Raw genomic sequence first — 144,179 nt, forward strand, 5'->3', positions numbered from 1 at the left:
GTACCTTAGATAATACAACCAAACATATTATCAGAAACAAGGTTGGCAGCATTTTTACTATTCCATAAAATACAAAGTGAGAAAGCATCTTATATTGCTAACGGGAAACAGGTTTAAAATATACCTACATTTCACCCTCCCTACCTACCAGGTTAGTTTATAACTACAGAAGGTCTCAAAGGATTTCATGGACGGTCCCATACCTCTGGTACTCAGCAGTAGTGGATCACATTGAGTTCTGCACAAACTGTCAGGAACCAATGTTCTCCAACCGTGTCTAATTATACCTCCACAATGCATTATTAAACGCACCAGTATCAGACGTGGCCACACCTGCATATGTGTTATAGTTCGAATGCCCGAGGATCATTCCGAATAACAGACACAGTATCCAAGATAACCTTGATGTTCCATGCTCTCACTATACACAATAAACTAGCGAGGTAGTCTAGAAATGTAGCATGACAAATTATTCTCATGTGAAACAAAATACTCCGCCTTCTCTAAACAATATCAAAATTGCTTGTCGTGTGCAAAGCAGAGCAGGAAAGCAAAAATGGCGTTTAAGCTTCTAATGAACCCATGCTAACTTAACACGGTGTGAGTGCAAGGCTCAGCCCACAACACCCTCCCTCGATAGAACCACGTGATATAAATGTTGGCGAACTAGGAACGCAGAGTCCAAGCCTGAAAAGCAGAGTCAAGTTCAAATTTGCATAAAAAAGTATTCGCTGTTTGATAGAAAACAGTAACTAAATAATAAAGAATAGGTAGAAAAATCAAAGAGTCTTAATCCATCAGCGTATAAGCACAGTATGTAGCAACAGCCCCCAAGAGGAAGTTATTGTTCTCATCTGAAAACATTTCAGCCATCCAATTCAGTGTAAGACTGAACATATATGTTCCTCAACGACCGGAGCCTCTATCACCATTGGAGGAAAACTCGGGTCATCTTCAATGTAACTGCGTGCCAAGAAGTCATGCGCCGCTGCAAAAACATTCCAACGTCCCATTAATCCATGTATCGCTGCTAAGGCCATAATCCTGCCGCCAGAACAGAGCAAGTCATGAACCACTAAGGGGCTAATCAGCTGGTCATAATCCGCATTGGGAGACACCGTACTGCAGAGACACAAATCCAGGGTCCAGTCAAAATCGCAGCTCAGGCAATGGAAGAAAAGTTGAACGCATGTGAAAAAGGAGAATCAAAACGATAATCCATAAGCTGCACTCAATGTAGCCAGAGGCAGCGCTCCGTAATAACTAAGCATTTGGTTGCGGAGCAGCAACAGCTGAGAATTATTGTCGTGTGCTGGAGGATGTGCATCCATATTTAAGTAAACAAATTAATAGAAGCACACCAGCAACTAATGCGACTATTAAGGGGAATCCACCAAAGATGCTGGAAAACATCGAATGAAAAAATGCCGAAAAGACACCAAATATAGTTTGAAAAGAACTCACAAGACCACTGCTTTTAACTTTAAAAAAGTAAGAACCCCGTAGTCAAGGACGCATTAAAGATACTCTGAATTAACTCCCCAAAATACAAAGGCACATCTGTATTTAATAAATCATACACTTCTGTGCGGGTGTTTACTACATGAAGGACAAATGTTTCTCTAGCAGATGTAAGAGCGACCTCTTTTTGAGACAATAGCGCTCTTATACGGCTCACTTGGTTGACTCTGCATTCAAGATTGGAATCGAGGGCCAGATGGAAACATCCAGCTTCCCATGCAGAGGAGTAAATGCAACTTTTTTTAGCAAACCACACCGCTCAGTTACCGTAATCATGTAACCGATGCCTGGTAACATTGCACAACAATCTGCATTATTTCAAAATAAATAACTCATGTTTCCAGTAAACTAAATGATGGTATGATAGCAGGTGTCGCAGTGCCTTTCAAAACTCACACCCAATTAGGCACATCTTGATTACAAGAGCCATGCAATTGTATGTTTCTACAAATTAAGGAGTGATGTGGTGCTATTGTGCAATCCTCGCCATTCAGATATACGTCTTTTCCCTCCCTCAGACACCTATATGTAAATGATAATAATCAAGCTTAATGGAGATAAGCGCTGCCTAAACATCCATATCTGCCTATACCATAGTATTTCATGCAAACCTCAAACTTAAACAGGCTAAAAAGTAACGTTATGATACCGTGGATAAGCCACACAGCTGAATCGGATTTCCAATGAGTGAACACTTCTAACCATTCTCATAGCGCGCCCTGTGCTCTGATTTGACAGTGAGAGAGTGATTGCACCATAGTTTGTACTGCTAATCATTCTCAGCATACGCTACGAATACGCTTTCACGTTACGCGTCACATCAAAGCTTCCGTGTGACGTCATGTACAGCGCCCCGTACGCAAAGACGCGAATGGTTTTACTTGTTTAAAAACATATATTTATGTATTTATTGAACATACTAACAGAACACATTATCTAGGATAATTATGAAAACATTTATTTTTAAGTTCCAATAATCCTACATTACTTTTAAAAGCAATTACACCATTCGCGGTGAAAAGTCATGCGCACTCGCATCCTAAGAACACCATAGTAACCGTACGCAAAGCGATGTGACTTTAAAAGAAGAAATTTAATTGGTTCATAACGCTTCCTATTACAACTGTTGAAACTTCCGTCCCATTTTAAAAATTCTACTTTGACTTTCTAAAAAGAAACATCTCTTCTGAGAATCTTGTCAAATAGAACGAAGTTTACCATATTAACAGCAATGGACTCATCTTGCAGCCATTCTTCAGAAGAATATTTCATTCCTAAAGAAACTCCAAAGAAGAGGAAAGAAGATCTAATTTGGCAGTTTTTTATTTTTCCAGGAGGGCAAAAAAAGGTTAATGCTCCAAAAGTAGTCTGTAAAATTTTCCAAACTCTTTCAAGGGGTGATCCATCTCAAAAATACTACTTTAGCACAGCAAATATGGAGCCACACGTAAAGAACGTACACCACAACAACTTTGCTCGAGCTGCAACACAGAGGTTGAAGGACAACCCACCTGCTACTGTACCAAGCACATCAACTGCTGCACCAGCATTTTCAGCAAACAGTCCACGCACACAATTTCATCCTGAATTTGCTCAAGTTAAAATTCTATAAATTTATTGCAATAAACTTTTGTGTTATGGGAAACAGTCTATTAACCTGATAAAACGCAGGAAGCAGGAGCATCACTGTCCTCTACATTACTTGTTTTTCATTCTTTCCTTCCTGTTGGACACCACCAAGCCCCCCATTATAGAAAAAATTGCCCCCGGGATTTGCCCACCCCCCCGGGAGCTAATTAAGAAAAAAAAAACCTTCTAGTTTTGTGTTCCTTTTCCACCGCGTATGAGTACAATACGCTTACAACGCGTTTTTTTAATTAAAAAAAAAGTAATTTGCGCCTCAACATCCATGTGAGACCCCCTGAGCAGGCCTCGAGGGTCAACATGTTTCTACCCTACCCCCTTTTCTTATTTTTCAACTTTGTTTTACTGTTTTCTTGTGACTTGGTGCTACCAAGGCACAAGATGGCTGCCAACACTTCCTGGTTTTGAGTGTTGACAGACAGTTGGCATCCAATCAGCATGCAGCTCGTGCTCGTAATTGTACGGATTTCCGTACGCGTGCTGTACTTCGTCTCTAGATATCGCTATGATTTTACTTTTCATTTTCTAAGGAACTACTGAACTGATTTACACCATTTAACAAAAAGCTAAATCTGCGAACCAAACTCTACCTCTCTGCTAAATTTGGTGTAATTCTGTTCAGCCGTTCGGGCTGTAGCCCTGGCTAAATGTCCCTATAGAAAATTGCATGGGACCTTTTGGGACCCCCTTTTTTCTCAGCCTCCACTTGACGAAGCTCCAAGAGTAAAGACCAGCACTCGCGGGGGGTTAAATCCAAGTAGGATTTATTGGGCACAGAAAATCAGGTACAAACGCGTTATATATATATATACAATTTTCTTTTTTTCCTCAATGTGGTTCAAGTTGGAGCGCGCAGCAGTGGGTGCAGGCGTTGGGCCGAACCAATGGCCAATTCGAATTTGCAACACAAAGGACGCCGCACTCTGGAATCTTGCAAATGTGATCTTTGAATGAATGAATGAATGAATGAATACAATCTTGTATAGCGCATGGCTACCCGGAGGCATCCCAGGGCTTTTAGACCTGACGTCAGGGACAGTACCATTCAGTGAAACAGGAATGTCTTCAGCTGTTTCCTGAAGGCAAGATGGTTGGCTTCAAGCCTGATGTTCTCGGGGAGTTGGTTCCAGAATTTAGATGCATGGAAGGTGAGCTGGCGACCACCCATGCGTGACCGCTTCACCCTCGGCACTACCAGCAAATTAAGATGGTTAGATATCAGAGTTCTGAGAGATTGATGGCGGTGAAACAGAGGACGAAGGATGGCCGGGCCATTATTTGTTAAAGATTTATGGGCCATACACATGGTTTTGAACAAGATCCTTTCTTGTATCGGGAGCCAATGAAGAGACCGCAAAGCAGCCTTCGCAGAGCTGCGTCTAGGTACGTCCAAGAGTAGACGAGCTGCACAATTCTGGACAGATTGCAGTATTTTAATGGAGCCTGCAGGGGCACCAAGATAGACCGCATTTGCGTAGTCCAGTCGGGAGAGAATGAGGGACTGGTATAGTAGGCGTCTGGCCTCGAATGGAAGAAGGACCAAATCCTTCCTGAGGAGCCTGAGCAGATATAGCAGGTCGTGGCAACTTTCCAGGCCTGAACTTGAAATCCCAAGGTGGAGTCAAGCCAGACCCCCAGAATCTTAATTTGGTTCTTGGGGGTAGGGGGGGACCAAGACATTTCGGCCACCATGGATCAAGGTTGATGGGGGCCTTGTAACCCAGTAGCATGATTTCGGTTTTTGAACCGTTAAGCTTAAGAAATGACGCGTCCATCCAGTCCAAAACCTTGGTAAAACAGGGGGCCAGATTATTAATCCCAGAGTCCGAGGCGTCAACCCTGGCCAGGGAGACGACTAACTGCGTATCGTCGGCGTAGGTGACCAGTTGAATTCCCCAGGGAAGAACCACATCAGCAAGTGGCCTCATGCAGATGTTGAACATGGTAGTAGTGAGAATCCCTGGGGAACGCCATGATGCAGTGGAAGTTGTTTCGACGATGATTCATCCTAAAGACCGAGAAGGATCTCCCCAAAAGAAAGGACTGGAGCCATTTGAGGGCCATACCTGTGACTCCCACCTGCCGCAGGTGGTGGATCAAGAGTGGGTAGTTTACTGTGTCGAAGGCTGCGCTAAGGTCCAGCAGGACCACCGCTGCGCAGCCTCCGGCATCCACAATATTCCTAGTCTCCTCGACTACGGCCACTAGGGCCGTTTCTGTCCCCTGCCTGACTCTAAACCCGATTTGGGTGGAGTGAAGGGCTCCCGTGATCTCAATAAATGATGAAAGTGCCTGATTGACGTGTTTTTCTGCGATTTTACTAAGCCCAGGCAGCAGCGAGATGGGCCGATAGTTGGACCAATCTTCGGGATCCAGGCTAGGTTTTTTTAGAAGAGCCTTAACCCTGGCGTGCTTCCATGAAGGGGGAACCACGCCTGCTGCCAGGGAGGAATTTATGACGTCTTTTATAACAGAGCAGAGAGTCGCCGAGACCTGTTTAAGGACCGATGGTGGGGCGACATCCAAAGGGGAGCCCGATTTAAGGTTACCGAGGAGACTTTCTGCCGTGGATAGATCAAGCAGAGGAAAGGAATCCAAGACTATGGTGAAACCAGGACCTATTATGGGAGAAAAGGCAACTCCACGCTCAGTCAAGCCAAGGGGCTGGGGACCTGGAAGGAAGCCAGAATATATATTGGCCACCTTCTAGCAAAAAAGCAGGCCAGGTCATCACAGTGTTTCTGGGGCTCAGGGGCTGCATTAACCGGACGAGGGGGGGTGACCAAAGATTGGAATATTTTAAAAATTTCCCTAGGCATGTTAGCTGCAGCAGCAATTTTATCCTGATAATAAGGGGATTATGCAGTTTTTAGTTGGTTCTTATATGTTCTGAGAGTAGATCTACATTCATTTTTATTGGCAGCTGAGAAATTTTTCCTCCATTGTCTTTCGGCCCGCTTGCAGCATTGTTTAAGACTCTTTAATTCCGTGGAGTACCAAGGCATTTTGTTTGACCCACTACGATGGCACACTTCTTTCTTGGGCAAAGTGGAATCTAAGGTGGTCTCTAACCACTCATTAAAAGCGGCATTGGCTACGATGGGATTACCATGGGTAACAGGGGGGAACTTCTTCAAGGCTGCAACCCAGTCATCCAGGGGTAATTTCGACCAGATCCGGTTAAATTTCTTGGTTAATTTAACTAGATAATTTGGGTCGGACGGGATCGAAGTAAACGAAAGCAATGCATGGTCGGACCATGGAACAAAGAGCGACTCATCACAACTAATATCTCCGAGATTAGTAAAAAAGTGGTCAATCAAATGCCCCGCTAGGTGAGTGGGTCCAGACACAATTTGTTTCAAGTGTAATATCCCTAGAGCATCCAGCGGATCTTGCGATGAAAGAGCCTCTAATTTGTCCAGGTGTATATTGAGATCACCTAAAATGGAAAAGTTAGATACTCTCACACTCAGAGAGAGGACTCTCAGAGATTCGGCACACAAATAAGTTCTTATAAATAATTGCGACCCCTCCTCCTCCACCAGTTTGGCGGTCGAGCCTACAGATCAAATAACTGGGTGGAAGAGCCCGAACTATATCTGTGTCAGATGTCTCCGTTAGCCACGTTTCCGTCAGGAAAAGGACGTCAGGGTCTCGCACCTCCAGAAGCAAGCGGGTTTCAACTGCGTGCTTCGGGAGGGACCGACAGTTCCGCAGTGCTAGTGAATATGAATTGGCTTTTTCATTAGGGTTACATTGGGGGCAGAGGGTCCTTACCTCCTCCAGTGGAATAAGGCTGGGGCAGAAGTCGGTCGACTCACCTCTCAGTAACCGAAGCTGTTCCCCGCTATAATGTAATTTCTTAAGTACAGAGGGACCCATTCTCCCAGCCCCTGGCCCCGTCCTGGCCCGGACAGGCACAGGCGGGCTTTCCTTAGGCCCTCCTTTGGCGCGATTGGGCGCATCCGCTACCGCGTACGCTGCGCGTAGGAGTGACCGTCTTAATTTATGCACTTCAGCGCTGGTCCAGCGCTTCCTCCCCAAAGACTAGAGCAGCAACCTGCCTCCTCCCCAAGATGGCCGCTGTGAGTAGCCGGCCACCTCCAAGCCCCAAACAATTCAGCTCCTAATCGGCTGAAGTGAGGGAAATCAGGTCCCTAATGCGGCGCAAAAGAATGTGAGCCTAATGGCTAAAATATATGGGGAATACAATGGATTTTATTAAAAACAATGCGGTCAAGTAAAGTGCATTAAAAATTAGTGCAGAGGAATCTAACTCCCGGCTTCCGCCTCAGGAGTGGAGAAAGTGTCCCTAGGTCTCTTTATTGCTGATACAGAGCCAGTCTGTCACACCGACTCATTTCGGCCAGATCGGCTTTTCTCACGGTAGGGGGCACTACTCTCATCTCTGCATTTATGTCATTTCCTGTGAATACCCATCCCATAGACTTCTGAGATTTGTAGTTTAATTAAAAACAATGCTAGATCCCTCTTTGACAGATTCAATTTACGCAATCATTGATTTATAGTGCATACCTTGCTTACATTTGTTTGGTAACAATCTCAGTTCGTGTATATAATAGAAAATTGTGACTATAGTAGAAAATGATTTTACTTTTACTTGAAATTGTCCCTTGATACTCCTTTATGTAAAGGGTTATCAGTTTCACTCTGTGTTTGGTTTAGTACCCCATATTTTGATAATTTTATCGCTCAATTCTTGTGGTTTGTTGTAGTTTTTTGAAAAGTCCAATTCTTTTATTGTTCATTTGTCTTATTATAAATGCACATAGTATTCCTCATTGAAGTTCATTCCTTTCGGGATCTTGGTACGAAGCCGGATGATGTATTTGGATTCAAGTTGTCTTAATTTCTTTTTTCTGTTACCTAGTCTTTCACTTATTTCCACAGCATCAATGCCAAAGAAACTCATACTTCTCCAGTCCCCATTTTGGCATGATTGTAGATGCTTGGCTGTTGCGTATGTTAGGTCTTTATTTATTTTTTTTTTTTTGTGGTTAAAAACTTTTATTGAGCAATCACATAAAATTACATAGATGGGCCCACAACCACACGGGCTGGCCGCTAAGTCGCATTGTACGACACATGAAATAAACAATCATTTCCTAGGTCAGGCCAAATCGTAGAACGAAATTGCTCAAGACATAGAACATGATACAACAATTTTCTATATAAAACATGAAAATAACAAACACAAACATAAGGCGAGTGCAATAATCAAGTCAGCCCAAATAGCAGAGGGGGAGGTCACGAAACAGGAGAACAAAAATACATCAATGAGAGTCGGGAAGGCTGTGAGGGGGGGGGGAGCAGGGAGGACAGGAAAATCCTAGAACAGAGCGAAAAATTTCGGGAACGTCAGCCTAAGGAGACAGGGTAACATCGGAGGTGGCAACCAAGGGAGGGGTACAAATTTCTCCACGGTATGCATTCCATTGACCCCAAATTTTCGTCCACGCCCCCGGCCTGCCCCTAGCCACGTAGACTGTCTTCTCACGGAACATGGACCAGTCCATGTTGTCCTCCCACACTGAAACATCAGGAGGTCGGGATGCGCCCCAGAGTTGCGCAATGTCACGCTTCGCGACCATGTAACCCAGGGTCGCCCATCTAGTCTGGGCCACAGAGTAATCGGAGGGTTCCCACACATTCAGCAGACATCGACGGGCCTCAGGCCGCAGGTCAACACCAGTCACCACAGTCATCAACGCAAGCACATCCACCCAATAAGCTGCCACCACAGGACACTCCCAAAGTATGTGCATGAAGGTAGCGCTCATCCCACAGCCACGCTTACACAAGCCATCCGGGGAAAAACCCATCACGACCAGACGCGGACCAGTCACATACACCCGGTGGAGGATCTTAAGTTGCACCAAACAAAGACGGGCGGGAATGGCGACCTCCTTCGGGGAGGAGAGTGCCGACTGCCAGTCCTCGTCATCTAGTTCCAATCCATCACCTACCCACATCTCTCGGAGTCGGACCAACAAATCAGCGCGATTATGAATCAGCTTCTTGTAGATGAGAGAGATGGTGCTGTCGGGCAAGTGTCCATCTAGTATACGATCTTCAAGGGGGGAAGACTCGGGCAGGGCCACATCAGGAGTCAGAACCGAGGCCAAGGCATGTCGGACTTGCAGATACCGGAAAAACTCTCTCTCACTCAAGTCGTATTCTGCCTTAAGGGCCTGGAATGATTTCACGCGACCATTCAAACAAACGTCACCCACTTTACAAATCCCAATCACATCCCAGCGGTCAAAGCCCTTAGAAGACCAGAGACATCCCAAACGTTCAGAAGCATAAAGCGGAGTCGCCAGCGTCAGCCGATTCTCCCATCCCAAACTCACATTTGCTGCGCGCCAGACGTTGACCGCTGCCCTGGTCGGGCCCACAAGATGGCGCCCGGCCGATCTGGAGTATAGCGCTCTATTAAAGTCCCCTCCCGGCAACTGGAGCTTATCCATCTCAAACGCCGGATCGCGACCTGGCGAGTACATCGCATGATTAATGGCCGATAGCTGGGCTGCCCAGTAGTACCTCTTGATGTCGGGGAGTGCCATGCCCCCGTCGTACCAAGGGATAGTAAGTTTCACAAGGGCTATACGTGGACGCCCATCCCAAATCAATTGTCTTTGCAGACTCTCGATTTCTCTGAAATAAGTAGCAGGAACATCGTCAAAAGAGTTCTGAAGGGCGTAGAGGAACCGCGGCAAAGACATCATTTTAAAGAGAGCAGCCCTACCCAGAGGAGACAGGGGCAGCTTACGCCAACAGGCCACATCCAGTCGCAATCTAAGAAGCGGGGGGAGGAGATTACGCTCAAACCGGAGGGAGGAATCCCGGGTAATAAAAATCCCTAAATACTTGAAGCCAGACTGGACCACCTGGATAGGGAATTTGGCCGGCAAAGAGGGCAAAACACCCGAGAGAACATACACACAGGACTTAGCCCAATTAATAACAAGGCCCGAGTTAGCACCGAACGAAGTAAGAACATCAAATAAGACGTTCAAAGATTTACGCGGGGATGTCAGATAAAGAAGAATGTCGTCCGCGTAGAGAGAGACGCGGTCTTCAAAGTCCGGTGACCAACGGATCCCTTTGAGGGAGGGTTCCCATCGAAGCCACGCAGCTAATGGTTCCAAGGCCAGCGCGAAAAGCAATGGAGACAGGGGGCAACCCTGACGGGTCCCTCTACCAAGGCTAAAGGGGACAGAAACTCTACCGTTCACCACCACTTGCGCTAAGGGTTCCACATACAACAACTTCACCCATCCAATAAATTCAGGTCCAAAACCAAATTTTTCGAGAGCTGCCCAAAGATAGGGCCACTCAACCGTGCCAAAAGCCATCGAGGCGTCTAACGAGGCCAAAATGGCCGGCTCCGTCAGAAGCCCCGCCCTCGCAACAGCGCCGTGAAGACGACGTAGGTTAAGAGCCGTGTTGCGATGTGGGATAAATCCGGACTGATCCGGATGAACCAAGTCGCTAATGACCGTCAGCAAGCGGGTTGCCAGGAGCTTAGCCAGGACCTTAGGCTCAACATTTAACAGGGAAATGGGCCTATAAGACGAACAAAGGTCCCGCGGTTTCCCGTCCTTGGGAATTACGACTATCGTAGCAAGACGCTGGTCATACGGGAGAATACCCCGTTCCCGGGACTCCAAACACATGGCACGAAGATAGGGCGCCATCTTGTCAGGGCGTAGCTTGTACAGCTCAATTGGCAACCCATTCGGGCCCAAGGCCTTGCCCGAACGGAGCGAACGAATGGCAGTCGCTATTTCATCCGTAGTAAAAGGAGACTCCAACGAGACACGGTCCAGATCGGAAACACTGGGCAAAGCTATATCTCGCAACAAAAGGCGAGAGTCAGCCACATCTCGTTCAGACACAGGGGTATACACCACACGAAAATACTCAGCAAAACATTCAACTATTCCAACCGGGTCTGTCACTCCGACACCATTCGACGACTGAATCACAGGCACCACCCGATTCGCTCTCTCTTTCTTATCCAACCATGCCAACAATTTACCCGCTTTGTCCCCCACATCATACAAACGACCCTGCTGTTCCCGGAACATCAGTCTAGCCGCATCTGTGACCAAGGATTTATAAGCAAATTGTTTCAGACCCAGGGCGTGGAGTTTATCAGAGGTGATCTCAGACTCTAGGTCGGCCTCCCTCTCAGCAATCTCTATCTCAAGGTCCACCACCTCCCGATTCCTAGCCCTCTTGGATTCAGCAATTAGAGAAAGGGCCTGCCCACGAATCACTGTTTTAAAGGCCTCCCACAGGGATACCGCCGAGGAAACCGACCCCTCGTTGTCCAAAAAGTAAGCATCTAAAGACTTAGTCAAAAGGTTTCGGGTTTCAGGGGAGGTAATATACCAGGGGTTAATTGGAGCCACTCGGCCCACCGCCTCCACCCCTAACTCAAAACAAAGCCAGAGCGGAGAATGATCGGAGATGCCCCGGGGGAGGTGTCTGATCTCACGTACCGCCGGCGTCTGCGCCGCGGGCATCAGGAAATAATCCAGTCTAGACAGACTCCCGTGGGCCCCCGAATGGAAAGTGTATTGAAGCTGGGTAGGATGCAGGAGCCTCCAGCAATCCACCAAACCAAACGTATCCAAAAACCCACCTAACCACTGTTGGGCTAAAGGAGTATCCCTAGGGGGGTAGCGATCTTGTAGACCGGAGATCACAGAATTAAAATCTCCTGCAAGAAAAAGAGTACTATCAGGAAGGTCCAACAACACACGGCCCAAATCGGCAAAGGTAGAAGTCTGTAGGCCTGGGGGCACATAAACAGTAAACAAGGAGAGGGTACGACCTTCATAGCGACCCCGATCATCAAGGATCACATCATCAATAGCTAGGGGGAGGGAAGCCCGAACAAGGATACCCACCCCCCTGGAACCCGTGGTAAACCCCGAATGTGCAGCAAGGCGATACCCCCACCTATTCATCGCACGACAGGTATTGCCCACCAAATGAGTTTCCTGCAAGAAAACAATATCGGGAGATAAACGGCGTAGACATTTTAACACCACACTCCGCTTAATGCGATCTCCCAGACCATTAACATTCCACGAAACAAGCCTCAACCCGCTACCCCCCATCCCACACAGCAACCCCGAAACCCCCCCGCAATGAGCATGACATAAAAAGGAGCAGAAGCCAGATTGATTCGCCTTGAAAACATAACACAAAAACAGCGAACATCCCAACCACCCACCCCCCAACAATCAAGAAAACACCCCCCACCCTGCACCCCTGCAAAATGCTAAATAGCCACCCCAACATGCAGTGTGCCTGTCGCCCAAGAACCCCCATTCTACAAAAAGAACCCCGGAGGAGGAAAGGCTCCGGCCCACCCGCCACCCCGAGTAAGACAGATAATGAGGAGAATACACAAACAGCAGAGGCACTGAGGCATTAAATCCCTGAAGAGTTTACTCTAGTCGAGGGCCCAGGCGTAGGCGAATTGTTCAGCTCTCCACACCACCCTCAGCACCACCCGGGTGGGCGGCGGACTCAGTCTCAGGAGAACGATCAGGCAGAGAGTCCATCCAGTCATTTACAGAATCAGGCCGATCAAAGAAGAAGGTTCGGTCGTTGTACTCAACGCGCAGCCTGGTCGGAAAAAGCATGGCGTAGCGAAGCCCCATGTCTCGGAGACGTTTCTTGACATCACGGAAGCCCATACGCTGTCTCTGGACCTGTTGAGAAAAGTCCGGATAGAAGTTCACCGTGGCGTTCTCACAGGCCACCGGGCCCTTCACACGCGATGCTTGCAGGATAGCGTCCCGATCTCTATAATGGAAGAGTTTCGCAACAATAGGCCTCGGCGGGGCGCCTGGTTTACCCTTGCCCCCCGGAACACGATGGGCACGTTCCACAGCGAAAAACTTCGTCAGACCAGACGGAGAGAGGTGGTTCTGGATCAAGTCCTCAACAAGGAGATCAACAGAGTGAGGTTCTGGATTCTCCGGAACTCCGACCACGCGTACATTACAGCGACGTGCCCTGTTCTCAAAGTCCTCCAAGCGCCGGGTCATTAAGTCGTTCACCCTGCGAAGGTTGCCGACCTCCGTCTGTATCTCTGAAACGTCCTCCGTGAGACTGGATGACTTAAGATCCAGTGACTTCACCTTCTCATTGGTTTTCGACAGGTCAGCACAAATCAAGTTAACATCAATGGCCACGGTGTCGATTTTGTGGGCCAAAGCTTCATATTGTTGGCCTATCGTCTCCTTCATAGCAGAAATGGCGCCCATGATGTCCTGCAAAGAAGGCTCCGTTGACGCGTCCACAGTGAGATCAGCATTGCTGGCTCCGGGCAGGGCGGTTCCGGGGGACCCCTTGGAATGGGTGTAGCGGTCCATCACGTTAGACTGGACGGGCCCCCACGCAGGGGCGTCTTGGTCTTCCGAGTCTCTCGGTCCCCTCTGCCCGCCATATCAGAACTGCGTCACGAGGCGATTAACCAGGCTGGATGGAATGGCCACAGGAAAGTAGGGCCTCAGGACCAAAGAACCGCAGCTAGGGCACCACTAGTAGAAGGGCCAACAGATAGGAGAATAAGCTAGCCAAAGGCCCGACAGCCGTTCCGTGCCCCGACTGCAGCCCAGGCCAGGCTCCTCTGCCAGATGTCTCAGTCTGAGGCAGAAACGAAACCGAAACCTAAGAGGGGGACCCACAGGTCGAATCCCCCTGCCGTTGTTGTTCAACTTCAAGACGGCCACTGAGCCTCACCCAGTCCCGGGCGTACCTCGAGAGTGGAGCCCGAAAGTTCGAACAGACGTAACTCCGGAACCCCGGGTCCAAATCGAATTCCAAAAAGTCCAGGGCAATCAGCCCAGTGTCCTCTACACAAATCCTCGTAAAAAGTCAGGATAAGTTCAGGATATCATGCCGGGAGTGGCGGGGGTCCGGAGAGCGCCGTGCTCACGCGGCCATCTCGGATGCCCGCCAAGCTCCTCCCCCCAGGTCTTTATTTTTGACCGCGTGGATGTGCTCCAATATCCGTTTCTTCAGAATACACACAATGCTGCCTATGTACATTAGGCCACAATTGCATTGAATGGCGTACACGACGAATTGAGTAGTGCAAGTAATTCTTTGTTGTATTTTAATGACTCGACCTTCTGGATCTCTTATTTCATTCTTGATTGTTGCTATTGTGGAAGCTTTACAGCTATTGCATCTTTTGAAGCCAATCTGTTGTTTTTCAAGCAAATTTATATTTGTGGGTTTTGTTTGAAAATGGCTATTGAATATTGTATCCTAGAGTGATGGAGCGTTCCCGAAGGTGATTGAAGGTTGTTTGCCAATTGCTTTTGCAATGTCTTTATCTTGTAAGAGTAGAGGCCAGTATTTTTGAATGATCTGTCGGATTTTGTGTGCCTCTTTGCTGAATGTTAATATAAGTCTTGGGGCCGTTTGTTCCGATTGATTTAGCTCGTCCTTCATTTTCTCATTGTTTTTTGTCATTATGTCTAGAATTTCTGTGTGTGTTATGTTCTCAATTTTCTTCAAATTTGCATTGAGATCTCTTTCTCTGTATCCTTGTCTTTTTAGTCTTCCTGCTCAGTTTGCTATTTCTTTTTTGGCTTCATTGTCTTTGGAACAATTGCGGCGCATTCAGATAAATTGTCCGAATGGAATAGTTCTCAAGAGAGGCTTTGGATGAAAACTCTCCACATGTAAAATGCTGTTGGTTGCTGTTTTTTCCCTGTGGAGAGTAGTGTGCCTCTGTGCATCCTCAATGTAGACTGTGATGTCCAGAAAGTCTATTTTATGCTTGTTAGCCGAGCATGTGAATGATAAACCAATGTCATTATTATTAAGACGATTGAAGTATTCCATGAATTCCTCCTTTTTCCCGTTCCAAATGAGAAAAAGATCATCTATGTAGCGTGTCCATAGTATAAATTTGTCCAGGGCCCTATGATTCTCAGGGCCCCAGGCTATTTCCTTCTCTGCCAACCCATAGTGATGTTAGCATAGTTTGGGGAGAAGGAAAAGCCCATGGCACAGCCACATAATTGGTGATAGAGTTCATGATCAAAAAAGATGTTATTTGATAAACAGGTTTCAATCATGGATAGCAGCATTGCTGAGTGTTCCAACTCACTGATATTGCGTTGTTTAAGAAAATATGCACAACCTATGGTATGGTCTATTGAAGCATAGTATATATGCTACATGTTGACTGTCACCACTGTGTGGTTATAGTAAAGTCAGGTTTTCCTTTGAAAGGGCATCTTTTTTCACTAATAGCTTTTGCTGTTTGACGAATCTGCACAAAAGTTTCCAAAAAGAAGTTCATCCACTTTGCTGGCATTTGAAAAATCTGTATGAAGCTGGTATATATCCAACAGACTTTCTCTGAAAGAGAGGGCCCCCAACCCTGGAAGGGCGGCCTCGGCTACACAGGCACGGTGCAACCTGCAACAACGTAGTCTGAAAAAAGATCAAATGAGGCTCAACTCATGGAACTGGCATTTTATTGTTAGAGGGCGGCAGCTCATAATCATTCCCAGATGCGTTTCGGCCCTTGATTGGCCTTAATCATTGGTAAGCAAGGTAAAAAAATGAGGACTGCATTCAAGCTTTTGTGGTGATCCTTCATTTACCGAAATGCACCATTCTTGTCAGGTAAGTTTGAATTGCGGTTTAGCATAAGCAATTGTTGTTAAATATTGCAGTCCATGTACATTACATTATCCACAGTGGCTTTGCTTGATGTGCTGCCACAAAAAATACAGTCTTTAAAATACAAGCCTCCAGAGTTCGCCTGAGGAATATAATGCTCCTCTAGCATCCCTTGCTTGCCTCTGGGTGATATCTGTATCAGGTTAATCCTTTGTCTTCACCCTCGAAGGCGGGGGGGTCATGCCCCACATCAACTCCAACAGACTTTCTCCGAAAGAGAGAGACGCCAACCCTGACAGGGCAGCTTCGGCTACACAGGCACGGATCAACCTGCAGCAACGTATTCTGAAAAAAGATCAGCCGAGGCTCGACTCATGGAACTGGCATTTTATTGTTAGAGGGCAGCAGCTCATAATCATTTCCAGATGTGTTTCGGCACTTGATTGGCCTTAATTATATATATATATATATATATATATATATATATATTCGCTGAAAAAACCATAGGTTTCACACCATTTATAGTTAGGAATTAGCATTTAAAAAACCTATTAAATTCACTGAAAAAACCATCGGTTTGACACCAGTTATAGTTAGCTGGAAATTTTACTGACATAAAACCATTGAAATTCCCACGTTATAGTTAGTTGGACTCACTATAACTTGCGCGCCTGCAATGCACTGCTGATGACGTCACATATTACATCACTCATGACATGGTCAGTGACATCACTCATGACATCACTGATGACACCATCCACTGAATGTGTGTATTTCTGAAAAATAAATATGTTTTATATATGTATATGTAAAGGTCGATGGAAGAATAAATGTTTAAAAAATTGCCTTAATGGATTTAAAAAAAAAAAAATTGATTGGTTAACTGGCTTATTAAGTGTATCTTAGTGAATACATATATTAGCGAGTATTGTTTAAATATTTAGATGTTTGTATCAGTGTTTCACTTTGTGTATAAGTGGCTGCATGGGTTGGTGAGTAGCTACATGTGTGTGTATATGGGTTATTAGACGTTTTTTTAGTATCAGTATGAGTGTCTGTATGGTTTGGTGGGGGTGTTACTTAGCACATAGATGCATCAATGACTGACTCACTGTTTGTATGTGTTTTGAAGACAGCATATGTGCAGGACTGTATGGGTGGATGAGTGTGTGTTAGTGAGTGAATGACTGTCACACTAGTGTCTTTATCAGTAACTACATATGTTTTAATCTAGTATATGTGAGTATTGATGTATATAAGTCAGTATATGTGAGAGTGAGAGATTGAAAGAGTTCTTGTTTAAATAAGTATGTGTTTCTATAAGTGATTGTTTAAGAGAGTAAGTATGTGTAAGTTTCCTTAGAAGTAAGGTGGTAGTATGTGTATAGCTGTATATGCAAATAAATGGATGTTCAATAGTTTATTTGCATGTGTGATTATGTGGGTGAGTAACTTTTGTATGACTGTCAGTGTGTAACAGGATGTATAGGTGTTTCACTACATATGATGAGTGAATATATGTATGAGTGACTATATAGAACTGTTGGTGAATGAGTGGATGTGTATATAGATGGTGGTATTACTGAATTGGTTGTTGTAACTGGTATGGGTATCTCTATTTTTTTGAAAATTTTAGTTTCTATTTTTGAATATGTGTTTCAAGTGTTACATTACACTGAAAGAAGGTCTGCACTCTGTCACAAGGATGGTGTCATCAGTGACATCATGAGTGATGTCACTGACCATGTCATGAGTGATGTAATATGTGACGTCATCAGCAGTGCATTGCAGGTGCGCAAGTTATAGTGAGTCCAACTAACTCTAACGTGGGAATTTCAATGGTTTTATGTCAGTAAAATTTCCAGCTAACTATAACTGGTGTCAAACCTATGGTTTTTTCAGTGAATTTAATAGGTTTTTTAAATGCTAATTCCTAACTATAACTGGTGTGAAACCTATGGTTTTTTCAGTGAATTTCATAGGTTTTTTAAATGCTAATTCCTAACTATATAAGGCCTGAAACCTATGTTTTTTTCAGTGAATTTCAAAGGTTTTTTTAATGCTAATTCCTAACTATATAAGACCTGGAAGCCCACCAGGAATCTCCAGTATGCGCCAGGGGACTGCATTGCAGAGAGGTGTAATGAAGCCACGCCCCTTTTTACACCTCTCTGCAACACAGCCCCCGTGCATGTTTGAAGAGGGGGAACTAATTCCCCTTGCATACTGGGGGCCCCTGGGGGCCAACTAGCCCACCTGGAACCTCCAGTATGCGCCAGGGGGCTGCATTGCAGAGGTGTAATGAGGCTATGCCCATTGTTACACCTCTCTGCAACGCAGCCCCCTGCCGCGTTTGCAGAGGGGGAACTAATTCCCCTTGCATACTGGGGGTCCCTGGGGGCCAACTAGCCCACAAGGATCCTCCAGTATGCGCCAGGGGGGTGCATTGCAGAGAGGTGTAATGAGGCCACACCCTTTTTTACACCTCTCTGCAACGCAGCCCCCGTGCATGTTTGAAGAGGGGGAACTAATTCCCCTTGCATACTAGGGGTCCCTGGGGGCCAACTAGCCCACCTGGAACCTCCAGTATGCACCAGGGGGCTGCATTGCACAGAGGTGTAATGAGGCTATGCCCCTTTTTACACCTCTCTGCAACGCAGGCCACTGGCGCGTTTGCAGAGGGAGGACTAATTCCCCTTGCATACTGGGGGTCCCTGGGTCATATCTGCCCAAACACCGATATTCCGAACGATTGAAAATGACTTTTCTTGAGAAACATTTGGATTTGGATTATCATGTCCTATACTTTGGAATTTTTGAAAGACTGACTTTGAGGATGCTATAAAAGACTCAAGTCTGCCCGAATTGTGTGGGTAAAATTGATACCTAGTCACTTTGAATAAGAATGTACTCACGACTCGTCTAACATTTGGAAGAAATATCTAGTTATATGACAACAGGATACCGACATAACTTGAAGGAAATAAGAACGCCTTGAAGAAGTTCTGTTGTACAGAACGAAACGTTTTGGCTGGCTGTGGTACATAAACTTAAGGAAAATAAAAGCATTTGAATATACACCAAGATTCAGCGCTTCAATAAGGACTCTAAGTGATATGATTTGATTGGACTTATTGTGCAAGTGGTGCTGTGCCAACCTTTGGAATATTCTCCACTACTCTCTACTACTTACTCTCTCCTACTCCACTACTCTCAAATACTCACTCTCTACTACTCATTCTCTACTACTCTACTACTCTCTACTACTCTCTCTCTGCTACTCACTCCCTACTACTCACTATCTACTACTCTCTACTACTCACTCTCTACTACTCTCTCTCTACCACTCACTCTTTACTACTCACTCTCTACTACTCTCTACTACTCACTCTCTACTTCTCACTCTCTACTACTCTCCACTACTCACTCTCTACTACTCTCTCTCTACTAATCACTCTCTACTACTCACTCTACTACTCACTCTCTACTACTCTCTACTACTCACTCTCTACTACTCTCTCTCCACTAGTCTCTACTACTCACTCTACTACTCACTCTCTACTACTCTCTACTATTCTCTCTCTCACTCTCTACTACTCTCTACTACTCACTCTCTACTACTCACTCTCTACTACTCTCTACTACTCACTCTCTACTGCTCTCTACTACTCCCTCTACTACGTACTCTCTACTACTCTCTGCTACTCACTCTCTACTACTCACTCTCTACTACTCTCTACTACTCACTCTACTATTCACTCTACTACTCTCTACTACTCACTCTCTGCTACTCTCTCTACTGCTCTCTACTACTCTCTACTACTCACTCTCTACTCTCTATTACTCACTCTCTACTCTCTACCTCTCTACCTCTCTCTACTTCTCTCTCTACTAATCTCTACCTCTCTACCGCTACCTCTCTACCTCTACCTCTCTACCTCTACACCTCTACCTCTCTACCTCTCTCTACGCGCACACATATACACATATATATATGCATATATATGCATATGCATTTATATATATGTATGTGTATGTATATACATACATATATAAACATATATAATCTGTATATCTATATAAATACAAATATAAATGCATGCATACATATACATATATGCATACAGATGCATGTTATTTACATGAAAGTTTAAAAAACACTAATAAAAGCAAAGCTAAAAAGCCACCTCATTACAAACAGAATGGCTTTAACTTAAACGAGGGCGAGATCTATTGCATTTTCAATGCTTGTTTACTTTGGTTCCATCAAGAAGGCATTCAGATGTGTCACACATTTGCCATGAATTCTGAATGTTAGCACTCTAGTTGCTCATTAGATCACTGTAGTAAAGCTACTGCTCACCAGGGAAGTCTGCTGCTGGTATTCAAAGTGCATGTTTCAGTCTGCATGTCAGAATTTCTTCAATGAAATTGAAGAGGATTTGAAAAGTCACTCAAAATGTGCCCTAATTTTTCTTTCTGCAACACTAATCATACTTTCTATGGCAAAATATACCCCCTCATTTTGTTCCTTTTTAAATTAAATGTTTTAAGAGTTACCACTTTATTCCCATCACGATGGCTTCAGGTGTGCTATACCTTTGTAATAAGTAGGACTGTTAGCGCTCTAGTTGTTCTTTAGAACACTCCAGGAGGCTGCAGTAGAACACAAAGGAATCAACTGACAGTCTCTGTCCTTGTTGGATGTACATGTTTTACTGAGAATGTCAGACTTCATTCTCACATGACTGAGAAAGATAATGTGAATTTACAGAAAATATGCTTTCAGTTTAGCTTATAGATTACCTTCCAAACCACTGTGGGAAAGTCATGAGATATTAGTTTTCTTTCAAAGATGATTCATGATATCACAGCAGAAGGCTTTTTCACATGGTAAAATCACCTTAGAACACACCACAATTCCTAAAACGAGTATGGTACCATCAACAAATGATTTATAATGTAACTAAAGTCCTAAAACCCTCTATTAACTACAATGTTTTTTAATGAGGTGCTATCATGTATATTGGTCCCAGGATGGCTGCCAACACTTCTTGGATAAAGTGCTGACAGCCAATCAGATCAGATGTGTGGTTAGGCTCCGCCCAGATATATATATATTTTTTTAACCTAAATTACTCAAAATCCACTGGAGCACATATCTTGAGACATAGCAAAGGCACATCGGGCTACCAGTCCCTACAATTTTGCCAAGTTTTGTGGAAATCCATTCAGCCGTTCGGGCTAAAAGTGAGTCCAACCGCCCTATGGAAATTAACATGGGGAAAACACGTTTTGGGACCCCCCTTTTATCTCGGCCCCCGCTTGACGAATCCCCCCCAAACTTTCAGGGAAGGAGCAGAGCGGAGCGGGCCATCTTCTTTGAGAAATTTGCAAAGATTCGTCCACCGGCGCCAAAGTTATTCCCAATAGAAGGTTGCGGATTTCCTATGGAAATCAATCCTAACTATAACTACCTACTGGCGACCGCCAGTAGGTAATATATATATATACATATACATATATATATATATATATATATATACATATTCACTGAAAAAACATAGGTTTCAGGCCTGATATAGTTAGGAATTAGCATTTAAAAAACCTTTGAAATTCACTGAGAAATACATAGGTTTCATGTCTGATATAGTTAGGAACTAGCATTTTAAAGACCTTAGAAATTCACTGAAAAAACTGTAGATTTTAGGGGTGTTATAGTTAACTGGATATTTCACTCATACAAAACCATTAAAATTCCTCCGATATAGTTAGTTGTAGTAATTATATCTCATGCGCTTGCAATCCACTGCTGATGATGTCACATATTATATCATTCATGACATGGTCAGTGACATCACTGATGACATCTCAAATGACATCACTCTTATGAAAATCGGGAAAATCATCATTTATATGCGACGGTCGCGCACCGTGCGCGCATGTGTGCGCGCACGTTGTATTCATACTATGATACGTCACGTGAAGAACGTGCACCCAAATAATTATGCACGTGTGTCTACTAGAGCCCTCGCAAGCAATCTTCTACCTGCTGCGCCCAGCACCTCTTCAGCAACACCATCGCCATCATGAAGAGTGCTGGACATCCGGCCAAATTTTTCAAAAGTGCATATTTCATGCAATGTATGCAAAGATATTTTATGGTACCGCGAACAGAGTGTGAACTTAATTGATCTTAAGATCACGCAGCACATATACAGCCGCAGTTAATTTTTTTCATTTATTATTTTTGTTCCAGTTGAACTATTTTTTGTCACCTGTTTACTTTTTTTTAAACAAAAAAATATAAAATTGTTAAAAAAAAGAAAAAAATATAATACAAAAAAGACAAAAAAAACAGTTCTTTTCAGAACTAACCTCACTTCTCAAAGAAGAGCTATATCTTTTATATACTGTGTCATACTTTTTTTGAATGAATGTGACGTGTATAAATGAATGACTGAAATGACTGAGTGAAAAGGAGGAAAGGATTGATGGAATGAGTGAGGAAAGGGTAGTATGGTGAGTGAGGAAAGGGGAGTCAAAGAGTGACTGAAACAAGAGGACTAAGGGTAGGGGAGTGAGGTAAGTGGAGAGAAAAAGTAAGGGAAGGGCAGTTAGGAAAGAAACGTGAGAGACGAGGAGTGAGAAAAGGGGAGCATGGAACAGAGACAGAGAAGGGGAGTAAGAGATGGAAAGGGAGAAGTAGAGCAGAGTGAAGGGAGTGAAGGTACGAGAAGTGGAGTGACGGTGAGGGAAGGGGTATGAGGGTGAGGGAAGGGGGTAATGGAAAGTGAGAGAAGTGGAGTGAGGGGATGGAGGAAATTATAAAAGGGGAGTGAAAGAAGGGGAGTAAAGAATGGAGTGACAGAAGGAGAGCGAGGAGGAGTAAGGAAAAGGGAACGGGAAAGTGAAAGGGTGAAAAATACAGACAGGAGGAAGTGGAGTGGGGAAGGGTAGTGACGGTGAGTGAAAGGCAGTGACACTTAGGGAAGGTGTATAATGGTGAGGAAAGGGGAATGAGAGAGAAGGAAGGAGATTAAGAGAGAGGAAAGGGGACTGAGGGATAAAGTAGGAGTGAATGAAAAAGAAAGAGAGACAGGAAGGGTGAGGGAGAGAGAGAGAGAGAATGAGAGAGAAAGAGAGGGAGAGCGAGTCACTGAGAGGGAGTAAGGCGATTATACTGAGTGAGACAGAGGGAGAGAGGGAGAGAGAAATGGAGTGATTGAGAGTAGGGGAGTAAAGGAACTTCATCATCTGACTCAGATGTGAAGTTTGTTGAAGAGCAGCCACGTGGTAAGAAGACCAAGGAGATAGAATGAAATGCAGAGGGAGAAAGGGAGTGATGGTGAGTGAACAGCAGTGACAGTTAGGGAAGTAGTATGAGGAAGAGGAAAGATGAGTGAGAGAGAAAGAAGAAAATTAAGACACAGGGCAATTGAGTGAGGAATAGAAGAGGAGTGATAGAAAGAGAGAGGATAGGAGTTTAAGGGTAAGGGAAAGAGAAGGACAGAGTGAGAGAGAGGGAGAGGGAGAGCAAGGAACTGAGAAGGAGTGAGCCAGTGAGACTGAGTGACACAGAGGGAAACAGGGGGAGAAAAATGGATGAAAAAAGTAAGGGAATGAATAAGTGAAGGGGAGTAAGTGAGATGGAGTGAGGCAGTGAGGAAAGGGGAGTGAGGGAAGGTGACTGAGGGAAAAGTACTGAGGGTGAGTGAAAGGCAGTCACAGTGAGAAAAGGGGTATGAGGGTGATGAAAGGGAATGAGAGTGAAGGAAGGAGATTAAGAGAGAGGAAAGGGGACTGAGGGATAAAGTAGGAGTGAAGGAAACATAAAGAGAAAGACAGGAAGGGTGAGGGAGGGAGAGAGAGATAGAGTGAGAGAGAAAGAGAGGGAGAGTGAGTGACTGAGAGGGAGTAAAGTGGTTATACTGCGTGAGACAGAGGGAGAGAAGGAGAGAGAAATGGAGTGAATGAGAGTGGGGGAGTAAAGGTACTTCATCATCTGACTCAGATGTGGAGTTTTTTGAAGAGCAGCCACGTGGTAAGAAGGCCTAGGAGTGCTTTATCTGGAAGTTTTTTACCTTTCCGGAGGGGCACAAGAAAATAAATGCACCGAATTTCACCTGTAAAATCTGTGGTAGGGTGCTATCTAAAGGAGACCGAAAGAAACACTAATCTTTTAGTATACACACAATGATTAGGCACATAAAAAATGTGCATCCTAACAACTATGCAAGGGCATCTACCCAAACCCTTGCAGCGAACCCTCCAGCTACTGTCCCCAGCACTTCATCTGCAGGAGCATCTCCTTCATCGACAGCTCTGAATATCTGGCCACTTTTCGCCAATGTCCATCTCCGATGCAACTTCTGCAATGAGATTCTTTGTTATCTGTTAACCAAGAAGAAGTAAGGCAGTTAGAGTGAGTGAGACAGACGTAGACAGGGAGAGAAACATTGATGACAAATTTGTGAGTGAGGGGGTGAACTAAGGGGAGTAAGTGATATGGAGTGGGGAGTGATAAAAGAGGAGTAAAAGAAGGAGGGAAGGGGAGTGAGAGAAGCAGAGTGAGGGGGAGTGAGGAAAAGGGAGCGGGAAAGTCAAGGGGTGAAAATAGAGATAGGATGAAGTGCAGAGGGAGAAAGGGAGTGACGGTGAGTGAACATCAGTGACAGTTGGGGAAGTAGTATGAGGAAGAGGGAAGATGAGTGAGGGAGAAGGAAGAAAATTATGAGACAGGGAAAGTGAGTGAGGAAGAGAAGAGGAGTGATAGAAAGAGAGAGGAAAGGAGTTTAAGGGTAAGGGAGCGAGAGGGACAGAGTGAGAGAGAGGGAGAGGGAGAATAAGGAACTGAGAAGGAGTGAGACTGAGTGACACAGAGGGAGACAGGGAGAGAAAAATGGATGTAAAAAAGTGAGAAAAGGAATAAGCGAAGGGGAGTGAGATGGAGTGAGGCAGTGACAAAAGAGGAGTGAAGGAAAGGAAGTGAGGTAAGGGGAGTGAGGGAAAAATACTGAGGAAGAGTGAAAGAGTGAAAGGCAGTAACAATGAGAGAAAAGGTTTGAGGGTGACGAAAGGGGAATGACAGAAAAGGAAGGAGATTGAAAGAGTACAAAAGGGACTGAGGGATAAAGTAGGAGTGAAGGAAACAGAAAGGGAAAGAGAGCAAGGGTGAGTAAGACAGAGAGAGGAAGAGAGAAAGAGAGGGAGAACGAGTGACTGACAGGGAGTGAAGTGGTTAGACTGAGTGAGACAGAGGGAGAGAGGGACCGAGAAATGGAGTGAAGGCGAGTGAGGGACTAAAAAAACGAGAGTTAGCAAAAGTGAATGAGGAAAGGGGAGTAAGGGAAGGAGCCTGACGGATGGAGTGAGAGAAAGAGAGTGAGATGGAATGAGAGAAGTGGAGTGAGTGAAAGAGAGTGAGGGATGATGTCAAGGAAAGAGAGTAAGGGGAGAGTGAGAAGAGACTGAGCGATACAGCAAGACAAGGGTAGTGATGGAGGAAGATAGGAAAGAGAAGTGATGGACAGAGAGGGGAACGAGGGAGTTGGACAAGGTGAGTGAGGGTGAAGGAAGAGTACTGATGGCGAGAGAAGGAGTGTAAAGGTAAATGAAAGAGAGTAAGGAGAATGAGGGAAGAGGAGTAAGATGAAGAAAAAGTAGGTGAGTAAGAGAGAGAGTAAAGAAAGGAAATGAGAGAAAGAGAAGTACTAGAGTGATGAAAAGTTATTTTTTGTTTGTCATATGTCGTATTTAAGGAGGATACAATGTCCACAATGGATATGAATAAAATAGGCTTGTTTATTGTAAGCTACTAACTAGAGCTGGTGTCCCTCTCCTGACTAGCAAGCAACTGTCAGTCTCTGTAGGGAGAGAGAACACCAGAGGGAATAAAGATCTAAAAGGGAATGCAAGCATTAAAGGGGCAGAGATCAATATTCATTAGCAAGATACAACATCATACTTACCTTATAAATAATGACAATTTATTAATACTTTTTTTATAAAAATATAGTATCTGTGGAAGACAACAAATTGAGTTATAATATATATTTCATAATACAAAAGGAAGTAGGAGTGAAGGAAACAGAAAGGGAAAGAAAGGAAGGATGAGGGAGAGAGAGAGAAGGAGATAGTGACAGAGAAAGAGAGGGTGAACAAGTAACTGACAGGGAGTGAAGTGGTTAGATTGAGTGAGACAGAGGGAGAGAGGGAGAGAGAAATGGAATGAAGGGGAGTGAGAGACTAAAGGAATGAGAGTTACCAAAAGGGAATGAGGAAAGGACAATAAGGGAAAGGTATTGACGGATGGACTGAGTGAAAGAGACTCGGGGGAGTGAGGGAGTGAGAGAAGTGGAGTGAGTGAAAGTGAGTGAGGGATGATGTGAAGGAAAGAGTGTAAGGGGGGAGTGAGAAGAGACTGAGGTATATAGCAAGACAAAAGTATTGATGGAGTAAGATAAGAAAGAAAAGTGAGGGATAGAGAGGGGAAAGAGATAGTTGGATAACGTGAGTGAGGGTGAAGAAATAGTACTGATAGTGAGAGAAGGACTGTAAAGATGAATGAAGTGGAGTAATGAAAATGAGGAAAGGTGAGTAAGATGAGCAAAAGAAGGGTAGTAAGACAGAGATTAAAGAATGGGAAAGAAAGAAAGAGAAGTAAGAGAGTGATGAAATAGTATTTTTTGTTTATAAAATGTACCTTATAAATAATGACAAGTTAATAGTACATTGTTTTTTTAAATATAGTATCTGTGGAAGACAATAACACATTGAGTTATAATATATATTTCATAATACAAAAGGAAACAGAAAGGGAAAGAAAGGAAGGGAAAGGAAGAGAGAGAGAAAGGAAGAGAGTGAGAGAGAAAGAGAGAGAGAACGAGTAATTCACATGGAGTGACATGGTTAGACTGAGTGAGACAGAGAGAGACAGGGAGAGAGAAATGGAGTGAAGGAGAGACTAAAGGAATGAGAGTTAGCAAAAGGGAATGAGAAAAGGAGAATAAGGGAAAGGTATTGACAGATGGAGTGAGTGAAAGACAGTGAGGGAATGGGAGCAAGAGAAAGGGAATGGGACTGATGCACAGAGAGGAGAACATGAAGTGGGGGAAGAGGACTTAGATTGAGTGAAGGGCAGTGACAATGAAAGAAGGGATATAAGAGTGAGGGAAGGGGAGTGATGGAAAAAGAAGCATAGTAAGAGAAAGGAAAAAGAAGTAAGTGAGAGAGAAGGATATATGGAAAGAGAGAGGAAAAAAAGGAAGAGTGGTGAGAGAGGGAGACAGTGAGAGACACAAACAGAGGAAGAGTGAAGAAGTGTGAAGGAGTAAGTCAGTTATAGTGACTGAGACAGAGGAAGAGAGTTAGAGACGGATGGAGGAAAGGAGAGTGAGGAAAGAAGAAAGGAAAGGGAGTGAGCGAAAGGGACTTAGGTAGTTATAATATATATTTCACAATACAAAATGATATGTACAATATGTTTTCTATTTTATTTTGCTGTTCTCAGAATTAATTGAATTTCACTGAAAACAGTGAGTTCAATAGTACTCATCATATAACAGCGGGCAAAAAAAAAGACAATCAATAAAATTGTCTTTAAAAAACCTATTCAACATTTTCATTAAGAATGTAACAATTAGAAAAAACAAATCTTAAATGTCTTTTTCAAACAGCACTTTTTTACGTAAGTAAGTAATGTCATCAAAAATCACAAAGTAACAAAACATTATTACTTCTTTCTTATACACTATAAATAAAGTAATGTACAAACATATGCTAACAACATTTACCCGAAATAGTAGTTTTTTCTTTCACACATCATTCCTCATGGTGAAATCCTTAGTTTGGAAGTTACTTAATAGTACTCTTAAGTGCCCGTTTCCCAACCTTCTGAACCAAAAGCACCAACATCTTTTGTACCATGTAACAATGGTTATATCTCCACCAGATACTATGTATCATGTACATAGAACCTTAAAGAACTAGTATGCTATCAGAACCTCAACATCATCTGGTATGTCGATCACACTCTGCTCATCCTTTATCTTACCAAGGAGCTGTATACCATTAAAAGAAACCTCTACAAAGGAATGAAAAACGTCACCAACATCTCCAACAACTCCAACAAATCTAAAACACCTCTGCCTCACTGATGATCAACATCTCCTGTGATAGCCACATCACACACTATCTGATACACTTACACTACCTCTACGTCCACTACAATAATTTTTTGAATCTCATCACCCTCACTCTTAATGTACTTTTCAACACCAGACTACCCTTTCTTAACAGCAGTAATTTTACCAGGCCAATTATTTTCTTAAAATTTTGGTTTTCAAAACACTAGGTAAGAATTTGGTAAGTCATAAGGCAAATGTTGTTTAAAAATCAATTGAGTATCATTACAAAGAATCGAGCCTTTCGTACATTTTAAATAAGCTGTGTAATGTCCTGATGTTGTAGAAGGACCATCATGGAAAATAATTGCTACAGTTACAAAAGTTTTTCCTGATATTGATAGTTGAGAAGCCACAAAAATCTTTATTAAAGTTGTCAGTTTTCTTCCATCAGGTCTGCATCGTTGCAGCATTAAAATTACATACTGTCCATATCTTTGTATAAATAATGTTGATAACATTTGAGAGTTACATTGGGTACAGACCATGTTTTGATTTGCTTCTCTATCTAGATTATTAAAGGACACTGATTGCAGTCTGGTAGAGTCAAATATATAAATCTTGCAGTGTCTATTTCAGTACTACTTGAAAATGAACAATTGTCACACTCATGTTGCCATTTATAAGAAAGGACAAAAAGATTTTCAATTTCTATACCTTCATCTTGCAATACAACAAGCATATACGTTAGAAATTCCTGACAATCTTGCTGAATATTCTGTGAAAATTGATTTAAACCAGAACATATGTCTCAAACATTTCGAATATCAGAAACTCTTCCTATTTTATTTTTATGACTACTACATTTTTCAAACACAGAATTCAACAAAATCTTTTGTCCCGATTTTCAACAAGTTGCTGTAGTAAAGTCTCTACAAAAAAAAACATTAACCACTAAATTAGCATAGCAGTTGACACCAGAACTGTTTTCAAACTGAAAACTCACAACCTCTTCAATAGAATCCTTTTTCTTTTTGCTTACTATCACTGGTTCATCTTGTTTTTTTCTTTTCTCTGCAACCTCGTTACAATTTTTCTCATATCTTCTTTTTCGACTTACTACACGCTTTTCAAATACTGGATATTGAGGTAAATTGGGAGCATGTTCTCTTCTTAACCTACTATACTCTCTTACACAATTTACATCTGCACTAATCTTTGTGTCATCAAAATCAATCAGGTATAATCCAGATAAAGTTCTGACTCGAGATAAAGCAACATATGCCATACCCTCTTTAAACACAGTAATTCCAATATTCACCAAAGCACTATCTACACTTAAACCTTGAGATTTATGAATAGTCACTGCATATGCCAAACAAACAGGAAACTGTTTTCGGCGGACATATAAATCTTTTAGAAGCAAAAATTGAGCTGAACAACGACTCAATTGTTGTTCTTCTTCAATTTCATCAAATTTGATTTTCAAAAATTCAATATCATCTCTATTTGGATAATTCACAAAGTCAACAACATTACCCATTGCACCATTTACTAAACTTCTTTCCACATGCAAATTACGTCGTAAAATTATCCGAAAAATTATACTTGCATATAGATTCTTTTCTATACCAGCAATTTAGATATTGATTTTTCTAAAGAATCCAAATTTGACTTCAACTTTTCTGACAAAATAACAGTAGCTCCTTCATGCTCTATTCTATCAATAGCTTCCAGTTTTATAATTTCTTGATTTTCTAACTTTTGCATTTTTTCATTGAATATTGAACATCCTTGCAAAGTTGGAATCAAGCATATCACTGATTTCTTTTCTGCAATTTTTCTATGTATATTCTCTGGGAGAATATTTTCTTTTGGAAACTGTAAAGCTTCTTTGCTGTGTTCGCTCACTTTTCCAATTCTTATATCTTCAAGAATACTTTTATAATCAGCGTCCGTTGCCTGTCGCATATTTGTAATGAGTTCTGAATATTCAAACTATGACCAAATATTAACATTTCCAATGCTTCCCAGGCACTTTCTGGTGTCTTCATGTGTAACTGTTTTAAATACTGGCTGTCCTTTCACAGGAGTTAGTTGTAGTAGATCTCCAAAAACTATGGCGTGTTTGCCTCCAAATAACACATCATACTCTGTTTTAAGGAATTGTTGCATTCTTAAATGCACAAAGGCACGCATTAAAATTGATACCATGCTTACCTCATCAATAATGAGAAGTTTCATTTTTTTCAAGACTCTAGAAACTTCACAACAAGCTTCTCCAGATAGCTTGTGGTATTCTAATTTATTTTCATGCTCTACTGGCAGCGTCAATAAACCATTTAAAGTAATCCCTTTAATGTTATGTGCTGCCAACCCAGTTGGAGCAGTAACAACACAAGAGAGTGACGACTCTGTTCTTTTCTGTAGATAGGTTGCAATTGCTTTAATTAGAAAACTTTTTCCAGTTCCTGCTTCTCCACTCACGTACAGTCAGACAGGTTTAAATGACGTACATGAGCACTCTTTTTTCTCGTGATATAAACCATGCTCAATCTGTTCAGTCACTTGATCGTATATTTGTTTTTGCTCAGCATTTAGATTTTTTCCAATTCTTCTAAGTTTATTACATCCTCTTGAGCTTGTTGCATTGCTGTTTCCACCTCATCCATGGCAGTCGCTGCTTCATTTTGAATAATTGGTTCTTCTACTGGATCCTGACTCAACGAAGGATAACTTTGGCTGTCTTGAGAACTGTCTCTAGCAATCTCTGCAGCAATTGTAGCTTCTTGCTGTATTTCGTCATTCAACATTTTCAGATAAGTTGTATAAACAGGACATTGTTTAGTATTTTTAGTTGCGTTGAATGAATCTTCACAACTGTCAAAATCGCCAAGTAGTTCCATTTCTGTTCGCCATGGCTTAAAGAGTTGCAAAAGAGCTAAATAGTAAAATTCCCTTTTGTCAGCAGTTTCACAACTCAGTTTTCGATGAGTAATCAAATTTCCTTTTCTTTGTTTCACTAAACATCCTTCAGATCCAATCACAGCATATACTCCTTTATTGATATCTTCTGTAATATTCTTCTTAAAAGTATAGCTTTGCAGTACTTCATAGAGACAAACGTTCTATTTGGATAGTATGTATCCAACATATTTGTCTTCAAAATATCTGTACTGTCTGGTTCTCTCTCTGCTAAATATTCAATTTCTGTACAGATTTCAATACTCGGTTTAGTGTTCTTGCAAGACCTAAACTCACCCAAATGATTGTTCTATATTTGGAGTATAGACTTGCAGATGATAAACGGTCTGAACATTCATATGCTCCGATTTCTCGATGAGACAACATCTTCAAACTGTAGCTGTACAATTTCTTACTTAGGCTCTTTCCATGAGAAATTTCTTACCACATTTCCTTTATTTCCGTCTTTTCAGATTTAGTAATGTAAGACATTACATATTGAGCCACAGCAATGGAGTTGTCTGCAACATATTGAATATCCATGTTAGCATTGCACATGGACAAAATGACTGGGTTATAGTCATTTATGTATTTTGACTCTTCATTTCTTTTTAAGTTGTAGGTATTTATCGGTGATTTTCTTGTGACAGTATGTCACAAAGAGGACATAAAATTGTTCACTCTTCCTTTTAATAATACTGGACGTGGAAATGCAAATCGACATTTTGTGTAGAACTTATTCTTAGATTTGTACTTTCGACGACAGTATTTTCCACAACAATGGGTTTGAAACCGTAAGACTTGATGTCTTAAATTCTTTTCTACTGTACTTTTGGGTACAGCACATGTAGAATATTGTTCAATAAAACTCATCACTGTGTCATCTGAATCTGTTCCAAATTTGGGGGCATCTTTGATCCATAGCAGCATATGTATGTGAGGAGCACCTCTTGCTTGATACTCCTTTCTCCAAAAGAAATCCAGAACCTCTCCAAGAGGAGGATTTTTTTTGTTAGTGATAAAAGACATCATAGCTTCAAATCTATGATTGAAATACCTGCATACATTAACTGGATCCAAAGAGCACAGTTCTCCAGGTGTCTTGTATTCTAGATTTTCTATGTTAGCATTTGCCTCTCGAATAAATTGAAGTAAACCTTCCCAAGAATACTGTGCACAGCTTAGAGTAAGGAACCATGTAGGAGTTCCTAAGTTTCTTAGTATACATTTCAATTCCCCATGACGACGGTTCCAATACTCATTAGTACAATGCTGACATGCCATGAGATTAATTAGGTGAGATTCCAAGACAGTATCTTTCTGTTGGACTTTATCCATAAAGTCCTTTGCCAAAAACTTTTGCAAATGTGCTCACTTTTTAGTATATGGTTCACTGCATAAGTACGTCCAGACAAGTCACTCTCAAACAGAAGATGAAACAAATATGGAATACATTGGCGAAACCTTGGATCTTCTGCATATAATCTTGAAGTCCGGTATTCAGATGCAGGAATCTGCACAGGTCGTTCATCATATCGTCTACCTATGCCTGTTGGAAATAACTGAGGGAAACCACGAGCTTCCAAGCTTTCTTCCCATACACTAATGGGACTTCCTTTCGCTTCTTTCATTTGAAATAACTCAATAGTATTTCACATCAATTCGTTAAAGTGAAGTGGATGCACACTATAATGTTCATAAATTTCTTCAGTTCTGCGCAGTTGGCAAATTACTCTCCTCTTCTACAGTTGTTTCCTCTTCTCCTACATACACATTTTTATAGTAATGATTATTTTTTACCAAATACAACGTTGCCTTTTTCACTTTCCTAACATCCACTAATTATTGCGAGATTTTCTTACTCTTTGTCGGAACGCCATTGACTAGAATAACTAGAGGTTCCTCTTCCACATTTTCTACACCAATTGTTTCAGTATTTTTCTTTAAATTTAGAGGCAAATATACAACTCTACCCTTTAATCCTCTCTGTAAATCTGAAGGAGGCAATTTCCCTGTCTTAGGCTCCATGCGAACAATAGCCTGAAATGGATGCACACATTGAATGAGAATAGACTCATAAGTATTTAAATCCATCAGTTCAGAAGGAATATTTACCAACTCAAGATTATTATGAACAGCTCTGGCAGGCATCTTATTCTCATCTAATTTAGTATAACAATATTTACAAATACGTTGATCACAACCCAAATCAAAACAATTCTCTACCAACAAATAAGTTGCAAATTCCTTCCACTCAATATTATTCTCCTTTTCACTTTTTAAATATAGATCAACTAACCTGGTCTGATTTTTATAATGAATTTGTCTACAACAAATACAAGAAAAGTTTGGCCTTTCACCTGAAATGACCTTAAACCGTGTAATTTCTTGCTCAAAATTTTCTGTACTAAAATTCTGTTCATTTTCTTCCACATTTCCTTCTATTAATGTATCTGTTTCTGCACTTTCTTCTTCAGGACCAAAGTAACTAACCTCAATTTCTTCACAAATGTTGATCACATCTAACACAGATCCATGAAAAAGAGCACTGTGCTGGACTTTTTGCATAATACAACCTTCTCACTAATTTCCTCACTTCAGTATGATGCACTGTTAACATCCTAAAATGGTGAAAAACACTCTGACATACTTTTTTAGAAAGACAAGCCAAAGAATGACCTTGCAAACCCGTTTTTTCTCTCACTCTGCAGGGGTCTAATTCTTGCAACACCTTAATCTTATGTTTAGTACTTTTCTTAGATTACTTACGTAAAAAATTGCAAAAAAAATCAATTGAATCCTGTTGTACACTACAAATACTACTATAATTCCAAGTGTACACTGGAGCCTCAGCATGTCTCCCTAAAACTTCATCAGCTAACATCTCTTCTGCATTTCTAGGGACAATTTTCTCTTTTTCAATCGGGCTACCATTCTTTACCTCGTAAGCTCGACCACTGGTGCCAACTGCATGCAACAAATCATTAGTCTGAAAGTAACTCTCTTCATTTAAAAACGGCTCACAACTTGAACTAGGTTTCCATTCTCCAGAAAAAACATTACAGAAATTAGTTCTATTAATTAGTCTTTTCTACTTACTTTTGACCTTCATAACATTGATAGGCTTATCAAGTGTTCGAATCCTACTGATTACTAAAACAAAAAGTTTCTTTTTTAATTGAAAAGCTCTCTCCACAATTGACTGGATATGTTTTTTTCTTCTTATAAAAAGCTGTTTTTCTTTTACAATTCTTTACATTTTTTAATACATTTCCAACAACTCTGTTATAAAACATTCGCTTCCGAATGTCAACAAACTGATTTTTTCGTCTATCTTTCCCACTTATTTTTCCATAATTTTTTGTTTTTTTATGGCTTTTCTTGGTAGTTACAGATATTTATTTCTTTTTTCCTGACTGTCCACAGTTTTTTTAAATTGTGTTATTTTCCTTATTAAATCCTTTGTTGACTTACCAGGAGCTTTCTTTGTTTTTTCCAGGCATTGCTCTTTAGATAAATCTTGTACTTCTTTTTTTCTTGGAAATGTAAGACTGTTTCTATTTCTTTCTTCTCTCAGTTTTAGACAGCATTTTCTTTTTTCTTTCTGTAGATAATTAAAATCTGTTGTGAAGAAAAAAAAACATATTTAATTATTTTATTTACAATTGTCGACCACTACTAGCATACTACATAGCAATTAGAAGCACTATTTGTTGTTAAGTCTAGTTCACTCCATAAGTAATTTTAAGGCAGAGCAGCAGAGTTCAGGCAGTGTAGGAGATCATGCAGGGAGTGTTGTTTCAGGGTTTAGGACAGTGCAGTAGTGTTTGAACATTGTAGGGGCATTTGCTGTATATTATGTTTCAGGGTTTACAGCAGTGCAGTAGTGTTGAAAGAGTTTAGCAGATTTTGGTAGGGATGGTATTTCAGGGTTTAGGACAGTGCAGTGGTATTCAGACACTGTAGAGGTTCAAGGTGGGACTGATAATTCTAAGTTTAGAACAATGCCTGAAAACCACTGCACTGCCCTAAACACTGAAACAGCACTACCTACAAGACTCTCTTTCACTGTAGTAATCATTTTACTAAATTGCAAGGCATACTGTCATATGTCTAAGATCACAGTGTGAGTCAGAATTTATTTCAGAAACATATAGCAGAACAATTTGCTTAGTTCATGAGTTTTAAAACATGGCAAACGATGTAGTCATGGAGTAAGGCATTCCTTAGGACAGTTAGTGCTATAAAGTCCAAAGCAGCATACGTGTCAGGCCTCTGAATTCCCAAATAGTCTCCATGCTGTGTAATAAATATCATGGATGTGCTGCAGAAATTGCGTAGCAACTGTTTCTGTAGCATGCAGTAATAATTTTAGTGAATTCTCATTTCAACATTCTCAGTCTCACTTTGACCCCTTGTAGTACCTGAACACCACTGCACTCTCCTAAACCCTGAAACAGCACTCCCAGCAAGACTCTCTTTCACTGTAGTAATCATTTTACTAAATTGCAAGGCATACTGTCATGTGTCTAAGATCACAAATAGTTTCATTTTTTACCACAGTACAAACAAACAGACATTCTCTTGAATACCTTTGTACAATAGGAAATCAACAATCACGGAGACTTTGCTAAAAGTCAAACAATATACACCTGGAAATAAAAACTATGCTGTAAGACTCAGTTTATACCACAATAACTTGGGTACTAGTTTAAAGATTACAATTGTACAAGAAGACTCTTTCAAATCATTTTTAATTTTTAATTATAAATGTATTCTTGTGACATTTCATATTGTAATAGAACATCAAGCATGATGTCATCAGGAATTTCAGAAACATCTTCATCTACTTCTAAACTTGATACATTAAACTCAACATCATCTAATGCATCCAAGAATTCATTGTCCAAACTTTCATCCAAAAAATCACAGGTTATATCTCCTGCACCAATAGCGTGTTCTTCATTGCTGCTGTCCACAAAAGGTACATTTAAGTCCTCTATCAGAGTGTGAGAAATGTCAAAAGTGACTTCAAAGTTCTTCTGATTTTGATCTATAATATATTTTATACTGTTGCTGTACCTAGCAGAAAAATATAAACACTTCAGATTTATAAATTTTACTAATAGATAATACAAAATTAGTTTTATCAATTTCATGAGTACATGTATTCCCATATTTTTAAAGATATTAACTAAGCAAATTATTCTGCCACATTTTTTAGAAATGAATACTGACTCACACTGTGATTTTAGACACATGACAGTATGCCTTGCAATTCAGCAAAATGATTACTACAGTGAGAAAACACTCTAGCTAGGAGTGCTGTTTCACATTTTTGGTCAGTGAAGTGGAGTACAAGCAATGCAGGGGCTCGAGGTGGGACTAAGAATGTAGAAATGAGAATTCACTGACATAATTTGTACATGCTACTGAAAAAGTTGGTATGCAATTCCTACAGCACACCCATGATCTTTATCACACAGCATGGAGACTATTTGGGAATTCAGAGGCCTGACACTCATGCTGCTTTCCAATTTATATCACTAACTGTCTTAAGGAATGACTTACTCCATGACTTCATCTTTTGCCATATTATAAAACTCATCAACTAAGCAAATTGTTCTGCCACATGTTTCTGCAATGAAGGCTGACTCACACTGTGATCTTAGACACATGACAGTATGCCTTGCAATTCAGCAAAATGATTACTGCGGTGCAACAACACTCTAGCTAGGAGTGCTGTTTCACATTTTTGGTCAGTGAAGTGGAATACAAGCAATGCAGGGGCTCAAGGTGGGACTAAGAATGTAGAAATGAGAATTCACTGACATAATTTGTACATGCTACTGAAAACGTTGGTATGCAATTCCTACAGCACACCCAGGATCTTTATCACACAGCACAGAGACTATTTGGGAATTCAAAGGCCTGACACTCATGCTGCTTTCCAATTTATAGCACTAACTGCCTTAAGGAAATACTTACTCCATGACTACATCTTTTGCCATATTATAAAACTCATAAACTAAGCAAATTGTTCTGCCACATGTTTCTGCAATGAAGGCTGACTCACTCTGTCATCTTAGACACATGACAGTATGCCTTGCAATTCAGCAAAATGATTACTACAGTGAAAAAACACTCTAGCTAGGAGTGCTGTCTCAAGTTTTTGGTCAGTGAAGTGGAGTACAAGCAATGCAGGGGCTCAAGGTGGGACTAAGAATGTAGAAATGAGAATTCAGTGACATAATTTGTACATGCTACTGAAAAAGTTAGTATGCAATTCCTACTGCACACCCAGGATCTTTATCACACAGCATGGAGACTATTTGGGAATTCAGAGGCCTGACACTCATGCTGCTTTCCAATTTATAGCACTAACTGTCTTAAGGAATGACTTACTCCATGACTACATCTTTTGCCATATTGTAAAACTCATCAACTAAGCAAATTGTTCTGCCATATGTTTCTGCAATGAAGGCTGACTCAGACTGTGATCTTAGACACAGGAAAGTATGCCTTGAAATTCAGCAAAATGATTACTACAGTGAAAAAACACTCTAGCTAGGAGTGCTGTTTCACATTTTTGGTCAGTGAAGTGGAGTTCAAGCAATGCAGGGGCTCAAGGTGTGACTAAGAATGTAGAAATGAGAATTCACTGACATAATTTGTACATGCTACTGAAAAAGTTGATATGCAATTCCTACAGCACACCCAGGATCTTTATCACACAGCATGGAGACTATTTGGGAATTCAGAGGCCTGACACTCATGTTGCTTTCCAATTTATAGCACTAACTGTTTCAAAGAATGACTTTCTCCATGACTACATCTTTTGCCATATTATAAAACTCATCAACTAAGCAAATTGTTCTGCCACATGTTTCTGCAATGAAGGCTGACTCACACTGTGATCTTAGACACATGACAGTATGCCTTGCAATTCAGCAAAATGATTACTGCGGTGCAACAACACTCTAGCTAGGAGTGCTGTTTCACATTTTTGGTCAGTGAAGTGGAATACAAGCAATGCAGGGGCTCAAGGTGGGACTACGAATGTAGAAATGAGAATTCACTGACATAATTTGTACATGCTACTGAAAACGTTGGTATGCAATTCCTACAGCACACCCAGGATCTTTATCACACAACACAGAGACTATTTGGGAATTCAAAGGCCTGACACTCATGCTGCTTTCCAATTTATAGCACTAACTGCCTTAAGGAATGACTTACTCCATGACTACATCTTTTGCCATATTATAAAACTCATCAACTATGCAAATTGTTCTGCCACATGTTTCTGCAATGAAGGCTGACTCACACTGTCATCTTAGACACATGACAGTATGCCTTGCAATTCAGCAAAATGATTACTACAGTGAAAAAACACTCTAGCTAGGGGTGCTGTTTCAAGTTTTTGGTCAGTGAAGTGGAGTACAAGCAATGCAGGGGCTCAAGGTGGGACTAAGAATGTAGAAATGAGAATTCAGTGACATAATTTGTACATGCTACTGAAAAAGTTAGTATGCAATTCCTACTGCACACCCAGGATCTTTATCACACAGCATGGAGACTATTTGGGAATTCAGAGGCCTGACACTCATGCTGCTTTCCAATTTATAGCACTAACTGTCTTAAGGAATGACTTACTCCATGACTACATCTTTTGCCATATTGTAAAACTCATCAACTAAGCAAATTGTTCTGCCACATGTTTCTGCAATGAAGGCTGACTCAGACTGTGATCTTAGACACAGGACAGTATGCCTTGAAATTCAGCAAAATGATTACTACAGTGAAAAAACACTCTAGCTAGGAGTGCTGTTTCACATTTTTGGTCAGTGAAGTGGAGTTCAAGCATTGCAGGGGCTCAAGGTGTGACTAAGAATGTAGAAAGGAGAATTCACTGACATAATTTGTACATGCTACTGAAAAAGTTGATATGCAATTCCTACAGCACACCCAGGATCTTTATCACACAGCATGGAGACTATTTGGGAATTTAGAGGCCTGACACTCATGCTGCTTTGCAATTTATAGCACGAACTACCTTAAGGAATGACTTACTCCATGACTACATCTTTTGCCATATTATAAAACTCATCAACTAAGCAAATTGTTCTGCCACATGTTTCTGCAATAAAGGCTGACTTACACTGTGATCTTAGACACTTGACAATTTACCATGCAATTCAGCAAAATGATTACTACAGTGAAAGAGGCTCTTACACCATTTTTAACAACAGCACTGTACTGCAAAAAAATATCTCCTCAAACACATCAAAATATCAGATACTCATTTCACAATATTTTTTCCTAAAGCAGCCAAATTCAAAATTAAACTCTGTTCAAATAAACTCATGCTTCCACATTAGAATACTTTTTTCAATTTAACTTAAACTGCACAACATAGACCCCCTTACAAATTAACAACTCACCTTTAAAAATGCTTTTGTAGTTTTAGAACAGTGTCAATCACACAGTAGATTTTCTTAAGCACAATCGCTGAACAGTGCACAGTGACAGCAACCACAAAATGGCATAGCTTCCCTCTCATTTTACACTCTAATCTTGAAGATAACCAATCAAATATCTTCCCACAAAAATTCAAAACAAAACTAACATTTTAATTGGTTGTACATTGAAACACTTTCAATCTCTCACAAAATTCAACCTTCCCCCACTGCTCTCTCTGCCTGTTACCATGGTAACACTCCATAGACACCTAACTGAACACACAGGTCAAAAGTTCATCTGCAAAACTTACCATCAAGGGTGTTTGACTTTTCAAAACAGCAGTGAATCCTGTGCAATGTTCCTTTCAATCACTTTCTCTCAAGCATTAGCATTTCTCCTTAAAACAAAACAGTAGCATGCACCCTAGTTTTCAATGTTGAATTTACAGAAACCACCAATCATTTTTTTTTTCAAGTGCAATGAATCTCATCCACATTTTATTCTAAACTCCTACTTTTCAAACTGCCATTTCATTTCCAGAGCCCATCTGAGTACAACCAGATCTCCCTTCAAGATGCTTAGAGTGTGGATTGTAGGACACAGATATATTTACTGGAGTGAAAGGTATGCAGCAAATAGATGCTTTCTCAAACTTGTTTTACCAAATGTGGATAATATGTGGATTGCAAAACCAACAGTTGATGGACAGAATGCAGAACAATGTCATACATTCACTTCAGTACAGAGATCTGGGCCTAAATACATCGTTTTTTTGCACTCCACACCACCCCAGTTCAGACATGGCCATATGCAAATCAGCCTTGACCCTGTGCCTTATGGGAACAGTCCAGCCCGAACTGCCAAGCCATGTCTTCCCTGGACTGGAATCAAGCATTCTAGGAACGGTTTCTGGCTCTCAGCCGTCTTCAGCCAGGATAGCTTGACTCCAGTGGTGTGGAGAGCACGGGACTCACATCTGAGCATATATATATATATATATATATATATATATTCACGCTCCAAGGTTGTCCACCTTATGAGTAGCACGCGAGCAGCAGCTTTATTTATGTGTAGGTGAGGACGGGGATCCGCTCGTAGACGCCGCTCCATAATGGATCTGCCCGACGCATTTCAAACTGCCATTTCATTTCCAGAGCCCATCTGAGTACAACCAGATCTCCCTTCAAGATGCTTAGAGTGTGGATTGTAGGACACAGATATATTTACTGGAGTGAAAGGTATGCAGCAAATAGATGCTTTCTCAACCTTGTTTTACCAAATGTGGATAATATGTGGATTGCAAAACCAACAGTTGATGGACAGAATGCAGAACAATGTCATACATTCACTTCAGTACAGAGATCTGGGCCTAAATACATCGTTTTTTTGCACTCCACACCACCCCAGTTCAGACATGGCCATATGCAAATCAGCCTTGACCCTGTGCCTTATGGGAACAGTCCAGCCCGAACTGCCAAGCCATGTCTTCCCTGGACTGGAATCAAGCATCCTAGGAACGGTTTCTGGCTCTCAGCCGTCTTCAGCCAGGATAGCTTGACTCCAGTGGTGTGGAGAGCACGGGACTCACATCTGAGCATATATATATATATATATATATATATATATATATATATATATATATATATATTCACTAAAAAAAGCATAGGTTTCAGGAACGTTATAGTTAGTTGGACATTCTTGTCGTACAAATCTAAGCATGGGCTGAAAATTTGTTCCGCTCGCGGGATTTGCAGATTTTTGGCAATTTCGCAATCCGCAATTTGCGAGTTGGCAATTTTTTTTTGCTAGTTCGCGCTTCAAAAATACAATCTCGCGTGCTCTGCGTTGAGTTACCGTGATTCTGAGTACGCCGAGTTGTTTTCCTCTCGGTTTGCGTGCGCTGTGCCATTTTGGATTTGGCTGCGTGATCGAGCAAGACTTTTCGACGGCGAGTATGTCATGGAGTCCCGCCATCTTACACTGTGAGACTTTGAGAACGTGAATACGTCATAAGGGCCCACAATCACATATCGCGAGAGTAAACAATAGCGAATACGTAGATGCGATGCGCAGCTGACATCCGGCGGGAGATTTGAACAGCTCGCTTTCCTGAAGTCGCAAAAATTGCAATTCTGCACAAAAAATCTATTGCTGGCAGCATAAAGCTTCTGAAAATGATGATTTGGATCAGAATAAATCCTCAGATTGACATTTGGCTGCACTTTTTGGTGCAAAGGAGTCCATTTTTGAGGGGGTAGGAGGATGGAAGTGCCCCAGAGTCTCCAACTTCCTGTTCCTGTCCAGCAGGCTCCTCCCAATGCTTTGTCCATGTCCTGGTCACTTTTCATTTGGATCTGGAGCTGGAAGGATTACTAGGAAGGATTACTATAGGCCTGCATCCATTCTGCCTTGCTTTCATCCATTATGCCCAGGAGTAGTCAGTGGTGCAAGGACCAGGTCTTTCTGTGGGGTCTCTTGAATTTAAACATAATTTAGGGCATGGATGGCATTGGATTGAGGTGATTTTTGTGTGTATTCGATTTTTTGGGTGTTGTTGGGGCCTGGTCCGGGGCCTGGCCATGTGAGTGGGGGCCATTTTGAGGCCTGGTCCAGGGTCTGGCCATGTGGGTGGGGGTCTAGGGGCCATTTTGAAGCCAGGCAGTGTGCTTTGTGTGTGCCATAGGCCTGCACCCAGTCTGCCTTGCTTTAATACATTATGCCATGGGGTACTCAATGGTGCAAGGACCAAGGCTTTCTGTGGGGTCTCTTGAATTTAAACATCATTTAGGGCATGGATGGAATTGGATTGAGGTGATATTTGTGTGTATTTCGATTTTGTGGGTGTTGTTGGGGCCTGGTCCAGGGCCTGGCCATGTGGGTGGGGGTCTAGGGGCCATTTTGAAGCCAAGCAGTGTGCTTTGTGCCATAGGCCTGCACCCAGTCTGCCTTGCTTTCATCCATTATGCCCAGGGGTAGTCAGTGGTGCATGGACCAAGTCTTTCTGTGGGGTCTCTTGAATTTAAACATCATTTAGGGCATGGATGGCATTGGATTGAGGTGATTTCTGTGTGTATTTCGATGTTTTGGGTGCTGTTGGGGCCTGGTCCAGGGCCTGGACATGTGAGTGGGGGGGGGCATATTGAGGCCAGGCAGTTTTTGCCATAGGTCGGCATGCTTGTGGGCCAGTAGGCTTAGGGCTATGAATGGGTGCATGAAACACCTCTCTCTGTGTGGTCTCTCTTCTATTAATTTAAACATCCATTTTTGATTAGAATTGCAATTTTAATTTTGTGTCTTTCCGCTTTTGGGTGTGCTGTGTTAATAATAATAAATGCCTAGTTGCAATAGTATTAATTGAAGCACAACATATGCAACATTTATTTAACTGATGTTCCTCTGGCTTCTTTGCTTTTAGGTGCAAAAAGACTGAGAACCAGGAATCATCCTCATCATCATCACTTGTTGTACCAAGGGAGCGTTAACATGTGCGGGGCCAATATCGAGAGGGAGGGGTTCTGAGACAGGGCTGGTGACGGGTGTTCCTGCAAAACCCACGGAGACATTCATGTTGCCAGAAAGGGGTGCCTCCGGGACTGACAGACGTGCAATAAAAGACCTGGTGGCCCCAGTATCCAGAAGAAAATTCTGATTGTTCCCCACAACTGACATTTGATCATGGGGGCCCCTTTGATCCACTGGAATTTGCACTCTAGTAATACCCCTTTCCTGGCTGTCCTATGCTTGATAGAACCCTGTCTCATCAACTTCATCATAATCATCATTGTAATAAGTGAGTGTTGCTTTGTATCCATCAAACCTATTGGCCGGCGTTGCCGGACAGGGGCGTCATCCCTGGATCTATGCTCTTTGTCCTGCGGACGGGGCGGGCCATGGTCCCTAGTTGGCCTTCCCTCCCTAGGAGCACGAGGCTGAGTCTTCCCTGTTCGGATGTTTTCAGCTAATACGGGACACTCATCTATCCAATGGCCATACCCTTTACAATAAGCACACTGATCTGTTTGAAGGGCTCCTGTGCATTGAGGGCCTGAGGGGGTAGACTGGCGAGCCCTCGTAGGGGGTTGGGGCTGTGGTCTGAAATACCTGCGGGCATCAGGACCCAAGGAAGGGTAAGCCTGCTGTAGAAGTACCTTAGTCTTAAGATCCTTAGCCCTCTTACTTTCATTTTTCTCTATCTTCATTCTCCCTATTCTCGTGATACTGTGCCATAGCCAAGATACCAGTCATAGTCTGGGCAGACCATGTACTCTCAACCTTCTTGAGCTTGACGGAAATCTCAGGAAGCAAGTTGCTAACAAAATTATCGACAAATACTGGGCTAGAGCCTGGGACCAGGGGGTCCAAGCCACTTTGTCCCTTGTTTTCTGTTTCAAAACGGGTAAAGAAGTCAGCCACACTTTCATCTTTTTGCTGCCTACAGACATTTATCTTATCCCAGTTAATGACTGTTTCTGGCAAAAATGTTTTCATAAGCGTTAGTATTTTACCAGGCAAAGTCAGGATGGCAGCTTCTGGCTTAGTATCTCCTGCCCTGGCATCTTCCATAGCTTTCATATTAGCCCATCTACCTCCCAGCTCTACTTCATGGTCAGTATGTTGAATTTTATCCCAAATTTCAGTAGGAACGACCATACCAAAGAGCAAGTCGATGTCTTCAAGAATAAGTGTACCAGCAGATATTATCTGGCCTAATTCTTTGTAAAAGGCAGCCAGATTTTTTCGAAGATCTGGTAACTGCCCTTTCAACTGCATACCTCTGACCTTTTCCAAGGGACATGGACCCATAGCCTACGCCAGTGGGCTTCAACAGGCCCTCGGCCATTATTTTTGGCATCGGTGAGTGCGTTAACAAAGACAGGGGCCGCCTCTCTCATTAGCATAGCTGTCTCTAGAGGGGGTTTGGGGAAGGCGGTCATATCACGGTAAGCTATCAAAGCAGACATAGCGCCAAACATCCCCTCTCCCAGCAGATCACCTCTTTTTATTTGAGATCTGAGGTCCACTAATCCGGCGGGTATCTGCATAAATGAATTCTCGAATCTCTGCATAACCAAGGTACACATGTATTCAGCCCAGGTGGTCTGTTCCATAATCGTCAACTGGGAAAAGGTGGACCATATTTCTTTAAATGGATAAATATATGCGCCATTTATCCAACATTCACACTCTTGCTTTTGCAGGTCATCTTCTCAAGGGACGAAAAGCTGACTGCAGAGCACAAGGAAGCCAGTCGGGGGGAATTCAATAATCTATATAAATCTTGCTTAACCGTAGACCACGGGGAAGAGGGAAAGGGTGGGCAGGGGTAAAGCTGCAGGGATTGGCTGGATGGGGACTCGTTGTCATTCCCGTGGCGAGGACAGGGGTAGTGTGCGCAGTCGGTGTCATAGGAGTCAAAATAGGGGGTGGTTGGTGTGATGGGGGAACAGTAAGAGGGGCAGTGGGGGCAGGAGTGTGCAGCACAGCTGGTACAGCTGCATGCGGGGCAGGGAGTGTTAGCACATGGTACATGGAGGCATACGCAGGAGGACTTTCCAACATGGTATTGAGCAGGGAATCGCCCTCTTCTCCCCCTTCCAGAAAGCCTTTTCCTTTCTCTTCACGGGCCAGGTAGCACTTCTGCACCCGCACCCTATGTACCCTATCAGCTATCTCTACAGATTTTCCCATTCAGTCCTGTAAGTGCTCCCTAGCATGGTCAGCCATTGACATCCACTCCCGCTTCCTTTCAAGTGCCTTTTCCTTCTTTGCTCTCTGTTCAATTTCCTTCCTCCACATCCTGACAGACTCAATCAACGAGGGATGAATCTTCCCTTTTAATAGCTGTACCTCTAGATTTGCCAGAACTTGCAGGTCAAAAGACCCAAAAGGCGGCCATTGTAATTCTGAGTTACTTTGTTTAGTGCATTTGGTTTAAAAAGGGGAAAACATTGTAGCAGAAGGACAATGTTTAGTATACATGGTGTGGCCAGGGGTCCCCTCTGGAGGAAGTGGACAGGCCACCTCCAGCTGGGAGTCCTGCGCACACATACAACAACAGAATTTCTTAAACTTACTACTGGCTGACATGCTTGTAAACAGATAATAGACAACAGTGGGTTTAAAAAACTCACCTCACTGACTTGGCTTTTGCAAAAGTCAATAACAGCAGAATCATACAGACTCGGTGGGTGATCAGCCCACCCTTAGCTGACAGGGGTAGTTCTCTTCTGCAGACGTAGGGCCGTGTCCTGTTCCAGAAATCACTTTGTTAGGGGAACCCAGCGGGGACGCGGTCAGGTGGCCCAGACCGGGCAGGGAGGAACAGTGGATGAGTCGTTCGGCTACCAGACTGCAAGAATCCCTCGGGTAGGGTATCTCCGTTGGAGTCTCTCCGTGCACCTCCTCACATCCACCGAGTCTGACCTTCGTGCTCGTGGGATCCCTATTCGGGCACCATTTGAAGAACCATTTATATCCATTTACTGGGTCTCGGTGGCGGGGAACCGCCCAAGTCTTCCATACCCTCCTTAAATAGAAAAAAGGAGACACAGGAGCCTTCGCCTGCAGGAGGAACTGAGTTTTATTCGAATAGCCCGGGCTATGGAACAGAGTCCCAAGCTCGTCGGAGACAAGACAGAGGAGGCTGCTGCTTCACTCTGCATTACAGGCCTTATATACACATTTCCCACCTTAAGAAACCAGTTTGTATGGGGGCCTGGCACCCCCGAGTCAGAATGCAGTTATGCCATTCTTTGTTCAGGCAGTACGGTGCTGCAACAGGTGGTACAAAAGATTACGGAGAGATCTTGCAAAACAGGATATGTACGTGAGAGAACAGACAGATCTTGAACAGCAGGATATGTGAAAGAAACAAATTCTGGGAAGGTGGTGTGACCAAGTCTTGCGAAACAGGGTGGGTGTGTGCAGGAAGGAGTTCAGTCCAACGGGTGGTGAAGCCAATTCTTTGTTCCCTTTTTCAAAATTGGCTCAACCACAAGGAGCAGGAAGGGCAGGGTGGTCGTAACAGTTTGAGTTTCATCAGACATCAGCAGAAACGACCAGGAGGGTCTGCAGAGGTGTTTGACATGAAATGGCAATGCAAAAATAATGGAGTCTTGACACAAAATAAATGCTGACACTTTTCCTCACCCAGAAAATTATCAGTGAGTCATTTTCTTTAGACAATTAAAATTGGTTTGATTTGGAATTAAGTCACAAAGGACATAAGAGCAAATACAGTAATTACAAAGATTTCTGAACTTGATAATTGTTGGATGAGTTAATTCAAGACTCTAAAAGGAAACCTAGAGGCTCCTTTATTTGAATGAGCAATTATTACTTGAAGGAAAAGTGAAAAAGCCTAATATTGTTTGTTTTGCAATCTTTATGAAACCTAGAACTCATGTTACAAGGTTAGAAACCAATGTGAAGATAAAGACACTATTTACAAAATGTTCATAGAACTTAATACAAAAGACAATGGTTTAACGTGAACAAATGTTGTTTATTTCATTTAACAGAATGTTAAGCAAATGAAGAAAGCAGCAGTATTGTATTTCCTGAATATTCAAGAGAGCATGAATGACTATTACGATTTAATAGGTATTATTGGTTAATTAATATTGTTATAGTCCTATAATGAGCCTGGTGTTTGACCTGAATGAGCCGTATCTCCATTAATATTGTTGTCCATATCGTTAGAGATAAAAGACAGGAAGGTTTTCAACATACTGAATAAGTTTCCGATCCAGTGCCGATGCCAGGAAAATATATCCTAGAACATAGAGGTATCACACATCCAGGAAGGTTTCTCTTTTTCTCTATCATTCCCATTTCCCCCTTTCCCCTTGGAACCTTTCTGAGCATCAAAGTGCATATCTTTCACTGTGGTTCTGGAAGTTCTCGAGGAGACTGAGGTTCGGTCATCGTCAACAAGAGGAAGGAGAACAGGTGAGTGATTTGCTTGTCACACGCAGCCCCCCTCCCTCTATTTTCAAAGTCCCGGGGTGGTGGTGGTCCCCGGGTCTGCGGGAAGGCCAAGTGCCCTTCCGCACCTAATTAACCTAGCCCTGACGAGGTGGCGGTATGATTATACGAATGCCCCCGGAACCTGGCTCACCTGGAGGATCATTTAAATGAAGTGGGGGAGTTCCCGCTTATTTTTATTTAAAAATGTTTGACCGGATTCCTGCACCCAGTGCGCATTCGGACGTTTAAAAAAATAAAAAATAAAATTGGGGACCCCCTGAGCGGGCCTAGGGGGTCAGGGTGTTTCTACCCTGCCCCCTTTTCTTCATTTTTTACTTTCTTTTACTGTTTTCTTTTGACTTGGTTCTATCGAGTCACAATATGGCTGCCAACACTTCCTGGCTTGGAGCATTTGCAGCCAATTAAAATGAAGTGCGTGGTTGGGAGGGGTCGCGAACCCACTGCGCCTACAGATATCGATATTTCTATTTTTTTATTTTCTCAGCAACTACTGAAATGATTTGCACCATTCTACAAAAGGTCGCTTTCTGATCCAAGAACTACCTTTTTGCCAATTTTTATGTAATTCCATTCAGCAGTTTGGGTTGTAGCCTTGGCTAAAGGTTTCCCATGGGAAATTGATTTTTTGACTTTTATTTTTCGAATTTCTCAGCAGCTACTGAACAGATTTACACCATTTTAAAAAAAGGGCGCTTTCTTAACCAAGCATTACCTTTTTGCCAAATTTGGTGTAATTCCGTTCAGCAGTTCAGGCTGTTGCCTTGGCTAAAGTTTCTTATGAAAATTAAGATGGAGAAAACACTTTTTGGGACCCCCCTTTTTTTTCAGCCACCGCTTGACGAATCACCCACAAACTTTCCTGGTTTTTTCAGTGAATATATATATATATATATATGAAAGCTCCAGTTACACCATATAACGAGTCACTCTTTGAAGCGGGTGCTGTCACGCGACGGTGCCCGCGTGAACAATATAAGCTCCAAATTCCTTGAAAATCCAGCCGGGTTCAAGGAAAACAGCACTCACGCAATAGCAGCATATCATCAAGGGGTTTTATTCGAACAAACGCGTTTCAGGATAAGATCCCTTCGTCAGTGTTCACATCGGAGACACACCCAGTGGCACCATTTTCTATGTTTGCAATCGTCATGAACACAAACAATGGACTACAATACCCGCGCCTATTTACGCGCCATCTTAGAGTATGTAGTAAACAAACATGCATCATTTAAAACATTCAATGGGTTTCAAATTTCATACTTTGAGCCGTGGATCGGCAAATAACAATTTCGGTCATTACTGATAATCACAGTTAAGGAAAATTAATCCAAACTGAAAACAATAATGAACATACTGCAAAATATCGCAACATCCCCCTGAGAGCCACATTAAGCGAAAATCACGGGAGCATTCATCTTGCCGTGGATCGGCACTGGCAGCCAAATATAAGCTGCAAACACTCGGAATATTGAAACCCAATTCGTTTTCGATGCATGACAAACATTTAGTGGATAAATTTAGGTGTAGTTTAAGACAAAAACCCTTTCTGAACATCATTATCTTACACTTTAAAAAGAAGAATATTTTCTTACAATTCTTGCCATTTCATCAATATATACAGTTATCAAATTGCAGATTAACATATTGATATAATTCTGATCACTCAACCCAAGTGTGATACCAGTTCTTCACCCATGTTCAGACCCTTAGGCGCCCTGGTCTCTAAGTCCACAATGTAACGAGATTCTAATCTTCTGAGCGATTGTAGCCTATTGCCTCCTCTAGGATTTTCATTCACATAGTCTAGGCAAAAATATCTCAGGAGATTCCTGTCACTTTTGTGCTTCAGAGCAAAATGTCGAGCCACCGGGTATGTAAAATCTCGGTTAGAAATGGCTCTCATGTGCTCCAGCACCCTTAATTTTACGGGGTTGATGGTGCTCCCCACATACCTCAACAAACATGGACAGGTCAGACAGTATACTGCATGATCTGTGTGACAAGACATAAATTTGTCAATTCTCTTGCCATTTCTACAGCCAGGAACTGCGTATGTCAAAGTTCTCTTGCTAGCTATACAGGCCTTGCATTTCCCGCAAGGGAAAAATCCTTTAGCATCTTTTAAGGTACCTGTTTGCTTTTCCGGAGGCTGCAAGTAACTGTGAACCATCTGATCACGTAATGATCTTGCTCTTTTAAACGTGATCAGTGGTGTGGCTGGAATATCTGGCCCTACAATCAGGTCAGATTTCAAAATATGCCAATGCTTTGACAATATAGATCTTAATTTAAAAGAATTGGCAGAGTATGGAGTTATCATGCGAAATTTACCATCGGAAATGGGGCGTATCTTTTTAACAAAAAGGTCTTTCCGGGGTAGTTGTCTAACCTTGTTCAGAGTATCCAATAGAACTTGAACACTATATCCTCTGATTTTGAATCTCTCCATACTCTCTAAAGCAGCTTGCTCAAAATCTTTGGTCTGACTACAGTTCCGTTTGAGCCGTAGAAATTCCCCGTATGGAATGCTGTTAATGAGTTTACGGGGATGGCTGCTTGTCGAATGCAACACGCTGTTCCCAGCTGTTGGTTTTCGATAGAGTTGTGTGCACAGTTGACCTTCTCTGATGCTTACTTGTAAGTCTAGGTAGTTGACACTATCCTTACTCACATCACCAGTAAATTTGAGATTGCACCCATTCTGGTTCAGTATTCCAATATAGTCCCTGGCTTCCTCTATAGACCCGTCCCAAACAAGGAACAGGTCATCAATGTACCTGTGCCAGGTTATCACCTTCTTCGTCCAAACCTCATTCTCTGGGGCCCAGGCTACCTGCTCCTCCCACCAGCCCACGAATAAATTCGCGTAGCTGGGGGCGAAGCAGGAACCCATGGCTGTACCAGAGAGCTGGCAGTAGATGGTATCAAGAAAAATAAAGATGTTGTTACGCAAACAAAATGCAATCAGTTCTAATAACATTTTGTTATGCATCGCATATTTTAGCGCTCTTTTCTTTAGAAAGTATTCCACTGCATGTAGACCTTGCTCATGGTCTATGCAAGTATATAGACTTGCAATGTCCAGTGTGATTAGCACATATGAGGATTGCCAAGTTAACAGTTCCACCCTCTCAATGAAATCAGTGGTATCTCTGATGTAAGACCTAAATGGTAGAAACAAGGTAAAATGGGGTTCACATTTTTCAGAAACAGGTATTCTTCAAGATCCAACATCTTTTTATCATGCCATTTTTTAAGCAAAATATGCATATTATCCATTTTACCTTGTTTCTACCATTTACCCAAGATCCATAAGAACAATGACAATCCTCCCGGAAGACCTATCATTTCCTCCATAGGAGGTCTAACTGAGAATCTCTCTAAGTTTCTGGACCACTTTCTTTTTGATTTTGTGCTTTCTTTGAGGTCTTACATCAGAGATACCACTGATTTCATTGAGAGGGTGGAACTGTTAACTTGGCAATCCTCATATGTGCTAATCACACTGGACATTGCAAGTCTATATACTTGCATAGACCATGAGCAAGGTCTACATGCAGTGGAATACTTTCTAAAGAAAAGAGCGCTAAAATATGCGATGCATAACAAAATGTTATTAGAACTGATTGCATTTTGTTTGCGTAACAACATCTTTATTTTTCTTGATACCATCTACTGCCAGCTCTCTGGTACAGCCATGGGTTCCTGCTTCGCCCCCAGCTACGCGAATTTATTCGTGGGCTGGTGGGAGGAGCAGGTAGCCTGGGCCCCAGAGAATGAGGTTTGGACGAAGAAGGTGATAACCTGGCACAGGTACATTGATGACCTGTTCCTTGTTTGGGACGGGTCTATAGAGGAAGCCAGGGACTATATTGGAATACTGAACCAGAATGGGTGCAATCTCAAATTTACTGGTGATGTGAGTAAGGATAGTGTCAACTACCTAGACTTACAAGTAAGCATCAGAGAAGGTCAACTGTGCACACAACTCTATCGAAAACCAACAGCTGGGAACAGCGTGTTGCATTCGACAAGCAGCCATCCCCGTAAACTCATTAACAGCATTCCATACGGGGAATTTCTACGGCTCAAACGGAACTGTAGTCAGACCAAAGATTTTGAGCAAGCTGCTTTAGAGAGTATGGAGAGATTCAAAATCAGAGGATATAGTGTTCAAGTTCTATTGGATACTCTGAACAAGGTTAGACAACTACCCCGGAAAGACCTTTTTGTTAAAAAGATACGCCCCATTTCCGATGGTAAATTTCGCATGATAACTCCATACTCTGCCAATTCTTTTAAATTAAGATCTATATTGTCAAAGCATTGGCATATTTTGAAATCTGACCTGATTGTAGGGCCAGATATTCCAGCCACACCACTGATCACGTTTAAAAGAGCAAGATCATTACGTGATCAGATGGTTCACAGTTACTTGCAGCCTCCGGAAAAGCAAACAGGTACCTTAAAAGATGCTAAAGGATTTTTCCCTTGCGGGAAATGCAAGGCCTGTATAGCTAGCAAGAGAACTTTGACATACGCAGTTCCTGGCTGTAGAAATGGCAAGAGAATTGACAAATTTATGTCTTGTCACACAGATCATGCAGTATACTGTCTGACCTGTCCATGTTTGTTGAGGTATGTGGGGAGCACCATCAACCCCGTAAAATTAAGGGTGCTGGAGCACATGAGAGCCATTTCTAACCGAGATTTTACATACCCGGTGGCTCGACATTTTGCTCTGAAGCACAAAAGTGACAGGAATCTCCTGAGATATTTTTGCCTAGACTATGTGAATGAAAATCCTAGAGGAGGCAATAGGCTACAATCGCTCAGAAGATTAGAATCTCGTTACATTGTGGACTTAGAGACCAGGGCGCCTAAGTGTCTGAACATGGGTGAAGAACTGGTATCACACTTGGGTTGAGTGATCAGAATTATATCAATATGTTAATCTGCAATTTGATAACTGTATATATTGATGAAATGGCAAGAATTGTAAGAAAATATTCTTCTTTTTAAAGTGTAAGATAATGATGTTCAGAAAGGGTTTTTGTCTTAAACTACACCTAAATTTATCCACTAAATGTTTGTCATGCATCGAAAACGAATTGGGTTTCAATATTCCGAGTGTTTGCAGCTTATATTTGGCTGCCAGTGCCGATCCACGGCAAGATGAATGCTCCCGTGATTTTCGCTTAATGTGGCTCTCAGGGGGATGTTGCGATATTTTGCAGTATGTTCATTATTGTTTTCAGTTTGGATTAATTTTCCTTAACTGTGATTATCAGTAATGACCGAAATTGTTATTTGCCGATCCACGGCTCAAAGTATGAAATTTGAAACCCATTGAATGTTTTAAATGATGCATGTTTGTTTACTACATACTCTAAGATGGCGCGTAAATAGGCGCGGGTATTGTAGTCCATTGTTTGTGTTCATGACGATTGCAAACATAGAAAATGGTGCCACTGGGTGTGTCTCCGATGTGAACACTGACGAAGGGATCTTATCCTGAAACGCGTTTGTTCGAATAAAACCCCTTGATGATATGCTGCTATTGCGTGAGTGCTGTTTTCCTTGAACCCGGCTGGATTTTCAAGGAATTTGGAGCTTATATATATATATATATATAAATATATATATATATTACCTACTGGCGGTCGCCAGTAGGTAGTTATAGTTAGGACCTAGTTTCCATAGGAAATCTGCAACATTCTATTGGGAATAACTTTGGCGCCGGTTGATGAATCTTTGCGAATTTCTCAAAGAAGATGGCCCGCTCCGCTCTGCTCCGTCCCTGAAAGTTTTGGGGGGATTTGTCAAGTGGGGGCTGAGAAAAAAGGGGGGTCCCAAAACATGTTTTCCCCATGTGTTTTTGCACAGGACGATTAGACACTGCTACAGCCCAAACCGCTAAGCAGGATTACACCAAATTTGGGAAAATGATAGGGTCTGGTACGCAGATCGCCTTTTTGGTTAAATGGTGTAAATCCCTCCAGTAGTTCCTGAGAAAATCAAATATGAAAAATGTATATATCTGGGTGGAGCCTAACCACACATCTCATCGTGAGATATGATTGGCTGTTAGCACTTCATCCAAGAAGTGTTGGCAGCCATCTTGGGACCAATATACATGATAGCACCTCATTAAAAAGCACTGCAGTTAATAGAAGGTTTTAGGACTTTAGTTACATTATAAATCATTTGTTGATGGTACCATATTCATTTTAGGAATTGTGTTGTGTTCTAAGGTGATTTTACCATGTGAAAAAGCCTTGTGCTGGGATATCATGAATCATGTTTGAAAGAAAACTATTATCTCATGCTTTTCCCACAGTGGTTTGGAAGGGGATCTATAAGCTAAACTGAAAGCATATTTTCAGTAAATTCACATTATCTTTCTCAGTCATGTGAGAATGAAGTCTGACATTCTCAGTAAAACATGTACATACTACATACAACACGGACAGAGACTGTCAGTTGATTCCTTTGTGTTCTTCTGCAACTTCCCAGAGTGTTCTAAAGAACAACTAGAGCGCTAACAGTCCTACTTATTACAAAGGTATGGCACAACTGAAGTCATCTTGATTGGAATAAAGTGGTAACTCTTAAAACATTTAATTAAAAAGGAACAAAATGAGGGGGTATATTTTGCCATAGAAAGTATGATTAGTGCTGCAGAAAGAAAAATGAGGGCACGTTTTGAGTGACTTCTCAAATCCTCTTCTATTTCATTAAAAAATTCTGACATGCAGTCTCCCAAGATGGCCACCAGAGACAAAAGAGCCCAAATGTAGCTCAAATATCACCCAGATGTAGGCCAAGAATAGCCCAATGACAGAATGTCCCAGAGTGTTTTAAAGAACAACTAGAGCGCTAACAGTCTTACTTATGACAAAAGTATGGCACATCAGAAGCCATCTTGATTGGAATGAAGTGGTAAGTCTGAAAACATTTAATTTAAAAATGAACAAAATGAGGGTGTTCATTTTGCCATAGAAAGTATGATTAGTGCTTCAGAAAGACAAATTAGGGCACATTTTGAGTGACTTCTCAAATCCTCTTCTATTTCATTAAAAAATTCTGACATGCAGACTGAAACATGCACTTTCAATACCAGCAGCAGACTTCCCTGGTGAGCAGTAGCTTTACTACAGTGATCTAATAAGCAACTAGCTTGCTAAGATTCTGAATTTATGGCAAATGTGTGTCACATCTGAATGCCTTCTTGATGGAATCAAAGTAGAAAACTGAAAGTATTTCCTACTGAGGAGACTGTAGTAAATGAGGAAATTAGGAAACTTCAAAACAAATAAGTGTCCCAAGATGGCCACCAGAGACAAAAGAGTCCAAACGTAGCACAAATATCCCCCAGATGTAGCCCAAGTATAGCCCAATGACAGAATGTCCCAGAGTGTTCTAAAGAACAACTAGAGCGCTAACAGTCTTACTTATGACAAAAGTATGGCACACCTGAAGTCATCTTGATTGAAATAAAGTGGTAACACTTAAAACATTTAATTTGCAAAGGAAGAAAGAAAAATTAGGCAACATTTTGACTTCTCAAATCCTCTTCTATTTCATTAAAAAAATTCTGACATGCAGACTGAAACATGCACTTTGAATACCAGCAGCAGACTTCCCTGGTGAGCAGTAGCTTTACTACAGTGATCTAATGACCAACTAGAGTGCTAACATTCAGAATTTATGGCAAATGTGTGACACATCTGAATGCCTTCTTGATGGAACCAAAGTAAACAATCATTGAAAATACAATAGATCTCGCCCTCGTTTAAGTTAAAGCCATTCTGTTTGTAATGAGGTGGCTTTTTAGCGTTGCTTTTATTAGTGTTTTTCAGACTTTCATGTAAATAACATGCATATGTATGCATATATGTATATGTATGCATCCATTTATATTTCTATTTATATAGATATGCAGATTATATATGTTTATATATGTATGTATACATATATGTACACATACATATATATATAAATGCATATGCATATATATGCATATATATGTGTATATATGTGTGCGTGTAGAGAGAGGTAGAGAGGTAGAGGTGTAGAGGTAGAGGTGTAGAGTTAGAGAGGTAGAGGTAGAGATGTAGAGGTAGAGAGGTAGAGAGTAGTAGAGAGAGAAGTAGCGAGAAGTAGAGAGAGGTAGAGAGTAGAGAGTGAGTAATAGAGAGTAGAGAGTGAGTAGTAGAGAGTAGTGGAGAGCAGTAGAGAGAGTAGCAGAGAGTGAGTAGTAGAGAGTAGTAGAGATGAGTAGTAGAGTGAGTAGTAGAGAGTAGTAGAGAGAGAGTAGTAGAGAGTGAGTAGTAGAGAGTAGTAGAGAGTGAGTAGTAGAGTGAGTAGTAGAGAGTAGTAGAGAGAGAGTAGTAGAGAGTGAGTAGTAGAGAGTAGTAGAGAGTGAGAAGTAGAGAGTGAGTAGTCAACCATGAGTAGTAGAGAGAGAGTAGTAGAGAGTGAGTAGTAGAGAGTAGTAGAGAGTGAGTAGTAGAGAGTAGTAGATAGTGAGTAGTAGGGAGTAAGTAGTAGAGAGAGAGTAGTAGAGAGTATTGGAGTAGTAGAGAGTGAGTAGTAGAGAGTAGTGGAGAATATTCCAAAGTTTGGCACAGCACAACTTGCACAACAAGTCCAATAAAATCATATCACTTAGAGTCCTTATTGAAGCACTGCATCTTGGTGTATATTCAAATGCTTTTATTTTCCTTAAGTTTATGTACCACAGCCAGCCGACGCGTTTCGTTCTGTACAACAGAACTTCTTCAGGGCGTTCTTATTTCCTTCAAGTTATGTCGGTATCCTGTTGTCATATAACTAGATATTTCTTCCAAATGTTAGACGAGTCGTGAGTACATTCTTATTCAAAGTGACTAGGTATCAATTTTACCCACACAATTCGGGCAGACTTGAGTAATTTATACCATCATCAAAGTCAGTCTTTCAAAAATTCCAAAGTATAGGACATGATAATCCAAATCCAAATGTTTCTCAAGAAAAGTCATTTTCAATCGTTCGGAATATCGGCGTTTGGGCAGATATGACCCACGGACACGGTTTATGACTTTTCTTCAGAAACATTTGGATTTGGATTATCATGTCCTATACTTTGGAATTTTTGAAAGACTGACTTTGAGGATGCTATAAATTACTCAAGTCCATGGATGCTGCTGGGAATGCCCCCAGCAACACCCATTGCACGCCCCTTTAACGCAGGACACTGCGGTAAAGGGACTGATATTTATCAGGCAGGATTACGCCACAAAAAGTGGCTTAGTCCTGCATGATAAATATCACTCAGTCTTCTGCGCCACCGGAACGTCACAAAAAGTGGCGTTCCGGAGGCGCAAGGGGCTCGTAAATAAGGCCCTATAGGTTTCACGCTCATTATAGTTAGGAATTTGGATTTAAAAAACCTTTGACATTCACTGAAAAAACCATAGGTTTCACACCAGTTATAGTTAGCTGGATATTTTACTCATACAAAACTATTGAATTTCCCCCATTAAAGTTAGTTGTACTCACTATAACTCGCGCGCCCGCAATCCACTGCTGATGATGTCACATATTACATCATTCATGACATGGTCAGTGACATCACTGATGACATCACTGATGACATCTCAAATTACATCACTGATGACATCATCCAGTGAATGTGGTTTGCTTTGATATTTAAATATGTATTATAAATACACTACTTTGCATTGAAAAATGAGTGGATATATATATATATATATATATATATATAAATGTGTGAATGATGGATTTAGTAACAGTGTCATTGATTGTTTCCTTGACTAATTTGTAGAGTCTCACTATGTATAATATGTAGTTATTTAACTGTGTTAAAGTCTTTATTGCTTTGACTTAATTGGTATATTAAAGACTATATATGGTTTTGGTTTCTTAACTGAGTATTTGTATGGGTAAATGAATGTCTATGTTGTTTGGTGAGGGGTATGTAATAGCCTAAAAATGTGTGAATAGTTCATTCAGTAGGTAAATGAGGTTAAGACTACATGTTATAACACTTGTTTCAGTGAGTGTATATGTTTATGGGTGTGGTGGTGATTAAATGTGTCTCTCAATAGTATATCTCCATTAAATTTGCTTAAAAAAGCAGTGTATGTTACAGTTATATCTAATTAAGTGAACCTAAGACTTAGTGATTTTATGAGTCCCTGTATGGAGAACTGAATATTTCTAATAGTCATTTTATAACACACTAAGTGTATAGATGAATAGATGAAGTGGTGTTTGTATAAGTGTGTAGGTGAGTAAATGTAAGTATGATCCTTTGTTTGCACAAGTCAATAAGATGTCTTTATAAGTGAATACAATGTGTGCTGGTGTGTAATGTTGAAATAGGTGTATAAGAATATTTGTTAGTGTTCTGTTAATTATTCACTGCATATAACACTGAATCTATAGGTAAGTGATTAGATGTGCGTATAGATCTATGATTCACTGAGTGGATGTTTATAAAATACTTTTGATGTGTCAATGGTTTGAAATAGTGCACTTTCTATTTTACAGTGAGTGAAAAATGTTATACTAGTATGTGATGAGGTGTATTTCATTGTCACATGGATGATGTCATCAGTGATGTCATTTGAGATGTCATCAGTGATGTCATCAGTGGTGTCACTGACCATGTCATGAATGATGTAATATGTGACATCATCAGCAGTGGATTGCGGGTGCGCAAGTTATAGTGAGTACAACTAACTATAACGTGGGAATTTCAATGGTTTTGTATGAGTAAAATGTCCAGCTAACTATAACTGGTGTGAAACCATAGGTTTCATACAAGTTATAGTTAGCTGGACATTTCACTCATACAAAACCATTGAAATTCCCCTGTTATAGTTAGTTCACCTAACTATAACTCTTGCGCGCGCAATGCACTGCTGATGATGTCACATATTACATCACTCATGACATGGTCAGTGACATCACTCATGACATCACTGATGACATCTCAAATGACATCAATGAAGACATCACTGATGACATCATCCAGTAAATGTGTGTCTTTCTGAAAAATAAATCTTTTTATATATGTATATCTGAAGGTCGATGGAAGGATAAATGGGTAAATAAGTGTCTAAATGGATGTTTTTTTTGTGAAATTGATTATGTAACTGACTTATTAAGTGTATCTTAGTGAATACAAGTATTACTGAGTAATGTTTAAATATTTAAATATCTGTATTTGTGTATAAGAGGCTGCATGGGTTGGTGAGAAGCTACATGAGTGTGTATATGGGTTAATAGTTGTTTTTTTGAGTATCAGTATGAGTGTCTGTATGGACGGTGGGGGATATTACTTAGCGTATGGATACATGAATGAGTGACTCACTGTTTGTATGTGTTTTGAAGACAGCATGTGAGCAGGAATATATGGGTGGATGAGTGTGTGTATGGGTGTGTTAGTGAGTAAATGACTGTCTCAATAGTGTCTTTATGAGTAAGTACATATGTTTAATCTAGTATATGTGAGTATTGATGTATATTAGTGAGTATATATGAGATTGAGCGATTGGAAGAGTTCCTGAATAAATAAGTATTCGTTTCTATAAGTGATTGTTTAGGAGAGTAAGTATGGGTATGTTTCTGTAGAAGTAAGTGTAGTGGTGTGTGTATAGCTATATATGGAAGTAAATGGATGTTTGGCAGTTTATTTGCATGTGTGAGTATGTGTGTGAGTAACTCTATGTATGACTCTAGGTGTGTAACATGATGTATAGGTGTATGAGTACATATGATGAGTGAGTACATGTATCAGTGACTATATACAACTGTTGATGAATGAGTGGATGTGGATGTAGATTTTGGAAATACGGAATAAGTTGTTCTAACTGGTATCTACATTGTTTTGAAAATTGTAGTTTCTATTTTTCAATGTGTGTATCAAAGGTTATATTAGGGTGAGAGGAGGTCTGTCACTCTTTCACAAAGATGATGTGTTCAGTGATGTCAACAATGATGTCATGAGTGATGTCACTGACCATGTCATGAGTGATGTAATATGTGATGTCATCAGCAGTGGATTGCGGGCGCACGAGTTATAGTTAGGTGAACTAACTATAACGGGGGAATTTCAATGGTTTTGAATGAGTGAAATGTCAAGCTAACTATAACATGTATGAAACCTATGGTCTTTTCAGTGAATTTCTAAGGGTTTTTTAATGCTAATTCCTAACTATAACATTTGTGAAACCTATAGTTTTTTCAGTGAATTTGCAAGGTTTTTTAAATGCTAATTCCTAACTATAACGTGCCTAAAAGCTATGGTTTTTTTCAGTGAATTTCATAGGTTTTGTAAATGCCAATTTTTAAATGTATTAATTGCTATATTTATTTTTTATACTAATTTCATACATTTTTTATAATAATTATTTTTAGCTATTTTATTTTTTTAATTACATTACATATTTTTAATGTAAAATAATAAAAAAACTAAATTCAAAAATGATTTTTTTTAATGTAATTATTTTTCAATATATTAAAATTCATTTTAATAAATATTTTTTGTGCATTTTTTTTGTGGTAAACGCATTGTACGCGTACCGTCCTTGCACTATCCTTTGTATCTGTAATCGTACTGTACGCATACCCGCGCATACGTTACGAATACTTTTTGACGTTCCTCGTCACATTGGCACTTCCGCGTGATGTCATGTACATTTGTACGGCGCACCGTACGCGTACTCCGCGAAAGATTCATAATGTTTAAAAAGATATATCTATGTATTTTGTGTAAATATTAAGGCAAGACATTATCTGAGATAATCATGAAAATAGTATTTATTTGCTTTTAATAAGAGTATATTACTTTTAAAAGCAATTACGCAAATCACAGTGTACGTCGTACGTACGCGCATCGTAAGAGCACCGTACGCGCACCACATGTGACTTCAAAACAAGAGATTTGATTGGTTCATAATACTTCCTATTCTAACTGTCGAAGGACCCCATCCATTTTAATCTTTCTTCTTTCACTTTCACTGAAGAACCATCTGTTTTCTGAAGCTCCTGTGTTTTTGAAGACACCTTTAATATGGCTGCACGCCAGGAGGAAGATACATCTGTACACTCTTCAGCAGAAGAATTTCTTGCTGAGGATGCACAGCCAAAAAGGAAGGAAGCTCTGATCTGGAAGTTTTTTACATTTCCAGACAGAGAAAAGAAAGTGAATGCAGCCAAGGTCACCTACAAGGTGTGTGGGACCATGCTTTCTAGAGGTGATCTGAATAAAAAATATTCATTTGGAGCCACCAGCATGGTACGACATGTGAAGACTCTTCATCCCAGCAATTATGTGAGAGCTGCATGTGACAGACTGCGGGAAGACCCTCCACCAGCTGTAGCCAGCACTTCCACAGCATCATCTAGTCCGCATCCGGACATCCGTCTCGATTTTGGAGACCTTATCATTCTTAAAAAACTGAGCTATATTAGTATGATAGTGTGTAAAAGTTTTTTGGAATGAATGTGTAGTGCAGAGTGTTTGGTGGAAGTGTAAAGATACAGACTGGGGAATTAAAGGTAAAAAAGACAAGTGTGCAGGTAGATACAAGACTGCATGCATAGTGCATAGGGATTTCAAGCAGCCCATGCCCTAAGGCCTACTTTGCTGCATGAGTACTTGGGTACTGACTGAATTATTAACTGACTGAATGATTACAGTTCTGCAAGGAGAGTGCCTGACTGAATTTATAAGTGCTTCAGTTTCAGCACAGTGAATGGATAAGCACATACTGCTGAATGGGTCACTACAATACTGAAACAGCAGTGACAGAGTGTTTGGTGGAAGTGTAAAGATACAGGCTGAGGAATTGAAGGTATAAAAGACAAGTGTACAGGTAGATACAAGACAGCATGCATAGTGCATTGGGATTTCAAGCAGTCCATTCCCTAAGGCCTACTTTGCTGCATGAGTACTTGGGTACTGACTGAATGATTACAGGTCTGCATGGAGAGAGCCTGACTACATTTATAAGTACTTCAGTTTTATCACAGTGAATGGATAAGCACATACTGCGGAATGGGTCAACAAAATAGTGCAACATCAGTCACAGAGTGTATACCACCTTTCAATTCCAAACAGTCTCTCACTTTAGGTGAGTTCTATGAGCCTCCTAATTAGAGCAGATAAAAATCCATCTTAACAAATAGATGTAATGATATTTAATCCGAGAGGTAAACTTTCCCAGGTTCTTCATGTAAATTGTAGGTTTGAGGTTTGAGTGGACTGAGGTAGGCACAACAGAAGTCTAAGAAATGTATTTTGCTCTAAGAAAGACATATTGGTATAACATACACACAAAAAACTGAATGTGACCTAGAGGACTACCTTTTTGCCATCCTACTATCCTTACTTCTTTTGGCCGTGCTCAATCTGGGTGGTTCTTGGTATCTGCCCGGTTATTGTGGTGTCCCTACAGTCTCTTAAAAAAGGGACAGGCTGGACTCACACACACCCAGGGTGTCATGCTTCATCATTGGCCATCCTGAGCTCACCAAAGAATTCTCTATTGGCTAGCCAACACTTTCTCAAGGTGTTTTAAGAAGGGTCTTTGCGGGAACAAGGGGAGGGTTGCCTAAATAAAAAACCTTAACTCCTGCCAAGGTATATTCTTCAAATTGTATTTGTGGGGGAGGAGGGATGATTAAAACAGTAAATGGACAGATGAGTCTAATTAGGTACTCCTGTCCATTCTAGGTCAACATGTTTCAGCCATGGGTGGCTCTCACAGGGTCCATGGCTTCCTTCAGTACATACAGGGAACTCTAAAAATCTCTGTATTATTCCCTATTGTTGAACATACACACACACACACTCTTGCTGGAGTACACAATATCAGAATCCTATTTTCTGGTCAAGTTTACTTAGGAATTTCCTTGTCTGTTTGTGCGTCCTACATAAGAACAGAAAGATACATATATATTAAAAGCACTTGTCAGGAATGAAAAGTACATAAATCATAAATATGGACACAAGGGATCCAATAGATATAAAGCATCAGATACATGGATCCATTTTAAAAATACTGGTCACATGCTGTTGGCCAGTATATTCCATATTTGTGCTCTACACAGCAAATCAAAGCACGTGCCTGTAATCACCACCATATCCCATGTCTCATATATTAAAAACATGCCTGGGTCTTTTTCACAACCACGCTATCGCAAACAGCCTTTTTGGGGGATAATTTCCCCATAGAGAGGATGGGGATCCTGAAGTCACACACTATCGAGATCAAGCATAGGGCCTTCATAAAGTGCAGACATCGTTATGCAGGCTCCCCCCATGGTTCTGTGACTCATGCTTTACTCACTTCATCAAAGATTGCTCTCCACACACTAACCTAGTTGTGCCTCCGTTCTCCTCCCTGGTGTAACTGAGCCAAGTGGGAGATGGTCAGAAATGTAGTCTGATGGGTGCGTGACTGTCGCTCGTTGGATCTACAATCACAGCATCAATTGGAGAAGGTGGATCAGATGTTTATAGAAGTGCATTTTAGGGTATTGACCACACTACACCACCTGAAACCATTGCCAAACAAAACGGGTTGGCTTTTAATGACAAAACCATCACTAATATACTGTTAACACCTTCAGTATTAGGAGACCCTAGTGTAGTACAGGCACTGGCACAGGTCAGTGATAGCGACTCATTAACACATTTAAAGTGTAACCTGATGAAAATGCACTACACAGTGCTAGGATGACTGAATATTGAGGAGCCAAAGTAGCACCACCGGGAATCACTGTTACAAATGATCCACACATTTTCCTTGACTATATAATTTTTAGCAAAGAACGGTCATATGCATTGTTTAAATGTACTATGGACTGGTTGGTTCTGATTATCAACACTGCAGAAAGAATGTTGGATGAGATGTCGATTCAGATCCAGACCAGTGAGAATAACTTGAAGACCACTGTACACATAAGTACATATAAAAAAAGACTTGAGGAGATTAACAAAGAGATTAACCCCTCCTGTTCTCATGACGAGCTCAGCTTGTCATGAGCCACGGCGCTCCGGTGCTCATGACGAGCTGAGGTCGTCATGACCGCGTCCGTTTGATGGAACGCTCGCATGCTGGGCTGATTCCCCTGCTGTGCTAAGTGTTCCATTAAATGGGCGTGGTCATGACGAGCTGAGCGCCCCCCACCCCCAGCACAGCGGGGGAAACAGCCCCACAGCCAAGGGGTTAAACAACACAGGGAATTCCTAATGCAATCTAAAATCAGCAAACTCCAGAAGGATTTTAAGAAATTCAGCTATGAGAAAAACTATTTTTACCCAACTGATGAATTGTATACTAAGGATCCTTTAGCTCAGGCAGCAACAGTGGTTACAGTAGCGAGGAGGAGAATCAATACCCACCACAATAAAAGGTCCACCTAACATTGGGTTCCCAATGGGGCTTTGGCCCCAGGCATTTCCCTAGGCCCCACAGTGTTTCCCCTTCCAATATCGCAAGTCTTTTTAATGGAGAGGTGCACACACACCAGAAGAATACAAAGGCGAAGAGGATACCAAAGTACACCCGAACAGAGGTTAACAAGGAGTATGTCCAAGGACTACAACCGGGCCGACCCAAACTGGAAGTCACCATAGGTAGATTGGGGGGAGACCTTTCCAACAGCTTAGTACCAGCTGGATCCCAGGTACTTTTCCTCAGCACTATAACATTCACACAAACAGAGCTAGAAGTCCTCAACAAAGGTCTCGGGTGTGTACCCAATCCCAGGACATATAAATGCTTGCTTAGAACAGTTAGATGAGTTTTTCAGGAAAATAAGACTGAAAGCCTTTTTTTGCCAAATCTCCTGGGGAAGAGGGGGTGTTTAAAAACACTGGATTGAAGGCAAAATCCACATTCCTACTGCCCACAAAGACCACTACCCTCCCAGCAATAGTGACTTTATAGCGGGTTGTTTCCCGGGAGGTTGATGCTATGAAGATCAATACCTTCTTCAATAACCTGACGAATGAGGAGCAAAAAGCCCTCGAAGAGATGCAAGGGAGACAAGACATTGCCATTAAATCAAGTGTCAAAGGGGAGAGCTACTGTTATACTCCCCGTAGAAATGTATGACAGTAAATGCAATAGACTATTCACTGACAGAGACAGCTATGAGGTTCTAGATGAAGACCCCACTATGCAACTTACCAGTGAAATAAAAACTTTAGTAGAAGAAGCCTTGCATATGGGTTGAATCACAGCACAGGAGTTACGATTATTTCTCACTCCTACTACACCTGTAAGGGCCCTTTTTTACATGCTACCCAAGGTGCATAAGCATAAAATTGCATCACCTGGGCGACCCACTGTCTCAGAGGACAACTCCATTTTAGAATCTTTATAATAATTTTACGATTGGTTAGTTGCCCACTTGTGAAGGAAATGCCCTCCAACTTGAAGGATACTTAGGATGTCCTGTGTACTCTGCACATTGACCCTGAGACAGACCTTCTTATGACACTGGACATTGAGGTATTATATACCTCTATACCACAAGAGCACACATTGTCTGTAGTTGGGAATCTTTTGGAGGATACAGTGGTGGATACCATAACTCCAGTAATATAGGTTCTTGACTGTGCTAGAATGGTCCTCATGGAAAATGTCTTTGAATATGATAAAATAATATACCATAAAGTGAAGGGCACTTCTATGAGAAGTACCTTCGCTCCCAGTTTGGCATGTCTATTAGTCCACCAATTTGGTGGATACAGTGGTGGATACCATCACTCCAGTAAGATTTGTTCTTGACAGTGCCAGAATGGCCCTCATGGCAAATGTATTTGAATATGATAAAACAATATACCATCAAATGAAGGGCACTTCTATGAGAAGTACCTTCGCTCCCAGTCTAGCATATATATTAGTCCACCAATTTGAATGTGACCACATACATCATAATCTCGAGCCCTTCAGAAATGACATCCGCTTGTGGTGTAGGTACATTGATGATATTCTGATGATATGGAGGGGGATCCAACTTCCACAATTGACTTCTGTGAATGGATCAGTGGTAAGGATCCATTCTTACAGTTTATCTGTACCATTGACAAGAAAACCATCGCATTCTTGGACCTCAATATTACTATTGAAGGAGACAGAATGACTACAAAGGTCAATGAAAAACCAACAGAGATGAATAGCCTATTGCGTTTTGACAGGATCACTGAAATAATATCGACTACCAAAATATCGACTACCCAAAATATCGAGGAAAAAATATCTACAACCAAAATATCGAGTTTGTATGTACAAACAGGTAAGTACAAAAATATCGAGTACAAAATATCGTTAACAAAAATATAGTTGTAAAAAATATCGACTTTAATAAAAACAATGTTTAATTACATTAATATAAAAAATTAATTACTAAAATATAATTAACAATACTTAAAATAACTTTTAATATTTAAATAATTAATGAAAGTAAAAAAATAATATTTTTTTAATCATATTTCTTAAAACATATATATATAGTAACAAAATTTAATAAAATAATAGCCAATATTATTAACGTACGAATACAAAAGAGTAAAAATTACTATTCCCACTGCAAAGAGTGCAACAGTGGATATATGACGTTACAACGCAACTTTTACAACGCATTACCATTACAACGTAAGTATTGGTAAGTATATAATATTTTTTTTAATTTAAATTATTTAAAATAATTTAAATATAATTTAATTTAATTTAATTTCATTAAATTAATTTAAATTAATGTAAATTTAATTTTACTTTATTTTTACACTGTACCCCTGTACCCCTGTACCCCAAAACTGACCCTGAACCCTAAAAAAAACCTTTACCCAAAAACCCAAAACTGACCCTGAACCCTAAAAATACCCCTTTACCCAAAAACTAAAAACTGACCCTGAACCCTAAAAATACCCCTTTACCTAAAAACTAAAAACTGACCCTGAACCCTAAAAATACCCCTTTACCCAAAAACCCAAAACTGACCCTGAACCCTAAAAATACCCCTTTACCCAAAAACTAAAAACTGACCCTGAACCCTAAAAATACCCCTTTACCCAAAAACTAAAAACTGACCCTGAACCCTAAAAATACCCCTTTACCCAAAAACTAAAAACTGAACCTGAACCCTAAAAATACCCCTTTACCCAAAAACTAAAAACTGACCCTGAACCCTAAAAATACCCCTTTACCCAAAAACTAAAAACTGACCCTGAACCCTAAAAATACCCCTTTACCCAAAAACTAAAAACTGACCCTGAACCCTAAAAATACCCCTTTACCCAAAAACTAAAAACTGACCCTGAACCCTAAAAATACCCTTTTAATTTAACATAATTAGCAATTAATCAATTAAATTAAATTAATTACCAATTACATTTTAATTAATTAACAAATATTATTTAATTACCAATTAATTAAATATTACTACCAATTAATACATTTACATATTTAATAAATAATAATTAAATTACTTCCCACCCTATTCCCCTATAAACCCACAACCCGCTACAGGAAATACATAATTTTAATTTACATAATTAGCAATTCATAAATTAAATTAAATTAATTACCAATTAAATTTTAAATAATTAACATATATTATTTAATTACCAATTAATTAATTATTACTACCAATTATTAAATTTACATATTTAATTCATTATAATTAAATTACTTCCCACCCTATTCCCCTATAAACCCACAACCCGCTACAGAATAAAATTACACAATAATTTAAAAAAAATCATTAATTAAAAATAATTATAACATAAAATGACACTTTTCACACATATTATAACATAAAAACACTATAAATAATTACATATTATATAAAAAACGATATTTTTTACTTTCTATATTATTTACAGTCGATATTACTTCACTTACCTTAAAAACGATATTTTGGCTGTCGATATTCTGTCCTGTCGATATTTTCTCCAAACGATATTTAAAACTCGATATTCTGTCCAAACGATATTTTGGAGTCGATATTATGTCTGTGCACCGTTTTGACAGTCACCATCCCAAGTCGCTGGGAGAAAATCTTCCATATGGACAGTGTTTATAGTACCACCGCAACTGCTCTTATATAAATACCTTCAACCAAAAAGCAGGGAAATTAGCAGGTAGACTGAAAGCACATGGCACCCCAAAGGAATAGTGGCAAAAGCAAGGAAAAGAGCCTGTAATCATAACAAAGGCAGTCCTTGAAACACATACTAAGGAAGTTATGAATAGGTTGACTGTTTTAACCACTTTTTCACCTGACTCCCAAAAAATGAAACAGATTAATTTTAAACAATAGAACACTGTTAGAAGAGCCGGATTAGACTGGGGACCATCCTTATTCTCCTTTAAACGCAGCACAAATCTAAGGACTACGTTGGTACACATTCACCCACCTAGGGACACCAACATACACCCAGCAACCAGAACGCTTTGGGGTCTTTCCCCTGTGGTCGGACATTTTCCGCGTGGTAACTGTGCTGCCTGTCCTTTCACCAAACAATATAAGGAGGTGGACATAGAATCCAATCACCCCTGCCCATGTGGCAAAATATATATTGGCATGACCACGTAGAAGATTAAATTCAGAGTCAGTGAACACCACCGCACCATTAGATGTATGAGAACATCCACCAGCATGACAAAGCACTTCCTAGATAAGCTCACATGGACAAATAACTCACCTGGGCAATTTTGGAGGATTTAGTCAGTCACCCTGGCAAAAATCTTAACCAGATACTGCTTCAATGAGAGCAACACTGTGTGTACCATTTGAGAACACATATCACAGGCCTTAATAATGACATACCTTGGATCTAGGGTGTATATATACACAACAACCCCCCATGCCCTCAGGTTGTCAGCCATGTCCAACAACACCAATACATATTTTTTTGTTCACAAAGGAAGATCTTACAGTGCAAAACAGGCATACTTGGGCATTGCCATACCCCTTAGACACTCCACAGGTCGTTCTGGCCAAACGTGGAGACTAGTACCCCTTTTTTTTGCACACCTGTTTACATAAAACTCTCCATGACATTTCGGTTTGGCCATGAAGTGTAGCTAAGTATGAAGATGTGTGCACGCATGCACTTCTATAAAGCTCTGATCCACCATCTCCAATAGTTGCTGTTCTTGTAGATCCAATGAGCGACAGTCACATACCAGTTGGACTAAATTTCCCAAGAAGCCATCTCCCCATCGCACGGTGACACAGCATCACCAGGGACATAATTGTAACTGGCTCCCACTTATAAACCTGGATGGCTGTCCTAAATAAAGGGGTCCTCCCTGTGCATGTAACATGAGTAAGGGTGATGGGTTGTTATTTTTGATTGACTGTAGGAAGAGCAGACCTTGGCTCCACCTGCAATAATTCAGCTATTATTCCAATGTATTTATGCAAACCACACATTTGGCTCAGCAAGAGAACCTACAATTTCAGTATTTCTCCTGTCTCAAGAAACTCTAAGTGAAGCCCAAAGCGTTTATCATGGATAGTTGGTCAAATTCTGAATATTTGGTCATGCTCATTCATCAAATTGAACTTAAATGTCTTTTCCCATTCGTAATGTTAAAATGTAGTGTGCATGTATGTATCTTTTTAAATGTATATAAAGGGTGTACCTAGCTGGAATGAATGGAACTAAGGGCCATATTTATGACCCGGTTTGCATTGCTCTTGCATTATTCAACGTGTTACAAGAGTGATGCACATCTATGTCACATTTTTAAAGCCACACAAAGCCCCTTTCCGTGGTTTTGGATGGCTCTGTGTTGCATTACTCTTCCCTATGTAGATGTTCAATTGGTGTGTGGGTGTTCCCACGCTGCTGCCATGGTTTTTGACACATTCCCAAGTACTTGGAAAGCTAGGAATGCACCAAAATGATGCACCTCCCCATGAGAGGCATAATGAGGAGAAATATCTCTGCTTCTCCTCTTTTTTCGTCTTTCTATATGTGCTGAATTCTGCAGCACACATAGAAAGAGGAAAAATACCTCCAGTATTGTTTTTCTGCGGGACAGTACCCCTTCCTACAGAAAGATAATCCTCCCTACAACACAGGCACCCTTGCACCTTGGTCAATGATAGTAGATTACAAATATTTACCAATGCAATACTTTATCACACATTTCAATTATAGGCACAGGTAAAAATACGTGTTATGTTCAGAATCACCCAATTTACAGTTATTAAAATTATATATATATATTACAATTATAAGCACAAGGAAAATAAGTGCTTTGCTCAGAATCACACGGTTTACAGTTAAGATCAAGAGTCAGAACTACTTAGCCGTTAGATCACATCTCCATCACAAATTAGGAGTGTCACTTTGCCAATCCATGAACAGGCATCGGTTGCAGTTAAGTCTGGAAATGAGTTGCATCTAAGCTCCCTATTAAACTAGCGAAACTCTTGAATATATATTTTAGATTGCAAAAAGAGCACTCCGTTTTACACATCTCGATCCTATAAAATGCCATGCTTTTTTACGGCAGTGTCTACATTTTTTTAGATCAGCAAACCAATCTATATTATTTCTGTGTCCAACCCATTCAATTGCTGCTACATCCACAAGGCAAGCGTCAGCTGTTGACATTGCATCACTGTTTTCCTGCAGAATCCTTTCACATTATATGCGGGATACTATTTACAATAGATGAGCTCCGGTCGGCACAGGCAAGGAATAAGATCTATTGAGATCTGAAGACACAAGGCCATTCCTTCAAAGACTGTTTGAAGTGGCAGACACTCTGCAGCACCATGATATTCTCTGTCAATACGGGAATGACAACTGAAACACTGATAAAACTCTGCATGCTAGCTTTAGCTCCAAGCTGAGAATGTTTTCTGCTTGGTATAATGTCAGTAGGATTAACAATACATCGTAATGCTGTGAATCCACTCTGCTGTTGTGATTTATCATACTACTGGGAAGAAGGAAACCTGAAGATAAGCATTAGAAAGCCAGAAGACACGGAAATCCCTGGCATACGTTTCGTGAAGTGGTCCTCTCAATGATACCTCTTACAATTGTTATTGCACATGGATGTGAAAAGTCTCTAATCACTACACTGATTGGTAAACCCAGGATTATCAATTATATTTGCAGTACTTTCACATATATTTGTAATATCAATGGAAGCGTTCTGTGGGTAATGAATGAAATGGCCGTTTAACAGCCCTAATATCTTCTGTTAAGAATGCATGGATTAAGACTCAACAGGAAGTGATGTACCAAGGTACCGCATTCTCTCGGCTAGAAATGGTAAACAGAAGTACAAGTAGTTATGAAGTGACACACGGGGGAGGGGGGAAGGAGGTTCTAAAAGAGGCATGGTTGATGGTTAATGGAAGAATATGTAACACACTGATAAGATGCACAGCTAAAAGAAAAGGGGTGGTCCAGTGCTCCTAAAGAGTTTCTGGTATGGGGAGAATGGCTTAGGGAGAGCCTAGGGCCTGGGACAGTAGGGGTATGACGCTGAAATAATGACATTTTGGCTGGGTGGGCAGTGACACTAAAAGATGTTTTGCATGGGAGAAGCATTGCACTGAAAAGCACTGGGGTACTGGGGGTCGCAGATGAAAAGTTGTGGTTCTTTCACGGGGTGCACAGATAGCATAACTTGAACTGGAAAGTATCTATTTGCAGATCAAACCTGACTGGGAGCAAGCAAGCAAGCATGATGAATACACAGCAAGTCCAACAGTCATTTTCAATCCATGATAGGTGTTGGTTCACTTTATTGCAAGTCATTTAGTCCTAGAGCACAAAGGAGCTAGATCGAATGTATTGCTAGATCCACCTCCTTGGGTAGAAAAGATGTAATGTAAGAGTCATGAGGCTAGTGAAAGCCATATGTAGGCAGCTAACATTGCCTGAAAGGCGTCACATACCCTCATATATGTACCAGCCTAGTATGATTTTTAGTCATTTAGCACTCCACACACTTGATGCTGAATATATCCCATTGTCAGATGAACTTCTTTCCCCGTGGAAAACAAGAAGCTTGCTGATATTGTAATGTAGACTTTATTGTTATCTAGTGTCAAAGGGCATTATATTTCAACGGAAGATTGGTATTAGGAACAAAGTGGTCGAGGAGGAAATTTAACCCTGGGCGTAGTTCGCGTAGCCGCACTCCGCGACGCTACGCGAAGACGCACTTGCACTCCGCGAGCTACACGTAGCTCCGCGGACATGCGTAGTAGCTTGCTAGACCCGTTCGCGCGCCGTTTTTCATCTTCGGGAGCGCGGTGCGCGTGTTCGGGGCGCTATCGCGCATCCAAATGACGTTATTGCGTTCGCACAGTCGCACGGGATTGTGCGAGAGTGTTTCCAAACATGGTGGCACACGCGACCAGGAAAAAACGAACACAGAATGAAGGTAAGCCATTTCCGCGCACGCGATAATGTTATTGAGCGCACGAGAACTACGCTACGCACCGGATCGCGGAGTAATCGACAGCTACGCGTTCTCCGCGGAACGCGGAGCTGCCGAAACTCCGCAAGCTCCGCGAACGGAGCGTAGTTCTTCGCCCAGGGTTAGGAGGAATACAACTCAAGTGTAGGGAAATAGTAGTCTAAAAGAAAGCAGTATAGCCAGGCCAATAGTAATCTAAAAGAAAGCAGTATTGCCTGGCCACTGCCGCACCTTGGCTTCCACACAGTAGGATATAAGTGCCCCCACGGACCGTGCTGCCACTTCATCCGCAGTGCCGACGAGTGGCGCCAGGCTGAGCCAGCCACTCCCTCCATCTCACCTCTCCCTCCCGCGAAGACTTCAAATGCGCAGCACCCGCACCCAGCAGAGGGATTATGGTGAGAGGCCTGGCTTCTTACGGATTCCCCACCTCAGTGCAAGCTCGATGCAGGCTGGGCCCGAGAGGGTCGAGCCCCAAACACCACCACCCTTGCTATTGCAGCTCTATGCAAAGGAGACGCAGCTTTTCTCTGCAAACAATACCTTTGTCTTCAGATCTCAGTAGGCCACCAGCCTGCACACACAGCTGTTCATGCCTCTGGCTTCCCCACGACAGCTCAGGCTGGGCCCGAGCTGGCCTAGCCGGTAGCCCCACACACCGCTGCAGCTCTATGGAGAGGAGCTGCAACTGCTTTGATACAACAAATGATTTTGGCTTCTTGGCATGCCACCCGAAGAAGAACCTGCACAGTCAGCACTGCCAGCACCCGCAGCACCCAAGGGTCAGCCCTCTGCCATGGGATGAACAACACCATAGTTAGTAAGTGCACCTTTACCTTAACCGCTATTAGTACTAATTCATTTTCAGCCACGTTTTTCTAACCAAAAACGGCATCATAAAATATTGCTTTGCTCCTCCGCCAATTTGATCTCTCATCCCACAGCCTTTCTATTTTCTGTCCCACACCTGAAACTTGAGATACTGTTACTCCGCCTGCTCGCAGAACTCTGCGTAGCATGGCTGAGTTTTTGAGTCGCTTCGCAGACTCTGCATAGAGGAACTCCGCAAAATCTGCCCAGGCCTAGTAAAAGAATTCAAAAATTAATCTGCATGATGATTCATTAAAATGATGTCCAATAATGCAAAGTGGCATTGCTTCAAATCCAAAGCGTCAGCTGCTTTTCTTAACTGGCTAACTACATATGGGAGCTGAAAAGACAATCTTTAGGAAGTTGTCTTTCTATATAGTGTACTAAAAATAAGTATACTGTGCAGAGAGTCCAGAGAAGCCCCAAATGGTACACAGAAGCAAAAGCAGAACATTCTAATGCTTTTTTGTGGTTGGGTGGGCGAGTAGTTACTTTTATAAGAGGGCAGTGATAAGCATTTGTTGTACTCACAGAGGCAATGAATGAAACACACAATCAAGAATAAATGTGAGACCAGTTTTTAAAAAAAAGTAAATTGTTATTGAATTTTTCAAGACCAAGAACACAATTCTAACCTGTGTACTGTCGGAGTTGTGATGTTTCAAAGTTTGGAAAATATATCACGTTGGTGCGCAATTACGCACCCTAGGAATCAATGGGGGAAAAGAGAAAAATGCATAGAAAATCAAGCATTGCTTTCACAAAGTTCACCATCTCATTTTAGTTCGCTATCAGGACCAGGTCAAAAGTTCCAGCTGGAGAAGTTTCGGAACGTTCTGGATCAGGTGGGAACAGAGTAGTGAGTTTCTTGAAAACTGGTGCCTAAAAGCCAAAGGGGGCAACTTGAAGATGCACTGCACAGGTGGACTTCCAGGGGAGTTCAGTGGGTCTCCTTGGAGGGAGGAGGTTGTAGGGCCTGGGAACCACAGGAGAAGGATTGGTTGGTCGAGGCTGGAGTGTATACAGCTAGAATACTGGTGGTTCTGTATGAGGAGGAGGAAATAAATGCCTCTCTGCCGGGCCCAAGTGAAGCCAGTCCCCCTTAGCTTCCAGCCTCATAGCCATCCCATCACCGGCATCCCAGCCAGCCAACTGCTGCTACTTCCTCGCACACTGAAAACAGGCCATTGCTGCTCTGCATCCATAATGCCATCTTCTACTTTAATTTTTTATTTTGGTGTGAGGGCTTTTTGTTATGGGTGGGTGAGAAGATGGGAGTAGCCCCGGATTGTGACAACAAAGTGAAAAGGCTAAATGCCAATCTGTGACTGTGTGCTGGTTAAACAATCTTGATGATACTTTTCTGGCATTGATTAAAGAACAGCCTGAAAAGGGACTGTAGATTGTCAGATGCAAGCACCAAATCACATAAAATAGACAATAAGTGATGGAAGAGTGATCAAAATATCCACCTTAATGTCCAAACTCATGCGTAAGTGAGAATGCATTTCAAATACCTCTACAATCATTGGTATATTCTTCTGTGAAATTAAGGAAACCTATCATTAGAACAAACTCCTTGGGGTCGATTCCGATCCGGTAAAAAGCGCTCCGAATTGCCGTTCGGAGCGTTTATCCCCGTACGAATCGTACTCGTAAACGTCCCCGTACGAATCTGCAAGTACGATCCCAACCCAACGCGTCACTCCGTACGACTCGTAACGAACTCCGTACAAATCAAAAGTAAATACGATTTGCATCCGGCTGACGCTTTACGCAATGTCCAAACGTAAATAGACCGCGTTATCCGTACCAGGAACTACGATCCATGTTGAAGACACTCCGTACGGCTCTTTTGCAACGAGAGCTGAAAACTGCCGTAAAAGCAGATTTCACCCCGAAACAGGAACGGAACGGCCCCCCCGGGTTCGATGAGTACCCCTCATGATCGCAGGGGTACGCACCGTACCCCTGCGATCATGGGGGGTACGTACCGTACCCCGAGATCTTGGGGTGTATGCACCGTACCCCATGTACGCTGGGTGTACGGTGCATACCCCATGTCCGCTGGGTGTACGGTGCATACCCCCCATGATCGCAGGGGTACGCTGCGTACCCCTGCGATCATGGGGGGTACGCACCGTACGGTGTGTATGTGAATGTGCGAATTTCCGTATGAATCGCCCTTACCTGACGTGGACCGTACGAATCGCGTCCTGATACCCCGTTCCGGATCGTACTCATCAAGTCGTATGGTGTGTGTACGAGTCATACGGAGACGGCTCCGGAAGCGAATTGTACGGATGAGAATTTTACCGTATCAAAATCGACCCCCTTGTGAGTATGCCTACTTCCATTTCTAAATCCGCCACACAGATGGAGAACCTACTTCTTATGTGTTGATAATTCCAACCCACAAAGGGTAAAATATCTGTCTTCTGTTGTAAAATCGGTTCTCCATTCAGGAAAGGTCTCCGTCTGACCAATTCATGAGCTCTGAAAATATATATATATATATATATATATATCACTGCACACTTTTCGTATCCATTAAAGTCTCCGAAAAAGAAAGGCCGGCACGCTGGTATCCAGTTGCAGAATTTTTAATCACCAAACCCCCCTCACCCCTTACAGACGCGTTTCGCCTTCACAGGCTTCGTCAGTGTAACATTACTGTGTAGTATAAATCACCATTTTAAAGACATTGGTTGTCTACCCTCTTCATTGACATAAACGAAGGACATCTTTTTTTAGATACATTGTAGTCGCCATTTTGTAGTGGGCAAATAGCGTTGCTTTGCTTACTTTATCGTGGTGATTAGTGTGAAAGTGCATAGTGCTCATTTAAAAACAAGTAACATTATTAGAATAATTCATTACTTTTTTACATTCATTCAGTTAATGCAGTAACTTTGATTGGGATAAACTTTGGGTGTTTCTGAACCATTCCTCTCCCAAGTTATCCTCTTTGTGTTATTTAGCCCTGAATGGGCGTTTAATTTAACAGTGCAAAATAAAAAATACAGACCAAACACAAGGCATTGGATGTCAAACGGGAAATAACGCTGTTACTCAGTTCTAATCCTTTGATTATGGTTTGTTTCCCATTATTGACCCCATGATGATTAAAAATGAACCCACAGTTCTTCATTATTATTCAAACCCCAAGGAGCTTTCGTTTTCAAATTGATAATGTGCTTAGATTCTAAGATGCGCAGGGCCTTTTCCCTATCACCTCCCCGTTCTGATTTGGGGGCCTGATCCATGCAATAGTAGCTTAATTTTTCCCACTTGCTCTGATGGTATAAAGCAAAGTGGCGGGCTACCGGGTATGCCTTGTCATTATTGGTATTGGCCCGCATATGTTCAAGGACCCTAAGTTTCGCGGGTTTGATGGTGCTACCAATATATCGTAGTTTGCATGGACAGGTTAGACAGTACACAGTATACTCCGAGTTGCAGTTGAGCAGCTGTTTTATTTTCAAATTGGGTTTATTATCGCCTGTGCGATTTGGGTATTCAGATGTTTTTTCACTAAATTTACATGCCTTGCATTTCAAACAAGGGAAGAACCCCACCGATTTGGAAATTTTGACAGGTTTGATCACTGGTTTAAAATGGCTGTGGACCAGATGGTCTGCCAAGGATGGACATCTTTTGTATGTGTATATTAAAAAAAAAAAAATATATATATATATATATATATATATATATATATATATATATATATAAATATATATCCGGGGATGTAATAATTTATAAACTCCCCCAAAGAAATACTCCTAGCTATCATTAGGTAAGATCCATACAAGACTGTAAGTGCACATATCTCAACTTTCAAGCCAGAAATCAATAGACACCAGGGTGCAGCGCCGCCTTATTCATCCCATAACACACCAACAAGCCACAATATTTTGAGGTCATGCTTGCTTATTTAAAACGCACCTGCATGTCCCCGCTTGCATATGTTGGGAGAGTAGCAACATGTGCGTTAACGTATCTATGATTGATCCCAACACAAATCCATATGTACTGCACCTAATTGCTACATAGATATTTAACAGATGTCTCCATAACACATGTCCAATTCGCACAAGTATACTAGCTCAAATTCCCTCGTAGTCCCTCAAAGTGTTACAAAGTATCCACAGTCAACTATCTCTTACTCTACATACAGCTCTGTCATCAACATAGTCCAAAAACCATGACTCTTGAGTACAAGAACAAAGAGGAAATGAGTGTTCCCACCTTTTTACAATCTCTCCCAGCTAGGAGTCATCAAAATAGAAGAAGGACACATATTGTCACTAAAACGTGTGCCATCTTGAACTTGCCAATAGGCACCAAAATATTCAAAATCCTAACGCAGCAGCACCGTATTCAAACCCCTTACAGTGCAAAATGTTCAGCAAATTGGTCGTGATTAAATTAAAACTGTACTAAAAATGGGTACCATCTTAAAATGTGTTTCACCGTGTTTATGTTGACATGCTTTCCAAAAACGAGTAGGCAAATACCATTTTTATGTGTATGAAAGAGTGAACGGTCACTTTCAAAATGTATTAAGATGGTGCAACAAATCATCTAAAACCAGTGTTGGTTGTGTTATATTAACGCTGCATTTTTTCATCCCCTAGACAACTTAAATTATATTTAAGTTCCTATATTTTTTAGATGAGAAAAATATAACCGGAAAACCGGAAAGTAGACATAACAATTTTTAACGGAAGAGAAAAAGAAAAGTGTACAATTTTAGATACGAAACGAGGAAACGGAAATTATTTCTTACATTACATACTTTTAATAACTATTATCCACACAGAAAATGCAGTAATAAGCATTTCACCTTCCCAAAAAATAATGCAGCTCCTGATCCACATTTAATCCAATCTCAGTAGTACAAAGTTTGAGAATCCAATGAGCCTCATGTCTTCGTAATGCCAGTTCTCTGTTGCCCCCTCTGGGGTGTCTCTGCATTTGTTCTATGCCATAAATTGAGAAGTGTTTATTAGTGGTTTGTGAGGGACAGAGTGTGATGTGTGCTGCAATAGGATATCTAATGTACCCTTGTTACACCGCTCTCATGTGTTCCCCTATTCTTTCACGTAATGTCCTTATGGTGCTACCCATATATCTTTTGTCACACCTGCACTCAAAAATGTATACAACAAATTTAGTGAGGCAGTTTATATTGGTAACAATTCTGTACATTTGGTTTCCTGGGCCCTTAAAATGCGTCTTTCTGCTACAGGCCCACATACATGCACTGTAGTGCTCACAGCCACGTACGTTGTGTAAGCCAACTCTCTTTCATCCCAATTCTAGAACAAGGCTAAAATTGCATCTTCAACAATCCAAGATCGCTCACAGTGCTGTGTAGAAGTGTTGTAATTATATGTTTGTATGTATTTTTGAAATCATTGTGATCTGGGGTGCTCTCTATAACTATGTGGTATTGAATTGTAATAAGTGCCAGGGTAGGCCTAGTTTTGACAATAGTTTGTAGGCTCGCAGCGCATAAGGGTGTTGGGGCGCGTAAGGGTGTTGGGGAGTAAAGTAGGTTCTTTTCCAAGTGTGCATACAATGGATGTCATTTTAACATGATTGGGCCTAATTGTGAGTTATGCCCAGAAATACATGATGTTCATGTTATGTTAAATAATGTATGTGTTGAACACAATCTTTATTTATATTACCACGTGTGAAGTATTTTTTTGTGATGCTCAATGCGTTTAATGTGTGAGAGTTCTATGCCAATGCTTTACACATTGCCTCTGTGAAATGCTTGACCGTTCACTACCAAGCTATCGAAGGGTGAGCAGAGTTTATACAATGAGTGTAATGACTCATCCCTGATGGGAGTGGTAGGTTCTGCCTGGCCAGGGCTACTACTTCAGCCAACCAGAAATTGCACGGATGTAAGCAGCCGACGTCCATTAAGAGGTGTGAAAACAGGCATGCTAAGGTACTCCACATTTGCTAAATCAAATCCAACTCCAGGTTCCATAAAACTTAAGATGCAAAAATTAAAGGTAAGAATGAATTTAGGAAAATATACAAAATGACAAATTAGGGTTGAAATTCAATTAACAATCCAAATGTAAATTGTTTCTGTCAATTTAAATAGGGTTTTTTAAATGTCAGCTTAAATCACTGAGCGATACTACAAAACACGTCATGGATCCCACCAATAAACACCAATTTAAGAAACTGAATTATTATTTGAGGTGGGTGACCATCCACCTTAAGGAGTAATCACAAACCATGTCAGGGTTAGTCCCCAAAGTCACTAGACGAACCTCAGCTAAACCCCTTGGTAGTTATGGCACAGAACAGACAGATATAACTTAGGACAATGTGGAAAGTATTTGTGCAGTTCCAAACAGTAATGAAATCAAAATGCAAAACAATAAAAATCCCAAAACTACTTAGAACAATTGAGTAAAACATAATAAACAAAATGACAAAAGTCATTAAGGTGAACCAGACCTAAGAATTTGCAAAATTGGATGTAGTGTAGTTCAAATAACCATTAGGTAGCTCAAGTTGAGACTGTCTGCAATGGAGCGAGAGTCAGATACACCAGCCACATTAATCCTGGTCAAAGATTTTATCTCCGTCCTTTAAGTTCTAATCAACCTCAGGACCTTGGAGGAGGCACGTATAGACTCACAGGCATACAGGCAAAAGCAAATTGCAGGGTCCAGTGCAGGTCCACTTGCCACAGGTCAGCTGTGCAGTTGCAAGGAAGGCAATGTTGTAAATGAATCTAGGACTCTAGTGTAATTTTTCACGATTCATGCCCTTATATAGGTATAGATTGTTCGATCCTTATATAGGCATAGAAATCATTACCATATTTAAACTGAGCCTATGCAGCCCAAATACGGCATGGCTACTTCCTCTAAATTCCAAGAATCAACAACAATTTCTTAGAGAAACCCGCCTTCAGCAGCTAGAGACTTCCCCTTGCCTGAATACTAATTTATCTAGGAAATCATGGACTTTTCAAAGAACTGAGTCTTTGATGACGTTATGAAGTCCAATTACACATCAAACTCGGCACCTTCAAAGTATAAATATGCCTAGATTTGCCCAGACAAACACACAGTGGTTTGGAGTAGATCGACTTACTACTTGCCCGACGCCCTGCAGAAGCAAGTGCCGAAGGAAGCCGACCCTCAAACTGATGCATTGAGAGACGCTGTCTTTTCTCCTGCTGAGAAATCCAGCTCCTTTGTTTCCAGGCTACCCTTGCGGGTTGCTGGGAAATCGCGCCCTAAGATAGAGATACAAGATCTCCTTCATTCTAAACCAAGGTACGGAGCTGATTAGACCCTTAGAGAATTCTTGGATAGATTGTTGCCAGAGAAATACTAAACTTAAGCTACTCCTCACTTACTTCTTCCCTTGTACTAGACCTAGGTTAGGTACACCGGGGTAGGCGTATTTTAGAAGCACCAGTTGAGTACGTTTAGTCATTGTTTTGTCACTGTATGTATTTTATATGTTTTAGGCAATTTATGGCTTAGAAACTATATCATGCTTTTACAGTACTACTTTATAATACTTTTCGTATTATATGCTCTGTACTTTATAACCAGTATTACGATTGTAGCAGTACATTTCTTATGCTTGAGAAAGAAGACTGTTCAATAAATACGTTTTATTGAAAACGCCGTCTCTCTATTTTCTCAGCACCTCTGGTGAAACGAAGCATGCACGATTGACTGAGTAAAATAGCTATCTATTGTTTCCGCGACTCTAGAGATTGATTTCCTATTCTTGGGAAACAAAGTTGTCATGTTTATGCGGTTGTCAGAAACGAATCCCTTCTTGTGAATTCGAGAAAGTTTCTAGTGACCTCTGAGCTAGCTGGCATTCACAATTGAGTCTAATATATAGGATAGAGATCTAGTCGACCTCAGTCCTACGTCTAAACTATAGTATATGTTATTCTAATGCACAGAGCCTATTGGGAATATAGGAACTACACTTCAGCAATTTATAGTTTGTTTTACATCTGTAGCCATACATCAAGTCAGCCATTTGACCCTTGGAATCCACTTCTTTGCCCTGGTACAAGAGGGAGCAGGTCCAATCCTTCAGGGCTCCTGTCAGGTCACAAAAGTAGATCTAGGCCTCTTGTGTTCCTCCACAGGTCCCGTAAGTATTCTGAGAGGAAGTCTGGAATGCCACATTTATGCCTGGCATTTAATAGTGGGTACGAATGACTCCTGGGCATGCCCTAATCAATGGAATTAAAGTTCCTGGGACCAACTTGACGCACTTAGGGCATTTTCTAAGACATCAAATATCTTTGGCCACCCAACAATTAGGCTCTGAGGGCTGGGCCGTTTTTGGTAAGTATACTATTGTATTCCTAGTGTCCTCCCACATCTACCACCAAATTTTAGTGTCAGGCAGCCACTGTACCCTTTAATTAGGCCAGAGACAGAAGCTTGCTAGAACAAAGTAGGGTTTTGCAGTAACCAGACAGTGGAAACACAAGAATGCCTCCAATTTCATATAGGAATCCGGCTGACCTGTCAAACAGGATTTGACAGTGTAATATCAGAAATTAGGCTGGCAGGGCCCACCATGCATATTCCGTGCAGTTCAGATGAGTCATCTCTGCCCATTCAGGTCTGCCTATTATTTGATCCTGCGAGATATGTGACACGTTTTTCACATCTATTTAACAGCGTCTACCTGCCTGGGAGACAATGAAAAAAAATGCAATGATAGCATCCAGGTACTTGAAACCTGGAAAAGGTAACTTTCAAAAAGAAAAATAAATATTTATAACAAATCCTTGTTCAACATTAAATTGGATATTTTCTAACTATTAAAAATAGCTGTTTAATCTTAAGTCCCATTCCTCAGATATAGTTTTAGGATTTTAATCTGTGCTCCAATTTCCTACATAGGACAACTATGCCTGCCATTGTGAAACATACCTTTGTGGGGCTTTTATCTGTAAGGAAATATATTTTGTAAACCTTTATTTATTGTTTATGTATTCAATAAATATAGTAAAAAAACAATCTCCCGATCACCGAGAGTATGAGAAAGTAAGCATTACTTATTATTCCCACAACAGCAGTGTAGATAAGCATTACAAAAACAATCTGAAAAATCATGAAGAGGATGGGTGTACTAGCATCAAGTTAATGCGGGGTAGGGGATGAAGATGGGGGCCAATAGCATTTATATGTCATGGATAGGATATCCATAATGAATCAAGACCCCTCTTCCCTAATAATAACTATTCATGTGATGAGGGACCAATTGTCAACAGATAAGGTCTCAAGGTATGCCAAATATCCTTAGGTGTGGATGAGGTTGGTTGAAGAGAAACATGCAATTTAATAGTTGTGTCACAGAAGATAAGGCTCCGCAGTCAGGCCCCTATCATGGGTGGTGTTCTACAGCCCCAATGAATAGTGAGTTCAAATTTGGCTAAGAGGAGGGCCAGGGCTGTGTATAGCCTGACTGATTTAGGAACATTATCCAGGTATACTAGAAGAGCAAGGAGGGGGTTTATCTCCTAAGGTATATCCATGATCAAGGCTATGTGCGTAAAGATGTCCGTCCAGAATGCGGCAATGGCAGGGCATGTCCAGGTCATACAAGCAAAATCCGCCATGGGCTCATGGCACTTGATACAATTTGTTGATTGTATGGTTTATGAATTTGAAGTGAATAAGCTTTTGACTGTGATTAATGGAGTATGTGTGTGTGCAAAATTGCATTCTAGGTTTTGTTTGGGAGGGGGACACCTAATTCAGTCTCCCATATGGTGGACAAACTGGTGCCATGGGGTGGCAAAATCTCTACACAGGCGAGATATAGCTTCAAGATTAGTTTCCCACCCTCAGTGTAAGAAATAAAGAGTGTGTGCAGTTGGAACTCTTCTGGCACCAGGGGGTTGAAGGGAAATAAGGCCCGCAGGGCATTCTGAAGATGCTGGAGCACAACGTGATCCTTGTGTGTTGCAGAGGGAACTCTAACATCTTCGGTTTGGAAGAAAACGCCCATCTGGAAGCAAGTCTCCAAAGGAGTTGAAGGACATGTTATGGAGTGTGCTTTGACACATTTTTTGTGTAGTCTGTGAAACCATGGGTTTTGGACCAGTGGTAAGGAAGGAAAATATAGTGTGATTGCGCTGAGGATTTGAATCAGCTTGCGCCAGGCGCAGCATGTGGTGTCAGGTGGAAGAATGTCAGTTGGATCCTGGAGGTGTCCCTTGGGGAGTAGTGCACATACGGAGTGGGAAGGGTGAGGTATTTCTCAGGTACAGCATAAAACAGACTTAGATCTGGATGGTACCAGTGGTGCACAAAGTGACACTCTGTGGCAAAATAATAAAGATGGAAATGAGGAACCAGCACATCCCTTTGAATAGGGGTGTTTTGTCTGCCGAAATGAACCATATCAATAGGCTCCTGAGAGAAGCAAAGAAGGAGTTGGTAAGCAGGATTGTGATATTCACAGAGATACAAAAATAGGGGGAGACAACTGTCTTAATGTTGAAGATGAGGCCTGCCATCGATAGCAGAAGGTGAATCCAATATTCAATTTGTGTGGTTAGTTTATCAATGGCAGGGCCATCATTAAAGCGTATGACCTGTTCCATATTCCAGTGTATGAACACACCTAGATATTTACCAGGGTCAGCACACCACTTTAATGGAAATTCAGAGTGTAAAGGGGTCGTAAAGTCCAATAGGAAGAAACGGCTCGGACTTAGCCCAATTTATATGTAAACATGAAAATGTGGGAAAATGGCTGATTTCACACAAATTGTCAACGGTGTGGCGTATGAATAACAAGATATCTTTATATAGTGAGGTTAGCAGGTGGCTTGGTTTAAACTGTAGTCCCCTATAAATGTGTTTGCCTTGTAGGTCGAGCATAAGGGGTCCATATCTATGATAAACAAGTAGGGGAGCTAGGGGGTATTCCTGCCATGTAACTCTGGTGACTGGAAAGGGAGGATAGATGTTGTGGTTAATCCAAATCTGGGTGGTTGGTTGTGAATACAGTAATATGATCAATGGGATGCAGCCCTTAAGTAGACTTAGTTTGCAGAGGGTGTCCAGTAGGAATGGCCACTCCAGTGAATAAGATGCTTTTTCAGCATTTAATAATGCCATTGCAGTGAGGGTGGTAGGCAAAATCCTATTGAGGACCTCAACAATGTACAGAGATTAATAGTTGTGGATCGATGTGGAACAAAGCCAAATCTATAATATGTTCCATCAACAAGAAGAGTCTAGAGGCTAGCACCTTAGCCAGGATCTTCTTGTCCAAATTCAGCAGTGATAAAGCTCAATATGAGCCACATAGCTGATGGTCTTTGTCCGTTTTAGGTAATAATGTGATCACAGCCTCGAGCAGTGTAGGTGGGAGGACACCAGATTTAAAGGCTTTAGAGTATACAGCCAAAAGATGCAGTGGCAGAATGGGCTTGTATGCCTTGTAAAATGATCCGGTAAATCCATCCATGCCAGGGGCCTTGAATCTGTTCATTGCATCAATGGCTAGTATGATCTCTATGCAAGTGAACAGCACACTGAGGAATTGTTGTTCAACAGCATTGAGTCAAATCATGGCCAACTCGTCTAGGAAATGCTGTAATACTGAGGTATCATTACTTTGGCGGATGGTGTATAATTGTGTTTAGTAGGAAAGAAATTCTGCCTGAAAACTCTCAGTATATGTGAGGGATATTCCATCTGCTGTGTGTAGTACTGGAAAATAGGAAGCAGATCAGGATGGTCAGAGTAAGTGTGTCAGAGTGCATCCAGTGCGTTCTGCCTCTCCATAATGATGAGCTTTAGGATATTTCCCAAGAATTGAAAGTCTCACAGCCTGCTAGGTACCAGAATTCCTCCATTAATGAGGCTATCTTTCATTGATTGAAGTCTGTGCAATTGTGGGCTCCAGCCTGATCAAAGTCAGACAGTTCCTTTTCCTCTCGGGCCAAACTTGTACTTATTTCCTTCAAGATCCCTGCCTGTTTCATAATACAAACACCCCTGGTACATGGCTTGAATGCCTCTCAAACAGTATCCTAGGACGTGACAGATCCGTTATTAAGTTCAAAGTATTCTGTGATCGCGGCTTGAAGTTCTATGAGGAAAAATGGGTCATGTTATGCCATCATGGAAAAGAGCCAAACCCGTTGACGTTCACCCAAATGGGGAACTTTACAGGACGATTTGATATTTATTAATTCATAGAGCCTCTGAATCACCCCATCAGGGGTATCTCTGCATTGGGACATCATGTTACAGTCAAACAAGTGGACCTCAGAAGAGATGAGTTTCTAACAGTTTCCTGAAAGGGGGAAGGCTCTGGCAGTCGCGTAGTTGGCAGTGGAGTTTGTTCCAGAAAGTGGGGGTAAGGTAAGTAAATGCTTTGCCACACATCTAAGCCTTTTTAATTCTCTGAGTACAAAGAAGTAGCTTGGAACCTGATCGAAGGGGCCAGGAAGGGGTATATTTTAAGTTTGTCAGATAGGTAGGTAGGCCCCAGGCCATTAAGGGCTGTAAAGACTGCGCAGCAAATCTTGAATTTCACTCGCTTTCTCACAGGGAGCGTGTTGAGTTTGTTAAGAAGTGGCATAGAGGCCGTCCTGGAAGGGGGACATTTGCTACTAGATGGGCTGCAGTATTCTGGACTACCTGCAGCTTGTTTAAGGACGTCTCGCTGGCTGAAGCCAACAGTGCATTGCAGTAGTCCAGACGGCTTAACACTAGAGCTTGCATACCTTTGACTTGGGAGACCTTTGACTGGGGAGTTGTCCGAGAGGGTGCGTGGCTAATGTGTAATAGTGTTTAGTCATGAGGCAACAGTGGCCGACACCAACTAGTAGGTATCTACCCTGTTCATCAGTAGAGATGAAATATGGATGCAAGGAAAGGTTGTTTATGGATAAGTATGCAGACCCCACAGTGGCAGCAGCTATTAGTTGAAAAATAATGGTGAGGGCCCCATGAAGTTGCAAAGGTGTACTCAACCCTTAGGGGAAGGTGGATCCTCTGTAGGAATGCAATCTGGGTCCCATGTTGATTCAAATATTGCACCACCTATCTGCCTTCAAGCGGGTTGTTAAGCCCCCAGGTTCCAAGAAAGGATAGTCCAAGGGTGGACCTCCGATTGTGATCAGTGCTTGCCATCTACGCAAATGAGGGTCAATATGGAAAACAGCATCTATGGTAAAAGAGAGTGAAAATAAAGCAATAAACAACAATGAAATCAAAACAACAAATAACATGTGAACCCCCACCCACTGCTCACTCCCAAGGAGAACATGGCTGGTGAATCCCCATGTAGCTAACAAAAGAAACAAAACTTTCCGATACATCTGCATGGTAGTAACCAGTGGGGAAACAACACCATGGTGGGTGGCTCCGTATGAGCAAGGAAGTGTCATCGGATAGAATATGGATGAGCAACAACAACCAGGAGGAATGCGATTGCCATTGATTAACAAGAACTGCAAAGGTGAAACTGGTGAGGGCCAAGGGAACAGTGCACAGTACATCAAGGATCTGCAGCAGGAGTTCAAAGCGCGTGAAGGGGGGTTAGGCAAGGAGACCAACTCCTTGCTGGCGGCAACATGTGAATCCAGAAAGGAACAAGCAGGTGAGCTATGTCCAGAGGAAGGCAGGGTTTTGGTTTATTGTTTACAAACATCTAGAGCATCGGAGGGGTTATAACAAATTTGAGTTTGAACCTGGAAATCAACCCAGAGTCATGCCGGGTAAAGCATGCCGTATTGCAGTCCCAGTTTTCTCAGGGATGATTTGGCATATCTGAATTTGCATCATGCTTCCTGTATAGCCATGGTGAAATCCAGAAATAGGGAAAGTGGCATACCCTGATATTGGGGGAGACGAAGCTCCCTTGCCAGTTACATTGTCTCAGCCCTTGAAATTTAGCAGTCAAGTGATGATTGTTTGTGGTGTCGCTCTTGGCATTGGCTGTGGACTCAGGGATCTGTGGGCTTTCTACACTGCAAATGTTGTTATGAAGTGTTGTCAGCCAAATAGTTTAGTGAGTCGTGTTTTCGCGCATAGATCCAGAAGTCCTGTGTCTGTGGATTTGGAAGGTTGCTGCACCATCCTCGTGCATCTAAATCCTCATTCTTAATGGCTGAAGTGCAGTAGCTGAACTGTAAGAAAATGTTAACATTACATTCCTTTATGTTCTACTTGTAAATATCATGCACCTGGCCTTTTGAACTACTCGGCCTACTTAAGGATCACTCATTAATAATTAAAAGGATGTTTTGAACTGTCAAATTGGATTATTTTGATAGGTCAAACTGCAGACATGGCTTCGTAGCTCGGACTGGACTGTTCCCATGAGGCACAGGGTCAGAGCTGATTTGCATATAGCCAGTGTCTAACCCAGGGTGGTGTGGAGTGGCAAAAAACAATGGATTTAGGCCCGGATCCTTGTACTGGGGTTAATGTATGACATTGTTCTACATTCTGTCCATCAACTGTGTTTTTTGCAAACTGCAGTTTTTACACTGCTACTGTTAAAAATGGGGGTATCTAGTTGGCAGACGTATGCACCCTGTCCAAGTAGGGACCCTTCCTTCTAATCAGGATAAGGGATTTACACATCTAGATAAGGCCTGCTCACCCCTTGCTAGCTTGGCATGAGCAGACAGGCTTATTTCAGAGGCAATGTGTAAAGTATGTGTACATACAATAGTAAAAAAAACTAAAAATGGTCACCACACCAGTATAGAAAAATAAAGTATCTTTATTTAAACCAAACAAAAGCAAAATGACAAAAATCCAATATACAGAATTCAAAATAAAAACTTTTTAAATGTTTCAAGCAATTCTGTCAATAAAAATCTGTGGAAGTGTGATTTTTACACGAAGTAACTCAAATGCGTCAGAATCCCCTCGGCAAAACAGCTGCAGAGGAGGGAAGCATCAGAAAACAAAGCGATGCATCAGGTTCTGACTCCTTGGGGAGGTGATGAGACAGTTGTGCTGCATGCAGGAGAAGTGATGCCTCGAACCTGGACTGTAGGGGGAAATTATGCATCGATTCCAAGAAGGTTCTGGTCTGTGGATGCTACATTGGAAAACCTTGGTGCACAGGTGCAATGCATGGAAATCCAGGATGCGCTGGATGTCAATGAGGTGGCGACATACAGGCACTGCGTCAATTTCGTAAAGTGCTTTTTTTAGCTTCACATCAGGGTCTTTGTCTGAGTCAGTGCGGGGGTCTCAGACTTTAAAGACTGGTATGTCAAACTCGCCATTTGCTGGTTCTTCAGGTCACTGACAGTCGCTGCGTTGGTTTCTTTGGCATGCTGTGCATCGGGATCTTCTCCCGAATGGCAGTTCTGCATTGGAAAATACAGCAGCAAAAAGGGCAAAGCATTGATTTTGCAGGTTTCTCCAGTTCTTTGTAGTTCTTTGCAGCAGGAACAAGCTCTAAGGTCCCAGAACTTGAGTAGGTACTTCAAGGCAGGTCATAAATCTTAGCAGTGGAGTTCAAGTATGCCGCAGGTGAAGTCTTTGTGTCCTTGAGACTTCTGAACAGGAGGCAAGCCCTTGGAGAATCTTCTTACGCAGGATACCACAGCCAGGCAAAAGTCTAGTCCTTTCTACTGCCCACAGATAGAAGCAGCAACTGCAGGCCAACCCAACAAAGCTGCACACAGCAGAGGGGCCGTACTCCACCTGGCAGCTCTTCAGCTATCCTTCTTGGCAGGGTCCTCTTAATCCAGAAGCAATCTAAAATCCTGGGATTTTAGGTCTGATATTTATACCCCTATTTCCCTTTGAAGTCTTTATTCATACAGTCTCTAATGCTCAGAAAAAACTGTTCTATCTTCCTTGGCCCAGCCACGCTACAGGTGTCTCCCCTAAGGTAGCTCCAATCCGGTGTGAGTGGCATGTCCTTATTAACCCTGGGAGTAGTTTGCGTAGTAGCTCCACGCGTGGCTATGCGACGTGCACTTTGCACTGCTCAAGCTACGTGAACTGCATAGTGCGGTAGGCAAAATGCGGTTCGCACTGATTGCACAGTGCCGGATGCTTGTCCGCACTGTGCAATCAATGCAAATGGCATCTTGCACGGTGCAAGCGGTAGTTTTCTGCTGCTCAAGTAGATTTGTACTCGAGCTGCAGCTTTTTCAACGTGGACTGGTAGTTTCTCATCGCGAGCGGTCGCGAGCATACGCAACCACTCGCAATGAGAAACCTGACCTCCCCGCATTGAGAATCTCACCAGGAGGATTATTTTCCACACTCGCGATCGGCAACTTGATTTGCTGATCCCGCACGAGGAAAAAGTTGGTTATTTTGCTACCTCACGGTTGCCAACGAGCTATTCGCGTAACACTTAGTTGACCAAACTACGCACACTCTGCAAGCGTGGCGTAGTGTCCCACCCAGGGTTAGTTCTTATAGTGAAATACTGCCAATTTTTTTCACTATTGCAAGACTACTTGTTCCCATAGGATAGAATGGAGAGTTTATTTATAACATCTTATACATAACTACCCCTGGGAACAAGGTAGGAAAATAAAGTTAAATATGCCCGAACTGTTAAAATGCATCTTTTAGTGAGGGTGATTTTTATATTCTGTGTGTGATACCACTTTTAGAAAATAGGTATTTTATTGCTTAACCAGCCAGTATGCCTGTGCCTGGTTTGTGTATTGCATGTCTGGCTTTTGAATGACAGGGGCTTGGGAAGAGCAGTGGCTTCAGAGAGCCTTTTAGAGTAGGGGAGGAGAATTTCTTTCACCTGAATGGGCCTGGTCTGCCAAGGTCAATGCTATCTCCACCTCCTGACAGGAAGCTGCACCAGAGAGTACAGAACCGGTTTTCACCAAGCACAGGGTTTCTTTGTCACCAGAGAACAAAGGATTTTGTAATATAAATATTGGGGCCCATTCCCCAGAACTTTAGATCACTTCTGGGAATCAAGAGGAACCTTTGCCAAGGAGAAGAGCCGAAGAAGCAGAGAAAGAATACTACTCCTGTGCTGTTTGCTGTCTGGGGTTTGCCTGCAGTGGCTACTTGCTGCCAAAGAAAGGAGAAAAGAACTTTGCTGTGTGCTATGTCTCCTCCTTGAGGAAGATCTCCAAGGGCTTGAAGTGAAGTTTGCCTCTGGACGAAGTCTCAGGAAAATCAGAGACCCTTCAAGCTGCTGGGAACCGTCTCTGGAACCGCTGGTTTCAATTGCCTGGAGAAGAAAAGGGAAACCGACTCTGTCACTTAGTCAGTCGCAGGATTCCTGTAGATAGCACTGCCTCATTTCGCAACGCAACCCTGGTCTACCCTTCACGTACACTGCACTCTTCCCATGGGGTTAGCTCTGATATCCCTTAGAGGTGAACAACTTGTAAGAAAAGGAAAGGCTAGGACCTTGCAAGGGGGTGCTCTTTGCAGATACACCTGGCAGTTAAAAACTGCACGCACAGCTACTGCAGTGGCAGGCCTGAGTAACATTTGAAAGGCAACTTTTGTGAGTGGCACAATCAGTGCTACAGGCCCACTAATAGCATTTGATTTACAGGCCCCGGGCACACACAGTGCACTTTACTAGGGATTTATCAGTAAATCAAATATGCAAATCATCCAGAACTAATCAGAATTAATTTCCACAGGGAACACTAGCATTTTGGAATTAATCAGCCATGACAAAGTGCCCAGAGGACCTAAAACAGCAAAAACGAAATCCAGTACACAGTCATACATATTGATGGTAGGCAAAAAAAGACAGGTGAAATCGCACCACGGATGCTAGGTCTAACAGCTATGGTCAAGGTAGACATGGCAGGTCTGAAGCCATATTTGAACTGACTCTTTGATGGATGGCATAATAGGTGCTGCAGTCCACTAGTTGCATTGATCATCCAGGTCCTGGTTACATCTTATACCATTATACTAGGGACTTAAGAGTAAGTTATGTGTACCAATTTGGAAAATGCTAATTCATCTATGTTTAAAGGGGAAGCACAGTCAGGTTACCACAGGTTACAGGATTAAAATGCACCAGCAAAGACCTAGGGTCCAGGAAGAGGTGAACAATCAGAGGTGAAATCCCAGCAAAAACTAAGGATATAGCAAGAAGTGAAAAATTTGGGGTGAAAACACAGAAAAGGTGAATTTCATGCTATGGGACTATGAGTCAAATCCCACGGGTCATTCTATGGGAACATACATGTTCCACCAATGGAAAGCCCCTTAAAGAAATGTGATGCAATGTACTGCTGCTTTTCGTTACTTTAGGAAACTCTCCAACGCAAGACGTGAATTTTATTGGAAAGTAAATTATGTGCAGTGTTTGCATAATTTCTGTGCTGATAAATTTCCCTTGATGTATCTTATCAGGGAATTACAGACCAATGCAAGCCAAATGGAAAATGTAACAGTGAGCACAAGAAAATGTGGCCGATATTTGCTATGGTTCGTGGTAAAGGTTGCATCTCTTTTATCCTGCAGCCTAATGCAAAATCATTGTTGGCACGTACTAAGCCACACAAAGCCACTTTGCGTGGCTTTGAATGGTTTTGTAAATACAAAGTTGTGCAATCCCGGTCATAGGGCTGGCTTGCAATACTTTGCATAGAGTAGGTGTTACATGGGTGGAGCATGATAAAAACCAGATTTGTAAACCTGGGGTTGTTGTGTAGGCTTATTTGTTGTGCAATCCAGGTCATAACGCTGGCTTGCAATACTTTGCATAGAGTATGTGTTACATGATAACAACCAGATTTGTAAGCCTGGGTTTGTGCCAAAATAGTGAGCCTATCTGACAATAGCGGAAAAAGAAGCAATATCATAATTTCTCCTGTTACTTCCTCTTTCCATGTGTCCTGCATGCTGCAGCACATATGGGAAAAGTAATTTGCCTCTTTGGATTATTTTTGTGAACGAAAAACAATCATGCTGTAATGCAAGGGGTGCTGGCGTTTGCTCTACTCAGCACACAGTGGAGAGAGCAGCATAGGGAGAGAGCAGAAGAGCATAGGGAGGGAGCAGAAGTGCTCCATATTAATAGTAAATGTGCCCCAAAATGTTCATCTTTGTCTTTCACGTCTAGAACCTAATCCCAATGATCTCACGCTTAGATGGTCATCAACATAATGTCACACTATGTTCATAGGGTTTCATGTTATTTGTCGTCTGTTAATTAATGAGAATCGGTTCGCGAATCAAGCAACATTTAAATGTAAATCATCAAACAGGAAAAGTACTACTTGGCACAGCTGAAAGGCAAGATTTCACTTATTCTGCTTCCTTTTCCTGGTAAAGAAAGATTAATGAATCATAACTAATTCTTCCAAGGTCTGCTCGTGGACGGGATCGCCACTCTGCCACTACCAGCAGAACTGCTCCCTATGTTGAGTAAGGTTTTCAAACCAGCTTGATACATTTTTTACTTCGATAAATCCCCAAACGCCCTCTTCTAAAAATGTAAAAACAAACAAACAATAAATAACAAAAAGGAAGTTTATTCAAACCGAACAAGTTACCAAAAAACACAATACACTAATAACAGGAACAATGAATAAAAAAAAACACCCAAGATGCAGAAATTCATTCGTACACCATGTGGGGCCAAGTATCATAGTGAATCCGTCCATAACGTTTCTCTTTGTAGTAATTATGGCTCCATTTGCCCATCAGGAAGAAGCAGGCTCACATGCTCGAGCAGTGCAACTCTCCTCTGGGAAACCGTATGATTACTTTTCATAAAATCTTCCGCTCTTGGAGATTTATGATTTCATAGTCTCACATTCGACTTGGGTTCCTTCCGTCTATTTTTGACTTTACGTCGAGTCAGTATCGCCTATTATTTCTCTCTTGGTCATCAAATGCAATAACTCACATATGTTGAATCAAGTGTAGTAAAATCTGTAAAAGTATTATTTTGCTATCCCATACATGCTATTCTTCAATTTTACATTACTGAATTGAGAACAATATATTATCTTTGATATGTTGTTTTTAGTTGGACTTCTTTAATCTTTAACAAACATGCAATTTAATATGTTACTTCTGCGATGTACAAACATACAAACATATTAAAACATTATCACATTGTTTTCCTGTATTTACATTTGATGTATCTGATTGCTCTACTTTGCTGATACATTGTTGTGAGAAGCACAATTTTCAAATCAGATGTAGATATTTCGTCCTTGGTTCCTTTTCTCTTGACTTCATTGCGTTTAGTTTTGAACAGTGCTTGTTGTGAATTATCTGAAATGTGACATGTTGGAAAGTCGATTATTAGTAGTTGTAAATATGAATCATCAACTGGCTGTAAGGCCACTAACACAGTCTAGGGCTCAGTGGAGATCTCAAAAACGTATTCCCATGCTCAACCCTGGGTATCTTGGCTGCGAGCAGGCAGACTAAACTTAGGTGACAGGGATATAAAGCAACACTAATTCAGTACATAATTAAGACACAACACACAATAAAAATCCCACACTAATTTATAGCAATAGGAAATATATATATTTTTTTTAAATGACACCAAAACATCAAAAATCCATTGCACGGAACACTTTATGTTAAAGAATAAACACTTTCTAGCACATAATCACCTTGTGGAGTTTTTTTCAAAGTTGCTCTAAACTTTTCCAAACTTCTGGAGCTTCTTTTTGTAGTTCCTCTTGAGGGCCAAAAATGTCCAAAACATAACCCAAGGGTCTAGAAGCTCAAAGTTATGCATGGAAAGTTTGGGATCACAATTCCCGTAATGCACCTGGTGAAACACCTTAAAAGTCCACTAGATGCACTCCAGGCAGGGGACTCTTGGTAGAGTTGACACAGGTGAGTTTTTTTAACCTGTAGTTTGCAGGGAGCCTACTCGTTATTTCTCTTGAAACAAGGTACATCCAGTGGACTGTAGTTCCAGATAATGCAACAGGCGCAATCAGTCAGAATGCAGGGCCTGATGATGGAAATCAAGTTTCAGCTTTGAAATTCTTCCTCTTCTCTCAGTGTCAAGCAGCAGAGCTGGGAGGACCTGCCCCTCACAAGCACTTATTCAGTATTCTCTGGAGTCAAGCAGGAGGGCACTCCTGTCCAATGAGGTGCAGGTCAACAAACCAGAAAATGACCAAGTGTTGAATAATGGTCTCCCAGAAAGCAGCGTTCTTCAAAAATTCAATATGGCTGAAGTCTCAGCAAGTGGAACAAGAGCTAGCTTAATCAACCTCCACTATGGCTCATTTCCATAGCTTTCCTCCCTTTGACATCAGTGAATTCCGTCCTTAAGACTGCTAGCTGGCTGGGTTCATAGGGGATTGGGTAGATGGACTTGGCTATTCCTGCCTGTCCTATCTTTTCTTTAAAGCTCCATGGTTTATGCCCCCTTGCCCCTACTCTGGCAGTCATCTGCAGCAGAGCTCTTTCCAAAAGATTAGCCTCTCTTTGGTGAGCCACTTATCACTTCATCAAAGCAACCTGGCTAATCCTGTTAATGCTGACCAATCAGAGCAGACCACTGGAAGGCTGAATTTTGGCTTATAGAAAAAGAACGTCTTATAACTTCTTTTCTGTATATTTTAGGATACATTTAACAATAGCACATTGTTGGATTTATCAATACCATTATCCTAAGTCCTTGAATGATATTTTTTGGTAATCCTCAGCGATAGTTATGAGTTCATAAAGTATTGCAATGTTAAGCTATGTGACTGGGGATCTACAATGGGAAAAATGAAATATCCAATTTGTCTAGCACCAGGGCTTATAAAACATATTGTATAAGGACCCTGCTTATAGCTATATGACCCACAACCCTGGGAAACCTATGGGAAAATTTAGATCCTCACTCTAAACGTGCAATTTCTCTATCCACAGGGCATATAAAACCTCTTTTATAATGGTCCTCCTTTTAAATACTTGACCCCCCCACTCCTAGGACACCTAGGGGAGACCCTAAGGGTACCTAATATGCCATAATATTGTAGTCTATCAATATTTAGGTGCCCCTAACACCAAAGTCAAGTTTGGGTACAATTTACACAGACTACTTTTAAAATGAAGTCAGGCTCTCAACAGTGCACACATGCAAGTGAAGTAATGGTTACTGACCTCTAAACTGCTACGCCCTATTATATACTGGGGACTTAAAGGCAGTTTTAATTCTCCTGCCCTATTATGTAATAGGGCAGGTCATGCCATTCATAGATGTACCCTAACACATCGTGTACCCTAATGTGTGTATGTGTTTTCACAGTATTCTCATTGTGTTTTCACCATAGCCTAGCAGAGCCCAGGATACAGGCAGGGTCAGTTACCACCCGTACCAGTCAGCAAAAACATGGGGGAGCCCAGGGCACCGGATGAATTTCCAACATGACAACTCCTTTCGGGACGTAATAGAACATTTTTTTTTCTTTAAATATGCTTTAAATGGCTCTGATACATTCTTCTAATCCAAAGAAATTAATTGCACAATAATCCATAGGTGAGGGCATGGCACTTCAACCACAGGGAAGGACCTGTCCCGCTTAATGCATTGCTCATTTGGAGAGAAATACAGACTTCATTTAAAAAGACGCCTATGAACCATTATCACTATGAATAACTTATGTTCAATGACTTGGGAATTGGGGGGAACTTTTTAAAATCTGTGTGTCAACACTATGTTCTAGACAATTGCTGTTCTCATTTTAATAACTTGCTAGGTGTGTGTTAGTCTCCTTTGTTTGCTTTTTGCACTCTTGCAGAGGCCAGGTCCGTTCCTTGCACTCTTTGACCTGCCTCGCGCTAATCTCGGTCAGCGCTCTAGTCGCTGCACGCCGTCACAGCTCTAGCCCTACTTAATTGGGTTCAGTGCGGGCGTGCAGTGCTTTGGAAAAGCCTTGTTTGATCTCATGCCTATTTTTACTTTATTTTTATGTAAAGTGGGACTTGGGAATTGGGAGGGATATTTTTAAAATCTGTGTGTCAACACTGTGTTTTAGACAATTGCTGCTCTTGTTTTAATAACTTGCTAGGAGGATGTTAGTCTCCTCTGTTTGCTTTTTGCACTCTTGCCGAGGCCTGGTCAGTTCGTTTCACTCTTTTACCTGCCTCGTGCTAATCGCGGACAGCGCTCAAGTCGCTGCACGCTGCATGCCTTCACAGCTCTAACCCTACTTAATTGGGTTCAGTGTGGGCGTGCAGCGCTTTGGAAAAGGCTTTTTTGATCTACTGCCTTTTTTTTTAATTTTTATGTAAAATGTGACTTGGGAATTGGGGGAACTTTTTGAAATCTGTGGGTCAACACTGTGTTTTAGACAATTGCTGCTTTCGTTTTAATAACTTGCTAGGAGTGTGTCAGTCTCCTTTGTTTGCTTTTTGCACTCTTGCCGATGCCAGGTCCGTTCGTTGCACTCTTTGACCTGCCTCACACTAATCGCGGTCAGCGCTCTAGTTTCTGCACGCCGTCACAGCTCAAACCCTACCTAATGGCTGCCACAAGGATGCGCAGTGGATGAGCGCAGGGGGCGCGCCTAAGGCAAGCCCGTCTGCGCCCGCCAGTGCTAAGTCAGCGCTCAGGGCCAGGAATGCTGCCCGATCCGAGCCTTCATCCGCCAATATTTCACAGTTAACGAGTGAGTGACTAAAACTTTGAGACCCTCAATTTGCTCTTCTCACAGTACCCACTCTCTGTCTTTCGTCTCGGATTTTTCCTGCCCTGAGTGTGGCTTCACCCTTACACTTGGCCCCCCCCATATGCAACTCGCCGACAAAACCATCAGTACCTCTGAACATTAGAGCTGCACTTGTCAATGCGAGGTCTCTGAAGAAGTACTTTGTCGATATTGCCGACCTGGTATCGGATGATTCGTTAAATCTCCTGTTTGTCACAGAGACCTGGCTTGATACTTCTTCTAATCGCATTGTTGTGCTGGCCATGCCGGGCGGTTACAAATGCCTTCGAGTTGACCGTCCTGCCGGTAGTGATGGGGGTCTGGCGGTTCTGTTTAGAGATGCTTGGACTCTTCATAGTGATGCATCGAGCCTCTGGGATGGCTGTGAGGCCTTAGACTTCAGTGTCCAGCTCTCGGCCTACTTCACCCTAGGTGATTCCCTTATATACTGCCACCCTGGCCCTGCTTGTTCCTTTCTCCAATCATGGGGGGATGCAGTAGCTAAGCAATCACTGCGGTTCTCTCACTATTTGTTCCTTGGTAATGTAAACCTCCACCTCGACCAACATGAGGTGGGCGATTCCGCTGTTTTCCTCGACTCTCTCGACATGGTTCAGCTCATCCAAAGGGTTGGTCACCCCACCCATCAAGGGGGTCATACCTTAGACCCTATGTGTACAAATGTTCCTGTCTTGGTCGCCACGCCCTTGCAAGTCTCCTGGTCAGATCACTTCCCTATTTTCTTCTCCTGGCAAGTCACGCAGCCCTCACGACTGGCACGTAGCTTGCGCCGTCTGACTTACAGCAGAATTGATCCTTCGCAGTTCATTAGCTCACTGGCCGCCTCTCGTCCCTCTCTCCACGAAAACCTTGAGGGTAATGGGTCCCGGTTCTCTGACTGGATTGCGGATTCGGTATCTGCCAACCCACTTCACATCCAGCATTATCAATCCTGAAGTTAATGCATTGGGTAACATGTCTCTCCGGGAGGATGTGGTCGCAGCATCTTGGAAGCAGGCACTATTTCTTCCGCTTCTTAAGAAGCCCTCTCTTGACCCGCAGCTCCCCGGTAACTATTGTCCCATCTCACTCCTGTCTAGCTTGGTTAAGGTCTGTGAAAAGGTGGTTTTGAACCAACTTACTAATCATGTTGAGGTTTTGAGGCTCTTGCATCTGGCACAATCTGACTTCCGGCCTCTGCATAGCACCGAGTCGGCATTGATGGAGGTGTCGGAAGCGATCCGGGAGTGTCAGGACATGTTAGACGTTCGACACGGTGCCCCCCTCCTTACTCCTTGACTGCCTTTCGGTGATTGGGGTTTACAGTGCGGTTTTGTGTTGGATCTGATCTTTCTTGGAGGGCCGTTCTCAGCAGCTTGGGCTCCCTCCGTTTTCCTTGGTGCCCCAGCGGGTGGACACTGGTGTCTCGCAGGGGTCTTCCCTTAGTCCCCTTCTTTTCAACATTCATATCACTCCCCTGGTCTTTCTCGCGGAATCATTTGGGGCTAAGGTGATGGCCTACGCTGACGACACTCAGCTTCTGATCACTTGGGGCAGGGACGACGACTTCAGTTCTTGCAGTACAACACTACCGTTCCTCTGTGTTTCAGTGGCTTGCTCAGGCGCTACTCAAATGCAAATAGGAGAAGTCTGAGGTCCTTCTTTACGGTCCGTTTTCGGACAACTTTAGAGAACGACTATGGCCCCCTGGCTTTCCCCTGCCTGGCGCAGAATGAAAGGTTGCAAAGAATCTGGGGCCAGATGTAGGTAACTTCAATTTACTGACTCATAAATACCGAATTTTACAGATTCGGTATTTATGAATCGGTAAATATGAAGGAGGGAGATGTAGATAATTTTTAAATTTGAATTACCGAATCGGTAACATTCGGTATTTACCGATTCGGTAAATACCGAATCGGTATGTCCCATTGATTCCTATGGGCTGTGAAGCCCATAGGAATCAATAGGAAATACTGATTCGGTATTTACCGAATCAGTAAATACCAAATGTTGCAAGGGTGCAGGGGGTGTCAATTTGACACCCTTTTGCATCCCAAGTAAAGGCATGTGTGACATGTGGCACACATACATGCCCTAAGGGCATGTCTGTGTGTCACATTGCACAGTGTGCATGCACAGATGTGCATGCACACCTGGATTCGGTATTTTACCACACAATAGGATTGTGTGGTAAAATACCGACTCTTAAGGGCCTGTGGCACTCTCAGGAGTGTCACCTACATTTGGATTTACCGAATCGGTAAAATTACTGATTCGGTATTTTACAGAATCTGTAAATTTATCGAATCGGTAAATATACAGATTCTGTAAAATAATGGCCCCTACATCTGAAAAACACAAATACCGGTCGGTAACGGCCGAATTCGGCCGTTACCGACCGGTATTTGCTCTCCTACATCTGGCCCTAAGTCTTCTGGTTCAATGAAAATTTGAACTTTTCAACACAGATTAAGAAGCTGGCGGGGACCTGCTTTGGCACTTAGAAGCACTGTGGAAATTTCTTCCTCTTCTCCGTAGATCTTCCAAAGAAACGGTGGTCCGGGCTCTGATCTTGTCCCGTCTGGACTATGCGAATGCTCTCTTCGTGGGTATCCCTGGCTACCTCTTAAAATTCAGCTTTATTTTAAAGAAACAAGGGAACCCAAGGCGCAATAAGCTAAGGACCATGGGTAGGTACTATATTATCAAGAACAGTGGTCCTTAGAGCAACAAACCAATACACGAAAGAATAAATATAAACCAAGTGGTAATATATTCTGGGGAAGTGTCCAGCCGGACAATTTATTTCCCTGATACAAAAGTAATACTATAACAAATATAACACTGGGTGTGATAGAAACGGGGCACCGTCCGGTGTCCGACTAACACACTGAAAGAACATACAACATACACAATAACAGGCAATAGCAAGACATCTGATTAGAGTAAGACATACAACAGATAATCTAAAATATACACATATGCAAGAAAAATTGTATCTGCATTCGTTGCATTTAGTGTAATGTGTCGACGACGTTTCGAACCATACTTAATAGAGGTTCATCCTCAGGACAGAGGGTAATTGCCTTAAAGTTACACATTTGCGAATGTAACACTGGTAGTGGGGTAAATACCATGTAAAAAGAAGAGGAGACATAAAAAAGAGATAGAGACATGTCATTAAAACATTGCCACAACTGCGTGCATAGATTGCATGACTCATACCATGCCAAGGTGCAGCCGGTAACGAGATGTGGATCATGCAGAATATGGGCAGTGGAGAACAGTAACGAGGAACAGGGCTGGTGGCGCCGAGTGTCTATGGTCCAGAAATTGACTGTGGCTAGTGCAAAAATCGGGCACAAACGGAGTGAAGTGGCAACGAGCCGACGTGCTAAACAACCAGTGCACTCAAACCTAGTGAGTCAAAAGTGAGGATGCGCTTATGTGAAATTTCGCTTACCAATAGTGTGGCACTCTGGTAGGAAAATTCCTTAAACCTGATAGTTTAGCTTATTTACACATTCCAAAATCAATCTAGTAGGAAGAGAAATATCAAAACTATAGTAGCGAAAAATACTTCCCAATTTAAAGTGTTAATAAATTCGAGTGGAGAGCGTAGAATTGCATGCCAGTGAGTCACAGTCATTCAGAACATACCGTAAAGCTAGTTTGCCATAATAAATGCATTTCCTGCACATTTCTTATATTTTACATTTACGCGTACACTGAAATAGGTGAAGAAATTATTCAGAACCATTTTGTACAATTATGTTACAGGCTTAAGTAAGAATCCATGCAGAGGAAGAAACAGATTATGTTAAATCAGGGAAGTCCAAGGATTGGACTTCCCTGATTTAACATAATCTGAAATGTGCAGGAAATGCATTTATTATGGCAAACTAGCTTTACGGTATGTTCTGAATGACTGTGACTCACTGGCATGCAATTCTACGCTCTCCACTCGAATTTATTAACACTTGTTGTCACTCACCTAGTTATTATCCTGTATATTGCCTAATGGGCCGGGCGCCACTCCAAGATGGCCGACACCCGGCCTGCGCATCATAGCTTAGTCTCCCCGTGACTACCGGCGTCACCATACCATGTCTTGGGTTTATTCCCCCAACCTAAAATGGCCGCCAAGTTTGGGCGTAATCTGATTGGTCCGCTTGCCCATGTGACTTCCCTCATCTCTTCACCGCGTCCCGCATTGCTCGGAGACGCCGCGCTGATCACCGGTGTTAGCAAGAACCCCCATTGAGGCCTTGCTCCCAGCTTTTCCAGGTAAGACTGACCCTGGGCAATTTGCCCCCTTTGGCAGAAGTATAGTTTATGACACCATTGTCACTTATGCCGCCCGTGTTCTTTTTTCCAGACCATGGTACCGTGACCATTCTTTTCGGGTAAGACCAAACTTCCCGCTACATGTGTTTGTCATGTTCACTTCGATTCTATTGCTATAGCAAATCACATGTCGCCCTTCCCTCCACAGACCATAATACCGAGGGCACTCATTTACGGTATGAGCATTTTCCGAAAAAAACTTTAAATTGGGAAGTATTTTTCGCTACTATAGTTTTGATATTTCTCTTCCTACTAGATTGATTTTGGAATGTGTAAATAAGCTAAACTATCAGGTTTAAGGAATTTTCCTACCAGAGTGCCACACTATTGGTAAGCGAAATTTCACATAAGCGCATCCTCACTTTTGACTCACTAGGTTTGAGTGCACTGGTTGTTTAGCACCTCGGCTCGTTGCCACTTCACTCCGTTTGTGCCCGATTTTTGCACTAGCCACAGTCAATTTCTGGACCATAGACACTCGGCGCCACCAGCCCTGTTCCTCGTTACTGTTCTCCACTGCCCATATTCTGCATGATCCACATCTCGTTACCGGCTGCACCTTGGCATGGTATGAGTCATGCAATCTATGCACGCAGTTGTGGCAATGTTTTAATGACATGTCTCTATCTCTTTTTTATGTCTCCTCTTCTTTTTACATGGTATTTACCCCACTACCAGTGTTACATTCGCAAATGTGTAACTTTAAGGCAATTACCCTCTGTCCTGAGGATGAACCTCTATTAAGTATGGTTCGAAACGTCGTCGACACATTACACTAAATGCAACGAATGCAGATACAATTTTTCTTGCATATGTGTATATTTTAGATTATCTGTTGTATGTCTTACTCTAATCAGATGTCTTGCTATTGCCTGTTATTGTGTATGTTGTATGTTCTTTCAGTGTGTTAGTCGGACACCGGACGGTGCCCCGTTTCTATCACACCCAGTGTTATATTTGTTATAGTATTACTTTTGTATCAGGGAAATAAATTGTCCGGCTGGACACTTCCCCAGAATATATTACCACTTGGTTTATATTTATTCTTTCGTGTATTGGTTTGTTGCTCTAAGGACCACTGTTCTTGATAATATCCTAAAATTCAGCAGCCAGACTCCTTCTGGGTTTGTCAAATAGGAGTAGTGTGTGTGCGCATCTGCACTCCCTACACTGGCTCCCAGTGGAGTCTCGGATAAAATTCAAATGGCTGACCATTGCTCATAAGGCCCTTTATGGTCTTGGCCCTTTCTACGTACAAAAGAGGTTTGCTTTTTTTCATATCAGCAAGACAGCTGCGTTCCTCCTCTCAGCTTTTGATGCAGACCCCCAGATTTTACCGCGAAAGGCTGGGCGGGTGCTCTTTTGACAGGTCAGCAGCTATAGCCTGAAACCTTCTGCCACTGACATTGTGCGGCCTTCAGAAGCTTATAACCTTTAAGAAAAAACTAAAAACCCTTCTTTTTCGCCAATTTTAGACCCTTGCTTCCTTTTCCATTGCTTGTGCCGGGACACTCTGCTGAGCAGTCATGCACACTATTAATAAATATAACATAACAATTCAATTCAATTTAATCTTTATTTGGGTACAAAAGTAGCCATGACAGTGAATACACAAAGAAATAAATAATTATTTGAAAACATTTATAGACTTTTGTATCATCATGTCCAAAATAGAAAAATCTGTACAATTACCAGCTCTAGCAATAAAACTAAAAATAGGTTTAACTGGAAATGTTCATCTAATCTTTCAGAAAAGTCCTGGTGGAATAATGTTTGTCATTATCATAGATTAGATACTGCATTTGCTTCCTATGTTAAACCATATGTAAATAGAGAAAGATTCTGGTTATCATTAACCAATTATTTAAATATATTTCAATGCCTACATTACGTAATCATTCTGAGAATTTTCAACCTCCATAAATCATTACTGTCTCTGCTTTCTCCTATATATCCCTTTTCCCTTGATTTCTTTCAGTTTTTTCTTGTAGCTTTGAGGTTTTATATATTTGCTTCTCCATTAATTGATTTACAATCTGCTTTTCTCAATCTTCAATTATAGAGTTGTATTATTCTTCCCGTGTCTTTCCTTCTCTTTCCATCCTCCCACCTTTTTTTCTTCTCCCTGCGTTATTGATAAAATGAAAACAGCTTTCTACTCTGTTTAATGCCTATCTCTATATTTATATTATATTACAGTTATATTGTTTTTCATGGCCAATCTTTCATGTAATAGTGTTACTTAGTAAAGCTTATTAAACACATAAAAGAGGTCATTGTGAGCCTGGCCCACCCAGCAGTTTTCAAAAACAATGCAAAATAGAAAATGCATTCCTCTTCGTTCAACTGAAGCAGTGTATTATACGCATCTCTAAATTCAATAATGCAATGTCTCTTAATTAATGGTAATTAAATACTTTTAGTGTACAGGGAATAAAAAACGCAGAATAATAAAAAGGGTAACCTAGATTTGCCTGATTTCCCATTTCACAGCAGGGACAAGAATCTAAGTTTGCTTGAAAGCCTATTCAGAAGCTTAGCAGATACCTAACGGTGCCTGCCCTGAAGCAAAACAACAAACTATGCTCCCAATGTCCCATGGGACTTATCAAAAACTTTTGGATTGGGCTGTTTCTTCCCAAATTCTTCTCCAAATAAGCTGTCACTCTGGGCTTAGCAGACTCATTCTTCAGTATATCTGCATGTGATAGTTTAAACCAAGTAGTCTGCAACCGTTTTTTACTTATAGTGTGCATACTTATAGTGTGTGGATTCTTGAACAACTGTTGACAGCCTGCCTTATGCAGGCGGGATTCTATGTACACCATCCAGGGAATGTTCCTGCCTTTACCAGAAGAGAGGCAATCTTTAATGATGTCTCTAGTGATGCCTTCCTCTGTATTTCTCCAAATGGCATGCCATAACAGTAAGAGGCGAGCACCGATATTATCTTCAATGAAAGGGATATTCAGTTCACTATGGCAAATAAAATTCGAACATGAAATCGGTGCCCCCAAGATTCTTCTACAGAATCTATCAGCCTGATTCATGTACGGGCCGTTTTGCGTGTCCCTAATAGCGATTCATAGCGACTCGCTATAGAGGAAACGCAAAACGGCATTCATGTACTTTTCGGGGAAAAAATAGCGACTCGCACGCGGGCGCTAAAGCCGTTAGCGACCAACTAAAAACGCAGAAAAATCGCTGATCCCGGCTACCTGCGATCGGGATTGCGAGTCGCAATCCCGTGCGATCGGGATAGCGACTCGCATTCTCGCGCGATCGGGAAAACGGGAAGACGCATTCCGAGCACCGTGATGACATCACATCCAGGAAGCAGGCAGTTCCCACCACCAAACACCACAGTGACGCTATCCTACGAGTGAGCACGTCGGAAAGCAGACGCCTAACCAGCGATAGCGACTCCAGAAACGCCTGAAATAGCGACCGCCATGTCTGAGGAACCTGTCCCTGGCCCCAGCAACAGCGCAGGACGAAAGCGCAAGCTCAAGTTCTCAGAGCAGGAGCTCGAGAACCTAATTGAAGGGGTGGTGGCCAACCATGACCGGCTCTTTGGTACCAACTCCAGAAAGGTCCCAGAGCAGGACAAGCGGAGGATCTGGCTGGGTATAGCCGCCAGCGTGAACTCGGTGGGTGTGGCCGATAGGTCCTTGGAGGAGCTAAAGAAGCGCTGGTATGACCTCCGAGGTCGTGCCAAGGAGAGGGTGGCGGAGCGCCTTGGTGAGGCATCGGGCACTGGAGGTGGCGGACCGACAGTCCCACCCAACACACCCCTGGAGGACCAGGTTGAGAACACCTTGGAGAGGGAGGCGTGCGTTGGCGTGACCCCTCTGGACTCCTCCCGCCCCACCCAAGACACCCAAGGTAAGTGGCATGCGACTGCGACCCTGTCCCCTATGACCGTCCCTGACCAAATAGGCTCACTCATTGGCCCTTAGTCATGCCTATGTTGTGCATCAGGAAATGCCCTGAAGCATTGTGGGAGATGTAGTATGTCCACAATGTAGTAGTACCACAATGCAGCCAGAAAGGTTCCAAAGTACGCAAATCCACAGCCATCCAGGGAATGTCACCCAGCATGCATGTAACATCTGCACGTCTGACAGTCACATGCAACTAATGAGTATCCACTTACCCTCACAGGTGGCGCAGATAGCAGCGACAGCGAGAGGCTGCAGATTGATGAGGAGGCCCAGGAGGAGGACTCACAACCCGAAACACAGGCACCAGCCCCTGCCGCTGCACCAACACCAGCAGCCAGGCCCCCCACCATACCTGCTCCTGCATCTGCCGCTGCACCAACACCAGCAGCCAGGCCCCCCACTGTTGTGGCCCCTGCAACTAGCATCCCACCGGCAGCCAAGGCCAGGCCCCCCACCGTAGCTGCATCTGGATCTGCCGCACCACCCGCAGCCAAGGCCAGGCCCCCCACCGTACCTGCTCCTGCATCTGCCGGCCCACCGGCAGCCAGAGCCAGGCACCCCACCAATGTGCCTCCAGTTCCTGCCGCACCAGCAACACCTGCTGCGACACCACCTGCAGCTCGTGCAACGAGATCTGGGCCTGCGACAGCGGCAACACAGCGGCCGATCAGCAGGAGGGGCAATGGGCATCTCCATGCCTGTATGAGCGTCGAGCGGCGCATGCTCAGAATCCAACAGCGCCAGTCGCAGCAGCAAGGAGCCATCCAGCTCCAGCTGCACAAAATTGGCCGCAATGTGGCGGGAGTTGGAGACAGGATGGACCGCATGACGGCGGCCATGTGCCGCATGACAGCAGCCATGGAGGATAACACTGCTGCGCTCATCAAGCACCGCAGAGTAGCAAGCAGGCGCCACCACCAGCTAATGAGCCGGCTGTCGTCCTATAGTAGGTCGAATTATGTGGCAGCAAATGCCACCACCCAGTTGTCGCGGCGCTCTCTCACCCAGCAGCACCAACTGGTCCAGTGCTGCGAGTACATAACACGGGTCCTAGAGCACCTAACCACCGCCGTGACGGCACTTCACACACCTGTGCTACCGGCCACTGTAGGGGGAGACGATGCCAGTGAGGGTGCCTCCAGCGTGAGCAGCCAATCTGCCACGCAGGTCCCGCCACCTAGGCGCAGCACCAGGGCAACGCCTGGTACAGCTGCCCAGGATGAGGATGAGCCTCACAGGCGCCTGGGCATTACGCGCCGGAGGCGCCTTTGACACTGTCTGAGGGACACTGCCACAGGCTGACGCTAAGCCTGCCAAGAACCTTCTTCACACTGCAGTATGCAGGAATACTGTAATTTGTAAATAGTTGAAACCATAACCTTTTTCTTGTGAATGAAACAAATACATTTATTTTGCTGCACACATTAGCCTTGTGTAATCATTACATTTTGCATGCAATTGTGATATGTGGGTTGGGGGAAGAGGGTGGGCTAGAAATTGTTCGCTGTGATGTGGTTGCGACGTCTGTGGCCTTCAGCTGGGTTCTCCCCGCGTGCATGGTGCGCATGTGCTGGTGGCCGGTCGTCCCCCTCAGATTCACTGCCTGAGATGTCAACAGGTATCCGGCGCTTGGTTGCAATGTTATGAAGCATTGCACAGACAGCCACAATGCGGCAGCACGCTGCAGGACTGTAATACATCGCCCCACCTGTCTTGTGCAGAATACGGAACCTGCTCTTGAGCAGGCCAAATGTCCTTTCTATACAGTTCCTTGTCCGGATGTGCGCAACATTGTAGCGCCGTTGCTGAGGTGTGGCAGGGTTGAGGTAAGGGGTCAGGAGGTATTCCCGTAGGGCGTAGCCACTGTCACCTGAATGAGAGGAGCAGATGTTGATTGCCTGTACAGCGCAGTTACTTCATAGCAATGTGACATTGTCGACAAAGTGTACTTACCAAGTAGGTGTCCTTCCCCAAACTCTCCCCTGAGCAGTCGTGTGTGGAGTCCGCTGTGCCTGAAGATAAAGGAGTCATGGGTACTCCCTGGGTACTGGGCCACAATGTCAGTGATGATGGTCCTGGCATTGCAGACCATCTGTATGTTGAGGGAGTGGTAGGACTTCCTGTTGCGGTACATATACTCCGTGGCAGCTGGTGGGCAGATGGCGACGTGGGTACAGTCTATGCAGCCGAGGACATGGGGAAAATGGGCGACATTGTAAAATTGTAGTTTTGTCAGGTCCAATTCCTGTTGGCTCGTGGGAAATGTGATGTGGCGGTGGTGCTGGCTGAGCATGGCGTCAACAAAAGTGTGGAGGCAGCGTGACATGGTGGGCTGGGATATCCCCCCAGCAGCGGCTACTATGCCCTGGAAACTGCCGGAGGCCAGGAGGTGCAGGCTGCGCAATACCTGCACATGTGTGGGCACAGAATTGTTTCGCCTTGTTGGGTGCTGCATGATGGGGTCGAGTTCTTGTATCAGCCAGGTGATCATTTCCCCATTCAGCCTGTATTTAGCATAAATCTGTTCTCTGGTTTGGCCCAGCAAGGTGACCCGCTGCCGGTAAATCCTTTCCTGCCTCATGCGTCTCCTCCGTGCTGCTCGCTGTAGCCTTCGCCGCCTCACCACCATGTACATCCCTGGCATTGTGGAACGCCTAATGCTGCTGCTGAATGTCCTTATGTGTGATTGGTCAGGCCTGGACCTGTTGGGGATTGGCCAACAGTTTTTCAAATTTTACTTAATCATGGCTTTTATGGTTACCACCTGCTTTGAGTTGTCCTTAAATTGCGCCGCGCAAACGTGCGAATTTGCGCTTTTTCGCTATTGTATATTTTTCATGAATGCCGATTGAGACAATATTGCGTTTCGCTATTCATTTCGCAGATTCCGTGGTTGGTCGCTATTTCCGTATCGCTAATGCTCGACTACCCGGAGTCTGCGACTATTATAGCGTAATCGCTATTTAAATCGCTATTCTGTGTTTGCGAATTCGCTATTTCGTACTTGAATGCCGATTCCGTGTTTTGCACCCGCAATTGCATTTTCGCAGCCATTGCGGGCGCTATTTCGCTTCATGAATCAGGCTGTATGTTCCTCTGCTTGAATTGGGTGACTCTTATCAATTACCCAGACCTCAGCCCTGTAAGTGGCAATTGGGCGATATTGTGTTTTAAAAAATCTTCAATAAAGGAACCAGGGGCGTGGCTACGGTGCCAAGGAAGATGGCCGCAGGTCCGGAGAGCTCCGTTGCAACGTGAGATGACGGGAGCTCCTCCAGGCATTATACCGCATCTTGGATCACCGGAGCAGCGCTACAGAGCAGCGGAAGTCTACCGACATCCATATATGCACTTTTCAGTCTGGGATCACGACGTGCATACCGGTATTTTCCACTTCCCTGTTTATGGCGGCTCGCATCTTACCGCCATTTTACCGCATTTTTGCTGCGTTTGCCGTTTTCTCTGAAAGGGTGCTGTTGCACCCGATTTTTTGGAACCTTTTCAGTGCTGTGTTTTTGCCTCTTGCTCTGTTCGGACTTTAGCTAATTATTGGTGGTATTTTCTTACACCTGAGGGCTGTTTTTCCTGCTGAATGAATAGCGCTAGAAGCCTTCTCCTCAGGATGTGTAAGCCATTTTAGTTATTTCCTCAATTCTGTCTCCTGGTGAAATTTACTATCTACGGCACGTAAGATGACCTTCTTCTGGACTTCTTTGCGATTCTTTTTCATTTTTATCTATTAGTATTGAGGGGAATAAGTCAGTTCTGTGCCGCTTTTTCTGATACTTCATGTGCTTACTCTGCTGCTTATTCTCCTCGCCTGTTAGCGGTGTCTTGTTGGTTTTACTTTTGACACAGTGTGTGCTCCAGTGGATTTCCTCAATTTAATTGATCTCTCTGTGTCAGCCGGTTCATCTTCTCAATGGCAACATCACGCACTAACCGTACTGCTGCTCTTCAGCAACGCACTGTTGCCAATTTGCCCCTGGAAGACATTAACCCTTTTAGTGTCCTACAGGACACACTGGACGACTCGCAATCTGATAATACTGCTCTCAAGGGTTCTTCTACTCCTGCCTCTCGCTCATCTTCAAAGAAATTTCCTAAATCTCCTTCTGCATCTACTACCGCTACTTCTGGGAAGAGGGTCAAAGCCAATCCTCCTTCCCTGACCAATATATCACCAACCATCTCTATGGAACTTTTATTGGAGGAGATTCGAGCACTTAAACCCTATATGACAGAGACTAATTCCCGCCTCCAAAGTCTTGAGGATAATTGGTCTCACACACAGCAGAGAGTGGAGGATCTTGACGGTTGTTTTGCTTCAGCTCAAACGGTCATTGCTCAGGTCCCTACTATGCACAAAGAGATCGCTTCTCTCAAGCAACAAGTTGACAATTTGGAAAACCGAAACAGGCGTAACAACTTACGTATTTATGGTCTTGTCGAAAATCTTGAAGGGTCAAATCAAATTACTTTCTTCCAATCTTTCCTCACTACTCTTCTTGATCTCCAAGCGTCACCTCCCTTAAATATTCAACGAGCTGATCGTCTAGGTCCAGCGTCTCGCCCATCAGCTTCCACTTCCTCAGTAAAGCCCAGAGGTGTCCTCCTTTACTTTCTGGAATACACGAATCTTCTTCGAGTCCTTCAAGCAGCCAAACAAAAAGGGAAGAGCTCTTGGAATGGCTCCAACCTCTACTTTGCTCAGGACTACGCTAAGGCTACTGCTGATCGTCGTAAGAAATTTTTGGACATGAGAACTGCTTTACAGGCCCTGAACGCCCGCTATGGTTTATTCCATCCCTGCCTATTTAAGGTCACCTACAATAACAAGACGACGTCTTATGAGGATCCTGTTCTTCTGCAGCATTTTCTGGACTCCTGTAATGCTGAATCTATGGATATTCCTCATGCATAATTATTGCTTGTTTTATTGTTTATCAATGTAATGGCTTGTCATGTTGTTTGGTTCTTTCCTGTTGTTTGCTGTTTTCGTAATAGTGCTGTGTTTTTGCTTCATGTTTTATTTGACCTCTTTTCCTTTTTTTGTAACCTCTTTAGATGCTGGTCTTGTGATCCCTGCAGTGTTTTCATCTGTTCTTCACGTTCTGCCTGGTGGCTCTGTTCACCTTGCCGCATTGCCATGGAATCTTCGGTCCGTGGTGCTTCCTTCCTTTTGTGACTCCTCCATCCCCAGTCCTCTTGATTTTATACGGTATGTCTTTTTGTTATTGCCTTTAGTTTTCATTTCCTCTTTTTATCTTCTTTTTCTGTTCTTTCTTCATCTCTATTTCAGCTCTCTTCTTTTCTCCTTCCCGTTTTCTTCTTCTTTTTTCTCGTCTTTGTCTTTCCATCTCACAATGTTTTATTCCTTACCTGCACTTTGTCTTATCCGTTCCTGAATCGTATACTTTATTTCCTCCCATTTTTCTTCTCTGTATCTCACTATACTTTTTTACAGTTCTATATTCCTTTCATGATATTTCAATATTTTATCTTCCTTACGTTTTCTTCCTCTTTTTTCACTATTTTGATCTATTGCTTGTATTTGTTCCAGATATTAGTCTTTGTTGGTTTTTCATGCTGGTTACTCTTTCTTATTTGTATATATTTCTTAGCATTTTAAATGTCACTTAATGTAATTTCTTGGAATGTTAAATGTTTGGGGTCTCCCATCAAGAGACAACGTGTTCTTTCCCATTTAGCGCACTTGAAAGGGGACATAGTGTTATTACAAGAAATTCATATCAAAGATGTTGAGGTCTCTAAGTTACTTCGTAATTGGGTGGGTCATGTTTTTGCATCTCCTGGGTCGGGGAAACGTAATGGTGTTGCCATTCTCTGTCATAAGCGTTTGAACATTCAGCTTATCAATCAGGATAATGACACAGGGGGCAGGTGGGTTGTTGTATTGTTGCTGGTTAACACAATTCCTTTAACTTTTTTAATGTATATGCTCCTACTGTACAAGCAAGATAAATTGTTTTGGCCTCAAATCCTTTCTTCCACGATGCAATACACAGATGACTATTTTATTCTAGGTGGGGACTTTAATATGATTATAAATCCTTTCCTAGATCATAAATCTAATTCCCGCTTTTCTCCCTCCCCAATGCATGTTCAATTCACTTCTGCTATATCTCAAAGATCCCTAGTTAATTCATGGAGGCTGTGTAACCCTACCTTGCAAGAATACACTTATTTTTCCCTTGTCCATTCTTCCCAATCCCGTATAGATTATCTTTTTATCTCCAAAGCCCTGACTCAACATATTACACATTCTAATATAGGTTCCGTTTTAATTTCGGATCATGCTCCAGTAACCCTACACCTTTATTTACTTCCCCCTATTAAAGGAACTAGGAGATGGAGATTTAATAATTCCCTTCTTTTAGATAAATCCTTTTCCACTGCTTTTCTTGATTTTGCATCCCTCTTTTTTACAGACAATGAATCTCCTCAGTCATCACCTCAATTGATTTGGGACACTTTTAAAGCTGCCTCTAGAGATTTCATTATTTCCTATGTTGCAAAAAAGAGACGTTTAGCCATTCAATCTTTGTCCACTCCCAACTCCCAAATTAAACAGTTAGAGCATTTATATTATTCGACTAAATCACAATCTGATCTTATCACCGCCAAACTTTCTTTCAATAAATTATCTACTGATTCTGCTAATCTCTTTTTACTTAAATCTAGCGCCAAATATTATTCTTCACAAAATAAAGCTGGCAATATGCTTGCTGATTATCTCAAAGTTAAAAAAGAATGAATGAAGATCGATTCAATAGTTTCCTCTTTCAATACTACCCTTCATAAAGATGAAGATATTTTGGCTGAATTTACCAACTTTTATCAGACTCTCTATACTCCAGAATCTCCTCCCTTGTCTTCTGACATTGATCATTACTTGTCCTCCATTCCCTCTCCCCTGTTGTCTGATGTAGATTTTTCCTCTTTAGACAAAGATATTGGCCCTAAGGACGTTTTGGAAGCTATTCAAGTTCTTAAAAAGGGTAAAGCCCCTGGCTCAGATGGCTTTTCTATTGAATTTTACTCTCATTTCTCCAATTTCCTTATTCCTAAGCTTCATCAGTTATTCTCCTTCTTTATAACATCTCAGAAATCTGAAGGCTCTTTTCAGGAGGCTTTGATTTGTCTTCTTCCCAAGGATAACAAGGATCATACTTTATGTAAAAATTACAGGCCTATTTCAGTAATTAATTTTGATTATAAGATTTTTGCAAAAATTTTAGCATTACGTTTAGACAAAATTCTATCCCAATTGATCGGTAAAGAACAATGTGGTTTCATCAAAGGACGTCATCTTTTGGATAACACTCGGCTCTTCTTCAATCTCCTTAGTATATCTCATACCTCTAATCACTCCTTAGCTGCTATCGCATTAGATGCGGAAAAGGCATTTGATAGAGTTAATTCGCCTTTCCTTTTTTCTTCTCTTAAATGATTTGGTTTTGGATCTAAATTTCTTTCTTATGTTTCCTTATTATATTCTTTTCCTAGATCCTTTATTTTTGCTAATGGTCTTGTGTCTTCTTCCTTTCCCCTTTTTCGCGGTGTTCGCCAAGGGTGCCCTCTTTCCCCCTTCTATTTATTCTTGCTTTAGAGCCGTTTTTGACAAAAATTCGATTAAATAATGACATCACTGGCTTCTCTTATGGTGAGAGCCAAGTAAAGCTCTCTGCTTATTTAGAAGACATTCTCCTTTTTATCTCTAATCCTCAGAATTCTGTCCCTGCTTTTCTTTCTGAAGTTTCGAACTTTGCAGCTGTATCAGGTTATAAATTGAATGTCGATAATTGTGAAATCCTTCCCCTTAATAAATGTTGTTTCCATGCTGATTTTCTGATCTCTACTTTTCATTGGAGCCCTTCTAAAATCAAATATCTAGGTCTTTGGTTTACTCCTTCAATTAAGGATACCGTAGCTCTTAATATTAAGCATTTACAAACTACTCTAATAGATTCTACAACAAGATGGCATCCTCTATTTCTCTCCTAGTGGGGTAGATTAGATTCTATTAAAATGATGTTAGTCCTTATAATTTTATTTTTTCTTTCCAATCTTCCTGTTAATATTCCAAAGTCTTGTTATAAAAATATTTACTCTACTTTATCTCGTTTTTTATGGCAAAATAAAAAAGCCTAAATGTCTTTTTCTAAGCTTAAACGTCCCAAACACCTGGGAGGGGTCAATTTTCCTGACTTTTCCTCTTACCATACTTCCTTCTTTCTGTCTCATTCGGTTTCTTTTTTATCAGATTCTGTATCAGGTATCACTTCTTCTCCGCTATGTGTTGACATTGAATCCTCCTTTTTTCACCCTTTTACCTTTAAAGAATTTGTTTCATTATCCCATGTTCCGCAGAAGATGTCTTTACTTATTCTTAAAAATTCCAGGAAACTTTTTCTCCCCCCGTTTCTAGATGGTCTTGATGATCGTACTCGATTTTTACAATCCCCCATTTGGTATAATCCTCTAATTAAAGTTAAAAATAGAACTTTTTTCTGGAAAGACTGGCATGCCCATGGGCTTGTTTGGACTCATCAACTCTTTCTTGACGGTACGTGTATTCCTTTTACTACTCTTCAGTCTCGTTTTTCTCTTCCTCTTTCCTTCCTTTCTAATTATAATTTATTGAGTGCTGCTGTTCAGACAAGTTATGACTCCCTTACACTCTCAGTTTCTCATAATACTTCTTCCTCTCTCAATATACCCTTTTTATTATCCTCTTCCTCTGCTTCACAAATTTATAAAAAAATACATGAACCTCCTACTGATAGAGATAAATAAATAATAGAACAAGATTGGGAACTTGATTTGGGAGAGTCGTTTTCTATTTCTCTATGGCACGATATATGGAACAAAATAAGGAAATCTTCTAGAGCAGCTAATACCACCCAAACTCTGTTTTTTATTTATAATCGGCTTTTGCTCACTCCTGCTAAACTACATACAATAAATTCCTCTATCCCTTCAACATGTTGGTCCTGCTCAGAATCGAGGGCGGATCTTAAACATATGCTTTTCATATGTCCTATGGTTCGTATTTTTTGGTCTAGAGTATGGCAACAACTTAATACTATTTTTCAACTCACTTCCCATTTTCTCTTACACATATATTTCTAGGTAGCCTTTCTGACATATGGTCCTCCTCCAAATTTAATACCTCCATTATTGACCTTCTCCCAACAGTGGCGTTTCAACAAATTACCAAAGCTTGGAAAGATGCATCGCCTATCTCCTTTCAGGCTTGGTGGTATGGTGTTTGTTATAATCACAGACTAGCTAGAGCATATGTTTATCCTGTTACACTTGCTATCAAACGTGATTTGTTGTGGTTACCCATTACTACCTTTTTAGATTTATCGATTCATATTCCATGTTGCATTCTCCTCGTATTGAGGAAGTACCCAAACCCCCTTGATATGTTTTTTACTTAAGTTTGCTTCTTTTTTATATATACCTTTCCTTTTTAGTTTTATATAGTGTTTTCTGGAAGATTTGCATGTTTTTGATGGTTACACTTTATATATAGATATTGTATTCTAATTCCTGAGTCCCCTCTTCTTCCTTCCTTTCCCCTTTTCTTTCTTTCCCCTCTTCTCTTTTTATATCACCCACATTTTATTATAGTATTGTATTTAACATTGATATTGTATCTTGTTCCTTTATTGCAATTTTTCTGTTTAATAAAGTTCTTTGAAACTTAAAATAAAGGAACAAGTGTTCTGCCCTTCCTGGGTAGCTTGAGCTAAGCAATGAGCTGATGGCTCCTGAAAATGTGTTCCCACTATATGCTGTGAGTGCTCTTCTTGAACCAGTATCAGCTAAAACCCTTCCTAAAAAAGGAAAAGTGCTCCTGCATTTCAGACGAAATTCTCCCACTTTTGAAGTTTCAAGTAATGCTTCTTTGGGCCGCACGTCATAATAAAAGATTTGTTAAAACTAGTACGTTAATCTAGCAATGCCATGAAGTTTACAAAACCACATACGAGCTGATGAAGGGCATTCGGCGTGCGGGTCATCAACACATCATCGTCAGTGTATAATAGCACTGGTAAAAAAAGTGCCTTTGTGCACATTAGGGATGGTGGTAATTAAAAAAGGGTGAATATCATTAATATACAACATAAATAAAAGCGGAACTCAAACACATCCTTGTCTCACCGCTCTATGGATATTCACATCTCTGGATACATCCCCCTGAATATTAATTCTTTTTCCTGTTTTCATACCCCTGTGCATGTATGCCAGAAAATTCACCAGTGCTTTTTCCATTCCAAGGGTTATCAAGATAGGCCACAGCTTTGAACGGTATACACTTTCAAACGCAGTCTTCAAATCCATGAAGGCTAGATGAATAGGGGATTTTTTATCTATGGTGTATTTTCCTATTAGCAGATTAAGGAAAGATTAAGACACTGCTCCACTATGCCAACCTTAGATCTGAAGCCATACTGACTGGGATAAAGTACTGACTTCTCTTCCGCCCAAATCCTTTATTCGATTGTACAGAGCCCTGCCTAAGATGTTTAAGGTTGTGTCTATTAATAAAATGGGCTTATAACAGCTAGGTTGAAAGCGATTGCCTTTTTAAAAAATGGGCACGATAATACAGGTTTACCATGTGTAGGGTGTGGGGCAAAGGAATGGCTTTTAAAAACATTCAGTAATAAAGATGGCCCAAATCATGGGTTATAATTGAGGAGATCTATTGGAACCCCGTCCGGATGGGGGGCTTTCCCAATCACTCTGGTTTATTGTATCCTCTACTTCCCCCAAAGACAATTGTACTAAATCAAAGTTTGGTTCCAGTAGAATATCACTATCAGAACATTCCAGGGCAAGCACATCAGTAAAGTGTGCTTCTCAGGCCTGGCCTATGATGTTAAAACTAGTCTTTCTGATTCAGTTACCTAATCTTTTTAATAGCAGTCCAAAACAGTTTACTGCTATTATGATCTGCCGCTAGGGCTATGGAATATAATATGTTATATAGTTCTTAAATATGGGGCAAGGAACATCCTTAGTGGTACTACAAGCCATATAAATTCAATGTTACACTCATCAAGCCTTGAAGTATGTAGTATACCACACAAGTCACTCAAAGTAACTTTAAAGTATTCACAGAAATTCACAAGCATGCAGTTCATGTCAAATAACCGAGCACTAACAACATAAAAAGCACACAAGTGGGCATGTGATCTGAAATACCACAGAAGCAGGGTGGTTAAAGCAGCAAAATGTCATCAACATAGCAAAGCATCACAACCTTAATATTGAAATAAAATAAAATTGAAAGGTCAAATTTACACCAGAATTAATTCAACAAAGGGAGCTTTGACACACAGAAAAACCCAGCCCATATAAACATAACATGTGTCAGTTCCAAATAGAAGAAAAAGCACATAACAAATCCTGAGAAAAGAGGGGTAAAACTCACCATTGAGAAAACCTATGCGCCACTTAATTCCAGCTTCAATCACTAAACAATGGTGCTGACCTTAAGTCAACCTTGCACAATCCAAAATGTTTTCAACATTGTTGGTGACCAGTTCTGTAGAAGACACTTGTATCATAAGAACAAGTGGCTGACATTAAAGGGCATATCAGGTGAAGGAACCTGCTCTTTAGTAGGGCTGATATTAAAGGGTTGAATAGATATGTTTCCCTCCGTATTAGATCCTGATATGGCTGAAGAATGGGAACAGGTGCGAACAACAAACACAGATTGCATCCATGTCATCCAAGCAGCTAAAAAATGTCAAAACACAGCATTCCAGAACCAATTTCTAAAAATCAAGAAAAATGAAATAAGAAAAACTGAGCACATTTCAATCAAGGTAACAAAAGATATGATTATTTGAAGTGTTAAAGCAAAAAAACTTAACAAAAAAAGTAAAGCATCTACAAGAAGTCACTGTTTGCAGTTGACTGGGATTGTGGTACGATTTCTGGCAAGCTGCCATGAAGCAGTCGTTGGACACATCAAGTGTACCACCCCAGTCAACATTTGCACCCTCAGGCTATGGGGACCGCCATACTCATGGTGGCAGTCTAACCATTGCCACCCCTGCAGGTCCACCCACTGTATTTGGAGCGTAACAGTAGGACTGCCACACGTCCTGCCGCCTCTACTGCAATTCAGGATCCTGCACTGGTGGCGATGGGTGAAGGGGCAGAAATATATTGTGGTGCCGAGGCCAGCACCGCCAAGCATATTCCAAGAAGCATTTCCACCGCCCATTTCATGACGGTGAGACGGACATGCAAGTAATGGGACCATACTAGGGCCCTGAGCGAATTTGCTCATGGGGCTGCATGCGGAGGGGTCACATGTTGTGCCCCCCTATACTTGCACTATGTTCCTGCACTGTGTCATGCACAACATAGTGCATGTTGCACCATGTAGGAACGTGTTGTAGGCACAGTCAAGGTGGCAGTCTGCATGCAGATCGCAGCTGTGACACCACTGACACACCAACCGCCTGCCCTGGACTCAACTCGCAATCCTGCTGGCGGGTGCAGCACAGTCTTGGTGGTCCTCCTGGGAGTGCAGCTCTGGCAGATTCACCGTTGGACTGCCAAACTCATAATAAGCCACTTAGTCTTATTTCATGAAAGTCAATATTCTACAGTTAGGCAAATTTGAAGGCTGTATCCAGTAAAGTACTCATAAAGTCAGGTAGCTGTTGGGTGAAGTTTTGCTGAAGTTGTTGTTTTGGCAGGAAAAGCTCAGCGTGGGAAATTAAAGTTGTGTTGCTATTGACACCCTTTCAGTTACAATACACTTTTCTTTCCTTTGCCTGGTCTTGATTTCTATATTTGAACTTAAGGTTTGACAGGCAGTAATGCCACAGTCAGGGTGGTGGAGGACGTTATGTCTCCCATCTTGATGGTCAACCGTTAACCACATTTAGAGATTAACTAGACCAGCAGTGATCTCTGTACCTTGAGAGGAACCAGCATCATGGCACTTCCACTGAAGTTACCAAAGCTTTGGTGTAAGCCTGTTATTAGTTTTGATGGCCACACGTTCAAAATTTGTTTTTTCAATAAAAAGTTCCTATGTCCGGTTTTTCCCCTGGGTATGGGGATCATTATAAGAACATTTCTGTTCGTCATCACCACCAGGTTTCCCTGACACTGTTAGACAGAAAAAAGGACATCAGACTGTCCACCCTAAATAGGGCGGGCAGTCTGATGCTATAGCTCATATGGCCAGCACCCTGTCATGCCATAGGAATAAGCCACCTGAACTGTGAGGCAACCATGATGCCTTTTCAAAAAATGTTAAGGCCTGCTTAAAACAACTGAATGTGTAAAAATGCTTCATCTGTCTAAGGCTCAAGGTGCTCAAGCAATGATTGCGCAATCCAACCTCAAGGTGTTTGTTAAGGGGAAATTTCAATTATTTTGCGATATTTCGGAAGCCCAGGACTTGTTTCAACAGATTGCTGCAAAGTGTGGATAAATAGTTAGCACCTGGTGGGGGTTGTATAATGTTCAGTAGTTATTCTTAGTCCAGTGGAGCAACATTCCCTGTTGATTGGGAAGTACAGGGACAGTGATATACAGATATAGGGGGTCAAGGGAGATTAAGTCACTGGGGCTTGGATACTCTGGCTCTTTTTCTTTTACTGGTTTTCCTGGTATAGGGAGGGGTGGGGGAGACTGCCGAAATAGCTACTGTGTCAGAGTACCAGGCTTTTTTGGGGGGGAGCAGAGCAAGTAAGGTGTGAGTGGGAAGGCGAAGCACTCACCACAACTCTGGATGAGGGCTTAGTGTAGGACTAAGAGGGAGGGGGATTGGAGCAATAGCTATGTTAAAAAGAGATCCAGTGGCACAATTGGGACTGTAATCTGCATCTGTGAACTTTGTTACAGGCACAAATGCACAACAGTCAGAGATACAAAATGCTAATATTCACACTGTATAGGTTTACTTTGAATGTAAGGGTGTGTTATTTCTGTGTAGATTGCTCTACTAGCCAGCAAAGTGTCTGGGCTCAGTTTAGCATGCACACAAGAGGTATTGCACAGATAACTGATTGAATTAATTTTGATTTGATTTTTATAGCATGATTATTATCAGTCTAGTATCATTCAGTTTTGACTTTGATTTTAGAAAGAGGATTCTGTAGATGATAATGAATACAACCTTGATGGTAGTCTTTTTTAACATAAATGGCCTCAGTAATAAAAAGCAATCACGATCCATTGAAACTTGGACTACGACTGAAAATACCTCTGTGATTTTAATCCAGGAGACTTTCATTCAGTCATGCAAATTGATGGAATTCTCTATGTTCAAAACTTGGGCAACATATAGGGGATTTTCTTCCTCCCAGGCAGCACACAAGGGGACCACGATTTTTGTGGTGAACAGGCTGGACACAGAAGTGGTCAATTTTTTCTAATGATAATAAGGGAAGGTGTTGTTGGGTGACCTGTAGGGTGGGATTAAAATGCCTTATGCTTGTGAGTATCTACGCACCAGTTGAAGATATTGCTATGCCCAATTAAGTTATCCCAATCCTTATTACAAATAACAGATGAGATAATTATTGGGGGGGGGCACTATAATTTTCTGCAAAATCAGAAAATTGATTCCTTTGATAAATCTAAAAAGCATTTAAAACTAAAAATGTCAATGTTATTTCTTGAATTGGTTCTTAAATTAATAGATCCCTGGAGGACAGCTGTACCTACAAAAGATGCATCTACTTGTTTTTCCGGAAGAGTTTGCACCTCATCTCGGATAGACTTTTTCCTACTCTCTAAAGCTTTGATATTGAATTCCCAGTGAATTTTACCTACTGGCGCCTCAGACCATGCAATGATTGCTATAAAGTTCGAGATAGGGACAGCATTAGTATATCCCAGGTGGTGGGTTTTTAATAAGCAATACATGCAGGATGAAGACTGGGCGCAATTTTGTAAGAATGAGATTAAGGAATTTTTGGTAATAAATGATGGTTATGGATAAATGGGTGGGCACTGCCTAGAACTTCTAGCAACAAACAGGGACAGGACCCAACTTTATGGTTGGCACTTCTCTCTCAAGTGGTTACAGTTTCAGTAATGCCACGCCTCTTTCTCTCTAATTACGTAGTATGACTTTACAAGATTCTGGGTAAGTTTGAGCTCCAAATTCTGTGTGTCTCATTTATATCTGCATATAAGCACCCATTTGGGGGGTAGGATAATGTTACCAATATTTCAATTACTTGTATGATTAATGGAAGGTATGCCTCTCTCTGTTCCCTATAACATGGATGACCAACATACGTTTTCTACTAAATGATTGCAGTCCTTGACTCGCTAAATATGTTTCTTGACCCACATTTTTTATTTGATTGCTCCAAAATGGGATAACATGAATAATAATGCCATACGACTCTTGCTTATTATTTGTATATATGTGTGATTGAATCAATTTGACTAAATGTCTTATTTTTAATATTTCTAATTAATATGTCTTAATATTGTATGTTTCATGTTTCTTACATGTTCCATGTCTCTCTTTTTATTTGCTCTGCTCTTCATTTATTTATTTTGCTTTCATCTCTGCAATTATTTCTTTCACAAATTTTTTTTACACACCTCTTGAATTGTTATATTTTCCCACTGTCAACTTGGGTCTATTTGTCTACCTCAATTCGCAGATTGGGATAACATGAAAAACAATGCCATGCGATTCTTGCTTATCATATGAGCTGCTGTCTTTTCACTTTATTTTCTTTGGATCTGTTCTGAATATATGAACATGCAAATCAGAGAATGCACTTTGGACTATATTATTACAGGACTCTAACATTATTTTTTTAATGTTTTTTTTTGTATTTTGCCAGGAACCCAAACGAAAAGACACCATAACAAAATCGGTAGTCCATACCTCATATAATTCCAAAACAAACCCCCTTAGGGCGTCATGAACCTTCAAGTCCCAGTTTAGAGTTAAACGTGGGGCCCCTCAGAGGCCCGCTAACCATCTCCCAACCCCAATCTAGGCCATAATAAGCACTCCATTTGCCCCACACCCTGCGGAATTTCCTCAGGCACCCTCTTGCCTTATAGGTGACCCTTTCTGCCGCCCTGCACATATCCATTCTTGCTTTCCATTCTCAGAGTTGGGGTGTGATTGCAGTCCCCCAAGTTTGTGATACATCCTGTTTTGCCACCACCAGGGCCAACTGAATGAATATGAGCTGTGGTCAGCCCAATTCTACATCTCCGGGTATACCCAAGAAAATGAATTTAGGGTCCAGTGGTAGTGTTGTGTCTAGAATCTTGCTCAGTTTCCCCAATAGGTCTGTATTTCAGTGCAGACCCACAGGACATGATAGACATCTTCCTATTCATAGCTACATCTCTGGCAACTAGGGTCGCTAGCACTGCCCATCCAGTAAAGTCGAACCCTATTATAGTAGACTCTGTGAAGTATTTTATATTGGTTAAGGCGGAGACAGGATTCAAAAGCTACCTCTCAATGGTGGGCCCAAGTTCAGCTCCCAGGTCTCCCTCAGCCTGCCCAGACTGTCTGGTGTATTATTATTCAGGTTCCGGTATGTGAGTGATACTGCCTTAGTAAGCACATGTTCCTGTAGCAGACGCTCCTCCAGGGAAGCATATTCTCGTAATGGTGAGGAGAGAGAGGTCTCTGCCCGCAAGACGTTTTGAAATTGCGCATACCTAAAAAACTGGAAGGTATGCAGAGCAAAATGTGTCTGAAGCGAGCGGGTGCTCTTGAGTTTAACCTTGACCATGATGTCTCCTATGGTAGAGATACCTATGGCGTCCCATCCCTCGAAGCCCCTCAGTTTTTGGAGTTCTTTTAGCCAGGGACAATGCCAGAGGGGCCGTCTGCTTTGTGGGTTTGAGGTCTCATCCCATTGCCCTCGTTGCTCTCGCCCACGCTTTTATTGGAGTTTGGGTGGCCAGGAGAAGTCGCCCTCTTCCCCATCCCCCATAGAGATAATGAAGGCAAGTACGATGTGCCATGGTTTCCCTTTCCAACCTGTAGGTGGGATGGCCTGTTGTGACACGTATCCAGTCATTCACTGGGGTTAATTCTTCTGCCATTAGTAGGCCTCTATATCTGGCAGCGAAATCCCACCATTATATTGATTACAGTGCAACGTAGTCAAAGCGATCCTCAGGTGTTTCCCAAGCCACAGGAGGGAACGTAGTTCTGCATCAGTCGCTCAAAAAGAGGGTCTGGGGAGGGGAAAATACGCATTCTGCAGTGCATAAAGAAAGCGGGGCAAAGTGATAATTTTGAACATGGCCACCCGGCCCAGAATTGTGATAGGAAGGGATTTCCATCTCTGTACATCTTCTGCAAAGTTGGTTATTACCCGTTGGATGTTTCTCTGGTAGGAGAGGCTCTTATCTGTTGTGAGATAAATCCCTAGGTAGGTGGACCCAGAATGAGCTATCTGGAGAGGCCCAGGGAGGATAGACCATATGGACAGGACACTTGGACTATATATAACTGACTTATGCCAGTTGATAGTGTACCCCGATTAGGAGACGTATACATCGATAGTCACGAACAAGGTGGGAATCGTGGTCGTCGGATGAGTAATATAGAGCAGAATGTCATCCGCGTACAGCAACATCTTTTCTTCCCATGTGTCCATTGGTTGAATTCAAAACCCCGGTTCTCTGGGCATTGCCTAATCACACAGGCCACCGTCTCAATCATGAGGGTAAAGAGCAATGGGGAAATAGGATAGCCCTGACTGGTACCTATTCTGTCAGGGAAATCTCCAGAGATCTGACCATTAACCTTGACCCTTGCCCGGGGATCCCTATACAGGAGTCCTACCCATTGCCGAAGCTTGGAACCTATACCAAATTTGACCAGGGTGGCCTCCAAGAAGGGCCAGTGTTCTGCTTTGAACTCCTTTTCCGCATCCAGGGATAGGAGTAGATGTGGAGTATCACGGTCCTGAACCGCCATTAGTCAATTGTTGGTCTTTCGCAAATTCAGTTGGGTCACTCGACCTGGCAGGCAACCCATCGGATCATGATGTACTAGAGTAGTGATTACTTGGCGGAGCCTCATTGTGAGGATAGTGGCCAATATTGTCACCTCTATATTAAGACGAGATATGGGTCGATATGATGCACAGTGAGTGGGGAGCTTCCCTTGCTTGTGTATAGTGATGATCATGGCCTTGCGCAGGTCCAGTGGCAGAATTCCCCCTTGGGACGCATCTTGGAAGTGATTGAACAGGTGGGGGCCAAAGAGATCTGCGTATTTCCGATAAAGTTACGCAGGTAGTCCGTTGGGGCCTCGGGTCTTCCCGGGGCGTAGTCGGGTTGTGGACAGTTTAATTTCGTCCACTGTTAGATCCGCATTAAGTCCCTCTCTATCACCCTCCTCTAGTAACAGGGTGTGAATGTCCGCTAGATAGGCTGTTATGTCCGGGTGCTCCCTCAGATTCCGGTCTTCATAGTGGTTTTGATAGTTGGACGCAAATGTCTGAACTATTTGCCTATCATGCGTCTGTGGAACCCCCCGGGGATCCACAACACTTTCCACCCTCCGGGCCTCCATCTCCCTACGATTAAGCCATGCCAGTAGCTTGACCGACTTGTCTCTCACATCATAAAGCCTATGTAGGGTCGCCTGGGCGTGTGCCTTAGCCTCTTGTGTGGCCAGAGCCCTGTATTGATGCTGTGCGTCTGCTAGTTGTCGCAGAACTTGCATAAGGTTCCTGCTTTTCAGGGTTAGAATTTGGGGCTCTACTGTGGTGAATTCTCCCTGGGCCTTTCTCTTGTCCCAGTCTATTCGGTTCTCAGCCCTATCCCTTACGACTGTTTTATCCTCCTCCCAGAACACCACTCCGGACTGCACTGAAGCCACATTTTCCACGAAGAAGACTTTTGTGCCAGCTCGAATGCCCAGGAGCACCTCCTTAGTCTGTAGGTCCCATGCTGTCAGTCGCCAGCCCCCCTGTCCCTCCCGGGCCCTCTAACCTACCCAAACATATAGAGGCGAGTGGTCAGACAATCTCCTGGCCATGTATTCCGCCTCAAAGATGTCCTGTGTTGCACCGTGCGGGAGGATTACATAGTCTAGTCTCGAGTAGACCCTGTGAGCCCCAGAATAGTACGAGTATTGTCGAACCCCCGGGTGCAAGTGTCTCCACACATCTACCAAAGCAAGAGTGTCTGCAAGATGGGCCAATTGCATAACAGGCAGCGGATGTAAATGCTCTCCCGAACGATCTGTAGGAACATACATGACGTCGTTAAAGTCACCCCCAATTATGTGTGTCGAGCCTGGTGTCTCCAGCAATATGTCCATCACCCCGTGTAGTGTCCTAGTCTGCAATTTCGGTGTGGCATAAACTGATATGATGGTAACATTTCTCCTACCGCATGAACCCGTCACTCCCAAATAGGTTCCCAGGGGATCTATCCATGTATGCTTCACAGTGAGGGGAGGCAACTTTTTAATCAGGATGGTGACACCTCTTGAGCCGGAGGTGAACCCAGCATGTGACAGAATGGTAAATGCCCCACTCTAGGAACCCACATTTCATGCCTATAAGATGTGCTTCCTGTAGCAGCACCACATCTGGGTGGGTACGTTTTTATGAACGATGAAACCAGCCCTCGTTTGATTTTATCCCCCAGACTGTTGACATTCCAAGTGAGCGCTGTGAAGGGGCTATTCTCCGAACCCATCATAACAGACTGTAGTGAAGTGGTGGGACACATGTACGTGTAGAGTAGGGTGATGCCCTGTATTCGGAATTTGGCTGATTGAGTACATTCTGCTAACACTGTGACTACCTTAACATAAAAACAAGAAACCAGAACAACAATACAGAAAAATGAAACCTCTGGGCCCCCTCCCCCCCATTACCACATCCCTTGCCAGGCACCTAAGGGTGTAAACAAGGTTGGTAGAGTTCTGTTGCCCACCCTTGCCCCAATGTTAAGCTATAAGTTCAAACTCCTGCAGCTCCACAAAGAACCCAAAGAAAGAAGCAAAAGCAAAGAAAAGAAAATACAAAGCGAAAACCAAGAACAGTGGAATTCAGAAGGGGGAGGGGAAGACAAAATGGGGAGAAGGAAAGTCGGAAGGAGAGAGAAAAGGGACAGTCCAATACCCGAGTCTGTGGCCAGTCTTAGCCTTTTGCCTGCAGTGGAGTGGAGCTCTTCAGTCGCTCTGCAGGGCTTGTGAATGGTGTGTTGGGCGGGATGTCCATTCAACCAACTCTGCTATTGTATTCTGATCCCACAGCAAGTCTCCAAGGCTCTTACTCAGGAGTGTGAGTCAGGGGCCTCCCCCTGCGATAGCATAGCTTCTGTTGCTGAGTCTTGCTCCATTGCCACTATTTTAGTGACCAAGGGATGCTGAGAGGGCTCTTCCTCTCCCTCATCTCCGCCTTCTGACCTTGCCACTACCTTTCCAAGATAATGGTGTTGCCTTCTGCAGGCAGTCTCTCCGGTTCCCCCTAGATCTCAGTGTTCTTTGGAAACCCAAAAGTTTCGAGTCATTCCTCACCGCTGTCTGCCTGTGGCAAGACGGCGCTTCCATCTGCTTCAGGACAGGCTGCTCCTCAATCCTCTGCCATGCTTCCTCCAGTGTTTGGAAGACATGGGTCTTTCTCATGAACAGTACCTTTAGTTTTGCAGGAAATAAAAGCCTATATTGAATCTTGAGATCCCTGAGATTCACCTTCACAGAATCAAAGGTGCGCCTTTGTTTTTGAACCTCCCTGCTGTAGTCCAGGAAAATCATTATACGTGTGTTCTCATGCTTTATATCACAGAGTTTTCTGTCTAGGAAGTTCAAGAAACGGGCTATGATGGGGCACGGTTGCACGCCCGGGGAGGCTGTGCCATCAGCGCCCTATGTGACCTTTCTATAACGAAACAAGTGGAAAATGTATTTGTCAGGAAGCTGCGCTGGGGCCAAGAGTAGAGGAAGTCCGATGTGTTTGTCCCTATAATGCCTTGTCTAAATCCTACAAAGTAGAGGTTGTTATGACTGGCCCTGTTTTCTGCATTGTCGATGCGCCATTGGAGGTCTTTGTTCGAGGACTGAAGATCTGCCATTCCATTGCGGAAATCCTGAAGCGAATCCTTTGCCTCTCCCAACCTGGTTTCTGATTCTGTGGATTTGACTGCCAGGTGTGTAGCTCTTGTCTCAGGAGCATCACCTCCGTGCCACCTGTCCAGTCTTCACTTTCAGTGTCGTCCTAGAGGACTGGATCGCCTGAAGAAGAGTGTCCGAGTTGGTGCAGCTGGTCGATCACTCCTCCGGAAGGGGGGTGATAACTTTTGTATAGAGGTCCATTTTCCCCTGGCGTGTCGGCTTCGGGTCCTTTTCTTTGCCCATATTCAGGGATACAGCGATGGGACACAAGTAGAACAGCGGTATGTCCAAGGCCAGTCGCTCAAGCGGTGGGGGGTTCTCATCAAACACCACTGATGAACAACCGCCCTGCTTTGTTTCGAACAGCAGAACACTGAGTTGTCCCCACTGCGCCCAGCCGCGTCAAGTCAGCAAAGAAGGTTTGCCACGGTCAGTGCCGTCCAGTCCCTGCAGGGGCTCCAACACCGATCACACACAATTGAGTGGGGGTAGGAAGGAGATCCCGCTTCTCCCCAGCCAGGTCAGTGCAGCCCACCCCCGCTAAGGCAGGGCAGAGGGGGACGGTCACTATTTTACATATGCAAGCCCCAGGGCCTTGCCGGGCCCCGCTGATGCAGTTACCAGACCCCAATCAGCATCCCTAAGCACCACCAGGCCACCGGTGTGCAAGGCATCCAATTCTCTAGGTCCTTGCCCAGTCCAGCTCCATCACCCTCTCAAAGGGGAGTGAGGGCAGATCCACCAGGTGCGGGGGATCCCGCTGTGAGGGCTGTTGCTGCCTGGGACACTGAAACAGTCTGCCTTCCCCCATTGCGCCCCCCAGGCAATCCCACCAGGCGGCGCGGTGTCCCTCGACCACCCGGATTACCTGAGGTCGCTGTGCAGGGCACCGTCAGTCGATCTTTGCTGGTGGTTTCAGGCCTCTCAGCCGCAGGGTGGGCCCTCCGCTTCAGCCCGGGAACAGGGAGCCCACGTCCAGGACACGCCGTGATCTGGCAAGGCCTATCCGGCTGCCGGGAAAAGGTATCTGTGCAGCCCCCCATCCCACCATCGGGGCCCAGAGGCTGATAGTACACCCAAACCCTCACCAACCAAAGGATCTTTGCCCCCAGGGGGTGCACCTCAGACCCGCAGGTTCCACTGGGCCGGCTCAGTAGCGAGCAGGCACCATTTTACTGAAGCAGCTGCTGAGGTTTTCAGGGCCGACAGCAGCTATACAGAGGCCGATCTCAGCCCCATTTTCTTCCATTGTGTGGCCGGGTTGCAGGCATTACCTGGAGAGTAAATATATTTATCATCCGAAATACTAAAAACTGGCAGATGGCGGAACCTTCATAGCAATGCACCTGACCCACAATAACTCAACAATAATTTCCCCTTTTATATGGTGGACTGGGGTTTATGTGCACACTGATACCACACCCACAATCACAGTGATAGTTCTATATAGAACTTAACATTAAATTTATAAGCACAGGTGCACCATAGATCTGAACTGTGAAAAGGCAGTGAACTTGTTACAAAGACACTGAAAGTGATATCCAAATTTTCTTGATTAATTCTTTTATTATTCCAATAGATAGAAACGAACAGCCGACGCGTTTCGTCCCGGATGGGCCTACTTCAGGGCTGTATTTACACAAAAAAAGACATATAAACATACAATTAAAATCATGATCTATTGTGTTGCTCAGCCGAGCAGCAATAGTCACAAGTTAAAAAGACATTACTACTAGTGTTACAAAAGTCAATCTTGATGTACATTGGATGCTACACTTACAGGCCCGCAATCATGGCCTCCCCAAAACAAGATGCCTTGTCTACTTTTGAATACTTATTACAAGGTCATAATTCCAAGTGTGAACAGTATTATCAGAGTGGAGGGATCTTACATAAAATTCATATAAAATGTGTCCAACATAGAAGGACTGGTAGGCTAACCCAAATAGCGTCATAGGAGAATGATAGGACATGAGATCAAGACATGGCAGTTTTGTGATTTAGGGGGAGTTTGGTGAAAAAAAAAAAATGAGGGCATACCAAGAATGAGTTGGTAGCTCGTCGATGGTCTAGTCGGTCGTGCGGCGGAGGCAAGAATATGGTGATCACTGCTGTAGTTTGCATCGGTTATATACACCTATTCCAGAAACAAAAAGCAAAAACAACAAAGATATAATCTGAAAAACAGTGTGCGACTTAGTGAGAAACCCCCAGTAACCTGGACATACAGGCACCCCCTGTTCAATAAAAGGGGGCGGAAGAATCACAGCGAAAGAAAAAGGGGGGCTGGTGGATAACTCACATTTACAGAGAATAACTGGAGGTCTTCCTAATATTTCTGTCCTCCAAGTTGATCGAATCCCGAAGCAAAAATTAAAGAGAAGCTGGGCTTGAGTATTCACTACGGGATAGAAAGGAGAATCAAATTATACGGTGGAAACTTAGCTAAGGCAAGAAAAACAAGGCTACCTTACTTAAGTAGAAACTGGTACAACACCAATAAGGGTGTGAACCCTACCCTGATGCTTCAGATTGATAATCCACCCTGGGTTATAGATATAGCCTCCTAAGACAAGTCACTGCTAATCGTGTGACTTACGCCCTTTAAATAAAGGCACTTATCTGATGCACCATCCCTCCCCTAGGGGGACACTCGCAAAGAGAAAGAGAAACCCATTCACAACACTAAATCTATGACGCTTACCCTTAAGGTATAGGTAACGACATAAATCATGTCTAGTCTGAGCAAAGAAAAGGGGTTTATAGAAGGTGCACCATCCAAAAGTTGTGCACCTTGACCTAAAGAAAAAGAAAAGGAACATGTTCAAATCAATCATCATATAGGCAGTAATGAATAGAAATTTGACCACCAGGGGATCGTATTTACCTGATCTGTAAAGTAATGACTCCGATCGGCGTACAGTATGTGTCACAAACCCTTCCTTAGGCCACGGCCGACTCTATAAACAACAAACCACAGGTATGGTGTTCCGTTATTAAGTGGACCAAACTCTGGTGGAGTATAGTATGAACCGTCTACTGATGCAACGGAGTCCCCCCCTCCTCCAGATAGTGAGTAGGCGGCTATGCTTAAATGGGACAGATTAGGTGAACCCGCACAAATTGACACAACAGTATCCCGGTAAAACGCATCCCTTAGATCAAGATGCCTGAAACGTTACCTACAGACATAAATATAGGAGTGGATTTGGGAGGCACACGTTAAGCAGTGTGTCTCCAAGCAGTCTTATTTAAAAAAAGTTGCAAGCCCCTAGAGGGATGTTGACAAGAAGAACGCGATCTAAATCACCACATGACTCCCATACCCCCGTAAAGAAGGGCATGAGAGTGTTAGCTGACACTAAAGTAACATGTTAGCTTACCGCGGGAGGAAGGCTGGAAAACGCCCAATCTATATCTCGTAGAGCACAAAAGCAGCACACCCCCAGTCCGTATAGCACCTGGTGGTAACGAACCATCCTGGTGCTCGTATATATACCCAATTTAATTGGATAAACAGCTACACCTGTATGTTCAAGGCACTGTAAGTATGTATAAAGTTCTAGTTCCACGACAGTCACCATCTTAAGGCGGCGTAAAGCCTATTTGGCCGGCGGTATATACAGTCAAAAACAATCTTTCTGCACTGAAAAGGACATGTACTAGCAGCAAGGATTGTCCCATATTGATTAACAAATATGAAACAATATATTTAACAAAAAACGGCCTCACCAAAAGTGACGTAAGTGTCTTATTACTGCGAAATGCCAGACGAGAATGGCGGCCATACTGGAATGGTCAACAGCGTATAGACAGGGACAATAACCATGCCGGAAGGCATGACTGGTATCGAACAATTCAACTTATGTGACCCCTTGGAGAAACCGGGCAAAATAATGCCCATTTTAAAAAAATGTATGAAAAATCTAGTTGCAGTTAATAGCAAAGAAAACAAGAAGGCAAGTCCAATAACAAAACTGACGAAAAAATATATAAACACATGATGAGAATTAAATGGAATGGAAATGATATGGCGGGATGGGGCTACTGGGGTGGGGGTTCTATTAAATAGCCGGTCTAACACAGTGTTGCCATGTCTTGACGAGTCTTCGTCCTATTTAGCAAAGTGAAGGTGCTCACATGCTCCAGGCAAAAGTAAGCATCATATATATAAAAATGGAGATGTATTAGCATGGCTTCAACTTATCATTCTGTAAGCTACGAGTATCTGACTTGCTTGGAGCATAGATAAATTGTATTGTGAAATACAGTAGTCAATACAACCGTGATACAATTTATAATTTACATAGAAAATGGGGACAAGGAGTGACAACAATAAAATCTTTTGAGGGAGCATAAATACAAATAGCAATTGTGATGTCCGCAAAGGGCGGATGGTTTACACATTGTTCATTTTACATTATTACTTCAATGCAACAGAAAAAACAACTGATATTTTTGTGACAAGAATTGGAACAATCATAAAGTTTCTTGGGGATTGTTGTATGGACATCTGAATAACAAGAAGTGACAACAAAAATCTTTTGAGAGAGCATAAATACAGATAGCAATTATGACGTCCGCAAAGGGCAGGTGGTTTACACATTGTTCATTTTTCATTATTACTTCAATGCAGCAGGAAAACAATTGATATTTATGTCACAAGAATTCGAACAATCATAAAGTTTCCTGGGGATTGTTGTATGGACATCTGAGTGACATTGCTTTATTGAAGAAATGAGGAAGCATTGATGTAATTTCTCCATTGTGTCTAAGTCTGTTACATAAACATGTACACATCATCCCTATTGAAATTTTCCATATTTTGAAGAGGGACATGCCTTACACACCTGAAAGATCAGTGGGACATTAAAGGTCAGTCAAGCATAAGAAAACATATAGCACCAATTCCAATGGCTGCAGGATTAGTTATGTCAAGAAATGGTGCATCTCGTCATCGAAATTGTGGCCAAATTCAAGCGTTCTTAGTCTGCAGGTCCACATGGCCGCCCTCTTTCTTGAGGCTACTAGCCTGTCTCCCCCCCTCGGGTTGGCGGGGACATGATCTATGCCCATAAACCATATGGTATCTTCTGGTGAGTGTCTGTCCTGCATATGGTGAGTCATTGCATACTTTAGGTCCGCATTCCTGTGTGCCCTGACATGTTCTTGTACTTCAGATTATATCTTTGTTATTTTTGCTTTTTGTTTCTGGAATAGATTTATATAACCGATTCAAACTACAGCAGTGATCACCATATTCTTGCCTCCGCCGCACGACCGACTAGACAATCGACGAGCTACCAACTCATTCTTGGTATGTTCTCCTTTTTTTTTTTTTTCACCAAACTACCCTTAATTCACAAAACTGCCATGTCTTGATCTCATGTCCTATCATTCTCCTATGATGCTATTTGGGTTAGCCTACCAGTCCTTCTATGTTGGACAAATTTTATATGAATTTTATGTAGGATCCCTCCACTCTGATAATACTGTTCACACTTGGAATTATGACCTTGTAATAAGTATTCAAAAGTTGACAAGGCACCTTGTTTTGGGGAGGCCATGATTGCGGGCCTGTAAGTGTACCATCCAATGTACATCAAGATTGACTTTTGTAACACTAGTACTAATGTCTTTTTAACTTGTGACTAATGCTACTCGGCTGAGCAACACAATAGATTATGATTTTAATTGTATGTTTATATGTCTTTTTTGTGTAAATACAGCCCTGAAGAAGTTCCATCCGGGACGAAACGCGTCGGCTATTCGTTTCTATCTATTGGAATAATAAAAGAATTAATCAAGGAAATTTGGATATCACCTTCAGTGTCTTTGTAACAAGTTCACTGCCTTTTCACAGTTCTGATATACGGTGCACCTGTGCTTATAAATTTAATATTTATCATCTGAGCCTTTGGACTGCCGGATTCCTAGTCGGATGGAGCTTTCAGCCGGAGCGCGGCGAAAGCTCATAGGAAGCGGCCCCAGGACACTAAGATTGAACCTATGGGGACAATTTCCCCCTACCACACTTCCATATGGTAATAAATTATGGGACTGCTTCACCTAGCACTGTATGGGATATCTTAAAATCTTACATCCCCGGTTGGGGATAGTGAAGAATGTGGATATAATTAAAAAAATATATATTACAAGAGCAAATGCTAGAGAAAAATGTGCAGCAAAGCTATGACAGATTTTTAAGAAATCCATCAGTGGCCAATAAAAGAAAACTTGATACAGTAAGACAGGCGCGGAGCGAAGCATATGATGCGAAAAGTCAAACAATACATTGTGCTCATATCATATGCCAAAAATATAAGAGGAAAGTAACTTCAATTATAAAGTGGTCATTCCTAAACCATATGAGAACCCAGAACCATTCCGTCATGAGGACAAGGACAGGGACAGGGGCACAAAATCCCTCTGCTGTAAACAGCAGAGTGATTTGCATTGTTTAGGGGGCCTCGGGAGGTGGGGAACAGCTTCCCCAACCTCCCGAGGCCCTTTCCTGGTTTTCAATGTAATGACGATCGTGCTCATGGCGTACTGTCGTCATTAGATTGAAAACAAAAACAAAACTTAGTTTCAGTTTTAGGGTTTCAGTGCTCATGGGGCTATCTCAGCCCCCGAGAACCGAAACACTTGGGAGAGGTATCGTTGGAAAGGAGATCTCCCATCTCTATTGATATTCTCTCCCCTGTGGCTGCCCACTTGGGGATCACCCCAGGATGGCCGCCGAGCCCGGAGCCAAAAACCCAGAGGACCCCCCCCCCTTGCAAAACCAAGTTGTTTTGTGATAGGTCATTTTGAAGTTGCCTCAATAGGTTTTGGGCCCTTGCCTGTCGCGGGTACTTAACCCACCCACACAAGTGAGGCACCATTTTTCTTGGAAGACTTAGGGAAATGCGAGGTAGGGGTAATTTTGTAGATCCACACAGATTTCAGAACTCTTCCACCAGAGAAATATGAGGAAAATTAGTTTTTTGGGACCAATTTTGAGGTTTGTAAGGGTAACAGAACATGGTGAGAGCCAGACAAGTCACCCCCATCCTGGATTCCCCTGGGTGTCTAGTTTTCAAAAATGTATAGGTGTGCTGGGTTTCCCTAGGTGCCGGCAGAGCTAGGATTCAAAATCTACAGCTAGGCACTTTGCAAAAAAGGGGTCTGTTTTCACTGTGAAAATGTGTTGTGTCCATGTTGCGTTTTGAGCCGTTTCCTGTCACGGGCACTAGGCCTACCAACACAAGTGAGGAACCATTTTTCTCCGAAGACTTTGGGGAATGCGGGCTAGGTGGAATTTTGTGGATCGACACAGATTCCAGAACTTTCCACCACAGAAATGTGTGGGGAAATGTGTTTTCTTTGACAAATTTTTAGGTTTGTATGGGATTCTTAATACCAGAACCTAGAGAGAACCAGACAAGTCACCCTGTCCTGGATTCCCCTACGTGTCTAGTTTTCAAAAATGTATACATTTGCTCATTTTCCCGAGGTGCCAGCATAGCTAGTGTTCAAAATCTACAACTAGTCACTGTGCAAAATAGTGACAGTTTTCACTGTAAAATGTGGTGTGTCCACGTTGCGTTTTGGGCCTTTAGGCCTCCCCACACAAGTGAGATGCTGGTTTTCTCAGAAGACTTGGTGGAATGCGGGGTGGGTGTACTTTTGTGGGTCCAGGCAGATTCAGACCTTTTCACTACAGTAATGTGAGTAAAATGTATTTTTTGAACACATTTTGAGGTTTGCAAGGTATTCTGGGTAACAGAACCTGGTGAGAGCCAGTCATGTCATGCCTTCTGGATTTCCCTCGGTGTCTAATTTTCAAAAATGTATAGGTTTGCTAGGGTTCCCTAGGTGCCGGCAGATCTAGGGTTCATAATCTACAGCTAGGCACTTTACAAAAAAAAGGATCTGTTTTCACTGTGAAAATGTGGTGTGTCCATGTTGCGCTTTGGGCCATTTCCTGTCACAGGCACTAGGCCTACCCACACAAGTGAAGTACCATTTTTCTGGAAGACTTTGGGTAAACGGGATGGGTGCAATTTTGTGGATCTACACAGATTTCAGAACTTTCCACCACAGAAATGTGAAAAAAATTTGTTTGTTTGACAAATGTTTAGGTTTGCAAGGGTTTCTGGGTACCAGAACCTGGTGAGAGCCAGTAAAGTTACCCCATCATGGGTACCCCTGGGTGTCTAGTTTTCAAGAAGGTATAGGTTTGCTAGGTTTCCCTAGTTGCCGGAAGAGCTAGGGTTAATAAATCTACAGCTAGGTACTTTACAAAAAAGGGTCAGTTTTCACTGTAAAAATAAAGAGTGTCCACTTTACGTTTTGAGCATTTTCCTGTCTCGGGCACTAGGACTACCACACAAGTGAGGTGCCATTTTAATCCGGAGACTTAGGGTTATACAGAATTGTAGAGCAACTGTTATTGCCTATTGACTTTCGATGTATTTCTCCCTTCCAAAGGAATGACAATGTGTAAAAAAGTAGTCATTTTAAAAAATGACTTCTATTTCTCATGTTAGTATGGGTACTCACAATTTCGGAAATGTGCAAATATCTACTGGTTCTAAACTCTATATTTTGTTCCAATTTCAGAAATACATAGGTGTCTTTTATACCGATTTTTCCATGCATATATTTTCACAAATTAATTGCTATATACCGGGTACATGTTAAAAACCCATTGCAAGACGCTGTTAAGTTATTGGCTCTAGCTTTGTCGGGTTCTTGGTGAACCTACTAGTCGTATATATCCCCACATCCAAAAAAGCCCAGGTATACTGCTTTCAAACAGCTGTCATAATTATAAGAAGTTACAGGTGAAAAATATGACACAAATGGCTGTTTTTGTAATCTAATTTTCACTTTTTCCTATATTCAACTGTTAGTTTCTATGAAGAAACCTTGACGGATCTACACAATTGTCCCCTTGCTGAATTTAGAATTTTGTCTACTTTTTGAAAATGTATAGCTTTCCAGGAGTCACTATTGCTTTCATACCAATTTCTACCATTAACTGGAAGGAGGTTAAAAGCACAAAAAATAGCAAAAATAGGCTATGTCCCAGAAAAATGCCAAAACCTTGTAAGAAAATGACGGTTTTCTGACAAAAGTCTGCTTGTCCCTGAAAGCTGGGAAGGTGGTGATTTCAGCACCACAACCCCTTTGTTGATACCATTTGTAGGGAAAAAAACAGACACTTTCATCTTTTGCCCTTTTTTCCCACTTAAAAAACAAAACAAAATGTAGATGAATTTCGGCTAATTTCTGGGTCCCCTCAATGGGAATCCACAAACCTTGGCTACTTTTTGAATCCCTTTAATGTTGGAAGAAAGGATTCAAATGTGGCGTGTATACCTTATGTGGTCAAAAAGTTACAGAGGCCTAAGTGCAAACTACCCCAACTAGCCAAATAAAGGCTTAGCACAGGGGAGGAAGGGCCAGCAGCGAAGGGGTTAAGGTAATTGGAGCAATGGCGCTGAGGCTCATACGAATATTCATACGCGATCTACATCTCCCAACTAACAGATTTGTGTGGCCCGTGTTGAATAAATCAGATCCTTCATTCTAAGCACACAACCTCTAACTAATCAAAGAGACTGCGGGGCTGGGTTTTAAACAAAGGGACCTTTCACGCAATAACCACACTCCAAGCATTTGTTGAATAGTAAAAGGACATTTTATTAGATTAATGTTGCAACATTAGCTTTATTAACAATGCATAACTGTAAAACATATAACTTGATCATGCCCATATTTCTTACTTTCCACATCCATTCCAAACCATCTCACCTGTTTCACTCTTCCCCTTTCACTCTGCGACCACCTTCATATCCCCATTCACCCCTGACACTTGCCCTCCAAACATCCTCTCCTGAATTTCTTCTGTGCTCCTTGCATCCCGCACCCTTCCGTCGGTCACCTGTGTACACTCCCCTCCAAGGGGTGGAAAAGCCTGTATGTGACTCACCACCCCTCCAAAGTACCGCCAACCAGGTAACCCCCGTAGGGTGGTTCTGTGACCCCCCCCACCATCAGTTCCTGTGAACCTTTAGCCCTTCAATATTCCCTGCAGCACCTAATGGACTCATTCCATAACTTACTAATGACGTCCCACATCTCCATCCTATAGTATGCTTTCCCATCCGCAAAAGATGCACACATCATCCTTGACCAACAATGGCTACTCCAACCGGAGACATCCATGGGCAATCACCTTAATGTCCTTTATCTGGCAGAAAACTCTCATTGCCTTATCAATGCCTGCATGCTTGACAGCCCCCCACCATACTTTGCGAGGCACAAACTCGGTCCATATTAGGCATGCTCTGGCAAAGTTCCTCTTTATCGCCTCCAAATCCCTCTGCATGTGCTGCAATAGTGAAAGAACTGACAAACATACTAGATTGTTCTTTCCTAGGTGTATTACAGCATGTCTGGGAAGCCCCTCTGCGGAACCATCTTAGTCAACCAGGGTGATAATGCCCCCCATCAAATGCCCCCTTCACCCCACCAAAAAACTTTATGATGGCTGCAATCCACACCTCACCTAGTAAACAGTGGCTTATCTAATTCTGGCTCTGTTCCTATACTCCCCTCCTGGTCAGCAGTGAAACTGCATTATCACATTTGAACTTTGCACACATATATGCAGCATTCCAGCTCACTTCTTCGGAATCATCCACAAGGTCGGTGGCATTCCCTAAGAGTGCTCACAACAAACAAAAACAAACAAACAAACAAAAATGTTGGGCGCTGCCAATTGGGCGGGATGCCAAATGGTCCGATGTTGACACAGCACTGTGTATCCAGTGCTGGGCTTGTATTTAAGAATATGGTGCACTCTGGGAGTTGTAGTCTTAAGAGCTAAATAGGGGGGAGTCCAGGGCTGGAAATCCCTTGAATGTTATACTACACATCAGAGAAGGTTGATAGGTGGGCTAAAATTACCACTAATAACAGGAGCAGATGCCTGAAGTGTGATTGCATGCTGCATATGTTATACTTAGGATTGCCATCTGTGCACATTTAAATAGTTACTTGTTTGAGATTGTCCTGCTGTTATCCCAGCACCTATCACTAGATGTCCATATCTCTATAAGGAACATTATGTTGCGATTCAAACCCTAGGCTGGTCTCGAGTCTCTACAGTTATCTTCACTGCTGGAATGGATTAGTCAGATAATCCTTACAGCTTGTGAGTGGTAGACACTTCTCTATCAAACCTTCTATGAAACCGAGGCTTCCATCCTATGGCTTAAAATAAATAGGGGGGAAAGGAGTTTTCATAAGATATGGGCAGCTGTATTTTCGCCCTGATTGTAGGCTTCTCTGTGCTATCTCTAATTTGCCTAACCATGTATGCTGGCAAGTGTTCTTATTCAACTTTTGACAGATTTTAAAAAATATTTATAGATGTACCTGTATCATATTATTACATGTATTAATTGCTTGTGACCACACCAAATTTGATAACAACATATATATATGCTCCTTTTAAAGAGCAATCACTTGCAGTGACCAACGGCTGAAGTGGCCCTGTGATTTAGTGGATATAAATAAAATATGAATAACACACAAAAAGTCCAATGGATGCTGAGGACTGGCTGAGAGTACGTAACAACTGGTCATAAAGATACAGGCCTTTAGTTTTCAGGTGTGGTAATAGCAAAGTCCTTTTGATGTTAGTAAACATGTATATGGTATAGTTATTATTAGGTCTGGCATTAGCCTAGACCTTTTATTGTATATTATATTTACTCATAGGCACCCTCTTTGTTAGCCAAGACCTTCACTATTAAGGATTGATATGATAAGCTTGGGCAGAACATCCAGGAGCAAACAATAATGGGTTATAAGCTTCACCCTTGTGCTATCCCCAATGAGAAGTGCCAGGGAGACTGGCAGAGGTCAGGACGTAAAAGAGCAAAAATGAAGGGGATTCAAGCTTTACCCTCCTGCTATCACCAATGAGAAGTGCCAGGGAAGTGGCCTGGGATACCGGGTGCTAGGGTGCTTGAGTGCTTGAACTAAATGTTGGTGTGGGGAAGAATATTGGGGAGATGGTGGATGTTGAGGCAAGATAAAATGTTTGTGGGTGCTCGGGTGCTCAGAGCAAGAGACAGGGGATATGGCTACTAACAGTTCAATTCCCCCCAGTGCTTTTGAGCAGCCCATTTCCTGCTGCTACGCCACATCAGAGCTGCTCCTATATTTTTTTTTAACTTTGGTTGCTTCACGTTTTACGAAACTCCCAAACTTTTGAAGAAACACAAAGGTGAGGTTGTAAGTCCACAGAACTTGAAAATTCCAACACTGTTAATGTAATTATGATTATTTGCTCTTGTTTTAGGATTCCAGTAAATAAAGTGGCCGTTCACCCTCTCACTCAGCTTCAGATACTAGGACCTGTTAGCGGCTGTAACCTGCTTTGACCTGTGTCCAATTTATCTCCTGCTACCAATCACCTTTGAGAGTAAAATGAAATGCCTTGCATCTTGGGCAAGACTGCTGCTTTGCAAACAAAGAGGGGAGCAAATTTCGGGCCCTCAGCCACGTTAGCCCTCCAGCTCCCAAAATAACTCCTTGAAGGCTCGCCCTTCATTATTCGTCCTGCCAGTAGTACCTCAGACCCTTTGATAATAACTTCCTTCGGGGGATTAGAGAAAGTCCCTCTGTCTCCAGCAACGCAGGATTTCCCTGCTTGTGCTGTCTCTGCCCCCGTACTACTGGCCTCAATTCAAAGAGAGTGAAGTACTGAACCACCTCTAGGTGCTACTCAAATCATGTGAGTACATTTTTAATTTTCATTTTGGTCCTGTAGAAAGCCCCATAGACCCGGCTGGACACAGTGGGGGTGAAACATGTTGGCCTATTTTTTTGTAAAGAGAATCTAGTAACGCGATCCAAATCTACACAACATGACTTTTAATAATTCTTGAATCACCTTTCCTCAATAAAATATCTTTTTGTGGTGAGCCAAGGATTTTTTAAACTCACTATTTTTTTAGCACTTTTTTCTGGACACTCCTACACATCCAGTGGTTACCTCCGGGTGGAGGTTTGCATACAACAAAAAAACCCTATGATGAGGCACAGAAGCAATGTAAATTGGCGGAGAACCAAGATATACTGCCACACCACCTATGTGCGTGTATGAGGGTTTTTTAAGAGGGTCACCAAGAACCGTAAAAACCCTGGTGCTGTAGTTTCTAGTGATCCATTCCCCTACTAATCTTTGAATATATAGCCTGGAAGCTGAATGGATCCATACTTCTACCTCCCTCACCTTGATTGAAGGACTATCATTTGTGAATGACATAGACAACAGCCAATCCAAAGTGGTAGGAGGAGTCACATGCCACAAAGTACATACAACAGATCACGTGACAGCGCAAGAGCTGTCTAGGCTCAACCTAAAAAGTGGTAACTAACAGCCATCATTACCAGGAAAAACATATTTTCTTTTGTATTTTTGATTCAATAAACAATGTGTGGTGTTGCTCGAATGGGAATGGGCTTTTGAGCTCCCATTCCTTGATCAGCTGTGATAATTTCATTATACATATGTAAAATGTAGAATTTATATGCCCATCCTTTTCTTTTTGGATCCACTTTATCAATCCTTTGCAGTTTGTGCATGTACTCTGAGGTGGCGAAGTAAGCTACAGAACGATGCTGGATTCAACCCAGATCTGTAACTGAGGGTGAGTGTCTGAAAGGTTTTAGTGCTCCGGCCATCATCACCTTGTGTTTTCTTTGTTCACCCTAAGTTGGCAGGGTAAGCCCAGACTTGGGTCCCTTGCTCACTTTGCCACTGGATTCAAGCTAGCCTGGCTGATGAGGGGTGTTACCCTGTAAATGTAAATTGATACTTGTATAGCACACTACTCACCCGCAAGGGTCTCAAGGCGCTTGTACGAATACCGCTGTGGAACTCATGCTGGCTTTCCCTGTGAGGTGTCCACTCCTGGGCACCCCCAAGGTGGAGGCCAGGCATCCTTAGCGTTGTGGGGGCCGTTGTGGAGATTAAGCAAGCTATTGCCCAGAGTTGCAGAGTGGGACTCCATGATTGGAATAGGCACCAAGGCGAGAATTATCAGGTCCGTGGAATTTTTGAGCTCAAGACCCGCCGAGGCGGGGAATTGAACCCTGGTCCCGGGCTAGACCTCTGCATCAGGGTCTGCCGCTCTAACCATTGAGCCACACTTCTCCTGAAACCAGTCGCAGGATGCTTGTTTCCTGGTTCAGGGAAGACCTGGCTTGGAAGTTCAGGCTGGACTGTGTCCATGAGGCAGAGGGTCAAGACTGTTTTGTATATAGCTGGGTGTGAACTGAGGTGGCGAAGTGAGCTAAAGAACGATGATGGATTCAACTCAGATCTATGACTGCGAGTGAGTGTCTGCAAAGTTTCAACGCTTCGTCCATTATCTCCTTGTGTTTGCTTTTTTCATCCTTATTCGGCAGGATACACCCAGATCTGGAATCCTTGCTCACTTTGCCACTGGCTTCAAGCTAGCCTGCCTGATATGGGGTGTTACCCTGAAACCGGTCCCAGGATACTTGTTTCCGGTTCAGGAAAGACCGGGCTTGACAGTTCGGGCTGGACTGTGCCCATGGTGCACAGGGTCATGACTGATTTGCATATATCTGGTTGTGAACTGAGGTGGCAAAGTGAGCTAAAGAACGATGATGGATTCAACCCAGCTCTGTGACTGGGGGTGCATGTCTGAGAAGTTTCAGCGCTCCGTCCATCATCTCCTTGTGCTTGCTTTGTACTCACATGGCCAGATTTTGAAAACGTTTTCTTTTGTGTATGAGTAAATTCACAGAAGCCTTCATCACATGCAATATGAGATGCATGTGTGAAAAATGGCTTGTGCACATGCTTCTTGATTCCAGGAGAATGTTGCGCTTAGGGGACGTGGTAGGCATAGATTCCAGTCTGCCACTCATTCACCGAAAATTGTGCTGGAATCTTCAACTGTGTACTGCATTTGCCATGTAGCACCCTTTCATATTACCAGTTCCAAAGCTGTTGTAGCCTATTCAAGCATTAGCATAGAACAGCAATGAATGTTGCCGTTACTACATGGTTAAATACACCTCTCCTCGTTGCTTTCCAGTAGAGCAACAAATCGGCCAAAGCTTTCCATTAAAGGGCAATTCAACAATATGATATCCCCTGTCTGGATAAATACAAAGTTTCGAAACTCTCTTTTCGCCTCCACTTTTAGTACAACCCCCCACACTCTGCCCATTGAAACAGTTCCCTTCCCCATGCCCAAAGTTCAATTTCCTCTCGGGATTTCTAGGTAATTTTGGTCTATGAATCTAGACATAACATCTGTCGTCCAAAGTCTCGGAAAAAGATGCAGAAGTCAGAGCACTGGAGTTTTTAGCGATATGTATAGCAGTAGTTTTGGTCATGAAGTGTAATGATTCCCAACACAAGGCAATTGAAGAGCAGTCTCACGTTATGGCAGAAAGTCACCCCATCTGTATTGGAATTGGGGGCAAGCTAAATGCGTGTGTCTAAATACGAGGTTAATTCTCTTGGGGGTAATACACACTCGATGTGAACAACAGAATTGTACCAATATAAATCCAGAGTTGCCTGACATATAAGGTGTATAGGCTAGGATGTTACTCCAGTCCTTGCCAGATGTAGGTGTGCCCGTGTCTGAAGCCCTACGTTTCCACAGCCCCGTCGGACCACACGTAGATTGTTGTAGCAGCGCACTGTAAGGCATTGAAATCACTCTATTTCTGCCGGTGGACATAGATGTATCCTTTAAAAAGTCATGTAATGGGGGCCTTGGGGACCATCTATGCACAGTGCTTATACTCCCCCCTGACTAAAACTCCTTATAATGAATCGGTATCAGAGGGCCTTGAAACTGGCTTTAAAACTATGGCCATGATTATCCGGAGGCAGGAATGAGGACCGAAAATGGTATGCTATTTACTGCACCGGGTAAATTACTATACCCGGGTGGTGGTGGGGGGGATGGGGGGGGGCGGTGTGACACTCAGACTCAGAAAAAAATAACCTACATTTGGAAATAGTTACTATTCATATGTCTGCAAGTTTCCGTGCTTCTTGCAATGTAGAACCTACTGAACTATGCAGAAAAATGTAGTGGATACTCTATCGCATTACGTATAATTCAAATCACTGCACTAACTCCTGTTTCCTAAGTGACTGGAAGGTAACCTTGTATTCATAAGCATGCATGCATTTCTTTATGATTTGAGCTTAAAGTGTCTTTAAAACATATATAATTTAAACTTTAGTGGAAATGTACTTATATTCCGATCTGCCAATGCAAATTGTCATTTATTCAACTTCAGAACATAGTGCATGTTTCTTATTTATTTCCAAGTGAATGAACATCAAGCTTTGAAACTTGTTAGATCATTCAGAAATAATGTGAATAGTCTACTTCCACAGTACATTTATACAAAACGTAGTAGATTTTTTTACACTATATCATATAGGAAACGGTAGTGCTATTGAGGTGTTTCAATTGTCAGTGAAGTGGTTCAAAAATATCCTCACCCACCAGCTTAAATTATTGACAAAAGGAAAATGGAATGAATCAACAACATAGGCTATTCAACACCATCGACCTAAGGAGAGTTTAATGGGTGCACGGTTATGTAATAATCACTGAGGATAGATTGAACTCAACGCCGCTATTGATTTATACCTTAACATGGATTTTATTTCAAATATATGGCTTCATTAGACTTTGTGCATCCTTCAAATAGTTTTTTTCTATAGAGTTTCAAAGATGATGCTGTCTGTGCTTCACTCACGGTACCAAAGAAGTAATAACAGAGGATACAATTCTAATTCCATCATGCTACAATGGTTGCACATTGTTATAATAACACTAAGCTACTAAACACTACGTTGTATGAGGGACAGAGACAGAAACGGGTTAAAGCAGCCCTGTCTTTGTAAAACACTTCCAACATGTGAAAACGGTTTTCAGAAACAGGACTTTCTCAATTTTTTATGACATTTCACTCACTATAACCTACTTAGTACACATAAGCCATGTTTTATTCAGTTTTACCAGGAATGGCTTCATGCACACAGGACATTGCCTTCCTGCTAGACAAATCAGACTGTGGACCTTTTGTTTTATAGGTTCTTTTATTTCTCCCTACCTATGCCCATGTTTATTCTCACCTATAGTTTAAAAATGAGTTAAACATGGTTTCATTTTCACCAGAATTGTTTCACATAGAGTTGTAAAGTAGCATCACATATTTTAAACCGTAATAATAGGTATTAATTAGGAAAATGCTGTTAATATCAGTTTTAACAGTGTGTTAGACATGGCATCCTTGCTGTGGGTTCCCCCTGTATTTTTACTGTGTGTTGAATTTTGTTTTGGCTGGTCTAGATGCTCTGGGCACTTTACCACTGCTGATCAGTGCCAAAGTGCAAGTGTTCCCGTAATAAATTATTTTGATATGATTGCTTATCCATGATTGGCATATTTGATTTACTGGTGAGCACATAGTAAAGTGAACCTTGTGAGCCAAGGCCTGTAAATCAAATACTATTATTGGGATTGCAGCACTTATTGTGCCACCCATTTGACTGGCCCTGTAAACGTGGCTCAGACCCACCACTGTAGTGGCTGTGTGCACACCTGTAGACTGCAATGTTGCCCTTGCAAGTGCACTCACTTTCCATGCCCAAACCTTCCCTTTGCTTACATGTAAGGCACCCCTATGGTAGGCCCAATGTACCCCCCTGAGTAGGGTGAAGTGCACGTAAAAGTTTGAACATGTACTGGTGTGTGTGACATGTCCTGATAGTGAAATACTGTGTATTTTGTTTTTCTTTATTGAAAGGCTACCTGTCTCATAGGCTAGCATAGGAGTTTAGTTGTAACATCTTACAAGTATTAATTCCCATTGGGAGAAGATAGAAAAATGGAGTTTGGGCTCTCTGAACTCAGAATTTAATAACACAACTTTCTAGAACAATGATTTTTAAATTATGTGTTTGAAAATTGCACTTTTAGAAAGTGGGCATTATCTTGCATAACCATCCTATATGCCCCTACTGGGTTGTGTGTTGACTATCTCATTTTGGAGTGACAGGAGCCGGTTATGTGCATTCACTGTAGACAGCCACTGTGGTGGTTGAGATGTTCTGCCTTTCCTGGATGACTCAGAGCTGAGCTGAATAGACATGGGCTGCATTCAGAGTAGTGGTAGGAGTTTTCCTGCACCTGAATAGGCCCTGTCTCCTGTGCACAATTCAGTCTCCACCTC

Source organism: Lissotriton helveticus, chromosome 6, assembly GCF_964261635.1.
Source record: "Lissotriton helveticus chromosome 6, aLisHel1.1, whole genome shotgun sequence".
Lineage (NCBI taxonomy): Eukaryota > Metazoa > Chordata > Amphibia > Caudata > Salamandridae > Lissotriton > Lissotriton helveticus.